The sequence below is a fragment of the Amphiprion ocellaris genome, chromosome 7 (assembly GCF_022539595.1).
Source record: "Amphiprion ocellaris isolate individual 3 ecotype Okinawa chromosome 7, ASM2253959v1, whole genome shotgun sequence".
In the NCBI taxonomy this organism is placed as follows: domain Eukaryota; kingdom Metazoa; phylum Chordata; class Actinopteri; family Pomacentridae; genus Amphiprion; species Amphiprion ocellaris.
The window spans coordinates 9,040,065-9,159,445 of record NC_072772.1 but is presented as its reverse complement, the minus strand read 5'-3'; the positions used below and the strand labels follow the sequence as shown (position 1 = coordinate 9,159,445).

At 38.9% G+C, this 119,381-nt stretch overlaps 3 protein-coding genes and 5 non-coding genes across 12 annotated transcripts; 6 read left to right on the top strand and 2 right to left on the bottom strand.

Annotated features, from left to right (window-relative positions):
* The first annotated feature begins 641 nt into the window (after nt 1–641).
* LOC111584686 (F-BAR and double SH3 domains protein 2) lies at nt 642–79,127 on the top strand. 2 transcript variants are annotated; one of them, XM_055012044.1, is made up of 22 exons: nt 642–976; nt 5,197–5,294; nt 20,270–20,315; nt 33,233–33,312; nt 33,862–34,006; nt 34,176–34,309; nt 35,882–35,936; nt 36,505–36,633; nt 41,794–41,916; nt 43,672–43,767; nt 44,923–44,997; nt 51,582–51,698; nt 51,837–51,941; nt 57,719–57,808; nt 58,056–58,118; nt 69,405–69,539; nt 69,877–69,960; nt 70,104–70,281; nt 71,547–71,767; nt 73,837–74,029; nt 74,161–74,255; nt 75,199–79,127. In XM_055012044.1, the coding sequence occupies exons 1-22, from the start codon at nt 956–958 to the stop codon at nt 75,289–75,291; spliced, it is 2,376 nt and encodes a 791-aa protein (XP_054868019.1). In that variant the 5' UTR covers nt 642–955; the 3' UTR covers nt 75,292–79,127. The 2 variants fall into 2 exon arrangements, with proteins under 2 accessions (XP_054868019.1, XP_054868020.1); XM_055012045.1 differs by lacking the exon at nt 44,923–44,997 and having other exon boundaries at nt 643–976.
* trnat-agu (transfer RNA threonine (anticodon AGU)) lies at nt 15,241–15,314 on the top strand. The gene has a single exon. It is a non-coding gene; the product is annotated as a tRNA-Thr (tRNA).
* trnat-agu (transfer RNA threonine (anticodon AGU)) lies at nt 16,435–16,508 on the top strand. Its single transcript has one exon. It is a non-coding gene; the product is annotated as a tRNA-Thr (tRNA).
* On the bottom strand, nt 16,985–17,057 carry trnam-cau (transfer RNA methionine (anticodon CAU)). The gene has a single exon. It is a non-coding gene; the product is annotated as a tRNA-Met (tRNA).
* Nucleotides 18,536–18,609, top strand: trnat-agu (transfer RNA threonine (anticodon AGU)). The gene has a single exon. It is a non-coding gene; the product is annotated as a tRNA-Thr (tRNA).
* On the bottom strand, nt 21,351–21,425 carry trnat-agu (transfer RNA threonine (anticodon AGU)). The gene has a single exon. It is a non-coding gene; the product is annotated as a tRNA-Thr (tRNA).
* A 170-nt stretch (nt 79,128–79,297) lies between the features above and the next one.
* LOC111584688 (NACHT and WD repeat domain-containing protein 2-like) lies at nt 79,298–92,619 on the top strand. Of its 4 annotated transcripts, none has more exons than XM_023293901.3 (10): nt 79,298–79,513; nt 79,668–79,756; nt 80,704–80,811; nt 81,531–81,728; nt 82,575–82,713; nt 82,790–82,932; nt 84,287–84,637; nt 84,868–84,969; nt 86,051–86,837; nt 87,978–92,619. In XM_023293901.3, the coding sequence occupies exons 1-10, from the start codon at nt 79,420–79,422 to the stop codon at nt 91,115–91,117; spliced, it is 5,151 nt and encodes a 1,716-aa protein (XP_023149669.2). In that variant the 5' UTR covers nt 79,298–79,419; the 3' UTR covers nt 91,118–92,619. The 4 variants fall into 4 exon arrangements, with proteins under 4 accessions (XP_023149669.2, XP_054868018.1, XP_054868017.1 ...); XM_055012043.1 differs by having other exon boundaries at nt 82,572–82,713; nt 86,566–86,758; XM_055012042.1 differs by having other exon boundaries at nt 82,572–82,713; nt 88,032–92,619.
* Nucleotides 92,620–93,005: 386 nt separating this feature from the next.
* On the top strand, nt 93,006–107,179 carry LOC111584687 (probable E3 ubiquitin-protein ligase HERC6). The gene is made up of 23 exons (XM_023293899.3): nt 93,006–93,297; nt 95,268–95,424; nt 97,165–97,241; nt 98,223–98,450; nt 98,654–98,745; nt 98,879–99,006; nt 99,178–99,332; nt 99,917–99,972; nt 100,068–100,159; nt 100,275–100,334; nt 100,434–100,530; nt 100,680–100,860; nt 101,179–101,330; nt 101,635–101,754; nt 101,867–101,965; nt 102,139–102,318; nt 103,354–103,494; nt 103,662–103,828; nt 104,148–104,214; nt 104,289–104,359; nt 104,652–104,835; nt 105,218–105,320; nt 106,162–107,179. The coding sequence occupies exons 1-23, from the start codon at nt 93,081–93,083 to the stop codon at nt 106,395–106,397; spliced, it is 3,060 nt and encodes a 1,019-aa protein (XP_023149667.2). The 5' UTR covers nt 93,006–93,080; the 3' UTR covers nt 106,398–107,179.
* Nucleotides 107,180–119,381: the final 12,202 nt, after the last annotated feature.

Here is a 119,381-nt window from a genome sequence, read left to right as displayed (position 1 = left end):
CCGGCATATATTTCGCAAGTACACAATGATTCACTTAATAAGACCGGGAAACATGATAAATAAGCAATTTGGTTTTGAATTTGTAGCTTTTTTGTTTTTGTTGGGATTTCATATAGGGTGGAAAACTGATCAAATTTCTATTTATTTTTCATTCTTTTTGAGTGTATTGTTTTATGTCATTTTACGCTCGATGAAGAACTGTTTTAATTCTGTTTTGCAATATTTTCTTTCTTTCCCGTTCTACTCCACGATCGATTTTTCCTTGATCGACTGCGGTTTCTTGTTGCTATGCAGGTCTGGGGGACGCAGCCTCCTCCTGTCAGTCTTTTCCCCTCTGCCTCTCCAAACGAAGATGCTCGGTGGATTAAACCTACATTTTTTGTAGTTGTCGTCCTTTTTTGTGCCTCTATTTGACCTAAAATGTCTTTATATTAGTGTCAATCGAGGCTGCTCTCGGCGCCGGGCGAGAAAAGGCAGACAAAAAGGATGTATCTGTGCTCCCGGTGTTTTTTTCCAACCAGACGCCGGGCAGTGTCCGCTCTCCGCCGCTTCGTGGAGCCGTTGAGCCGCGTTACTGAAGGGTTTCCCCGTTAATATCCCCCCCCCCCCCATCCCTTTCCTCTGCTTTTTCCTCTCCGCCTGTTTGCTCCTCTGCTCACAACAGTACAGTACACACTCTGGTAGTGGCAGCAACCAACACAACTGAGTCCAGCAGTCTCTCCTCATAGCTTCAGCGGCTTCTGCTCTGTATAAACTAGCCATTTATCATCAATCATGGCCGCCGGAGTACAAATTTAACTCCCGTCTTTCCTCCCTGTCGTCTGGAGGGGAGGATTTTTTTTTCTTTTTAGGTTTGAAGAAGCAAAAAATATTAGCCCCCCACAGTGATTTGGATTTCCTCCTGGAATTACAATACAGCTCACAAGGGAAATACCATTCATGTCAATACTTCAAAATGCAGCCGCCGCCGAGGAAGGTGAGTGATTTCCAGAGTCCGTTATGTTTTTAGCTGGGCACAATGACAGACAGACCGAGTGTAACCTCAGATATTTGTGTTTTAGCGACTACACACAAAACAAAGATGCTACAGGGTTTTAAAAAAAGGAATTAAAAGGAAGAAAAGACCCCCCCCCCCTTGCTAGCCAGCATTAGCAACGGGTGCTAGCTTGGTTAGTTAGGAACCTCAGTGACATTAACGTGCATCTGTCCAGCCGCTGACCGTCAAACGTCAAACAACGTTAGCTGGAAAGCGCTAGGAGGTGAGCTACAGCAAGACGCTACATACACAGCTCTAGACTGTGTTACGAAGTAAACATGATGCTGTGATTGTCGTTTTAAGGTCCCCGGTAGTGGAAATAACTTTAAATAAAACCAGCGTTCACACGTTAACACGAGGCTGCAACGTTACATCTCGCAACGTTACGGTAAACCCGGTGTTATTTTTTGCTAATTCACATATTGTGCAGTTGTGACAGGAGTCCCCCCCAGACAGCACAACAAAAGCTGCCGTTCTTCGTGAGGCATCTTGTCTTGAAGAAAGTCCTTCAGTCCGTCCAGGGTCACACATCATTTCATCAAAGGCTGAGCTGACAAAAGCTAAACACGCACACGCACACACACACACAGCCATACTGAGGAGACTTGCAGCTAGAGCAATCCATGTCTGACGCTGACTTATTGATTGTGTATGGCTTGAGAACAGACCACAGTCCCTTATAGATTGCTCCACTGTTGGTGTGTTTGTGTGCGCATGAGGGTGTGTTGAAGTTTGTGGTCCATTGCTTTCTGTGTGTGTTGCCCTGAAATAGATGCACAGGAGTCAATTTCCCTGCTGTGAACCTCTGCACAGTTTTCTCTTAATTACCACATATTCCCTCTGTGCCATTTATGCCTTGGGCTTCTGCTCGCAGACTGGCCTCGAACATGTCATATCATGTCTTTTAAAACACACACTTGATCAGGTCCTCTCATAATTGAAGCTGTGGAGAGACCACTCTTCCCCCCTGTGTGCGATCAAGGGCATCATCGCTGTTGCTTTCCTTTCATTCACTTTTCAGTTAAAATGCATCCAAGAATAAAACAGAATTTGCAAAAATATAAATATAAAAAAAATCTGATGTGTTACCCTCTGCCAATGTGGCTGGCACGCTCAGTACACTCAGCCCACAGCACCACAGCCAGAGTGTATCAGTATTTGGCTGTTGGATACTAATAATTTCTCTCCCAGTGCGACACATACAGCCCCTTAAGTGTTTTGTCTGTGTCTCAGCACATCTGCTCAAAAACTGAGCTCTGTTAGCACTCATATATTAACTTTATGTGGCTTAAATTAAAGATAGATGCTACTGGGGTTGACAAAGGCAATGGATTGCTACATAATTATTGGTGAAAGATCTTTTTCTATCTATCTATCTATCTATCTATCTATCTATCTATCTATCTATCTATCTATCTATCTATCTATCTATCTATCTATCTATCTATCAGCAGTGACACCTACAGGGATAGATACAACAACAAAAACAATGCAGCAAAGTAACCCTTCATTTATTGGCTCTATGTTGCTGATCTTTTGTATTTATTAGAATTTATTTCATTTTCGCTGTCGGGGCTGGCAAAAGTAGCTAAGTTTATTAAATTGCAGACAACATGATTGTTATACTCACCTATATTTACATATTAAAAACATTAATATTCATTAAATTGACATCAGCTGCATTTGCACTTTACCAGCAGGCTAACAATCCAATCAGCTGTATTTTTAATTGGTCACGTTACAATTAAACAGGACACGTATCAGACTGGAGGGAAATAAAACAAAGATAAGCACTGATATGATTTCTGATATAGATTTTAAGGTCATAGAGTTAAGCTGCAGACAATATTGTTGTATCTCGGGCTGTATATGCAGGTGAGTGCATCAGAATTACTATTAAATATGTGCCTAAATATTCAGGTGTCATGGCAGCAGTATAAACCTACTTGCTGCATCAGCTACAACTACACTAGCAGAGTTTTGCCCCCCTTTAACATGACCTTTAATGCACCTCTCCTATCTCTTTCTGTTTCCTTCTTAATTACCATCTCTGTTGCTCTCACCTTATTCCTCTCACTGAGCATCGGTCTTCCTTTCCCTTCCTCTTCTCTTACCCTCATTTCCTCACACTTCATACTCCTCTACACACTTCTCTTCTCATGCACAGCTTCCCCAGTCAGCTCACTCTGTTTAACCATATCTCTGTCACCCTTCGCCCATCCCTTTCTCCCCCCTCACCCCCTCTCAGTGGTTTCCAGTGAGTGATAGGAGGTGAAATCAAGTGAAGTCATTTTGCCCAGATAATGTAATGAACCACTCCCTCCTTATCTTCAAAGAAACAGCACATCAAAGAAAGGAGCTCTGCAGTGTGTTAGTGTGTGTGCCAGTGTAGTGCGTGGCATGTTGTTGATTGTTTTGTATAGAACAGTCATGAATTTGCCCACTGTTACTCTGGTGAATAGCCGATAGAATTCACCCAACAATGCACAATGACCTTCACAGTGACTCTGCGAGGAGGTGTGTGTATGTATGCGCTTGTTTGCATGCATATTAAAGGTCAGTTCTGTGTCTGTTCTAGCACAAGATGCTGTGAATGAGAGCAGGTTATTGCCCCTGGTCTGATCACACAAAATAATGTGTGTATGAGGTGATCGAATTAGCATCTTTTCCTCACAGAGTCTGTCTCTTTCTTAATGGTGTTGTGGGCTGTTATTATCTTTCTGTCACCTCCATCAGCAAAAAAAGTCTCCTTCAACCTCTCCAAAAGTCTGACAAGACCCTGACTGATTACTGGAGTGTGTGTATGTGTGTGTTCCTTTTAGGTGACTGTAGAGCTCAGCACTCAGATGGTTGACAGCTGATTGGCAGATAGATTGTTGGGGGTTGAACTATTTGTGTGTATGTGCGTGTGTGTGTTTGCATGGTTTTATCATCTGAAATGCAAGATTTTATTGCTTTTCTGTGTTATCTATCATTTAAAATTCAATATCTTGTTGGGTGAAACAAGATACTTAACGATGCCACACTGAGCTCCAGGACAGTGCAAAGTCTAGGGCCACTATTTATTTTTTTTGACACTTCACAGTTCAAGCAATTAATCAAAAAATAATCAATAGATCATTTGATGAAGAAAATAACTACACTCCTGTTGGGTAATGGTACTGTATTTGTCACACTGGTGTGTGACTTTTGGTAATTTCATGCAACATTTAATCTCAACAGGGGCAGGTGGATAGATTGATGAAAGATTATGGATTGTTGAGATGAATTATTAATTTTCAGTATGCATATGCTGTATGTCTTGTAGGCAGGTACAGACATTCATTATCCAATAAACACTTTTACAACCAGAAAATGGCAATAATTCAGCTCTACAATGATAACCAAAATCATTACTACCTTCAAATCTAGTCATTGATATTTTAGTAATAGATCAAGATGAAAGGACAGAAGATTTTTTGTAGTTCAATGTTCGGACAACGTACAATACCATACAGTGATGGCAGCCTGCCACCATTTTAATTTTGAAAGTTCAGTCACCACTAATCAGCTAGCCATGGCCTGTCTCGTGCTCTCCTAGTTACAAGCAGGGCATGCCACTATTGTGGCGATCCTCTATGCCATTCAGCTGCCTTTGCAGTCATCCTCTCGTCTCACAGATGAACTCTGACTCCACCATCTTGGACTGCAGCTGGCGACAGTAGGCCTTGCTCTGCTCTCTGATAGATTCGTTACGAGCTGGAGGTCCAGTCAAACAAGAACCTGCAGCAGGTGGAGAACTGCTTTGTGTGCTGCCACACCAGAGGCTGCAGAGAAGAACAAGGATGCCATGAAGTCCACCCATGATGAGATTAACAACTATTGTTGCCACCTGCAATCTAAGATGGTGGAGTTGGAGTCTGTCTGCAGGGGGAGAGACTTACTAAAGAGGCAGCTGAATGTGTTGCTCATGTATTTATTAATATAATTAAAATATTTACACAAGATATATACATACACCTTATACACAAGATTTCACTGTAGACATTTTAAACCAAATCAGTTGACATCTCCCAACCCATGCAGAGTTTGTTTTTTTGTTGGTGAATGTTACCCAAGAATAAAAAGAACATGCCTGCAGCACAGATTAATAAATGACAATGTCTTTTTGTTTCCCTCAGGTCAAAGTGACACAGGAGCTGAAAAACACTCACACGGAGCAGATGACAAGACTGCACTTTAAAAACCAGACTGAATGTGACCTGTTGGAAGACATGAGGTATGGATTTTTCTCTGCGTCACATAGTTGTCTGTAACACTGTCCTCCTCTCCTCCACTGCAAATGAACTGAGACACATGCTCACCAACTACTAGATGATTTGAAATCTTGTGATCATTGCTGGCAGTGATGTGCACACAGCATGCACACATGGTCAGAGCCATGTACAGAAAAGAGAGAGGGAAATGACTAAGGAGTGAGGGAGGAGTGACAGGAGAAAGAAAAAGAGGAGGAGGGGGTGGAGGAGGATTGTCTTATTCTAGTTTTTTGAGAAGCACAAAGGGTCGGGAAAATGACGAAGGAATTTCCTGCTGCCCTCTTCCTGCTCTCAGACTCTGTTTCTGTCTTCTTCTCTTTCCTCTTTTCCAAATTTCATTCTGTATTTCTTTTTGTCATCTTTTCTTGCTCCTTTATTTTGTCTGCCTCTTTTTCCCTGAAAATCTTTTTGTCTCTCTCCATATCTCTTTTTCATTTTGGCTCAGCTGTTTGCTCATGACGTTGTGAGTTGGCAGTTTTCCCTATCGGATTTGGCAATGGGAGGAAGCCCTGGTTCCTTCACACGCTCTCATTTTCTGTGTTGACTAAGCATTGATTATTTATGACAGCAAACTCTCCAATACTGCCGGCTTCTCTGCTTCCATGCCTGTCTTTCACTCTGTTACTCATTTTCACACTCTCTTTACCTCTTCTCTCTCTGAGACTTCCCTGTCTTTTCTCACTCTTTCTCCCCCTTTCACTCTTGGGGGCAGCTCCAGCTGTTTGAGAACAGATTGGCTTGTTGCTGCTGGGTTTTGGAAAGTGAACAAGGCTCCGGTCTCACTTGTGGGAGAGAGGGAGAGCCAGTTAAGCATATGCAACCACAATGTGTTAGTTCTTTTAGTCGGTGAGGGATGGAGCTATGTGCCACTGGGTAAAGGTCTCCAAATTGGCTTTGTCATCCTCATCATTGAAAGACGCTGCCTGCAGTGTTTTCCCAGTATGTTACTCTAGCCTTTAATGTTTTGTAATTATTTCTGATGACACATTCTCATGGTGGTGAAATAAAGAGCAGGAGGGCGGTGTAGCGATTAGGGAGATCGCCTTTCGATCCCAAGGCTGGCCTCAAGCCCCCGCAGAAATATGCATCTGCTTCGTCGATGTCCTTGAGGTAGACACTGACGCCCTAGCTTATGTGGCACTCATCTCTCTGTGGAAGACTATCATAAAAGATCAGAAGGGTTTGGGCATCTGCAACTCACACCAGTAGCAAGATGTGTTGTCCGTCTGTCCAAACCACACTGACTATAACTACTGTTGCCCATGTCAAAAACGGCTGTCTTTTCAGTAGCTCAGTACTTGAGGTGCTGAAAGGACAGCAGTCGGCTAAACTGTCAGTTGTCTTCCCTAGTACCACTGAACTGACTGAATGCCTTAATGGACATAATAGTTTTTGAGAGGGTTATGAGGAAATTTATTACAAGAAAATCTCAGTCTGGGTTCTACAAGTATCAAGCTGTTCAGCATTTCTTCAAGTGTGTTTGAAGCTGCTATTGTGGCGTTTGTCTGGGCATCAGTCATGTTGGCCGTTGTGGAATCCTCGTACTCAGCCTCGTCATCAGAATAGTCACCCTCATCACCATCATACTCTTCATCATCCTCATCACCATCAAAATCATCAGATGTCTACATGTCAGCCAACCCTCTCCGCAGTCTGGGTTTTACAGGCCAGAGAGCAGGAAGAATCTTTGTTACCTCAACTCTCTTGAGTACTTGAGGTGCTGAAAGGACAGCGGTCGGCTAAACTGTCAGTTGTCTTCCCTAGTACCACTGAACTGACTGAACGCCTTAATGGACATAATAGTTTTTGAGAGGGTTATGAGGAAATTTATTACAAGAAAATGGATGCTTTTTTCGTTTGATTCTTTTACTTTTTTGCACCTGCCCACCATAGTTTTACATTAGAAATAGTTCACTAGCAAGGACCATGCCATCAATTTGAAGCTTGATTGTTTTTTGAATGCAAATAAATGTCATGTTGATGACTGAGTTGAGCTGATGTGGTGTGGGGAAAATGCTTAGCTGGGGATCGGCAGCAGCTCCCGGGCTGGTGGACCCCCTAGGAGGCAAAAGTAAAGTGAGGGTGGGTGGTGCACGAGAAGCGAGAACGAACAGGTGGGAAGGGCAGAGTGATATGTATAGATGTACAACAGGAAGGGGAGTGATTGAGGTGTGGTCCTGCTCCTGAACCTCAGCTAAAGATTTTTTTTTTAATCTCCATTTTAACTGGAGAGCTCATAGTAAAAATTTAGTTGATGGCATGCATGTGTAATCTGTCTCTCCAATTGATCAATTCGAAAAACTATCAACATTTTTGCTAAACATTTCTTTGTTCCAGCCTCTACAGTGTATTTGCTGCTTTTCTCTGATTTATATAACTGTCATTGAAATATCTCATCAAAATAACAGATTTTTTGCTGCTTTTAGAAATTTTCTATAAAAATAATTTATACAAATACTGTATTTATTGATGATTAAATGTTAATTGCAGCCCTAGACATTCAACTGACCCAATACTTTGTTGAGCCATTAAACTCTTTTAGCTGGTGTAACAAATGCATCCCTAACTGACTACATGTTGACAATGCACTAGTTGATTTTTACAGGAAGAAGCAATTATTGACTTGTCCTCATCCAAGGTCAGAATGCAGAGTTGATATCAGTCGGTGAATGGACCACAGTAGAAAGCTATAGCCAGTTGACTAACACTGGGACTAATACAGCAATGTCAATTATTTGGTATTGTCGCTGTAAAAGTACTCTTTTCATGGCTCTGGACTGAAAAGGTGACTCTACTACTAGACAATTACTTGGCTAAGCTTTTAGTAAGGTGCTAATGTCATGACTAATCATAACTAAATGATACCCCAAAACATCTTTGAAGTAGGCCTACCTGGCAGGACAAGCAGCAGAATGGGGCCATATGATGAAAACCATTCATGGTTGATAGGCACACATTTTCCTGCATTAAGCATACAGTAGATTTTTACTCTTAAATCCCAAAAGCTGCTCTGAGGTTATTTACCCTAATTAATCCAAAGGCTGGCTTAAATCAAAGCACTCACTCAAAAACACATGCCCATACACAGGTTTCAAGCTATAGTGTATTCCGCCTTTGTGTTTGCCAATTGCAAAAAGGTACAAATGGAAAGATAAAGGAAAAAATGAATGGAGGAAGAAGACTGAAAGAAGAAAGAGAAAGGGCAGTGTGTTTAATCTTCTGGGAGAACGTTTTAGCTGGACTAGTCTTAGAAGGGAGGATAAGAGAAAGCGAGAGAGAGGAGAAAATGATGATGAGTTGGTGGACTCAGGGAGTCAACTTGGTGTCCTCAATCCAGCTAAATCCCCCATACCCTTATGTCTGTCTCACCAGCTACACACACACATATCACTCAGTGTTGACCATAAAAATCTGCTCATATAGTCTAATATAAACTTGTATTCACCTTATACATATTTGACAACATTGATTCAGTTTTTCCGCACCATTCCGTTTGCTCAATAAAAATATATGTGCAGCTCAGCTATGGAGCTGTAACACATCATCAGTATTGCAGCTGTGTAGATTTAGATCGGTGAATGATAATGAATTGCAAAAAAGCCATTATCTTGGTACAATGCTTGGCCCTGCATTCAAAATCTGCTCTCATGATAGGCACGATGATGTGGTCTGGATTTACCTCTGTCAGTTTTTTTATTGCTGTAAGAGAACTTGCAGACAAGCTGTGATGTCAACTGCATCAGATTTATCCTTGTCTAGACAGAGTGCTTTAGGAGGACTCTATAAGGAGCATCGATAATTTTGGAGATGACAATAGTCAGAAGATAAATGATGAAAGTGCCAGTTCTGCTGCTGATGCTTGAATGTGTTAGACTGGACTAATACTGAGGCCTGGATGTGATTTACCCCCTACGTCTGTGTTTTGTGTTGCATATTCACATGGGATAAATTAAATTTGTGTTTCACGCAAATTTATTGACCAAATCCTAGGAGATATCAGCAAATATCATTAAATGTTAATGAGTCTTCATGCTGAGTAGCTAGATGAAGCTTCCCAATTTGAATCCAAAATGCTATCAGTGTTCTCATTAATGCTTTTCACTGCAGCTTCCATAATTTAGGAACATGGGGAACAGAAAATCAAGGAGTCGTTGGGCAAATAGACCCAAATTAATGCAAAGCTGATTCACACCCTGCTAATGCAATTATGTAGGTGTAGGTGCCTCTGCATTTTGCAAAATTACACCACAGACAGCCTCTGCTGTTATTATAAATCAAAAGCGGGCTCTTGGTAATACTGAGGGATAAGGCTGAGATGATAAAAAATGGGGTCAAGCTTCAATCCTGATCCACTGAATCTTCATACAATATTTTTATTGTAAGAGGAAAATCTATTTAAACGTGTCAGATCCTCAGCAGGTAGTTATTGCATCAGTACTATGCCTACAGGAAACCTTTTGTATTTTGCTGGAACTGCAATATTTTGAAAGGATTTTTCAAATATTTTGTCACTGAGAAAAATAACCTAAGAAGCAATTCATTTCCAAGCAACCGAAATTGCTCTGTTCCAGCAATAATGCCTTTAATACTATGCACTTGAAATAGGTTTGACGCATTGCCGACATTGTCAGGTTTCTGGTAATGGTGGCAGTGAGTCTGAGCAATGACTCTGTTCGCTTGCTTTTTAAAAATCTTTTTATCCCTATTATTATTATTTTTTTGTCTTGGCATTTAATGTTAAGCATCAAAGCACCATGACAGATTCGTCGTATATGGAAACCTACATGGCAGTAGATGGGGTACTTCTGTTTCTGTTTTCTGTTTCTGTAGAAAACACTGAGCTCAATTAACTATAGTCCCTGTCAGAGCAGTGGCAACAGATAGAATTTGCTTTGATTAATTAACTATGGCAGCATATGCAGTTGGACAGTGTACAAGCTTTATTCTCTGACAGATTCAAGTGCTACACTTCAAATAATCTCGAACTGTGACATCCACCAACTTTCTCTGAAAATGACGTTTTTTGTTTGAGGAATGTCTGCATGTCTCCACAGAGATCTCTTTGACGTACCATGCTTCAGAAGCCACAGCCGATCAAAGCAATACGTTGCTGTGATGTTTTGGCTGCACTCCTATACAGCTAGCCTCAGTGGGAACCATTTTTGGTATATCTTGACCAACTCTTTTTGTTCCTGTTTTCATTTGTGATATTGTCACACCATGGTATAATCTAATTCTCATCTGATGAACATTTTTTTCCCCTTGACCCCCACCACATGAAAGTCGAAGTGCTACACAGAGCCAGCACTGGTGCACTTCAAAAATATTGTGTCCTGAATGGAACTTGGCCTGGAGCTTATGCAGTTACATGAAATATCTTGAAAGTTTGAACACAGCTGTAGTTTACATATTAAATTGCAGTGTTTCCCAAGGCTTTAAGCAAATTTGTGTGGGAAGAGAACTTGTGGGATGGGTTCGAATATAGCTAATGCCTTTAATGCTAGCACACACCCCATAAAGAATTAAGTTATTGTAGTAGGAACTTAGACTTCATCCATAGCATTCACTTCTATCTTTTTATTTTACTGCGTCCTTATAAATGATAAGATATAATGTAGTGTTCAGAAATAATGTATTCTGAAATTAAAGATTTTGCATTTCTGTCCAAATGTCGGCTTAGTCTTAGAGTCAAACTACAGAGAATCTGCTCTATTATGTCTTGTGGTGATCATGCAGTGTGAAAACATGACCACCCTCCCCTGCCTCTGCCTCTGTCTCTCTGTCTGTGACTCATGTTGCTTATCCTTTTGTCACTGATCTCAGTCTGTGTCCTGTTAACCATTGATCTCAGCTGTTTTCCCACGTTTGATCATTTCCTCTCTCTGCCATTCAACCTGTTGCCCCCCCTTGCCCTCAAAACACACACACACACACACACACACACACACACACACACACACACACACACACACACACATACAGTACATACACTTAACGTCCACTCTCAAGCACTTAAGTATTTCCTGTCAGACACACACTCATCTGTAAGTCTGCGCAGTTTCTCTTTCCCTTTTCATCTTCATGCACAGCTGATGCTGACATGGCTTTTTGACTCCTGCAGTTACAAACATGCACCTATGATAAGCCGACAGAGTGGTAGAGTAGAAATAGAGGAGTAGTAGAGGAGGAAGAGGGCAAAAAGCCACAGAGAAAGTGATAAGAGTGGGGAGGAGCGAGGATATGGACAGGTTTTGAGGAACAGAAATAAAGAGAGTGAAGAGAGCAAATGTAAATAGATATAGACTTACTCTTACTCACAATAACGCAACATATTTTTAAATCACGCATGATTACAACATTTTAAAAAACTGCTGACGATACAAAACTCGGAGCTAATTAACTGTTCAAGAGTTCACCCTGAAATGTGTGTTGTGTTCTTTTTCACTCATTTAAAAAAAAAAAAAAGTACAGTGTCTCATAATCGTGCAAAGTGGGTGTGAGATATTTCTAGATGATGATTGGGTGTTCATGTTTACATATGCGGTCTCTGGCGCAGTGTAACCATGGCAGCATGAAAAGCCTAGACATGTCTAAAGATCCCAGTGAGGATGTGTGTTTGTTGGTGTGTGTTGGTGTTGACTTGACTATGTTCTAGAGGGTGACTTCGTAATTTACAAGTATATACACTACTAGTCAAAAGTTTGGACACACCTTCTCATTCAGTGCTTTTGATTTATTTATATTATTTTCTATTTTGTAGATTAATACCGAAGATGAACACTTTTTTATTAACAACATAATTGCATATGTATTCTTTCAGTATTAATCTACAATGTATAAAATAATTTAATAAAAACCATTGAATGAAAAGGTGTGTCCAAACTTTTGACTGGTAGTGTACTAGTACTAGTAAGCAAAGCAATCAAAGTTACTTTGGAGGGTGTGCATAAATAGAAGAAATAAGTGGAACCAGAATTCATGTTTGCATACGTACTGTAATATGTTTTAATGACAGAAACAGGGACGGAAAGTTGAACCTGTAAGAGTATGAATTCTCCTGAAAATGGGTCAGTTTTACAGTTAAGTTCTTGTCAACAGGAGATGATGGTTTCGATGTACATTTCTCCATTTGAAGGGCAGAGATATTGTCCTTTGATGCTTGTATGCATTCAAGAAAATCTGTTGTTTTCACTGAAATGCTAAAAAAAAAAGAAATTGTAATGGAAAAGCACAGGGCTAACTCCAGTATTTCGAGTAAACTAGACTACTTAAACAGTGAAGGACATTCATTTCAGTACCGATGTTGACAGTTGCAGTTGCATTTGGATATGCATATATAATATATGCATATACTATATATGCACGATATAGCGCGGATGTCCGTGCGTGTTCCGCGCTCCGCTCGGACGGTGATTTCTGGTGCATTGCGTGCTCACTTCTGCTTTTGATGACGTATCGTGCTCAGGCTATTCGTCGTTTGTGGCAGCCCTAATTTGTATGATGGCCATAAAAATCAGTTTGTTTGAAAGCTAAGAGGTTTTAGTATTCAAACATCTGACGTTGTTTGCTGTTCTAAATTAATATGCAGATATTACAGTAAAGGTAAAGACAGCAATGTCAGAACTCAGCGTAACAGCTCCTACAAAAAGATAAATAGCTTGTCAGGGAGAACTGTGCTAATACAATTTTATTTGTGTATCATATTTCAATGAAACTAGAATTCCAAATCAGTGGTATGAAGGGAAAGAGGACTTCATTAAAGAAAACTGATATACACTACCAGTCAAAAGTTTGGACACACCTTCAAATTTAATATTTTTTCTTTATTTTTGTGACTATTTACATTGTAGATTCTCACTGAAGGCATCAAAACTATGAATGAACACATATGGAATAATGTAGCAAACAAAAAAATGTGAAATAAGTCAAAACATATTTTAGATTTTAGATTCTTCAAAATAGCCGCCCTTTGCTTTAATTACTGCTTTGCACACTCTTGGCATTCTCTCCATGAGCTTCATGAGGTAGTCACCTGAAATGGTTTTCCAACAGTCTTGAAGGAGTTCCCAGAGATGCTGAGCACTTGTTGGCCCTTTTGTCTTCACTCTGCAGTCCATCTCATCCCAAACCATCTAGATTGGGTTTAGGTCAGGTGACCATGGAGGCCAGGTCATCTGATGCAGCACTCCATCACTCTCCTTCTTGGTCAAATATCCCTTACACAGCCTGGAGGTGTGTTTGGGGTCATTTTCCTGTTAATAAATGATGGTCCAACTAAACGCAAACCGGATGGGATGGCATGTCGCTGCTGGATGGTGTGGTACCCATGCTGGTTCAGTGTGTGTTAAATTTTGAATAAATCCCCAACAGTGTCACCAGCAAAGCATCATCACACCTCCTCTTCCATGCTTCACTGTGGGAACCATGCATGTAGAGACCATCAATTCACCTTTTCTGCATCGCACAAAGACATGGTGTGTGGAACCAAAGATCTCAAATTTGGACTCATCAGACCAAAGCACAGATTTCCACTGGTCTAATGTCCATTCCTTGTATTTCTTGGCCCTAACAAATCTCTTCTGCTTGTTGCTTTTTCTTAGCAGTGGTTTCTTAGCAGCTATTTGACCATAAACCATTCATGCAGTTTTCTCTGAACAGTTGATATAGGTATGTTTTTGCTACTAGAACTCTGTGTGGCATTTATCTGGGCTCTAATCTGAGGTGCTGTCAACTTGCCATTTCTGAGGCTGGTAACTTGGATGAACTTATCCTCAGCAGCAGAGATGACTCTTGATCTTCCTTTCCTGGGGCGGTCGTCATGTGAGCCAGTTTCGTCATAGCACTTGATGGTTTTTGCGACTGCACTTACGGATACATTCAAAATTTTTGCAATTTTCCTGACTGACTGACCTTCATTTCTTAAAGTAATGATGGAATGTAATTTCTGTTTACTTAGCTGATTGGTTCTAGCCACAATATGTATTCTAATAGTTGTCAAATAGGGCTGTCAACTGAACAACACAACCAATGGTCTCAACCCCATTAAGAAGGCAAAAAATTTCACAAATTAACCTTGACAAGGCACACCCGTGAAATGAAAAAAAATTCAGATGACAGCCTCATGAAGCTCACTGAGAGAATGCCAAGAGTATGAAAATCAATAATCAACGCAAAGGGTGGATATTTTGAAGAATCTAAAATATAAAAGATGTTTTGACTTATTTCACACTTTTTTGTTTATTACATAATTCCATGTGTTCATTCAAAGTTTTGATGTCTTCAGTGAGAATCTACAATGTAAATAGTCATGAAAATAAAGAAAAAAAACATTAAATGAGAAGGTGTGTCCAAGCATTTGTCTGGTAGTGTACATACATTTTCTCTGCGAAATCTGTTTTTTACTGAGTAGCACAATGGTTCTTTAAAGACTGTTGCATGTAAAGACTGTCATTGTACAACAATTGGCTAAATGCATCTGCTGCTGTCATTCGGTCTGACAGAGTTTAAAATTTGCTAAAGTGCTTTCCCATAATATACCTTCTTCGGTGGAAAAAAGATACTCATCCGCTATTGGGAGCGACTTTTAGTTCACAATCTTGCTAAAGGACACTTCAGCATGTGGAGGTGAAAGAGATAAAACTGCCAACATTGCAATGAGGGGAAAACCTATGCTACCACCTGAACCTTGGCCACTGGCGAGGGACAGTTTTCCCTTCGTGCACTCCAACCTGGGCCTGCTGCACCAGATGGTGTTAACTGATTCAACTGCAGATTGGACTAGAGTTGTCTGACCCTTAAATGACAAGATTATATTTCATACAGTCAACAGTTTCTGTCACATACCTTTATTGTAATAGAGTTCTCATCATAATGCTGTGTTTGAGGATTTCTGAGGTATGCTTGCACTATGGCGCTGTGGCTTAGTTGGTTAAAGCGCCTGTCTAGTAAACAGGAGATCCTGGGTTCGAATCCCAGCAGTGCCTTTTCAACATGTTGTGTTGTCCAGAATCAGACTGATGAAGTGTGGTCTGCTATTTGCTGGTAAAAGCTCCTGTTAAACACTGTATTTTCTGTCCAATGTGCAATCTCTGTTGTGGCATCGTTAAGCGTGAATATTACTATACTAAACTGAATGGAAAGTATTAAAGCGATTTTCATAATCAGACAGAAATGACAAACACTTGATGAGCCCAACTTCTAAATAATTTTGATTCAGATGTGTGGTATTTCAGTGTTGGATGAAAGGTGCTTTGGGTTGTCTGGTTAAAGTGCCTGTCTTGTATACAGGAGATCCTGGGTCCAAATCCCAGCAGTGCTTTGTGTTCTGTCTGTATAGATTTATTTTCACGAAAGATCTTTGTGAATGTGAACCATGAAATTTTTTGAATGTATTTTATCTATCAAGCAGAAATGCCAAAGATTTGCTAATTCCAACTTCTTAAATAATACACGTTGGACGTTGTTCTGGCAAATTTTGACCGTGTTGACTTGTTTTGAGGTGTTTTTAGGAGGTGCAGTGGCTTAGTTGATTAAAGCGCCTGTCTAGTAAACAGGAGCTCCTGTGTCTGAATACCAGCAGTGCTTTTAATTCTATCTCACCATCTATGTCTTTACTAAATTCAGTGTTAAATCATAGTGTAGCAGATGCATTATGACAAAAGAGCTGTCTAAATGTAGACTATAGAAAATTTTGAAGATGTTTTATGTTTATAGCAAAATGTCAAACATTTGCTGATTCCAATTAACTTAAATAAAAGCAGTTCGCAAATTCTGACTTGGCTGACCGCTTTTTCAATATCTTTGAGAGGTGATGTGACTTAGTTTGTTAAAACGCCTCTCTTGGAAACAGGAGTTGCTGGTTCTGAGTCCCAGCAGTGCCTTGTATCCTTATATCTTGCCAAATATACTTTACTAAATGGACTTTCATGTCATAGTGTAACAGATGTATTATAACAAAAGATCTTTAGTGTAAAGTATGGACATTTTTTAAAGTTATTTTATCTATCAAGCAAATATCAAGCAACAAATGTTTGCCAATTTGAACTTCTGAGATGAATGCTAGATATTGCGCTTTTTTTCACTCTGTCTTAAGTGCTGTTTCAAGGCGCTGTGGCTTAGTTGGTTAAAGCGCCTGTCTAGTAAACAGGAGATCCTGGGTTCGAATCCCAGCAGTGCCTTTTCAGACTGCGGTGTAGTGGACTCTGGCCTTGTTCTTACTATTCTTGTGCAGGAGGTGTGTAATGGACTCTGCTCCTGTTCACAGCTGTCATTACCGTGTGTCTCGGACAAGCGCAAGTGTCATGGCACCAATATCAAAACAGTAAGATTGCACGTGGAGGTAATCTAGGCTGACCCTTCATTGTTAGAATTGTGCATGTGAATGTGTCCTCAAGTCTCACCTACTCAATTGACATCCTCTGCATTAGTGGAGGTACTTATCCTTTTGTTGTCTAACAGAACAAAAGTTTTAGAAAATAAAATTTTACACAATATTTTCTTCAGCATGGTCAGTTACGACTCTGGCAACTTGTGACCAAATATGATGGGGAGCCGATGTTTTAGATACATTTTCTTTGAGGACTCCTAATGTGGTATTTTTTGCTGTCTTGTGGAGGCAGTGGAGTTTTACCTTTCACATGGATTTTAAAAGACCTGCCCCGTGTGAGGCTCGAACTCACGACCTTCAGATTATGAGACTGACGCGCTGCCTACTGCGCCAACGAGGCCTGGACATGCATGTACATGTGCATGTAGATGTGTGCTCCAGAGCACAGGCCCAACAGTTAAGCCTACCAGTGGACTGCGTGTCGTATTTCAACTGACAAGCACAGGGTGGGGGAGCACACTAAACACATGCTCCAGCCTCTCGTAGTGGATCATTAATACGGCAGTGTCTCATGTGTAGAATTTAAAACCGACTAGTTTAGCCATTAAGAATTTCCCATGTTTCTTCACAGCTATTAAACCAAGAAACCTAAAGTAGCCTCTGTTTGATAAACAGACTGAACACAGCAGCTTTAACACAAAATGATGCCTTGGGAAAGGTTTGACAAGGAGCACTGCCCTATTTGTTTGAGCTGTAATTAGTACAGAGAGAATTGGCAGTAATTATGCTGTCTACGCTTACAGTACGTGTTGTCTTCCTTTCTGTGTGTTCTTCACTTTTCCCCTTCCCTGTTGCTGCTTGATTGCAGCTGTTAACAGTCTGCTGTATAGTTTCTTTAAGATAGCCTTGGTTGGATGCCTTGAAGTTACAATAAAATGTTGTGCAATAAATAGAAAATCACTTATTATTACAGTAATCAACATAGGCTACATCCTTAGGCTGCATTTATTCGGTGCAGTTTCAACAGATTATTTAACCAAAAAGACCTAGAGCATTTTGAAAACAGCCAGAGGATAGTAACATTATATTATTTAAGCTGTGTAAATGTAACATTCAGCTAAACAAATACTGCTCATTGTTAGATAATTTGATTGCGGATGTGAACCAGGAGTCAGTCAGAAAATGGTTTCTTGTTGCTCTAGTTACATTTTAATTATGCACTACATTTCCAGACAAATATGGTAAGGGATAATTTATATCACTGAGTACTCAAAATTGGCAATCTTCATGTCTGTCTGTGTTTTTTTTTAATGCCTCCCAAACTATAAACATGTCTGCCTTGTAGTCTTCTGTTTTCAGTGAAGACTTATGTCGTGTTTGAATAAAGCTGGAATCTCAAGTTGGCCCTGTTAATCTGTGTTCATGTTTCTGCACTGACCTGAACATTTTTATTATTTTTTGGCCAAAGGATTTTAAAATGGCACAGAAATGGCACTTGTTAACGGAGATGAATTGTGGACCTTGAAACTGTGACATTACCATTGACTTGTAGACTGCCATTGTGAAGTGGCATTTTAGTTGTTGGCATGTTTGTTTTTTGAAGCCAGAAGGGATCATATTTGGATGAGAGGTGAAACTTGAGAAGGTGTCAGATGGAAGGTAGCAACACTCGACTTTGTCGTCTGTTTTACTCTAAATGGGACCATAATTTCATTTATATTTGTGAGGCACTACTGCATTGGCTTCACTTTTCAGACAAAGAGACTACATGCATTTCTTGTATACAGTTGATAGTGTTGACAACTAGCAGCATTTAAGCTAGTTTTTAAAATGTCATAAAAAAACATCTGAAGTTGCCATTTGAGTGAGTGTTAGTGTGGCGCTGTGGCTTAGTTGGTTAAAGCGCCTGTCTAGTAAACAGGAGATCCTGGGTTCGAATCCCAGCAGTGCCTTTTCTCCAGTCCAGTGATGTGGTACTTGAAATGGTTTGTGGCCATCTTAAATCATACCTGTAAATGTCATTAGAAATAATAAAAACATTTGTTTTAGCTGTGGTATTTGGTTGTGAACAGTACATTTCACAAAGTTAGTAGTATATTATATGTTTCAATATATATAGTGTAATTTATTTAAAAATTTGCAGGTAAGATGTTTGTGTACCTGTTGGGGTCATCCTCACTGTGTGCTGCTTTGTTTATTCAGCTACATGACCAATATACTTATCTCTCTGTATAATCGCAGTTATGTTGTTCATTCTGCGCATTCCTGTGCCGTGATAAGAGCTTCCACTGTCTCTGCTGCCAGGATGTTTTGTGGCGTTGAGAGCGGGGGGAAAGTTTGTACTAGTTTGTACTTTTTGTGGGTCAGACATGGAGCAATTATTTTTAGAAAGAACTGTCGAGCAATGAAGTAACAATGAAGCGACAATGGCAATTCCTTCCTTGGATGATGTTGTGGCAGCCAAGTTCTGGAACATTTAACGGAGACTGTGTGGTATTGCTATATTTGTAGTTTATTTAATTACAGGAATACATGTAGTACACAAACTGTTAATGGAAACCATCAGATTCAACTTTCCTTCCTTCTCCTATGATACAAAACACTACATAAAGTATATTTGATGATAAAATATTTGTGATTTGAAATATGTATGTTAGGGCTGGGCGATAAATCGATTTTATCGATTAATTCGACTTTGTACTTAATGTCGATTTGTTTTTATGAAAATCGATTTTCTCATCAACATCCGCCACCAACGCCTGCCTGCTGGGCTCCCGTAGTTCAGAGTGCGCCCCCCTCCCTTGATACACAAACAACATGGCGGCGAGCTGTGCAGATCTAAAGGCGCGTGTCCACTAGATGCTATTTCCCCGCACGGCAAGGCACCACATCTGAAAATCACACAGACGGCGGGCGGTCACTAGCGGACCACAACATGGTCACATGACAGCGCTGAGCAACAGCGGGCCGCTATGTGGTCACGTGACCGAGCTTTCAGCTGGACAGTCCTGCAGATGAGTCGGATAAACACAGCGGCTCGGCCACAAATTTTCCCTTTTATTTCAAAAACACGTCACCGAAAAGTATTTCTGAAAGCATTTGAGGCGAGAAATAATCTGTGCAGCAGCTGAATCTGTCCTCGTTTTAGGTTACCGACGCCTAGTTTAGATGTTTGAGGACAGTTTAACGATGCGTGGAATCTCAGCACGCTACATCCAATTTGCATAAAGTAGAAGTCAGTCTACTTTATGCAAATGAGCTGCGGCCCTCTCTGGGTAAACACACCGGATCACAGCTGGAAACGCACTGCAACCAGACCAGCATGCCACATGCTGCGCATTTCCAGCTGCAATCTGGTGTGTTTACCTGGACAGGGCTGCAGCTCATTTGCATTAAGTAGACTGGACTCCGGCATGAGCAGATTAGGTAGGGGGTAAAAAAAATCGGATAAATCGTGAATCAGGATTTTTTGGGAAAAAATCGGAGATTTTTTTTTTTAGGCCATATCGCCCAGCCCTAATGTATGTGTTCTGTGTGTGAACCTACACACACCTGTAATTTCTGCTCATACCCTGTAGACATTTCTAAGCAATCTCTTCTTTCTTTTTCCAGGAGCTACAGTCTGAAGAAGGGACAGCTAGAACGAGACTATGCACAGGTAAGACAGGCTGGACTTTTTTTGGACATGCTTAGCCACACGTTTAAAGAACAAATTGAGAGTTGCTGATGTGGTCAGATCCCCTGTTGTCGCTTTTGTGATTTCACCACAGCCCTTTGGCTCATTGCTGTTGGCTAATGGGCCAGTGTATGAAACAAGACGTCCCAGGTCCAATTCCCAGTTATACTTTTACCACAGTCAAATGCAGTTTTACCTGTTTACCAATGGAAGGCAAAGTGTTGTCCCTTCCCAGAGTAGGTTACTGAGTCCTAAGTTACTCAAAGACTGCTGCATGTGACACATTTTGTAAAGCTCTGTTTTGAGCTAGACAACCTCAACATGGCATTTAAAAAAGTACCATGGTGTTCTGGTGGTTAAAGTGTCTCTTCTGTAAACAAAAGATTTGGGATTTGAGTTCCAGCAGTGCCTGTTCAGCTGAGTAGAGGACTCCTGCTTAGGAGGCTGTTGTGTGAATATGACCCTTTGACGAAGGGCAGGATTACATGGACTAGATTTACTGGCAGTTGCTAGCTTCTCTGTGGCTGATGAGAGGCTAGTCAGTCTCCCAGCACTCTTGTTTGATTTTCTGGTATTTCTGAATGACTTAAAAATATTAATCAATGCCCACGTGAGCACTCTATTCCTTATTGGCATTCCACTGTCAAAGACTGCATAGGTACTAATTAGCATGTGAAAGTAAATGAAACTAAGACTGCCGCTATGCAGATCTCAGCAATATGGTCTGTCGTATCGGGTCATCATCTTAAACTCCAACATGGCTGTTTTCTACATCCTGTTGACGTGACAGTTGAGTAGGCCACATTTCAATGCATCTCAGAACACATTCATATGCTCATTTCTAAAAGACAAGAGCCATTTGCAAAGTAGATAACCTGCAAGTGCAATCTGAGTTTGTAGGCCTCAATGCAACGACATGTGAACTTATCCAAGACACGTTAGTGTCAGGTGTGAATTGGCTAGAGTCCACTACAGACTTTTTGCACAAGAACAGGTCCCCTAAATCTCAGTGTGAAAAGGCACTGCTGGGATTCAAACCCAGGATCTATCTGTTTACTAGACAGGCGCTTTAACCAACTAAGCCACAGCACCTCCAACTGATGCTTAAGACAGAGTGACAAAAAAATTTTAAACTGCAAGTGCAACTTCTAATATTTGTTACTTAAGAAGTGCAAAGCAGCAAATGTTTGGCATTTTTCCTTGATACAATACCTTCAAGCATTTCCATAGTTTACATTTACACAGATCTGTTGTTATATGGTACCTGTTACAGTCTGACATGAAACTGTATTTGGTAAAGTATGTTTGGCAAACAACAGTGTTTGAAAATGGGTCTGTAACACTAAGATATGAAAATGTATTTAGTACAGTATGTTCTGCAAGATAGAACTCAAGGCACTGCTGGGATTCTGACTCAGGATCTCCTGTTTACAAGGCAGGTATGCCATATATATCTGTACTATATACAGTTTTGTGTCATTCATAAATTATGACTTGTGTTCAAGCATCTACTGGCAACACTATGACATTGTTGGTTAAAGCCTCTCAGTTCAATGGTTAGATAATCACCATGAAGGCATCTTTATCTTGGAACATTACAATGCTAAACTTAGTACAGATTATTGAAATTTTGGTCTGAATCCCTGCATTGCCTTTTCTTAAGTTTAGTGAAATTGTTCTGGTGAATAAGAGGAAGGCCAATGTAACGTGGTGTCCCAGTGTTTGAGGTGTAAAAGGCTACCCTACTGAGAACCATTAATTTCCATTCCAGCTGTGTTGCATCTCCTCCTGATGATATCTGACTTAGCTGCTGTGCAAATGTGAATAATGTCATGGTCTAGCTTAAACTATGTAGAGGAAAATCTTAAATGAAGTTTGTAATACTTGTAATGAAGCCTTGAAACTAGTAGATAATTATCCATATTACTTTGCAACATTATATAATTGTGTAAACTAGGTAAACATAAGTAGTTTGAAAAAATTGGAAATGTTTATGCAACTATATGCTACTATTTGACATCTTTCCCCAATCTGTGAAGATGAAAATGAGAATATATACTAGATCACTACAAACAGGACAAATGTGATTTAAATAAGATTTGAAAGGAAGTGCATACTGTGTTTGCAGCCGGATTAAAATCAAGTGCTTTCTAAAATGAGGCCCTCTTTCTTTTTGATTCATTCCTCAGATGAATAAAAATTCACATATGTGCTCCAGGCCACATTTGGTTTCACTTCCTTTATTCCTGTTTAGTTATCTGCAGATGTTTCAACATTTCTTTTTCCCTCTTCTTTTGGGCGTGCAGCTTCATGAGATGCTGCATGCTAATTGTGAAATTTATAAGACAGTGACGTGTTTTTGCATGTAAATAAGTCTTATATCCAGTGAACAATTGATTATGTAGCCATTGTTTTTAGTCTCTATCGCCTGTTATTCTTGTCGCTACCAGTTCTACCTAGCAAGCGGCGCTACTTACTTCAATGGCCTCTGTAAACTTTTTAAACAGGTAGGCTTTTAATCTTAGAAAACCAAACCAACAGACAGTCAAAAACATCTCTTCTTTTTCTTCCTGAAGCCAGGTCGACTTGCGTAGCAGGGTGCTCAATCAGTTGCTCTTAGATAATACAATATGATACAATGGACTCTTTTTTGATAGTTTGTATACAAACGATCAATCAGATAATAATAGACGCAATAGACAGATCAATCCATGAGGAAATACCCATTTAAATCTGCTCCTGCTTTTACATCCAGGAAAGTATAAGCTGTCCCTACTGCTTTGAAATGCAGCTCTGTGTGAGTATATTTTAAAATGCTACTAAATACAGCAAAGAGATTGATTTACATGAAGCCAAGATAGTTTTGGCTAAAGGGCTGTATCATCATTATTCAGACTTGAGGGAAGTAGGAGATATTTGCAAGTGTTTGTATTTCTAAGCACCTCTAAAGGGTTTGTTGTGTCAGTGGGCAAAAATTATGGGAATTCAAATGGAAAAAGACAGCATGCTTTGAAAGAACACAGGCAGACGGGTACTGTGAGGGAATGTTGTTTAAGGTGCTAGTCGGATACCATCCAGGAAGTCCAGTCCAAACTGATGCCAAAATGTCAAATGTTGATTTGAAATGGAGTGAGCTGTGCTTTTTTACACAGTTTTGAACTGCTTCCATACCATCAAATTATTTTGATCCATAAGGCAGGCACTTTGTACTCTGCTGCTGATTTTTCAGGACTCACAAAACCAAAATATATTTCCCAGTAGAAGGCTGCGTCAGCGTACTCATGTTACTTACCATGAGTTGGGTAGTGTAAGTAGAAACCAAGCAGTGCTCGCCGCCAACAATGTGAAAGTCCGTCTGATTTCTATTGTATTTGATGTTGCTCAGCTTAAGCTCCCATCATATTCACATTCACACACATGGAGACACTCAGCTGCAAAATCCTCCTGTAGCTTAATGAAAAACATTCTAATACATATTCCATCCAGATCTTAAGTACATATTACCATACAGATATTCATTCTATGCAGCTGTCCACACAAATAACCCTTGTTTTGTAGCCCTAATATCCTCATCATACATATACACATGAGAGGATGAGTTTAGACTATGAGTAGAGCGGGGAGGGTAAGAGGAAAGGCGCTTGTTTGAGCATGTGTGTCTTCATTTGCATGTGGTTTGAATGATTAAGCGAGAGTTTCCTGTGGTCAACCCCCCCAGTTTCAGACCCTCATTATCTCCCTCTCTCCCTCAGTCAGCCTTGCGTTCTCTGTCTCTCACTATTCTCCCTCCGCACGCTCTTGTTCACCTTAGAAATACAGGTTGCTTAGCAACAACCCCCCTACCCAGTAGGACAATGGATTCCCTCCTAATTGTAGGTGTGTGTTTGTGTGGGAATGTCTGAGTACAGTGGCTTTTTTTTTTTAAATAAATGCATGATGAATGGGAAATAGATTTTGTTTCAAGATCCGATAAGCAAACAAATTCTTTGCCCCCCATTATCCTGTCACAGTAGGATTTTGCTATGGCACGTCTGCCCTTGGCTCTTGTCGCTCTTTCCACTAGACACTCAGGTAGCCAACCACTGGCAGTTGTTCAGGAAAATGATGCCAATCCGCTGCTCCAAAAGAGAGAAAGAAAGAGAGGGAGGTTTAAGAGACATTCGTGGAGGCAGGGAGAGAAACTGACATGAGCATCTAAAAAAAACAGGGAAAGAGCTACAGAGATAGGCCACAGGGATGGTGTAGCAGGACAACAGAACGAGAAAGAAAATGAAGATGCTGTCATTTAACCTTTGTCTTTTCACTGTGTCAAACCAGGCGTCCCCTCTGTGAAGGAGCCAGTTGCAATTACCAGCCATCAATCAAAAAGCTCCATGTTTTCTGTGTGTGTGTGTGTGTGTGTGTGTATGTGTGTGTGTGTGTGTGTGTGTGTTGGCATGTGAGTGTTAGCTATTTGTCCCATATTCCTCTCCCACGATCAACATTACTGGAATAGTTTTGAGCTGGGGTCACACTTGACTGCACTGCCCAAAAAGGCCTGACTGCTGAGGCTGCTGTTGTGTGTCCTTCAGAGCACCCATAGTGTACTGTTAGATGTAAATCAGCCTTAACATCATGGCTGATTTCATCTTATCTAAGTTCTAAAAATAAATTGTGAATTCTTAGGTTTTATTTATTTTATCTGAAATAGTCTATGTACAGCAGTTAATCTGCAATTGTAAAACACACTCAAAATAGAGCTCTTTGTAATGCGTTTTCTTTTACATTACATTTTCTTCTTTCTTCTCCATTTTCTCTGCCCCTCTTCTCTATATTGCCCTCACCCCTTTTCACAACTGTATGTGACAATAACTCATGCACATTTCCATTATAGTTATCTTGGTAATCATGCATTTATCTATAATGTATCTGATATCGCTGTATTATGATATTTCATCTACATTGATTACAAGGTTAATAGTCTGACAACAAGAGAGACATTGATGAGTAAAGTGACGTCTTCTTGTTCTCTCACACACATAGACACACACACATACACATCACATACAATACCATTCACACATGTCAGTGTTGTCTGCTGCAATCTTTTTAAAACTAAAAACAGCTTACTTCTGTCGCCTCTCACTCTGTCTTGCTCCTCTTCCATTCATTCTCCTCTCAGTCATCCTTGACTTTACCTCAGCCTACTGTGCAGATGTGGCTGTCAGAGAAACCCAGTGCACACAAGGCAGAGAGCTTCAGGGCCAGAGCAGTGCCGACAGGAAGGGATGTGAGAGAAAATCAAGTATATTGATTTAGGAGGAAGTTGAGAAAGTAAGGGGGTGGAAAAAGTAGACACACAAAGGCAGGAAGAAATCAGAGAGAGACAACAGATAGAAAGTGAGTGAAAGTGACTGAGCCGCAGACAGGGGAAAGTAAGTGAGTGCAAGACCGAGAGTAAACATAAGGAAGACGTAACAAGGTGGCTGTCAGCAGAGACGGTTTGAGAGGATGTGCAGTTGAGAGAACAGTAATTAAGGCTACCACTAATGACTATTTTTCTATTGATTAATTTCTTGACTATTCTTTTGAGAAAAGCTTATTTAGACGATTAACTTTCTTCCAAAAAAAAAAATCTAATTGACCCCTTTATTTAAGTGCATTTTATTTTGCATGCCATGGCCCAAAACAAAATGTTAACAAAGATTACACAAAGAAATGTGGTTAAAATAATCGCAGAAGTAAAATTGTATGTAAATAGGGAACATTACTTGTCCAAAAAGTCCAGTGCACACACACAGGCACCATTTGTCAAAGCAGTAAGCCTAAACATTTTTCTCAAACACTTATTTAACTGAAATTCTAACGAAGCAGACAGATGACCTTAGGGCTTTCTAATTGTATTTAGCTGCAGGGCAAAAGATATTTACAAGCTCTTCTTACTAATGAACACTTAGTGGTTTTTCCTTTCTGGCGGTACATCTTCCAGAAGATTGCCTGTGTGTTTTCTTTGCTGGTGCTCGTTCATTGTGCTTGTGCTGCTGAGGTATGCCATCAAAACTTTGCTCCCTTTTGTTTGGTAATTATTAAAATAGTTTTGAGGCCTTGGGTCACATATACCCTAGCCTGAGTTGGATTCTGCTGCCGCCATCATTTTCTAAAACAACTGAGTGCACCTGACCAATGACAGTAGCCAAAAATGACTGATGTCATAACGCAACAATTACAAAGTGATAGGAAAGAAAAACATTTGTTCGTATCAATTAAAGCATTTAAGAAAAACAAAAAATACTGCAATGATCGAAAATATTGACATTGACACTGTTGCTGACTATGTCGACTAATCGTGACAGTCCAAACAGTAATCATTTGAAAAAAAAAATTACTATTAGATGATGTTTTTAACAATAATACCCTGAACCCTTATTCTTGTTCTATATATTTCTTTTTTCCTGTCTTTATTTAATTTGGTACTTCTCAATTAGGGTTACTTGAATAGCTACTGTTATGTGGACTGCAAAGAGCTGCCTGGATACATTTTAGAGGTTTGAAAGTGAACATGTCCAATAAATGCATCCGTCTTTCAGGCTGGTGAGTAAGAATTATGTCATCATATAGTGACCTATAATTGTCGTGTCTCCCATGGACTTATCTGTCATGTAGAAAATGAAAGAATGCAACTGTGAATAGATAAATGAGCTCACATATTTACAATGATGAAAATAATGACAGGATGTTTAGCTCAACTAACTGGCATGCCTACAGTTTACAATATTTAGCCTTTCTTCCTCTTCCTTTTACTTTTCTTTGTCAACCCTTCTCTCTCTCTCTCTCTCTCTCACACACACATACACACGTGCGCGCGCGCGCGCGCGCACACACACACACACACACACACACACACACACACACACACACACACACACACACACACACACACACACACACACACACACACACACACACACTCTCACACGTCTCCTGCCCGTACACTCTTGTCACAAAAACAGGATGCCTGTGAGGCGGGTATGTGTTTTACTGAATGTGCGTATGTTAAAAGGAGCAGTTCCACCTTACCCAGACCACACAGGAAGGCCAGACAGAGGGGTTGCCATAGCAACATGCTGTTCAGGTGGTTGTCAGGTGGTGACAGCAGAGGAGGGAGGATGGAGGGATGAGATGTCATGTTGAAAATGAAACGAAGGGAGCTGTAGAGTGAGAAAGGGAAGATGCTTTCAGGATGAAAAAGAAGAGAAAATTGGGGGAAAAAAGGGAGAGGAGGAAGAAGTAGTAACGATGAAAATGAAATGAAAGTAAACAAAAGGAAGGCAGTAGGGGGCGGCAATGAAGGAGCACCAGAAATCCTTCAAAGTCGGCCAATAGTACCTCAGTGAAGCTGTCACAAATCAGTCACTCAGAGTGATTCTCGCCGTTCAGTCATTGCCAAGTTTATCTGTCATTGCTCTTGCTCAGATAACAGGCCTGTCACCATAGACTCATCTAAGAGGCTTTAAGTTGTGTGCTGCCATCAAAAAAGATTTGGAGCAAGGACATAGAGGTGATTTGTGTCTTGTCTGATGGAGAAATAATGTGGAAACAGTATCACTTCTGCTACCTAATGATTTGGCTGGTGGAGATAGTCCCACATATAAATGAAGGATAGGCTCACATTTGTTCAACTATACTTAAACCCATGCCTATACATTCATTGAAATACTGGCAGTTATTGATTTCTGTTGTTCATAGTGACCGTGAAAAGATGGGCGCCTGAGACAATTCCAGTGTTAGAGATGGGGGTCAAAATTCAAACTGTTCTCATTCTGTGGAAAGATGCAGTCCAAAATTTTTGCTGTGTTGTTGTGAGGTGTCAACAGTGAAATTTACTGACAATTAAGTATGTGCATAGGCTGAAATGCACAGAAATTAGGGCTGTGAATGATTCATTGTTAATTGATTATTTGACATTAATAATTTAACTAATTTAAATATATTACCCAATAAGGCAGAAGATGAAGGACATGCATGTCAGAGAATCTGCTGTACATTAGCTGTAATATCTGCTCACGCCACTATTCAACACTGTAGCGATTCAAGGAGGTGGTTATTTGGACTGCTGGCAGTAGTTTGCAAGAACATTGTGGGAATTTAGCCAGTACTGGAAAATGCCACCATGAAATAGACTCCTATAATGCTTAATACCTTCTGGCCAGAGATGCCCGTTTACAAGCAGGCTTAAGTGTGCAACGAAAACGTTACTGTGACCTGAAGGCTGACGATCTATGCCATTGGAGTAGCCACATCACATGACATAAATCATTGGAGCGACTTCTGTCACATGACTGGATTCAAGCTTGTATCAGGACATGGATTATTGATAAAATTTGCAACAGAAATAGCTTCCAAGTAGGGTCCATGTAGAGAATTTAGGAAGAAAACTGCATTGCTTTTATTGATTCATTTTTTCCATCTGCCTGCCTGCCATAGCTCTAGTTGCTCTTAATAAAACTAGAAAGTACATAGCAATAATAAGACTTTCTAGAAATATATATGTTTGAAGATTAAAACATTCAGATTGTTGGAAATTTGTGTTACTCATCTGTGGAGATAATTTTTTACGAAGTATGTCCCAGAAAACCCTAATTGGAGCATTAAAAAGTGCAACCAAATCACGTTGATACCTTCCAGATTTAGTCTTTTGTGGTCTAACATCTGCTTTCTCAACATGTTGTCCGATGTTGTCAGATATCAAAAGTGTTTAGAACTGTTATGAGCAGCCACATTAAAAAGCGGAGTGAAAAGTGTGGAGATAGGGAAGATGTTTTATTGTAACAAGAGATGTATAGTTTTAACCAAAAATTGAAGATGAGAGCTAGTGACAGAGCTTCAAACCCTGCCTCCTTTCTCACCTCTGCACAGCTGGCCAATCACAGCATGAATTGGGTGTGAATTTTCGAACGCATGGTTCGTAAAATTCCAGGGAACACAGACCTGAAAAAATGGGAACCTCTCCTTTTTTGAGTGACAAAAGTCAGCTCAGCACATGCTGATCCCAGATGTCCAGCTGGACCAAAGCCAAAACAAATCCAATAAGTGGTATCATTGAATCACACTTTGACTGTTCAGAAGATTTCCTTAATGTTTTAAAAAAGTGTAGGTGTTACCATTTCACATGCAGCTGCAGGTTTTATGTTTTTTGCATTTGAGTAATTATTGATCAAAGCCAATCTGTCAAAGAAGTCCTCCTGTCTGCCTGCCAGCTCACAGTAAGTGGCTGTCTCAGCTGCCAGTAAACACTCTCCCCATGTTGTCCATGTGTGCGTTATGTATGCGTTTTGTACACAAAAACACATGCACAACATACTCACCAAAGATACCGGTACATGTTTATACAGCATGAGGGCAATTAAATCCCAGTCTCTTTTATTGCAAATTTAATGTTGTCTCTCTGTAGCACTCCTTTTCACTCCCCCTCTTTCCTCACTTTTTCAAACAAACATGCTCACAGTGAGAGACTTTCATCAATACCATTCCACACCCACTCCGCCCTTCCCTTGAGAGTGAGATAGAGAGAGAGAGGGTGACTGTTCTTGAAATAGACGTGTTTCCTCATGCAGTGGACAGTGCAGTTTCTGTGCCATGGGTTTTCTTTGTGTGTGTTTGTGCTTTGGCATGTGCGTGTGCAATTTCTCATATTTGGTCTTGTCTTTGGCACCAAACACCTCTGACTGTAGCTTACATAAATGAGTACTGACACCATTTCCTGAGGTAACCTGTGCAGTCAATCAGACATGGCAGAAATATGCAACCTCTTTTCAAGCCTCAGGAGTCATCACTGCTGCTCATCAGTGAATTTTAATTATGATTGAATAACACAAGGGAAACTGGTTCAAAGTGCTGATTTCGGGCTTTTATAAAGGATCTCATTTATATCTGTAGACCACTGAAACTTTACGAAAATGGTAAAACTTTGAATTATTCATTTCAAAATGAGTTGAGATAAATCATTGTACATGTGAACGCACTCTATTAAAGTTTTTTCTTACATTTTTTTTGTTGTTTTTGTGTGTGTCAATAGCAAAGCAATTGTTTTTACAACCACGAACAACATTTTTGATGAATCTACTGACAAATTTAAATAACTAATTATCTTACACTTAATAATTCATTCCAGTTCCTTTTATTTTTGAGCTTTGAGCTCTGTAAGAGTGTAGGAGCTACAAGGATAACAAATATTTGTAAGTGACAGCTACTAATGAATAGGTTACATGATGGTTTTGTATTTTGCTTTTTAGAAAAAAATTTGAACACCGTAAAAGTTTAATATGTTGATATATTGATGCATTTTCAGCATCATCAATGATGCCAGCTAATAGTGGCAGTCCTAATTGTCACTCGAAGTGTGTACATTTTATTTGCAGCTTTTTTCATTTTAATTACATGTTGGGTTCCTTGCTGCTTTGTATTTGGTTACCATTGATAAAATCTGCCTACTGTATAATTTAATGTGTGCTGAAAGAGAGAACATTGAATGTTTGGTAAGGACAGTTTAAATGGCGATAAACAAAGACAAAATGAATGCATACAAAGTTGACAGAAAATGTGACTATTTTTAAAATTTAAGAACAGGACCTGGACTACTTTGCAACTCTGTCCATTTGTAGTACAGCCTTATGCGCTTCATTTAGCTGACTACAAAATATGTACTCAGTTGGCTGCCAATTCTCTCTCACAGAAGCATTTTAGAGGTAATGGTGCTTTCATAGAAAAAGACTGGTTCTCCCCATTTATTGAAGGATTTATCTGGTGGGTGCCAGAGGTCACTAGGCCACAGTCCCCCCCAAGACACAAACTTGTATGTCAACTGGAGGGAAACAAATTTCAGGCCCAGGATCCAAGAGAAGGAATTGGTCGATGTTTTGTGGTGAGCTCAGTTACCATCAATGAGAGGCAATAAGGGCAAGCAGAGAGAGATCGAAGATGATTCAATGAAATATGTATAACGAGAAAGACAGGAGTGGAAATTTGAAAACAATGCCAGCTCGATAGAATGATATTAGAGAGAGATAGGGTGCAGGGAGGATGTGGAAATTAATGGGTTATAGGGATGGGGAGAGCAATCGTCTAACATTTGAAAAAAGGCCTCTGAGAATTGTAATGTTCGAGATGGAGAGTGAAGGATGGAGGGGAGAGTTGATTGGGAGGAAAAGGAGGAGATTTGTAAACAGAACTGGGACCAGATTCCCATGCAGATCTGCAAGTGTGATGAAACAGATAAAGGGAAGAATGTGGCTTGGGGGAATGGGGTATCACTCTGTCCCTAAGCTCTGATTGTCCTGATTGAGTTGTTTGTAGTTGTTGTTCAGGTTTGTTAACTACTGTTTTATTAATGGGGATTTGCTGTCCTACTCATCCCTACACAAATACAAACAAGGACGCAAGGGCAGTGTGTCTGTGAGTTGTCGCCACTGACACAGTGACCCAGTCTGGAGGATGTAGGTTACCCTTTCTTGCGGCCCTCGGGTTTCTGCTCGTACGCACAGGACCTGACTGGGGAGTCACTCTTGCTGACAGAGCTGTTTGTATTGTATTGTTTACTGAGCACAAAATTAAAGATTTTTGCTGTGTACTTGAAACAGAAATACAATGAAATCTGACATTATGAAGTGACCACGCCAGAGTGAAGTCTAAAGACATAGTGGAGATGTTAGAGGAGTAAAGTGGGATACCGTCCGAATTAACCCTCTGAACCCGAAGCAGTTTCTGGGCTTCTTTTGCTCCAGTCACATATGCACTCACTGTGGGCTCATTTTTCATTGCAATATAAAGTCCTGCACCTCTATGGAAACAGCACAATCACGGCTAGACCTGGAGAGAATTCAAAAATGAAAATTTAATTTCTTTGGTTATTTTTTCCAATAATCTGAAACATAGTATGTCAACATCAGTATGCGCATAATTTTTCCGAGTGCACACAGGTGTTGCCAATACTGGGAAAAATGAGGGCTGCATGTACTGTAGATATTTTACTACTTACATTTATTGAAACACTTGTCTGCTATCTGCTCTGTGTAAGCACAGCCTGCAGTTCAGCTGAGTTTAGCCAAATAGTCGTTGAATTTTTGTTATGTGGCTGTTGGTTACAGCTGAGTCACTGATAGCTTCTCGGTTGCAATGAGGAGTGAAGGAATTTTTTTTTTTTTGCTTTTGCAGAATCTGTTTAAAGCAAATGGTTTCGTTTTGTCATTTTTTTTTTAAAAAAGTGGAATAAAGTGATTTTGATGAAATTTGATGTCATTTTAAGCTTAGATTTGGGTCATTTTCCTGAGGAAACTGGAAGTCACACATGATAAGTTCAAAGACCGTTGGAAATCCAATAATTCTTTGTGACTGTGATACATTATGTAATTTTGCTAACTTTTAAAGATAACATATCTTTGAAGCCGGCCTGTGGGTTTTTGGGTTAAGAGGGTTAAGTGCTGCTAAGTGCTTCCTTTTACCGCCCAAAAGTGAACTGTAAAATGCCCACTGCTTATGAAGTAAAACCAGCTCTCATCTCTGCGTTATGTCTTGTTATTGCACATAAACTTTAGTCATCTTTTATGAATGTATTTCTGTCAAGTAGAATATTTTTGTTACAGTATGTACTCTATGAAGCCAGCTGAGGAAATCATTTCCCTCATTTGAGTGATGTGATTTGAGCAGAGTATGAACAAGTATACTCAGTCAGTCCTGCAACATCCTGCCCAGCAAACTTCCTAAACTTGCTCCAGTTGTAAATTCCACTTCTTTATTGTAACTCGACCTGATAGCACCAAAAGGTATCTCCTCTGGGGATTAGGCAGTGATTTACTATTCAGAAAACAGTTAACAGTTTGTCTTTAATTACTCCCAGTACTTAATTTCAATTCTTTTGCTTTCAGGCTCTGCAGAAGTTAGCGAGCCAGTACCTAAAGAGAGACTGGCCTGGTATCAACCCCGATGACCAGAGAACAGACTATAGGTAAGAAGACACATAAAAAAATGCATCCACATTTTCTGAATAGTTGGGAGCTAAAACTATTTTTGGTTACGATTTCTGTGTTCTTGCATCATCTACAAATTGCTTGCACAGTCAGCTGCACTGATCAGATGAAAGCCAAATCTATGCTCTGTTAGACTGCTTCAGAGTTTTAGAAAAAAAACTGCATAAAATGGTCTACTACAGCACAGCTATGAGTCATAATTTACTGTAAGAGGGCCACTGAAATATAAAACCTTAAAATGGATCCAACTTATTATAACAGCCAAAAAATAATGCAGTTAAATGTGCAGTTTACAGATACAGAGTGGCATCAGTTTTGTGTTTGTCACTTCTAGCAACTGCTGCATTTCTACACAAATCTTTTACCTTTCCAGCTGCATGCACATGCAGGTTTTAATGCCCACAGTGGCAACCAGACAATTCAACCAATTTTCAGGCAAAATTTATGGTTTTCTCAGCAATTGCTTTTGGGAGTTTATGGAGAAGCAGCAGCCATTCAGCATTTGTGTGCTTTTTCTCTCCAACTAGGAATGTGTATGCAGTGTGGAGGTCCTATTTAGAAGGTACAGTGCAGGTGAGCCAGTCCAGGCTCAACGTATGTGACAACTACAAGAGTCAAGTATCAGAGCCTGCTAAGACTGTTAGGCTCTATAAGGAGCAGCAACTCAAAAAGGTGAGTAGATGTGCAGAAAGTGGGGAGTTAGTCATATTTCCCTGAAGCAATCTTTGTTCTCTATCCCTGTCTGTCTCTCTCCGTGTACTCACACTGAGTTAACGTGACTCATGTTGGTATGCTCTTTCTTTAACAACTTGCCTGTTTTGCTTTTTTTCTCCCATCACAGACCATAGATCAGTTAAGTGGCATTCAAGCAGAGCTGCAGGAGTCGGTGAAAGAGTTGGCCAAAGCCAAGAAAAAATACTACGACTGTGAGCAGGTTGCCCACGCTGTACGAGAGAAAGCCGACATAGAGGCCAAGTGAGTTTGCCACGGCATTGTGCATTTGTGTTTGCAGAGTTTGATCTAAAGATGAAAATACTACGACTAAACAGATGGTCCCCATTGTCAGAAGGAATACGGTCAAGAAAACAAAGTTGGTTAACCTCGCAGGTACAATATGTGTGTGTGAGAGAGAGAGAGAGAGAGAGATAGAAAGAGAGGGAGAAACATTAAGGCTGAAAGAAGAAATCAATTACACATGTACAGTGGTGTTACTGAGAGAGTCAGCCCACAAAAATGCAGATTAAAACAGATCAAAGCACTACAACTGCATAAATAGTGAATCTTAGTTTGGTTAAATTTTACATTTGCAAAATGATATTTTATATTTAACACATTTTTCTGAAATCAGCATATATATATATATATATATAAATGATATTTTATATTTAACACATTTTTCTGAAATCAGCATATATAATGTTTCGACTGATTAAAACTTTTCCTGTCAGATGTGTGATTCTTACTTTTTATTACATTTGTAAGCTTAGGAGTCTTTCTCTATTGACAGCCAACTGAGTAGTCAAGTTTCTATGTCAATATTTCAAGAGCTGAAGCTTTGCAGTCTCACAATTAGTGCTAGAGTTTGATCCAGTGCTGATGAGTGCTGTTTTCCTTCTATTGTTAAGTAGCAGTAGCTATGGTGACATTTTCACCTCACTGAATTCTCAGGTCTGGTTAGCGCTCACATCGATTGAACAGTCAACTCTTTTCTGTTCTCTATCAGTCAGTAGGAAGTCACAGCCACAGAAATTACTGCATCGCCTCTGTGGCATTGTGGAAGACTGTGTGTGTGTGTGTGTGTGTGTGTGTGTGTGTGTGTGTGTGTGTGTGTGTGTGTGTGTGTGTGTGGGTGTGTGTGTGTGTGTGTGTGTGTGTGTGCGTGTGTGTGTGTGTGTGTTTCAGAAGAAAAAAATGGCGAAACATTAGTCATTGTCTGGCACAGAGAACACACAGGAAGAAATTGGTGTCAATGCAGACACAACGCGCACTTAGTTTTAACTTAAGGAGGGCAGCAGAAATAGAAACATATCACATGTATTCGCACCTATAGAAAAGCGACAGACACTGTCGCTGACTTTTAAAGCATTTTGCGTCTGTATGTGTGAGAGTTAAGAGAAATATACAGTGGCACAAAAAAGTAGACTACACACTAGCACACATGCGTACACACACACAGGCTCACTTTATCATTTTATTGAGCAGGTCCCTCTGATGTCACCATTGATATAAATCATAATGGCTGGATCAGGCTGAGATTTATTGCCGTCAAGCCTCAGTCTGTTCAGACCAGGGTCAGTTTATGGTGACTGGTCTGAATCAGGGGTTAGAGCTATGATGCTGCAGAGATGTGTGGTTAGTTTTCTCCTTTCTATCTTGTTTGTTACTATATGTTTAAATAAATCTTATTTTGAATGTCTGTAGGATTGTCAAAAAGCACACTATTTGTTTCACACAAGCTTTGGTAATGTCAAATTCTTTTATAATGATAACATTAGATGCATTACTCATTCAGACTTATTCATTTGGTTGGTCTGTTTTGATTTTCAGGTCCAAACTGGGTCTGTTTCAGTCAAGAATTAGTTTACAGAAAGCAAGTGTAAAGGTAAGGCCTCTCCCTCAAAGCCACAGACACAACCCCATTACTGGTATATTCAGGCAGAGCTTTCAAGTGCACTATTATAAACCATAATACAAAAACAACAGTGTAATTTTGCTTCTCTTTTCAGAACAGAAACTAATAACATACTCTTAAGTCAGAGTTTTTTCTTGCCTGACAGTGGGAGGTGACAGTGCACGATAATAGGCATGATTAGTGCACATGCAATATAGGCAATGCCTTATTGGACATTGGAAATACATAGAAACCTATGTATTTTTCTGTTATTTGATCAACTAATTCTATTATGCTTGAGTAAATGAAACCCCAATTAGCAAAGCAGTTTTTTTAATCTTATAATTTTGGTGCTGGCTCAAATCTCTTTGGGAGGAGGACTAAATGTTTATCTTTGCAGGATAAACCCTGATCAATCAGACTTTATTTATATAGTGTAAGTCATGGATTGAATTCAACTCCAAATGATTAACATTAAAAGTCCTCTACCTAAAACTTAAAGCTGTGGTATTTTGCTCTAATGCAGTACTGCAATATGTTCTGTCTGTCTTTTTTACAGTTGAAAGCTAAGAGAAGCGACTGTAACTCCAAAGCGACACAGGCCAGGAATGACTACTTGCTAACGCTAGCTGCTGCCAACGCTCACCATGACCGCTACTACCATACAGATCTACTGCACTGCATACAGGTATTTACAGAAAGATTAATAAAAAAAGCTGGATGAGGTGAGTGGTGTGGAAGAGAATCTATAAATCCTTTCTTGTAGTAAATCTGAATAAAGTAGAAGCCGAAGACTCTTGTTTGTAATGCTGTACCAACATTTTCTTTTACCACAACTAGTACTGACTTAAGTATCTCACTCGAATAATACCCCGAGGGTTTTTTTTAGGAGTGGGGAAGCATTTTCTGGTTCCAAAATTCAAATTGGGGAGCTTTGAATTAAAGCTCAATTTAGGATAAAATGTCTCCTTTTCAGGAGTGCACAAAGTCAGACTTCCCATTCAGAATCTGTGAAATAGTTGGAAGGGAAATATACATGAAAAAGTGATGATTTCACACTTTTGAGTCTTCAAAGAGAGTCACAGCGTTCTGTGGATTTATGATTTAAAAGGGGCTTATGTGGAGAAAAATTCCACAAAATGAGCCATCCCTGATGCCCGCTCTTACCAAATGATTGGTAGGCAGGAAATTCTAATTTTCACGCTGTTGAATGAATTGTACAAGGTGAGAAGACTTATCAGAAAGCTTAGGGTAGTTTTTAATTTTAAGCAGTTTTGCAGATAGAAGAAAAATATGTTTTTGCCCACTTTAATTTCAATTAAACACATTTAACAGTTAAGCTGTTTCAGGTGTGATACTTGTAGTATTGCTTTAATCAGGCAGTAATTTAATGATTATTATTATGTGCTTGTAAACACATGGGCGTGCACACAGACACACACTTACACATACAAAATGACAGTCTGTCCCCACTGTGTTTTTCATGACGCCATTCTTTTAAATACGGTACAGACATGTCAGTCTGACACTCAGGCTCACATGCACTCAGACACGTGGGATGTTTACTTTATCCCAGCAGTCATCAGTCTCAGAAATGACTCGGTAGTTAACACACGTAGTGTAGCTAACTTTGCGCCCACATTGTTCCTGTTTTTACTTTACTTATTGAAGGGTGAAGAGTGTTGCATATATTTTCATATACTATAACATTTATTAAAATTAAAGTGAAGCTTACTTTTACTTATTCTGTCATTTTTCTACCATTCTTCCTCCTATCCCTCTTATTTTTGCTTTTCCTCCTTCCTCACTGTCACATACTCTGCCTTAGGGGTGCTTGAGCATCTACACTACGAGGCCATTCTGAATAATAGATCCTTAGCTCCTTGTGACAGAAGGACAGGACTGCAGGGAAATAATGCACATATACAAATACATGCATGCAAACACACAAGGAGAATGAGGGACACTGCTAGAGGGAAGCAAGCTGTTCGTTCTTTCTCCCTCCTCTGCAGTTTCCTTTGTGGTGTTTACAGGTCATCACCTGAAACTCTGTGATAAAAGCACTCCCAGACAGCGGGACCAAAATCTGCATCACAATGAAGTCTGCATTTCTTGTACTGCTGAGACTTTATGGGGAAACACTGTACGCTTTTTGGGCCTAATCATTCATTCTATTTGTCTTACACTGTAGTTACCTTGTGGAATCTATTGTGCTCTTACTACATTGCATTGCCACAGACATTGATCATTAGATGTGGCAATGGGAAGACATTCTGGATGTAGTAGGGACTTGGATACAAGGTGGTAAATTTCACCATTCAGGAATCTTACTGACAGCTAATTCTGCAGCAGAGAAAATCCATCAAGCCCCTTTAGCTAGATCAAGCTAGGTCATCTGCTGTTAATATTAAACCAGAGAGAAGAGGATGATGTGTGGAAGAGATGACTGAAGGATAATAGAATGGTTTTCTGGGGATGATCGATGAGGAGACTTATAAGTGATAGCCTTGTTTAGATCAAAACTTCACATCATAAATAGTGACTGCAATGAGAACTGTACCAGGCTGCAGTAATAACTTACATCTCATACGCGAGCTCTGCTGTCCTTGTCAATGCGACAGCTGTGAGAGAGGACAGAGAAGGAACAGGCTGCTCCACATCTCCCTCTGCTGTTGACCGTTGATGCTGTTATTACTGTCAATCTTTACACACACACACACACACACACACACACACACACACACACACACACACACACGCACACACACACACACACTTACACTTTTGCTCCACTGTCTGCTCCACTGCGCTGTACTTATTGTTCGCTCTCATGCAGTCGTTCAGCCCAAACACACACAAAAAAACACACACACCCATTGGCCATGGTGCGGGAATGGGGCTTTTTCTGGAAGCTGACTCACTTCATTTCAACACTACCCTAAATGGATGAAAAGAGGAGGGGAGGACGAGAAGAAAGGGGGAGGAGGAAATGACCAGCATGATGAGGGAACATTTAGCGAGAAGTCAGCCAACAACCCACCCTTAATGACATAATTTCCTTGTCAATATCCCATTGTTTTATAAGTCTGTGTTTGCAAATGTGTTTGTCAGTGCAAGGAACAGACAGCTGTAGGTGTTAGTGGGAGGTTGTAGACTTGGCCTTAAAGATCATCTGGCTTGCGCAGTGTTTGCAGGTTTTTGAGAGCATGAGCTTTAGTAAAGTACTTTGGCCAGAGCAATGTATGCGTGTCGGAGTATTTGAGAGGTGATGTGTGTGTGTGTGTGTGTGTGTGTGTGTGTGTGTGTGTGTGTGTGTGTATGTGTCTGCGGTCTCTGTGTTTTGTTGAATTGGAATCTGAACCCCTTCACCTTCCCCTGCAGCTGTGAGAACACTATCCAAAGAACACTTTTTACACAGACACACACACACAGAGAAACAAAATTGTAGACACACACATGTCTCCCATACACTTATTTTTTCAGCCTGTCTCCCTCTTTCACCCTCTAATACCTTTTATACCTTTTCAAATGCTCTCTCTTCCTGTCTTTCTCCTCTTCTCCTCTCCATTAGCTGCTCTCTTTCTGATTCGTCTGTTTGGCAGTGTGGCCGACTGCTTGGCAGCACTAGCCCAACTCCCCATAGAAAGGCTGTTCATCTGGACTGCATACTTCATTAAAATGTCTTTATATCAGTGCATCAAAACCTCTAATGATAAAACCTTCAAACGAAAACATCTGCTCGGTTTCTGTCCTGCCCCTGACTTTCTGCCACCACACTCTTGCCTCTTATTGATTGTCTCAACGTTTTTCTTCTAATTGCTTTCTTTTTCTTCCTTTTCCAGTTGAATGAATGATAATGTAATTCATAAAAACACACCATATAGTCCATTTGCACTAGAATTTATGGCTTAAGGATGCCAGGCCACTGAGATGTGTATCAGTGTGTAACAAAAGTTAACTTGCCTTTTTCAGTATTCATTATGACTATTTCTATTTAAACTGTTTCTATGTTTTACTCTATAGTATATTTACTATATATGTATTGTATACATACTGTTAAGATAAAAAGTGTTTTATCTATTCCCCATATATGTTCTAGACTCTTGAAATCCCGGAACTTTGAAACCTGCTGTTGGATTTGAAAAGCATTTTGTCTTCAAAAATTGACAAAATTGCACCATTTGTCGGAACCAGAAACTGTAAAAACAGAGAGAATTATTAGATTTTCAACACTCCAATGATTCTTCAGCTACTTATCAGTGACTTGCCACTAGGTTGGGAATATTACCAAATCTAAGCTTGAAGTATTTCCTCAAAATATTCTACATGATTCATTCTAAAAGTTCCCCTCCTAAAAAAACAAAAACTAAATTTGTTTCAGTGCTGGTAACACCTGTAGGCATTTGGAAAGTACATGTTGATTTCAAGTTTTTCCAATTTTTGTAAAACAAGTAATCCAAGAAATTCAATTTTCATTCTTTGATTTATGGCATTATAACTATGTTATACTGCACAAAATACATTTTATCTCTACTTCCAGCCATGTTTGTGCTTTTTCCTTAGAGGTGCAAGACTTTATATTGCAATTTAAAAAAATGTCTTAACGGTCAGTAAAAATGTAACAGGAGCAGACACACAGAGAAACTGTTTAGGGTTCAGAGGATTAAACCTAAAATATGCTTAAAGGTGACTCATGCGACCATTTTTTAAAATACTAACAGATTTATATCGGGTTGCATCACGCACATACAGAGAAACTTCTCAGATATTCCACTCTCTGATCTCAGGCATGCACCACATGTATTTCAAGATCTGGATCTGAAAAATAATCAATCACACACTACGGGATGTTATTAAGTTTATCATGCCAAAGGGAGCAGTTAGTGAACAGAGTGGCAACACGGGATTTCATGGAGAAGCAGATATAAACAAAATAGAGAATGTGGTGCAACAACTTGCTGTAACACTAATATTGCTTTGCAGTCAGAAAAAACAAAAGCAGAAAGCTAAATGGGTCTGGATGAGAAAATGTTTAGGAAGCTGCAGTCAAGATGGGTTATTGTGAAAACTGGAGGTGAGATTTTAACACATCTGTGTCATATCTGTGGATAGCGTAAATAGCCTGTAGTGCTAGAATGTTTAGTGATGCTTAGCAACTGCGCCTTTTGCTCTGGGCAGTAGTGTGATAATCATAACCATCCTAATTTTAATTTGTAGATATCATACATGTTTGATACAAATAGGGCCAGCCCCAAGGAGACTGCAGATATTTCTCACTGGATATGTAAACACTTCACGTTAGCAAATAATCCGGGCTGAGCATGGATTCAGACTGAGGTCTCAGGCCAGATTTCTTCTCTGATTGTAGGAAGGGACTGAAACAGGGTAAATTGCTCCAAAATTCCTTTAGTGTGAGCCCAGCTTAAGAGTCCCCTTTAGGGATGTCATAATTCATCCCAGAAGGTGAAGTCTTCCTCCAGGCTCCGAAACAGAAAGGACAGAAAGGATGCAAGCATCGTTATGGTCAAGCTCCCGGTTACAAAATTGCAGAGGTCAAATGATTGCTGGAAGTTTCATGATGAGAAATAAAACATCATTGTGCACAGCGGTGTGACTGTGAAACTTTAACAGCCCATCACATCTGAATGAATGTAGAAAAAGTAGTATATTGCTAAAGGTTTTGTATTGACTGCCATCATTCACCTACTCTTTGACCCTTCTTTTCATTCCTATCTGTCTCCCCCTAATTCCATTGTACTCTGTACTTTATTATTACGGATTATGGAATTACATTGAATTAATCCTTTCTTGACGTAACCTCTGGTCCTTCTCTCTGCCTGTCCTCTAGGCCTTGGATGGCAGAATCTATGAGCATGTGAAAGACTACCTGGTATCTCTGTGTCGTACTGAGCTGGAGGCCTCACAAGCTACACACAACACTTTCCAGTTCCTTTTGGACAAATCCACAAGGGTGAGTCAGATGTAGTGAGGGACACAGATACATGGTGCTCATTTGTAAGTTGGTTCTTGTAGAAAAAATGTTTTTTGATCTCAAAACACATAGTTCTGATTGTGTAACCCACTCAGACAGTGCATTTTGCAGAAGCTATCTCTATTTCTGAAATGAATGGGATAACTTGACACTTTGTGTTTATTTGTTTTCTTACATAACTTTTGTGGGACTAGAACTTGATATTTCTAAGGAAACCAAGATCCGTAGAGGATACACAGCGTGAGAAACAACATGACAACATATGACATTTTTTTGTCAAATATTTTAGTGCATCCTGTTGTTTTTGTTTGCTGTATCAGTATGTCTCAGGAAATGTTTCTCCCTACTCCCTAAAGAATCTGAAATTCAGAGGCAAAATAATGGCTCTGCAACCAAAACGACACACTGTGATTGGTTTTCATCAACACAGCATGTCCTGGCTTGCAGAATTCTCTGTATGCCATCTCTTGCAACTGATCACTTGTGTTACAGTATCTAACTGGTTACCTTGCTACAGTTTTACAGGCTTTAGTTTTTCCTTTTTGTCTTTGGAAGCTTGACTATGGCTATGCAAATTTGGTGAAATTTGCATGCTCTTTAACTCAAACAAGGGAATTAAGTTCTTTGTTTAAAAAAAAAAAAAAAAGTTGACTGTGATTGATCTGCATGTGCAGCAATCATATTTCTTTAAATCATTTATACCATTGTGAAAGGACACAAGATAAAAATCGCTTTTCTATTTGCAACACTCTGTTTACTCAGAGTCATGTTATTGAAAAAGGTCGCCTATATTCGGTTTTTGCCCCCAGCATATAGCAGGACTGGGCTGAGTGCTTACCGTTTCCACCTGTCACTCACTAAAACTCTTGAATTGAAGAGGAAGTGTCATCTGCAGGAGCAAGAGAAACCAAAACCTTGTGTGGCAGGTGGATTTTTTTTTAAAAAAAACCTCTGCAGTCTCTTCATCAAAATGAAACTGCGACCCTGTATTTTCTAAGTGTGTGTGAAATTCTTCCATTACAAACAAAACAATCTAAATGTTGGAAAAAGCAACATTTTATTTTGTATTTTACTCAATATTTATAAGTTTAAAATGCAAGATGCTGTGTGTATCAGCCATAGGTTTCAGGTAGTTTTGATGTAGCATCCACTAATAGCCCACCAAGTAGTTCATGGTTAGTTAGACAGACAGCAGCAAGTTCAGGTGATAGCAACAAGTAATTTGTGAGGCCAACAATGCAGCAGCATCCCCAGAAAAAAATAGATAAAAAATTACAAAGCAGCCCGATCTCGAAGTACTTTACGATCACATCCACTAACACAGGTAACATCAGCTACCAGTTGTGCAAAGCCTCAAATTGAAGAGGTGGGGATGTGAAGCACCAATCCATAGCAATGTGCATTTCAAACATCTGGTCAGCTATTTGAATACATAGACAGATAATATAATAATTTTTGACGTCTCTGCAGACCTCTAACCTGAAAACAGATGCCATAAATGTGATACTCAAAAATCAAACCTAAAATATATATATGAATGTTAAGTACTCACCCAATATAGGCCTGAAATGTTGCAGTAAAAAAGTTTGTAGTTAACTGCTTCACTGGGAACAGAAGCTGGGTTAGCATGGATTCGCTGAGGTCACAATGGATTCAGATATTGATGAGCTTCTGCAGCTGCAAACATGCATGCAAATGTACAGGATTAACTCTCTCCCACTGTGTTTCTCCCAGATAATACAGGAGTTTAACCAGCAGTTGTTCATGCAAGAGAATCCCGTGTTTCACAAAGCACACGACTTCCAGTTCCAGCCCAGCGAATGTGACACGGTGAGACTCGCATAGTTGCACACACATTGACCGTATTAATATTCACACACATGCTGCATTGTGCTTATAGTGGTTGGATTGTTTGTATATGAACCTGTTCGAAGCAGTAACAGCTCCTGTATCTCCCTCTTCCTGTTTCAAACACGGACACATACACACACTCCCACGTACAAATAGCAGTCAGCCTCTTGTGTTTGCCACATGTGGGCTTTTCCCTCATCCTACTTTTTCTGTCCCTTCCAATATTGTGTTTTACATCCGTGACTTAAGTCTCATGCTCAAGCTCATCTCAGTCAGTTGAATCACTGAAGCAGAATTAATTTACCTTTATTCTTATGGTTTTATTAAATGGCATTAATACATCTTGGGCTGAGAGGCTTGCTGAGCTGAAAATCAGACAGCCGAAGCTCTGATCATTCTTACTCCCTGGAGAGATCTTTGGGTCTTTTGTTTTCAGCCTTTGGAGGTTTCTTTTATGTTAACAATCCAAGATGGACTTGTCCAGTTAACTCGTGTCATTGACAGTCGGATAGAAGGAGCATAAATCAACTCTGTGTTCTAATTTTAAGTGTCAACGCCAAATGTTGTGTGTCCATTGGGAGCTTATCCTTCTAGTTCTAGATTCTTTTTTATCTTTCACATGAGCTCATCTAAAAATCTTTTAAATTCAATTGGTTGCTGAATGTTAGAAATTATTTAAGATTATTGTCAAACAGTCATTGTTTGTGTGATCTTAATGGAGCAGCAGGAATCATGTTGTCTCCCCTCTCCGGCGACTTTCTAAGTATTGCTGGCTAAAAAAGAAATATCTCTCACTGGACACAGCTTCTAATCCCTCTACAGAGTAGCTATCCTCTTCTCCTGTGTCTGAGTCATATTGTGCTCTCTTGTTTCTCAGCTTCTCTCTCTCTTGCTGTGTTCTGCCAGTTTCTCCTTCCTTCAGTGATCTTTTTTCTGGTATTCTAACATTTTTCTGAGTAACAATGTTCTATTCCTTCCTTGTGTCCTCCTGTTCCTGTACAACCTTTGCTAACACTTGTCCCTAAACTTTTTTCCATTAACCCTTCCTTGTGTTTGTGTGTCCGTGTGCTTGCACTGCTGCTCTCGGGTGTGTGGGTCCGTGGATGCCTGCCTGTCTGTGTGTGTGTGTGCCAGACTCTGAGCTCGGTGCAGCAGTTGGTGGACATTGAGCCGTCGCCCGTCAGTGCCATGAGAATGACCCTGGCACAGGTAGTCTTAACCGTTGTTAGCATTCCCATTTTCACTACTGACACAAACCATGGCTCATCTACTCCATTCATATCCTAATATCTCTACCTGTCCTGGTAACTTTGACTTGAACATGTCTTGGAGGGAACTCTTTGTACCAAACAAAGTTTTGTTATATATCTTCATAATACACCCTGACAGCTGAGACTGTGATTGATGTTTGTGCATATTTATGAATCATTATATGCTTACATTCGCACCACAAAGCAACTGATTGGTCGAACATAGAATTTTGTGTGTGGTTTTGACCTGCAAAAACAACTTTTCCCATTAGTGGTAACCATACTGCGGTTTGATTGTTTTGCATCTGGTTTATTTCAGGATACTTACGGTTTCATGGTCACAGTCAAACTGAGATGAATAGATGACCTGCTACATTAAAAACAGATGAATAAATCTACGGTTATTCATGTTACGCATTTTCCTGACATTGTTTGTCTACACTACAGAACACACTGCCTGCGATAATGAGACTTGGGATACTTGAAATAAACATTTTAGTCCAAGACTGCCTTATAGGTCCACAAAGAGAAGCCTTTGCCAGGTCAATGACTTTAGAAAACAATATTGTGACATTAAATAGACTTTAGTGCGATGGTAGACCCTGCCTTCTTTAAATTCTATAAGTGGTTGATAGTCAGACAGTTAGTCAGCTAGAATAACCATTACACCCCAACTATCCTGGCAAGCAGTGAGGGCTGATCCCTCTTCTTAAACAGAAAGTGGAGGAGCCATTACAGCATGTCTAGCCAGTTTCAGCACAAGGACTTTATACAGGAGACAGTGAGCACCAGCATGCAAAATATTAGTGCATGAAACCACCAGAAGAAAGATGAAAAATGGGCTCATGCTTTTTACTTGTACTGATAAAATCCATTTTTTTATGCTACTGAGCAAGAATATCAACTTATTAATTGCTGTTGACACATCATTGTGCTCTGCAAATTGTTTTTGTCATGACTCCAGATTGTGGCTTCAGGACTGCTGTTATCACACCCATAGACACATTGTGTGCAACTTTCTTTCAGGGTATATTTTCCATTTCTGCAGAATTATAGTGGAAGTCAGAGCAAGAAACTTAAGTGTCAGTACAGTCATGTCCATTTGTCACAATAACATGACTGTGACTGTTGAATGCTGCAGCATGACCACACGGGTGTGGCTACAGTTACTTTATAACCTTATGAACATTACTAGTCTTTAAAACAAGAATAAGCATGACAAATGTGGGAGGTTCTGAACTACAGGTTTACTTAAAGTCACTTGGAATGCAGCTTCTCCTTATATGCAACAAAACAATTAGACAACAGAACAGCAATCACTTCACATTTCTTGTATAATACTGAATAAAAAGTCAATATTTATCTTACTATTATGACTTTTCCTGCCTACCCAGCCCTTCCTTATCTGACAACCATTACTTAAATGGTAGCAAACTGTGAGACATACACTACCAGTGAAAAGTTTGGACACACCTTCTCATTCAATGTTTTTTCTTTATTTTTACTACTTTCTACATTGTAGATACATACTGAAGACATCAAAACTATGAAGCAAGATACATGGAATTATGTAGCAAACAAACAATTGTGAAATAACTCTAAATATGTTTTATATTTTAGATTTCTTAAAATAGCCACCTTTTGCTTTGATGACAGCTTTGCAAACCCCTGGCCTTCTCTCAATGAGCTTCATGAAGTCGTCACCTGGAGCGGTTTTCATTTCACGGGTGTGCCTTGTCAAGGTTAATTTGTGGAATTTCTTGCCTTCTTAATGGGGGTTGGGACCATCAGTTGTGTTGTGCAGAAGTCAGGTTGGTACACAGTTGACAGCCCTATTTGACAACTCTTAGAATCCATATTGCGGCAAGAACCAATCAGCTAAGAAAACAGAAATGACAGTCCATCATTACTTTAAGAACTGAAGGTCAGTCAGTCTGGAAAATTGCAAAAATTTTGAATGTATCCCCAAGTGCAGTCGCAAAAACCATCAAGTGCTACGACGAAACTGGCTCACATGAGGATCGCCCCAGGAAAGGAAGACCAAGAGTCATCTCTGCTGCTGAGGATAAGTTCATCTGAGTCTCCAGCCTCAGAAATGGCAAGTTAACAGCACCTCAGTTTAGAAATGCCACACAGTTCTAGTAGCAGACACATCTCTACATCAACTGTTCAGAGGAGACTGACCAATCAGGCCTTTATGGTCAAATAGTTGCAAAGAAACCTCTACTTAGGAAAAGCAACAAGCAGAAGAGGTTTGTTAGGGCCAAGAAATACAAGGAATGGACATTAGGCCAGTGGAAATCTGTGCTTTGGTCTGATGAGTCCAAATTGGAGATCTTTGGTTCCACCTGCTGTGTCTTTATGCAACGCAGAAAAGGTGAATTGATGGTCTCTACATGCATGGTTCCCACAGTGAAGCATGGAAGAGGAGGTGTGATGATGCTTTGCTGGTGACACTGTTGGGGATTTATTCAAAATTTAACACACACTGAACCAGCATGGGTACCACACCATCCTGCAGCGACATGACATCCCATCCGGTTTATGTTTACTTGGACCCTCATTTATTAACAGGAAAATGACCCCAAACACATCTCCAGGCTGTGTAAGGGATATTTGACCAAGAAGGAGAGTGATGGAGTGCTGCATCAGATGACCTGGCCTCCATGGTCACCTGACCTAAACCCAATCTAGATGGTTGGGATGAGATGGACCACAGAGTAAGGAGAAGACAAAAGGGCCAACAAGTGCTCAGCATCTCTGGGAACTCCTTCAAGACTGTTGGAAAACCATTTCAGGTGACTACCTTATGAAACTCAGGGAGAGAATGCAAAGAGTGTGCAAAGCTATAATCAAAGCAAAGGATGGCTACTTTGAAGAATCTAAAATATCAAGCATGTTTTGACTTATTTCACACTTTTTTGTTTACTACATAATTCCATATGTGTTCATTCATAGTTTTGATGCCTTCAGTGAGAATCTACAATCTAAATAGTCATGAAAATAAAGAAAAACCATTAAATTTGAAGGTGTGTCCAAACTTTTGACTGGTAGTGTAAAAGCCAATAATACTAGAGAGTAAATAGCAGTTTCTATTTAAGCTAATTCTCTGCCTGCAGTAATATTACTGTAAAAGCTTTTTTGCTCCGCATTGTCTAGTTGCTCCACAGTAATGAAGCAAGAAAGCTGCATTTGCTGGATTACTGAATACGACTATTATGGCTGTGCTTGTCAACACTGTAATGCTGTCACACGTGTTGGTGAGCAATGCAGTCCCAACACCAGATGATTCATCAGATGCCGTAACCTAGTTGCTGTTATGTCATCTGTTGAAATATCACCATGCTATTATCGCCCTCCCTTTGATAAATGAGTAAAATTTTTGTTGTGTGATTTTTATTTGCGCATTTGCAGTGTGTTCTGGGTTCAAAATATGGTAATGGGAGACATAATGACCACCTCTGTTATTGTTTTGTATTTCTTTTTGTTTTTTTTGTCTGTGTATAGTTTCTTTATTAGTTTCTATGTTCACCATTACTGAATTAAAATCGAGCTACAGGCTGAATGTGAATTAGTAAAAGTGTTAGTAAATGGTAGGAAACTCTGTCCAAATAATTATTCTTTAAATTGTCTACATGTAATTGTCTGCAAGCCAAACTCTATCAACCAGAGAATGTTGGCTGTATAGTACTGACTGTTAAATAATACTGCAAAGAAGACTAAAACATAATTGATTTTGAATATATATAGACAGTCTGTTCTGGTGTATTAGCGGCTCTTTACCTGTACACATATTTTTCCTCTTGACTTCTGATGCTAACCCCTTTTTTCTTTTTGCCATTAATACACATAAAAAGTCTAATCATAGCCACGTAAAGGGACTGCTGTCTGCACTAATGCAGGTTGTGCAGACACCCTGGAGTCTTAGGCTCCCACTGCTTTTAAGAATCCATTAAAACAGCTTACATAGAAATACTGCTGCCTTGACTAAAGTGTGATACAGGTGCTGTTCGACGTGATGTATTATATTAGTCAAGACAGCAGTACGTCTCTGCAAGCTGTGGAGAGAGATCCTTTTTTAGAAAACAGCCGGAGCCTATGACTTGTGTGAATTGATGCAAACCTGCATGAGAACAGACAGTAGTTGCTTCTTACTTCAGCAAAACCGTTGCTAGGTTTAGACCTTTTTGGTATTTTGGTCTGACAGTAATATAATGGAAAGATCAAGTGTTGAGGTTGAGGGGATAACATACAACAAGATTACAACTGCATGATCTAATAGTCTGATAGGAGACTTTTAAACTCAAACCAGCACCAGAATCAAAATGGCATAAGCCCCATCCACACAGACGGCTACACTTTTACATGATCCTTGTGGTTTTAAAATAACACACTTGTTCTATACAGTCCTCAAAATGACTGCTATTATGGCAGTTGAGGTTGTTATTGAAGTACACTATGATCGCACAATTCTGAGTTCACTGTGCTGTACTTCACTTTTCTCTTATCTGACAGGCTGATTAGCTATGGATTTTCCTGTTGCCACATTTAGAGAATTTGCTAAATGGTTTTATAATCCTGATTTAATCAATCCATATTTGACAGTGATACATTGATGCAAATTGATTAGTGGGCTTTTCATGTTTTTACTTCATCATGTATATGTATATGCTGGTAGAACACCTAAAAATGATGTCAGTAATTTTAGCAATTTCTCAAAACGGAAATTACCCGAGCTCCATTGTTCTAATCTAGCTTTCTGCCTCCCTCTCTTAACTCCCTGCAATTCTCCGGTGCCTAAATGTAATTAAACTGTAAATCTCCAGTGTAATGCTCTTCGTTTCACACCTATACTTAGCCAGATTTGTGCACTATTGTTACTGCGTCAGCACATAATTAATAGATATGATGTGCATAAAAAGGTACTTTTATATCACCGTGTAGTTTAATTTGGCTAACATACTTTTATTATCAGATTATGGGAACCTCAGTCAATCAGATCTGTGAACACACCAAATGTCTCTACACCCCTGAGTTCAGTTTATTTTTGTTGGATGTGTCATTTCATTTTTTTTCATGTCAAACATTGCATTTCTGCTGTTTTTTGACACATAGGCTACTTTTTCATGCCACAGAATTTACAAGTACTGTACAAATGTTATGAATAATACTCAGTAAGCACACTTATTTGTTAAAGGACTAAGAGTGTTGTATAACCTGCAGATTGCAAAGCCTCTTGAAGGATATTTGTGACTTGTTATACTAGGCAATAGAAATAAAACTAACTTAAGCTGAGCTAAAAACTGAAGAAAGGGAAGCTACAGGATTACTAGAAATATCCTTTTAGTTCTCCTACCTTAGTATGACCTATATTGATAGTAGAATGCAATAAAAATATAATTTCTGACTCAAATTTGTTATCAAGTAAAGAACACATTGTTAAAATAAAGGATAGAAAGGACATTTTTCCACTTTTGTCAAGCCTCCCTTCAAATCTGTATCTAAACTATATACAGAACCATGTGTATTTTAAACATCCAGTCTTCTGTCTGAATACAGGGATAAATTGGTAAGTATTTTTTTGTAAAATTATTAATAATTGACTAAAGAAGATGCAATCAAATTAATCAAAACTTTTTAGTTGTCATTAATTAAAATTTGAATACTCAAAAACCTAGTTATTGTTTCATCTTGATTATGCGGTTTAAACAGAATTTGATTGACAGTGACCAAACAACCCCCAAACTGTCATTAAATTTTCATTCAAATGTTACTAAATAGTGGTTAATGGATAGAAGTAGGACCCAACTTATCCCTGCCCACTTCAAACCAGCAAGAAAAGCACAGAGAAAAGAAAAAGAAATCTCCCCTGTAAAATAAGCAAAAAATGCTTTAACTTTGGCAGAAAACATGGCCATTTAAATGGGAATTCAGTTACAGAAAGAAAGAAGCTGACTGAAAAAAAATGTGTTTTCAAGGCCTTTAGGAAATAAGGTTTGAAATATGATCTGTCATTGGTAAGTGGTTGAACTCAGAGTCAGATTTAATACATAAGTCTCTGAAGAAAAACTACCACATGGCTGTAATTGATGCTGAATGTTCTATTGGAACGCCACTCAGATTCTTTGTCAGGCTCACATGTTTTCTTTATTATATATTAAAAACAAAAAAAAAAAACAGAAAAAGAAAGTCTCATGTACGAGGGGCTGTTGCCATGCACCTCCTGTTCTCTCACTTGGTTGTACACACAAAAACACTCATGCACACATTCTCACACACTCATGCTCTTGCACATGTGGTTTTAATAGCAGCCATTTTGTTTCAAGAGGATAACAATAGATCTTTGCGACACACGCTGCATTAATTACGTGAGAAGGAAACAATCTCTCTCACACTTTCTTTAGCTTAATTAACAGCCTCTGTATAGTACATCACACACCTTGAGCTGTTGGCACTGACGCTGTACTTGCGTGTGTTTGCGTGTCTGCAGCTGTGTGTTTACCCATGCCTGTCTGCATGTGTGCGTATGCTTGTCTATATCAGAGTCGTCAGCTGGAGTCGGAGTCGGGGACGACGGAGGAGCACAGTTTGAACAAAGAGGCCAGGAAATGGGCAACAAGAGTAGCCAGAGAGCACAAGAACATCATTCACTGCAAGAGAGTAAGGGACACATACACTCACATTTTTCACAGATACCCATTCCACAAAAGCAATATGGGAATTTGAATCGAGCACATTTTTAAACCCACTCTATTTCTAATCAAGTTGCGTGTTTGTGTTTGTGTGTGTTGTCTTCAGTCTCTGGAGGAGTGTGAGAGCCACGGCCTGCCTCCCACAGAGCAGGGCAGACTAGATCTGGAGCTGAAGATAGAAGACACCAAAGAAAGCATGCGCAAAGCTGAGGTCTGTAACTCTGATTGTCAATATTTCCCTGTTGTCTCATCGTCTGTGTTTTAACTCAAACCCTTGATGTGTGAAGTTTCATGTGGGTTCCCTCTGGCGCCTTTGTTTTCTTCTCACAATCTGAAGACATGCAAGGTCAGGTGAAGTGAAAACACTAAAACGTGTGTGAATGTAGTGTGTCAGCTCTTCCTCTCCAGGATCGAGCCTGTCTAGGCACAGCTCCAGCCTCTGCTACCATGCACAGGATACAAGGATATAGAGAACAGATGGATAGATGATTCCTCTCCAACAGTCATTCAGGAGATTTGTAGTTTAATGATTATGCGATATTATATCAGTGCTGTAACCAACAAGCTATAAAAATGTGTTCTTTCTTTGCGTTACAGACCCATTTGGAAAACCTTCTGTTCATTGTTTCACTGTGTTTTGCAGTGATCCGCTAATGATTTCTTCGTAGCACACATTGATGCAGAAATACTAAATATTGCATATCTTTGTAAACTCACTTTTCTGGTGTAGCATCAATGCAGCATTAGCATTGCAAATAAGCCCTCTGTTGAAACGATACTGCTACCTGCTGCCCAGTCTTTGGTCTGTGTGACTAATCAGTTTGAATATTTGAGTCCAAACAGTGGCAGTTGGCTCTCAGTCCGCTCATCAGCACAGCTCATGTAGCAGCGTACATTTAACAAACATGCACCAACAAACCTTTCACATCGCAGGAGGTGACAAATGATTCAAGTTATTCACAACAGAAATCCATATCCACAAAGCCCAATAAGCCCAGCACACCCCTGTACTCAATTGTGGAGGCTTAAACGCACTTTTACAGAATTACATTTCTCTTAACATCTCACTATGATAGTATACAGGCGTAAGGGATCTGATCCATAGTGTTTTTGGAACAGTTAAAATTTAGATATTAGATCTAATAGTTCAGTTTTTAACTATTGCATCTCACAGGATTTTTCTTAGATTTCTGGCTCTTCTATGTTTTTTCCACCTCCTGTGTCTTTTCCCCCTCTTCTGCCTCTTTCTCATCTTGTCTTCACTCTCCCTCCTTTCTTTCTACACCTTTCAGCCTTCCCTCTTGCAGAGATATCTATCATTTATGTATTGATCCTCAGATTCAACCTGCCACACACTGAATAAGACCACTGCATCATCCATTCCTATCCTCCTGTACTCGATTCTGTCTCTGCTCCCTCTCAAAAGTCTCTATATTTGTGCTTTTGCGTTTTTTTCAGCCTCACTGTGCTTCGCTCATTCTCTGCCTAACGCTGCCTCTTTGCCTCCACGATACCTTTCTTATCAGGCACATTTGGCACCCTCTGCTGTCAGATTTATTCAAGGTTTGATTGCCTTCTTTTGACTTAGCTTAGAGAAGCTTTTTCATTGTACTGGGAACAGTAAGAGTAATTCAGCAGCTATCAGTAACTTGTGATCTCACTTTCTACAAAATAACTGGTGGCTTTTCATCACGAGCTGCAAACCTTCTTCCTACCACACCCTTTCTTTCTTCTTCTCTGTTTCAGTCTCTCTTACTCACACTATCTGTCTGCTATTCTTTTCTCTTCTAGGCCAGCATTACCTTGACTAAGATGATGAATATTTTATGAGCTCATTTGATACAAATGGCTTCATCTCAGAGCTCTTATCACAGAATTATAAAGGGAGTGAAAGCAGGACAAAAGACATTATGTGGGTTTGATTGCAGTGTTATCTGTATAGTGATAACTCCGTCTTTTCTGTTTCATGAATTCCCATCTTTATCCCATCAAGTCTTTTCCAGCAGCTATTTCAGCAAGGCTTATATTTAGGATGAGACTTAGTAGTGAGGAAGACATCCTATATACAATGAATGTCAGTTTGTGGATTAAAAGATATTTCTTAGGCATTTCTGTTTTGCTGAATAGTAATCAGATAATAATACTTTGGTGTCACAAGGAAGGAGAATATCTGAAATGCCAGCTTAAGCAAAAAAAGTCTGTGATCAGCCAGTAAGAAAGACTGACAGCATAGTTTGCCTCGCTACCTGACGTCGTTGCAGATTTTTCATAAATTGCTTAGTTTGCTTAAGGCAACATCTAAATACGCTGTGACGGACAATTGAGTTTAAAAATCAATGTTTAGAGTTAATGCACTGTTGGTGCTAAAGATGTGACTACCATCATCTGCATGTCACACTGCAGGCATACCCAGTAAGAATGATACAAGTTTTAGGTTTATTAAGTTTATTTGAGATACGTATTTGTTTTTTGTTTTTTTTTTATTCTAGAGGATATTATTTAGAAAATATGATGCAAGAAGCATAAAACTGAATCACAGACAAATTTCAGCGGCTTACAGACTTGTTGTAAGAGTATGTTAAAAAGTCATATAGCATGTTGCCTTTATGGACAGATGTAGATACATTAGGAGTTTGAATTAGGTAGTGTTCATATTATTACGGGGAAGAGTTAATAGACTTTTTCCTACCAATATCACACAAGACTCAGATTAAGTAAGACAAATTCTAAGAAGAAAAATATAAGACTTGAAAGAAATAAAACTGTGTAGATATTTTTTAGCTTTCAGTCTATTTTTCAGGGTTCAGTAGAACCTTCAAAACACCTCACTGTTTAGAAAAAGTTATTTTTCTGCGTTTGAATAGAATCCATTAATACTGAAAGAAAGCGTAGTCATGTATTCTCTATTTTACAGGTGCTGGCCTAATTTTATGGCCTCTGCTCGAATGCTTGATAAAAGATTCTAAAGCATGAAATTGTGTCTGTAACAAAATTTCACATCATTATACAAGTGATACATGCTTTGAGAACAGACAAGTGATAATTCTCATAACATAAAATTAAAAGCGTTATATATTCTTATATAAATTATATATTAGGACCCTCTACCCCAGGCTTCCCTTACTGCTCTACTGGGGCTTTTTAATAAAACAACATGCTTCCAAGATCAGAAATCAAGACAAAATATAGCATTACAATGAACGAGAAACTCTTCATATATTCTTGAGGTGAAAAATCTGTGATGTCAAAAAACAGCTTTATTCTATCTTTCTGAAGTGTCAAAGAGAGTTACACAGTATCTATACTGCATATCCCATAGCCATATATATATATATATATATATATATATATATATATATATATATATATATATATATATATATATATATATATATATATATATATATATATATATATATATATATATATATACAGATATATAGTAAGTAAATGAAAATTAGGAATCATTCAGAATTATTTGAAATTTTTACCAATCAGATTTAACCTCATGGAATATTTTCTTACATCAAAGCCCCCTAAATGGTGGTAAAAGTAACGCTCCACAGGCAGTGAATGTTATTTTAAAAAAAGGGCTAAAGACCTTTCTTTTAAACAAAGCTTTTAATTGAATGTGTCCCTGAAATTTTAATTTTTAATCTTTATTTCACCTGCTTGTTTTGTTTTTTGTCCTTTTATATCTTTAATGTAGCACTTTGACATTTTGCTAAAATGAAAAGTGTATTGCAAATAAAATGTATTATTATTATTATTATTATTATTATTATTATTATTATTGAAGAGATTTTACTTTATTGTAGCTACAGTATAATCCATATATATATATATATATATATATATATATATATATATATATATATATATATATGTTTCATTTTCTTTGTAATAATATATTTTTTGAAAAAATTTAAATTCTGGAGTAGCTCACCTGTTAACATCCCACTATATAATAAGGCTGAGTCCATATTGCAGTGGCCTGGTTCCAGTTCTAGCCCGGGAGCTTTACTGGATGTCCTGCTCTCTCTGTCACCTCCTTTTCCGTCCCTGTTCAGCGGTTGGTATAGTGAAGGGGAAAAAAAAGACACAAAACAGTCATAAAATTCTACAGTTTGACATCAAGCCGTTACTGTATAGACATCTTTGCTGTTTTGCTCTTTCCATAAAGCTCTTAGATGATGGGACAGTGAGAACATTTGACTCGAGGCTGTGTCCATGCTGACAGTCCTGCCTCATTTAAATGTGGCATCAACACAGGGAGTAGGTCATGCTCTCAGACACATTTCAGCACAAGCAAACAAACTAATAAGGATTGGAAAATGGATTGGAAGTATCTCATAATCTAGACACATTTTTACCTGCACTGACATGTTAATATCTTTAGAGAATGGAAACAGTCATAACACTGTGTTCACTTGGAACCAAATTTTTTGTTACTAAAACACGGTGTGTTCATAAAAACAGTTGACTGAGCTAATGGCGCTCGATAATTTTGATACCAACAGTTAGACTGAATTGTGAAGAGTCGTACATATTGGTAGTAATTACCCAGTGTGATCCCACTGTACTTCCTTATATTGACATTGCAATACCTCACATATCGTCCATAGCATCTTTTAGTGTTTGAGTTTGTTGTTTCCGATGGAGCTCACAAACAGAATGTCATGGCATTTTCCAAGTCATATGTTCTCATCGTCTTCTGAGATCACCTGCTTTCAACACTTACATCTTAGGAGTACCTGAAGTCTAAATGTTTAAATCTGCACCCTTAAATGTCTCTGTACAAAAGGTGGTCCCATAATTCAGAATAATTGCCTATTACACAAAGCGAGACAGCTGAATTTGTTTTCTGCAGTATCCCTGCCCGTCTATCCCTCCATCTATTTTCCTGTCTTTCTTTTTGTCAGTCTGAGTTGTATTGATTACTGTTACTCAGCTGAACTGTCTGCTGGAGGTTGTGCTGTCTGTCTACTAGCTATCTGTTCTCACACCACTGGCTGCTCATTATATTGACTCAAAGTAATGATATATTGCTGCAAATTCTTTTAAGGAGCAACTGCTGACAGTGTAGTGGCCAATATTTATTAAACATTTCTCCTTTTTAGGTTGGTAAGTGTATGGTTCAGTAGCAAAGGGCCAATGCTGGTGTTTCTCTTTAGTATTTCTTAGGTGCTGCTAACGAAAAGGGAAAAAAAAAACAGAGGCACTCAAATCTTTATTGATCAAAGTCAAGGAGTCTGTCTTGCCAGTGTGTCTCTCTGTCTGACTCTACGCCTCTGTGGGATGGAGCTATCAGCTATCAATCTGCTCTGTCAGCATTGGTGAGAAAGGAAAGAGGCAGGTAATGAAAGAGGAAATTGATGAAAACTGTGAGAGACAGCAAGAAAAAAGGGAAAGGATCAGAGATGAAAGAGTGAGTTGAGGAGGCGAGACAGACTGAATGTAAATCTCGGGGGTTTCCCTACTGGCGGTTAAAGCCTCATCATATTGTCTCATTAGGAAAGAACACAGCACATTGCAGCGTTCACAGCTCGTTAAAACAAAGCACAGCAAGTTTTGATGATTTCCTGTTTAGGAAACTGTGTGGTTCAGATTTAACACATTTGGGGGTGTAAATTCAGTTCATCTGTCAATGAATGTTATCTCATGATTAGACACAGTTGCTTGTGTTTGCTCTGATTTACAGGTTCACTTAAATTTCATCTTCATGCTTTATTTTAACAGCCCTTTGTATATTGAGATGTTTCCTAATCGCTAGTTATATTGTTATTGAGTTTGTTTGTATTGTTTCAGCACTGGAGCAAGAAATATTGTATTTTTTTGACTGATATGAAGGGATTTTTTTTTCTATTACTGAAGAATAATATGGGAAAAAACTCCAAAACTAATGCCCTTTTAAAGACTGATATAAGAAGAAGTGTGTAGGCCAGTGATGTGTGTTTTTAACATTTCTAATCCCTTCTCCCTTCAAAGACAATAAAGTTGAAAGCTGAAGCACGGTTGGACCTTCTACGGCAAGTGGGGGTTGCTGTGGATACGTGGCTGAAAAGCGCCATGAACCAGGTGTGTCATGTCAAGGGGTGATGGAAAAACGCATGTATATACTCTGTCTGTATGTGTGTGTGTGTGTGTGTGTATTCCTCTATTTCTCTCTGCCTGACTTGTTTTTTGCAGAAGCAGTGTTTGATACCTGTGTGAATTCATATCTTTTCATGCATGAGTTATAGTTTGTGTATTCCAGTATGCGGGTGTGAGTGAGCCTGACTGCAATGTGTGTATAACCCCGCCACTCTCTTTGTGCATGCTGTAGGTGATGGAGGAGCTGGAGAATGAACGCTGGGCCAGCTACACTTCCCACGATCCCTCACTGTCGGTGAGACACTTCCCCTCACTGTGCCTACGTTGCAGCTTTCTAGCCAAGCGAGTAAAATTAAACCTGTTTTCACAGAAATAGAAAGGTTATTAATAAAAAATGGAAAAATCGCAGAAGGGATTATTGAACCTGTGAAACATGTTAACCTAAAAATTGACCCTAATATTGCTACCTTTTTCTGCAAAACTGTCTAATGCATCCAGTAAATGGAGTTTTTGACTTGGCTAGAAAGTACACATCTCACACCTACTATACAAAATAGAAGAGTCGTAAATGTCCCCATTGCGTGCATGGTGCCCAGTTTAATCCACTTAAAATGAAAATCTGCTCACTGAATTGTTTATTAGTCACAACTGCTATATGTTCACCTGTCCTCCCAACAGCTTTTCTTCTTGCACTACAGAAAATAGTGCATTCAGTTCAGCACATTCAGAGTTTTAAAGTCTTAACACACTGGTTCATAATCATAGACTTTACATTCTTCATGATTCCATTATAAATGAAAACCACCCAGCTGTAGTAGTTCACCAGAGAAATCGCTTTCTGAATGATGTAAATTGCCAGATAATTGACCTCGGCCCTGCTGCCTAATCATCTATCACTCCCGTTACAGCCTCTTAAAACGCCCCACTTTCTCCAGCAGAATACTGAAGCAGTCCCTGTACAACCTGCAGTTTTTATTTCATGACCCTTAGCTTTAATGGCACATGCACTGAGTGCAAATCTGAAGCCTTTTTATTGTCTCATCATGTTCATGACTGGGTATCTTATTGTATGCATGTCAAGACTTAAGAGGTGGACTCTGGGTAACATCACACTCTCACTTTCTTCCTAAATGGTGGTAGTAGATTCCCATTTTGCCTACCCTTTTTTTATTCTACCATAAATAAATTTGACATTTTGTTAGGTGCTTTTTTGTTTTCTGTCTGAGAGATCAATGACGAGATTGATACCACTCTCATCTCTTTGCTCTGCAGATTTAAAAGTCATAAATGTTTTTATCTTTGTAGATTCTGAAACAGGTTTACATGTAACATCATTAGTTACATTTCATGTTCAACTGCTTAGTGAAGCAAATGTCCAATCAGGCAATCACATGGCAGAAACTCAATGCATTTACGCCTGTAGACACAGTGAAGAGGTTCTACGGAAGTTCAAATGAAGCGTCAGTATGGGGATGAGCGGTGACTTAAGTGACTTTGAACGCTGTGTGGTTGTTGGTGCCAGATAAGTTGCTTTGAATATATTCAAAACTGCTGATCTACTAGATTTTCACACGTAACCATCTCTCGGGAGAATGGTCCTTAAAAACACCCAGTGACAGTTCGCTGGGTGAAAAGGTTTTGTTGAAGGTGGAGGTCACAGATGTTGTTGTTTGGACCTGATAGAGAGGCAGTAACAGTAAATAACCACTTGTTACAACCAAGGTATGCAGAAGAGCATCTCTGAAAGCACTACATGTTGAACCTTGAATCAGATGGGCTACAACAGCAAAAGACCTCACCGGGTGCCACTCCTATCAGCTTAGAACAGGAAACTGAGGCTGCAGTCAGCATGAACTCTCCAAAACTAGATAAAAAGATTGTAAATACCCTGCCTGGTCTGATGAGTGTGGATTTCTGCAGCAACATGCAGATGAGAGGGTCAGAATCTGGCAGAAACAACATTAAAGCTTGGATCCATCTTGCCTTGTATCAATGGTTCAGGCTGCTGGTGATATAATGGTGTGGAGGATATTTTCTTGGCACACTTAGTACCACTTGTGCATCGTTTTGACGCCACAGCCAGCCTGAGTATTATTGCTGACCATGGTCATTCCTTTATGACCACAGTGTACCCATCCTCTAATGGCTAATCTCAGTAGGATAATGCATCGTGACACAAAGTTAATTTCATCTCAGAATGGTTTGTTGGACATGACAGTGAGTTCACTGCACTCGAATGACCTCCAAAGAGCATCTTAGGGATGTGGTGGAACTACAGACTCACATCATGAAAGGTGCAGCCAAGAAATCTGCAGCAGCTGTGTGGTGCTGTTAAGTCAGTATGAACCAGTATCATCAGCAAGTGATTTGTGAATGTATATTTTGTTACAAAATGTAGAAATGCTGTGAATAACCCTCCTGAGTTTCGTTGATATTTGTCAAAAATAGATTTTACAAAACTCACATGTCAAACTGTGTCTACAGTGCAGCCTTGGCTGTTGTGTTCTCATGTGTCTATGAATGTGTGTTTACATTAAGTCTGCAGGGAGAAACATGCATGTCCATGAATATTAGATTAATCCCACAAAGGACTTTGTGAAGCGACATGTGTGTCTAACTGTCAACAGAACTAAACATAGTCAGTCTGCTCCACTGGAAGCACTTGACATTCTGTGCACATGATGTTGCAGCTCGCAGCTAACACCAGCGAGAGAGAGGAGGGAAAGTGAGAGTGAGAAAGAGAGAGAAAATACGGAGAGAGCGAGAGGCAAACGTAGGGAGAGATAACTGGGAAGGGGATGAAAGAGAGAGCTGTGCAGTGAAAGAAGGAGCAAGGAGAGAGACGGGGAAGAAGGAGAGAATTAGCTGAGAAATAGAAGAGGTGGTGTGATGTGGAGGGGAGAGTAACGTCAGAGTGATAATGCTGAAGTAAAATTGGATGCAGAGGTGAGAGAGACTTGGGGAATTGTGAAAAACAGCAAAGAACATACTGTAAGCCCAGAGAGTACTATACAAAAATATTACGTTTGGCATGTTTGCACAGACAAAATGGTGACTAAAACAAAGAACTGCCTTTTGCAAGCCAAACCTCTCCAACTCTCCAACTGTGATTTTGAAATCTCATAACTTTTCTTGCCCTATTTAGAAGATTAATCAGTCAAAGGCACTTGCTGAAAACTTCATCTGGTGTGGGTGTCATGAAAAAGAACAAGCCAGGAGGCACGTTGAGTATTCAGGCATATGGCAACAGTTTATTAGGCCTTTGATTTTGTTTAGAGTGGACTGGAGACTGACAGCAGCAAGAAAAAAAAGAGATAACAGTTATTAACAAGGTGAAACAAAGAGGGAGAGAGACAGAAAGAGTGTCACAGGAAAACTGTAGGAGGGATTGCTAACAGCAGTTTGCTGATTAGGGAGAGGTCAAGAGGTGACCTATGGCAATAGAAAGAAGAAAGGATGGATGGATTGTACATAATAATCAGCAGAGGAGGGCACAGAAAAACAATGAGAGCAGGGAGCAGGCACTTCCCTCGGCCCTTTCTTCATTCCACTCAGTTTTATTAATACGAGTATGAAATACTGGAAGCCACAAACTTTCAAGTCTCTCAGGCAGCCGCTGCCTCATTACAGTATCACTTTTACAGTTATTACCTCCAGGACCAATAAAATCTGCCACTGGTCTGCATCTCAGCTGTATTGGTACACGCACTGAGATGTATATTTGGTGAGGTTTTATTGGGTTATTACTGAAGTACATGCTGGTCATTTACTTCAGGGATGGAATGGAATCGGCCCTCAGACTGCTCTGTGTACTCTTAAATCATTGCAGTAAAGTGGATAAGAATGACGTAACTAGATACATGCAGCCACAAAAATTCGGGCCTTGCCATGAATCTTTAAAATATGGAACTGGACATCCAAGTTTTTTTTCCATCACCTTGAATCCACCTCTTTGCTCTGTTATGTCATCCATGGCTGTGTCTGAAATCACTCTCTCTTTACAATAAAAGTACTGTCGCTCACAGGTAGTACTGCAAAATACTTTCGAAATAAATCGACAGGGAATTAATTACCGCCAAATCTTCAAGCTGTCAGTTACTAAAAGCGCACAATAGCTAGTCTTCTTATTTGAGTGTACAAATTCTGTAACTTGTGCATTCTGTGTCACTTTGATTTTGCCTGAAATGTCTCTGAAACTGTATCAAGCTATTGCATGGACTACACAGTTTTGCAGCCATTCAGGTGAAACCAACTTTGGTGACTTTGACTTGGTTTTCAGGGAAAATTCCCCCGAGCTACAAAAAAAGATCCAATTTTGGCATGCGTATTCACATACCCTTCTGGATGAATGCAAATATTTGTGAATCTATGGACAGTCCCACAATCAATGTTCCCTCTAATTTTTCCTGAGTCTGAGCAAACACACAAACTCCCTGAGCGTCCCTTGGACCACTGTGAGCAACATCAGATGTGTGCACTGTGGTCACACCAGCATCACATCCATTCAAGTTACATGGTTCATTAAAAGAATCAAATTACAGCATTTACATTTCTGTTAAAACACTTTGTCAACAGGAGCCAGTTGAAGGCTGCATTGATTTTAGTGACACTACAATGTATAAGAGTGAAGTTATTGAATATTTGTCTCTCTTTACTGTTGCAGTGGTTTTGCAAATTGCAGACGGACCCTGTTCACTCCATAGACACCAATGTTATTCCTGTAGCTTGAAAGACAGCTACTTTTGATAAAACTGGGCTTGTAGCACATTGTCTGCCTTGCAACAATGGGAAAGAGGCACCGTTTATGTTTTGACAACTTATATCTAATGAGTTATTGATGCTGGAAGTCCGAATCTGTGAATATCTTTCCAACTTTACTGAACTTGGGGCCACTACCACCTAAGGAGTGATATATTTAATTCTGAAAAAAGCATTTAGCCATACTTAAAGCTTTAAGTGCTTTATTAACACGGAACTAAAAATTTTGTATTGTTTTATTATCACAGGTTCTGTCTGAAAAGAGGTGGCAACAGTGAAATCAAACTAACAAAATGTAATGACCAACCAGTGAGTAATACTGGATTCTGCAAAAGCATAAACAACTTTTTAAAGAAAATCTAAATCTTATCTTAACACAGTTAATGTATTAACTTATTTATGTGTGTATGCATGTATTTATTGATTTATTTAGTACTGTTAACATATCAGAGTTCTGAGTGATTTTTTCTTAAGATAGGCAAAGGCCATTTATTGATTACATATAGGCTCTTAAATGTTTATTAAAAACTGAAAAGCATTAAAAAAAAAAACAACTTAGGCATTTATTGAGTCACTAAAATACTGTAGAGTACAGACCACATCAGCATGATTATAAGCATCCTCTGGTAAATTAACAACCAGATACTGATGTCTCTCACCATATGGACTTCAGGAGATGACTGGGGGATGATAAACTGTGACCTACTGGTTGGGTTCTCTCTGTTCTCATGTTTCTTACATGTTTGTCCCCTGACAGCCGGGTCCTAATGTTTTTTGAGCAACACACCACACTATGACGTTTTTACAATGATGCTTCTACTATGGAACCAATTTGACATGTTCAGGCGTTCTTTGTGTGAAAACTCAGAGATTTCAGGTATCAGAAGGTGGTTTTCAACTTTCTTTGTTAACTTTCTGCTTCAACTTTAAACTAAATTTCCTTCACTAACCCAGCCCTCTGGACTTCCAGGAAGCTGTGTTCCTATTGGCTGTCCAGGTGGCTGTGTTCCTATTGGCTGTCCAGGTGGCTGCTTGGTGTTATCAGGAACACCTGAGCAGCTCAGTGTCTTCCTGCTTTATTTAGCTGCAGACAAACATTTCCTCTGCTTCTCTTCACCAGTGAACCGGGTTTGGCTCCATTGCTTTAGTTTGTTTTTTAGGCGTTGGCTTGCAGCTTCCAGCAGTAAAATCGTCTTTAATGTGTTTCTTGGTGTGTTTTAGGGCTTTGTACTGGATAGTTATCTTGGTAAATGTGGTTCTTTAGCCACAGTTAGCACATGTGTGCAGTGATTAGTAGATTTGGTACAGCTGAGTTGTGTCTGTATCTTGGCTGTAGTGAGTCTTTAGAGGTTTCTGGTCAGACACATTCTGTATACTTGTTTGAGAACCCATGTTGATTGTCCAGAAGGTAAGAGTTCATGTCCTGATTCTCTGTTCTCAGAGGTTCTCTGGTAGGCTGCAGGAGACTTTAGTGTTTGGGTTGTGTTAGTTTGGTTTTTGTAAGGTTTCATGTGGACGACTATCTTGAGGCCCCTCCATGTGGTTTAGTGAGGTTTTCTGGAACAGTTCTACAAAGCAACCTGCAGCAGAAGAGACTGAGAGTTTTTAGGAAGTTCTGGAGACCAGACTTTAGAGCAGCAGAAACATTTGTCAGCAGTTTGAGCAGGAGAAGGTGAGCTTCAGAGTAGAAATGAGACAGAAACCTTCTTGACCCGTGTGGTGAGGTCCTGTACCAAGAGTTTGAGCAGGTTGTGAAGAGTCTGTAGTTCTTTGGTCTGAAAGCACAAGAAGAGTCGACTCATTAAAGGAGAAAACAGGAGATATTGTTGGTTCTTCTGTCACTCTGCAGTTTCCTTAGACTGAATATCAAGTTTATATTTTAAATGATTTCCCATGTGAGCACAAGAAGACTTCAATAAACTCCCTCCATCCCCTGGACACAACATATTTTATTACCATGTTAAATCTTTTTTTTTAAATATGTTTTTTAGTTTTAATTATAGTTTTAGCATAGTTTTTTCTCTTTGCTTGTTTAGTTTTGTCATCTGTGCTAAACAAATAAAGTTGAATTGATAAACTGAATAATTGAGTAACTCATGATTGTGACAACAGAAGTATTTTCATTGTGATTTAAGGGTTTATTTCATTTTTAAGGTTGGGGTTAAAATCTTGACAGAAAAAGATGATTAAAGAAATAAACTACATAACAAAAAGCAATTAAATCAATGGGGAAAAAAATTTAATACAATGAAACTTTTAAAAAGGTTTATTATTTAAAAAGTATTTTTTGAGTGTTTATCGAAAATATTTTATCTGTAATTTTGAATATTTGTATTTGAAAAATTCTGTTTAATTTCATAGTTGCATGTATTGTATCTTGTTTAATTATCTAATTGAATATTTTGTCTGTTTAATAGAATTTAATTGTATTTAATGTTTAACTATATTAAACAGATAAAATATTGAATTAGATAATTAAACAAGATACAATACATGTAATTATGAAATAAAACAAAATTGAATTTTTTTTTCTTTCCCAATATTTAATTTTTCAATTAAATCTTTAAGGTATTTCTTTTTAAATATTTTACCACCTTTTAATGTTTAATTTTCTTTTTAAATGCTTCATTTTATTTTTTGTTTAATTATTATTTGAAGTTTTATTGTCTTTAAGATGTAATTTTCTAATTAAACATTTAATTTTGTAATTAAATGTTCTGTCTCTTTAAAGGTTTAATAATGTAATGAAATGTTTTGTGTTCTTTTAAACGTTGAATGTTCTTCTTGTTTAATTGTATTCTTTGAGTGTTTAATTATCGGAAATATTTTATCTGTAATTTTGAATATTTGTATTTGAAAAATTCTGTTTAATTTCATAGTTACATGTAATGTATCTTGTTGAATTATCTCATTCGATATTTTGTCTGTTTAATAGAATTTAATTGTATTTAATGTTTAACTATATTAAACAGATAAAATATTGAATTAGATAATTAAACAAGATACAATACATGTAATTATGAAATAAAACAAAATTGAATTTTTTTTTCTTTCCCAATATTTAATTTTTCAATTAAATCTTTAAGGTATTTCTTTTTAAATATTTTACCACCTTTTAATGTTTAATTTTCTTTTTAAATGCTTCATTTTATTTTTTGTTTAATTATTATTTGAAGTTTTATTGTCTTTAAGATGTAATTTTCTAATTAAACATTTAATTTTGTAATTAAATGTTCTGTCTCTTTAAAGGTTTAATAATGTAATGAAATGTTTTGTGTTCTTTTAAACGTTGAATGTTCTTCTTGTTTAATTGTATTCTTTGAGTGTTTAATTATCGGAAATATTTTATCTGTAATTTTGAATATTTGTATTTGAAAAATTCTGTTTAATTTCATAGTTACATGTAATGTATCTTGTTGAATTATCTCATTCGATATTTTGTCTGTTTAATAGAATTTAATGTAATTTAATGTTTAACTATATTAAACAGACAAAATATCGAATGAGATAATTCAACAAGATACATTACATGTAACTATGAAATTAAACAGAATTTTTCAAATACAAATATTCAAAATTACAGATAAAATATTTCCGATAATTAAACACTCAAAGAATACAATTAAACAAGAAGAACATTCAACGTTTAAAAGAACACAAAACATTTCATTACATTATTAAACCTTTAAAGAGACAGAACGTCATCTGTATAGCTCAACGTGTTAAGCAGGTGACTCATGTACAGAGACTGGTCCCTGACGCAGCAGCTGGGGTTCGATTCCCGCTTGCGGCTCTTTACTGCATGTCTTCCCCCAACTCTTCTCCCCTGTCTCTCTCTCACTGTGCCTCTGAAAATAAAGCCAAAAATATATCTTTAAAAAAAAGACAAAACATTTAATTAAAGAATTAAATGTTTCATTAGAAAATTACATCTTAAAGACAATAAAACTTCAAATAGGAATTAAACAGAAAATACAGTGAAGCACTTAAAAAGAAAATTAAACATTAAAAGGTGGTAAAACATTTAAAAAGAAAAACCTTAAAGATTTAATCGAAAAATTAAATATTGGGAAAGAAAAAAAATTTTCAAACAAGCTGATAAAACATTTGAAAAAACAATTAAACATTAAAAAGACAAAACATTTCAAAATCAAATCAGACATTAGAAAAGAATAAAAGGTGAGAAAAAAGCAAAACTAAACATTTAAGAAGAATCAAACTAAAGACAAAACATTTGAAAAGACACCAGTTAGAATTTAGAAGATCAAATTAAACAGAAGAAACAATAAAACGATCAAAAAGAGCAAAAACAAATAAAGATCTTAAAGTGTTTTCTAGTCTGAAATGAAAACATCAAGTTGTTTCTTCAAACATTTCCTCTTTCTATTTTCTTGGTTTGATTGTGGATAGATTTACTAAGAACTCATTTCAGAAAACTGCTTTCCAGATAAAGTCTACTAGTAGTTGAAGGCATTTATCAAACTAATGTTACCTTCTAATCTCCACAAACTTTACTGTTCAGTGAAGAGAATCAAAGTTTGTTGAGGATTTCTAAAAAACCCACAGGTGAAGGTCTGAGAAGAACTCAGATGGATGGTCTAAATGTGAAATCAAGACTCATGGTCACAAGTTTTCAGGCTTCTGTTAACCAGAAAGTTCAAACTAACAGAGAAGTACTGAGAAACTTTTAAAATTTCAGTCCTCAGACTGTCTAAAGGTTCAAACAGAGAACTACTCAGGAACTTAGAAGATATCAGTCCTCGGACTGTCTGAAAGTTAAATCTAACAGAGAACTACTGTGGGACTTAGAAAATTTCAGCCCTCAGACTGTGTGAAAGCTCAGGTCCTGAGGACTCGGGAGGTGTGGAGGCTTGGAAAGTCTTGGAACTGAGGGTTCCACCCTCCAGCACAAAGGCTGAAGTCCAACCTCCTGAGAAAAACGGTCGAGTCGAGACTCGAGTAAAAAAAAAAAAACTCGAAAACGACAAAAAATAGATGATAAATGCACAAAAAAAGAAGATTTGGTATCTGAGTGAGTAACTCATGATAAGAAGAGAGACTACCAAATGGAAGGTTGCAGGTTCAAGACCCACCACTGGCCTTTTTGTTTGTTTTTGTCAGGATTTTGATAAAAATTTGAGAAGGGTCTGGTCTTGAACCAGCGACCTGCAACTCCACAGGCAAACGGCATACTTGTTGTTTCCCTTTTCACGCCGTCTAAATCAACGGAATGCACTGAAACTTTGCTCCCACTAGCTTAGCCTCGCAGTAGCACGCAGCTCAAAGGGGCGTGTCCTATCTACTCATTCATATCTATGACAACAACGATGGCTGCACATAAGGACGCCTGACGTTGATTAGCTGCGTAAATACCATTATATACAGTCTATGGTAAATACGTATGTGAATCCCATCATTGGCTGCAGCAGCCAGTCACCGGTCACTCACTGACTCACATTGAAAAATAGCACAGAATGAATTGTTACATGTTTATTTTATTTACAATTTAGGTTGGATTTTTTTTTTGTGCGCAGCGCAGATTTTCTGTGCGCAGAGACCGTGTCAGCAGTGCCCAATTGCGCAGCTTAGAGGGAACAGTGCCCACAATCCCCAGCTACACTTTATGTTTGTCTATGGCTCGCAGTCATTTAGCTATAGATGCAAACATGCTAAACTAAGCTGGCGAACATGACAAACATTATACCTGTTAAGTGGTGTCAATTTTAGCATGTTAGCATGCTGAAATCAGTATTTACGCAAAGCACAGCAATGTCTAAGTGCATCTCATTTTACATTAGAGTTAATCATAGAAGAAAAGTAAACATACAGTCACAGCATTTAAGATTTTTCTTAGCCGTCTCCAGTGGAAAATGTAATAAAGGTGTGTGTGTGGGTGTGTGTGTTTTACTAGTGAATGCTGTTAGACCACACCTGAAGGTGTGTTTTTCCCTAGAGAATAGATTCTTCTGTCCAAGAGACTAATTTGGGAGTTTGGGAGTCTGTTTTGTTCTGCACCGGTGTTGAGTTTACTGTGTCAACAGAAATCTGATGACTAAACACAATGACCTAGAAATACACAAACACACTCACACATGCACACACACTCTCTGTATTGTTACTGGCCAGGTCAGCTTGCTGTGTGTGATGGATCTTTCTACCAGCTGGATCACATGACATTCACATAAGCCAGTAAAATTCACATGGAACAAAAGAGGGAGGGGCTGGATCATATGAAACATTAGTCCTCCTACACCTGTCTCTAAAAGCTACAGTGCACACACTGAGCAGGACAGGGAAGCTTAGACAGAAAGAAAAGGTAAGGAATCATCACTGTAGCTTGGTTTATTAGACGAGCACAGAGGAGGAAAAGATAAGAGGTTAAACTGACAGACCTTGCAAATGGTTAACAGATGCATAGAAGGCAGTGGGAGTGGAAGCTCGGACAGTAACACAACAAGAGTGTCAAGGACAGAGGTAGGGAGCAGCAAGGTTAACGGCAGAGAGGGAGCTGTAGACACCAGACACGATCATAGATGAGCAAACAATATAACAAGTCACCTAGCTGAGCAGCACTTTAGGACAGTAGGAATTACAACCAGACACTTGTGTAGTTTCTCTTAATTTTTTGGTGATGTAATCTAAGTATGGAGTCAAACTTCAAAGATTTAGGTTCTTTTTTTATATCTGGACACCTGTTTGTGTACTTGATCTGGTGTTTTTTATATTCTGGAGCGTCAACAGTTAATGGGGCTTTTAGTCTTTGTGCTTGTGCTTATCAGCCTTTTTGACCTTATCTGGCTGCGGCTCTATTTGTGTGTTAAAGGGCACAGTGGACTTGGAGCGCGAAGAAGGCGAAGAGTGTGAAGAGAATATGGAGGTTTTTGATGACAGCAGTTCCAGTCCTTCGGGAACCCTGCGCAACTACCCACTAACCTGCAAAGTCCTGTACTCATACAAGGTATAAAGCAGCACACGTACACCAATCCAGTCACTATCTGCAGTTCAATGATAACACACTTACATGCATATGAGCTGTCTGCTGCCAGGAGAGGAACACACACAACACAGTATTATGCATATTTATGTGCACAATGAGACAAGAACATTTGAATATCAGAATTGTATTTGCGTGAACTGAGAAATTCAGAATGAGTTGCCATGAAATTTTTCAGCAATTTAAAATGAATTATTCACAAAAAAAGTCTCGCCTGTGAAGTATGATTACTCTCTTTCTTATTCCCACCTTCATTTTCTTTCTTTTTCTATCTTCACCTCTCGGTGTGTCTCTCCCGCAGGCCTCTCAGCCAGACGAGTTAACTATTGATGAACAGGAGATGTTGGAGGTCATTGAGGATGGAGACATGGAGGACTGGGTCAAGGTGCGTAAACACACACGTATCAGTCGCACAGATGCGTAATCACGTTTGTATTTGCAACTTGCTTTATCTCACCAGTTCTGCTGTGCGCTGTCCATCTGCTCAAACGTGCTTGTGTGGCATCTTGCCGTTTATTTTTCTCCCAGGCACGCAATAAGACAGGTCAAGTGGGATACGTCCCAGAGAAATACCTGCAGTTCCCGACCTCCAACAGCCTGCTGAGCATGCTCCAGTCTCTGGCTACGCTTGATGCCCGATCACACACCTCGTCCAACTCTACGGAGCCCGAGCTGCACTCTGGCTGCATCAATGGAGACACAAACAGTAAGTATTTTGCAAACCAAGTGACAGTAAATTATTCTGTGTTATAATCATGCTGCACGGAAGGAGTTTTAGCAAATGAAGTTAGTTCCACTTGCACCAGTGTAAATGTTATTTCCCAATAATGAGATATTTTCCTCTTTACTGCTTCAATGGAGTCCAGCTATAGGAAACACTGATTTTGCTAAACAGGGTGTTACTGGAAAGAGCAAATGTGGAGCCTGTCTACTGAACCTTGTTGGGTTAATCAATGTGAAATTGCACAGTAAATCCAAATATGGAAAAAAAAAACACAAGCCACTGTTCAGTAAAAAGCAGAGTTTAATTAAACACCCTACCTTTAGTACACTTTTTGAAGTTTTGTCTCTGCTGCTTCCCTTTCTATTCATATCCATTAAGCAATTACAAATGTTGTTGCTGCCAGTCCTGTAGCTCACTGCTACAGAAACTAGTTCAAAGTGATTGTAGAAAACTGCGTAAAGAGAAGAGAGTGGTTGAAATTGCCTTCCAATTTAATGAAATGGGCAGCACTTATGGTCTGTCTCTTACTTTTACAGAACTGTCCAAACACACACTTTGGGTGTTGAAAGTCTAAAAGCAGCCGGCAGTGAAAGAAGTCATCGGGCTCACTACTTAATTTAAAAGTAAATTAAATTGCTGGACACAAGCTTGGAGCGGAAATTCACAACAGCCTCTAAAAACAAGCTGGAGATACTTTTGCTCTGAAGGGTGTTGGCAAGGCTTGCTGAACCACAACTTTCTGGTTGACAGTGCAAATAGCATCTAACTTCATTACTTCAGATCATTAAAAACGTGTATTAATGGCTTTTCATCAGTCTAGCACATTTCCACTGCATTAAAAATGACGAGAAGTAACAAAAATAATGGAACCAGATTGTCATCTTGTTATCTTTGCTATAGTTAAATATCTTAAATGGCGCCTTTTAGTCTCTATCCTACTTTCCTAATTGGCCTTTTTTTTTGCAGCCTTACCCTTTTTTTTAATCTCCTTCTACTCTTCTTTTCAGTGTCTACTCTACCTGAACACTTGGACACAGCTCCTGAGTAAATCCTGTCACCTAATTATTATCATTTACAGCTTTCTCTCTTGTCTGTCTCCCTCACTTCAGCCTCTCATGTACCATTTTCTTTATGACAATTAGAACCAAGCAGACAAGGAGCTATATTTTCCTTGAGAATAATTCTTCCTTGGGTGTGACTCTAATCACTTTCTCTCTGCATCTTTATCGTCCTTTTTCTCTCTGCAGTGGTGTATGTCCGCGCACTTTACGATTACGAGGGCCAGGCAGATGAGGAACTGTCCTTCTGCGAGGGAGCTGTGATCCGTCTGTTGAGCCGTGACACTCAGACGGACGACGGCTTCTGGGAGGGCGAGCTGAACGGGCGGGTGGGTGTTTTCCCCTCCGTGCTGGTAGAAGATCTCACCGAGAACGGGGAGACCAGTGGAGGAGGGACAGGTGACACACAGGTACGCTAACACCTGAACACACGGGAATAAATCTCACAGATAACACATGCGCGGGAACAAATATTGAGCTAATTTTATGTGGCACGAGCGTCTGTAGCCCAGTGGGAAAACTCAAACAGCAGATTTAAAATAGAGACATGTCCCCACTTGGGTAGCACACAGACGTTTAGTGCCAGAGCTGGACATTTGGTCTTATCAGTCTTTCCTCAGGGCAGAAATACCACGGATTGAGTGTAGTCTACTGTGCCACTTTGTACCCCTACTTCCCTCCCTTTCCTGCCTGTTGTCCAGTTGGTCTATCAGCAAAGCAGAGTTCACAAACAGTGGATCAGAACTGCAGTGTTCCTGCGGCTCTCTGATAAAAACCCGGCACTGCAATCAGAGAAGTTCTTATCTGTGGCACTGAATGGTGCCCTATTAGTGGTTCAGCAACAGGAAGGATACAGCCTCTCCCTTCCTACAAGCATGCAGACATAACACGCAGCACAACAACTTTTAACGACGTTTAAGTGTTACGTGAGGAAGGCTGATTGAAAATATATGTGTAATTATGCTGGATGATGATATAAGGTAAAGTTATGTGTAGCAAACCGGTGGTATTTCTGTAATCTGTTCCCTAAAGTAAAAATGGCTGACGTTCTTTTGTCATTTTGCAATGTAGCAGTTTTTTGTTTTTAATTTAATCTTTTCAGCTCTCGTCAGTGTTGTTTCCATCAGCAAGAGTCAGATGTTTTCAGTGAAAAAGCTTTAAAATCATGCAATATCCTACACGTCAACATATACTGCACCTAGTTGGTAAACCTAGTGGAACATGTAGCATATTTGGTGGGTATTGGTAGTAAATAGGCAACTTATTTGGCCACAACAGCTTTATATGGTGATACTATGTAAATATTCTGTACATACCCTGTTAGATTGATGTGGCATTAATGCATAACAGTAAAACTTTACTGTGATGAATCTGAGACTACAGGTTAATGAGGCTATCAATAATGTATGGAATCTAGGTTTTGACTAAATACTAACAGGAGCTGTAATTTAGTGTGCTGTTGTTGCAGCTGTTTGTCGGAGTCTTTTCTGAGTTTATTAATTGACTTCAGCATTGGACAGACAGAAGCAGGGTCCATATTAGAGTCTTCCAAGTGAGAGAGTTGTGTGCATTTACACACATAAAAACACAGGGTAACATTGTTAGTTGTTTATAGTAATTAAATATCCCCACCTGGAGGCAGGATCAATTCAGATCTGACAGTAAGTCACACTGTGTACTTTTTGTCACTCCAGAACGGTGAGCAGAGTCACAGTTAGCAAGTGGCAGTTAAGATTTAGTCCTGTGTTTGCTATTGCATTATTACTTACTGTATGTCACTTGATATACTGTCTAATTTATTTGTAAAACAAATACAGTGCTTGTATTGTGTCTCTCTCCGTCACTGTGGTGTTTATATCTGAATCATTCCTAAGAGGAATATTAACATAAAAGTGACTTTTGTCTGATTGATATAGGATTTATGAAACCAGCAGTGTTTCGTGCCCCATCTCTGAAAAAAAGTTTTGCGTTAAAACTGCTTTTAATCAGCTGGCTAAACTTTATGTAACTTGGTATGGCCCACTGATGGAGAGATGGGAGGATAATCCCTTTAGTGCCCATCAGGCCAACATTCATACTGAGAGGATGTATTGACCTCTAATTTTATTTCTTCCCCTTCAAGTATCCACAACTTACTTCTTATTTATGATAATAATTCCTTGACTCAAGATGAGTTCAGTTAAAGGATGATTAGTTTTATTACCAAAACCTTTTTTTATTATTAGAATTGTTATTAGTGTATATAAAAGGCAGGGGCGCATTTATTGTGGCTATTTAAGATAGTTTTTTTGGTCCAAATTGTTAAACTTTGGCTTATTTCGATGACAGTGGTTTAGGATGTAGTGTCATCAATTTGTTTAAATATTTGATGCTGAGTAAAGAGAATGGGATTTGTTTCAGCGAGTTTAATATCAAACATGAGGAGAAAATAATTCTTTGAAATGAATGATTTTATTTCTGTTTCTGTCCCTTTCTGTAGATCTCTCCATCTTTAAAGTTGCCATCCTCTCTGCCGCCTCTCCCGCTGTACGACCAACCTCCCATCAGCCCCTTCACCAGCCCCGAGACCTCCACCCCACCTCCTCTGCCTCGCTCACCCTCTACTGCACTTAATGGGGAGCATAAACCTCCGCTACCCGCCTCGTCGCACAAAGGGCCGCTGTCCACCCACAGTAAGACACACACACACACACACACACACACACACACACACACACACACACACACACAAGCACAACAACTTTAATCAGCCACAAAAAATCAGTGTGGCTTTTTATTTGAAACTTTGTCTCTCATTCTGCAGATCAAAGCTCTGGCAGGAGTCCAGTGTCTCCTGGATTTGCTCAGACTCAGCCGCTGCGGTTCACTCCTGAAGGAGGCCCTGGCAAACTACGACCAGTTAGTATTACAGTTATTCAAGAAACTTGTTTTGTGTTTACAATAGTAATATTTCCTTTGATGGTAAATCTATAATGACATGGGCTGAACAGTTTCATGTAATACATGGTTTTAGATTGACAAAGCAAAGTGATCATGACATTTAGGAAATCTGAGCAATAGTTGAATTTTTCTGACAGACTAGATCTTAGTTTGTTTTTGCCTGAGATAACACGTTAAACACATTTGATATATAAATACAGTTGAATTTTACATGTCACAGTTAATGATAACAATATATTTTGTGAACTATGAAGTATGAAATACTTATTGTGTCATACTTTTTAGGTATATTAAGTTCAGCTTTATTAAATGGGTTGCAGAAATACTGCAGATGTTCCCCTAGAAATAGAAATCGAACATAGATCTGCAATTGTTTCTTTTATTGATGCAAAAACAGTCCCTACTACTGGTTTGGTGTCTTTCTTTGGGATTTGGTTGTCAGCAAGAGCAGTGAATGAATGATTTAGGAAAGAGTATTGTAAGAGTATTTATCTCTATTGTCTGACATTTTATAGACCAGTTAATTGAAAATAATTGGCAAAATTATCCATGATATAAATAACCATTACTTGCAGTGCAGCCTTTCACGCAAACTCTGATTCTTTCAGATTCGTCGTGAAACCAAGATGTTACACAAGTGTTCATTATGGCCTGTGAATCCCAAATATGAGTTCAAAGTACTGTGTTTATTTGAAAACAGGCACTAAAAATGGAGAATAAATGTTTCTTTTTCACTGCACTTTGTGATGATTAAAGGTTTGTGTCACACCACAGGAGATGAGCATTACGCTGTTTGTCAAATTAAGAAAAGTAGGCCATCTCTATTGTTGCTTTGACTTTTCTCACTTTGGCTTCTGTCTTAAACTTACATAATGTTTATTTTTTTCTTTCTCCGCTGCAGGTGCGAGCTGCTCCTCCTCCACCCAAACAGCATCCCCGGCGACAGCAGGAGAAAAGCGACAAGACGGAGGAGGTGGAGATCACGCTGGTGTGACAGACAGACAAGCTGACGGGCGGCTACAGGCACACAAAAAAATTAAAACAGATCAAAGACAGACGTATCCTGCAGGCTGAGGAGCCGGACTGCTCTGAACTGAAGTCAGCGTAAATAAAGTGATATGAAGTAAAACCGAAGTGAAGCACGTCGACCCCCTCCGGCCGCTCCGCATCTTCTCTCATCCTCAAGTTGAGGAGGGGAGCAGAGAGAGGGGACAAAGCCAGAGTATCCAGTTAAATAATCTCTGTATTAGCTTCCTAATGAAGTGCAGCAGTAGCTGCCCCCACATGCCTCTTCACCCTCCCCTATCTTTCCATTCTTGCCTTAAAACCTCACCTCAGTGGGCAGTAAACCAGAGCACGATGAAGAGGAGGAAGAATGTTTGGAGAGGGGGAGTGTGAGGAAAAGTTAATGATGGGTTTGGCAAGTTTTCTTCTGTCTTGTTAGGCTTACTTTAAGATAAGGAACACAATTTATCTCTGCTACATTTCAAGTTTTTCACTCAGTTGCTAATAACTAATCATGAAGTATTAAAAATGTTTTAGAGCCCAAGAGCTGACCAAATGCAGGTGGGGTTATCAAACAAGACAAATACATAACTGAACACATAAATAGTAAGTTAGTAGGAAAAAATACTTAGTTCTTCAATCAGTTGATGAAATAAATTAAATGCTATTTATTTAACTCTTCTATTTGTCTATTCCCTTTTATACCCACAGACATATGAGCTAAACGGCTAGTATGTGGAGGGCCATTTAAGAAACCAGTAAATAATCCTTTCTATGGACAGAATATGTTTTCACCCAGATACTTAAAAGATCCTTAGAGGATTCAAGAGATGGATTTGAAGCAGCAGATGGCATTCTTAAGCAAAATTGGAGTTTTGCAGACATCTCTGGTGAAGTTTCTTTTGATAAAACCAACATTTTGCCCCGGTTCTGCCGCAAATTGGGGCTAACACAGCCCTCTGTTGTGAGGGAAGGTGAATCGTAAATTGATGAATGATTAAAAGGAAGGTAAAATGAATTAGTTTTACTTTATCATCCCACTGCTGCTCAAAGCTTTTTTTTTAAACTTGTCTGATACCTTTCACTACATTTTGTAAGTGTCATGGCTCTATCAAAAGTAAGCTTGATGAAAGGAAATAAGGAGGAAACTTGCTAAATTTGTCATATTTTGGAGTGAAGTGGGGGTTCAAGTCAATGGACAGAGAAACTGAGCCCCAGACCTTCCCTCGCCATATATAGTCATTATCACAATACGTATTTAATGTGTATTAGTACAGTACATTACTGTTGTCATAGGAATGTTATGCACAGCGTTTAATATAGACTAACTCAGCTGAATGGAAAACCATGTCTGATATGTAGTGGAAGTTTTATCTTCATCTTATACTGAAAGGGCGTTTGTAAATACAGTGGGAAGGGGAGATGAAAGGAGAGAAGGCAGGAGAGGATGAAAGACAACGAGAGACAAAAGGAGGCTGGATCCTCCCCTCTGCTCTTCACCTCTCCTCGCATCCCTCCTTTACATCTCCCCCTCTTTTCTATAATGTCTGTTCTGTCCGTTGGCAGTCAGTGTGAATCAGTGGCTATCATATACACACATACAGTTACTTTATATTGCACACACGTTGCTATATCTTCTCTCATTCTGTGCGCTGTGTGTTTGTATCACAGGTTGGTTCGGGAGAAGGCCGACGGTGCTTTGGAAGGCACCGAAATTGTTGGTATTCACTATGTGGTGACAGAGAAAAGTTTTATTTGCGATGATATAGACACTGAAAAATATCTGGGGAGTCAGGAGTTTTCCCGAAGCACAGAATGAACTCTATAGCGTTTCTCCCTGCAGATCATATCTCCTCTTACATTGATTTTCATCATTTATAACATTGTTCAGTTCAGCCATGACGTATGTCCTTGTTTACTTGACATGCTTTACATTCGCTGGTGTTATTATTCTCTGTTGTTCCGACAAGCTTCCCCATCACATCACGATGTGATTGTAGCTATTTAATGCAGCAGAGAAAACATTCAGAAAAAACAAGTGAACCTTTAACTTTTCCTTATCCTTTCATTGTGTCTTACATTTCAACTTTAATTAGCGATGGTGGAAACAGAAATCAAAAGAGGTGTATAAAGCAAATATATCACGGATGGAACTAGCAAATGACATTCAAATGGAGCTAAGTGCAAATCTGTGGTGTTTTTTACTCAAAGTAAATAAATCTCCCCCCTTACATACCCTTCAAGCCTTTAAAACTCCTTGCCTAAAGGGCAGCGTAGCACTTTTAATTTATTTTTACCTTCCCTGGAAAGTAGCAGTACCTTTGCATAGCATCAGCATGAATAGAAAACACTCTGATGAATCACTGTAGCTACAAATACAGCAGTCAGAGTTATTCTTTTTCATTCTGATTCTATGGACACTCTTTGTTTCAGTGTGACTGATACTTTTATGGAAAAAAAAGTAATTCTCTTCCAAAGAGATGGAGAGATGATTGTGGACAGTGTCATTTGGTGTTAATTTATAAAAAGACAAAACAAGATCACATTACGGGATGTTTTGAATGCAGATATGGAGGGAATGTGTTTTTCTGGTCTCGGGATAGGCCTGGCTGTTTGTGAGTGTGATTGTTTATAAGAGAGAGGAGGAATTTTGATCAGATCTATGTTTGTCTCTGAAGATGTGTCCCAGTTCCTTATTACATATTACCAAGTTTTGAGTTCAAAGAGTGTTCGCGCTGAATAAATAACAACTTAAAGTTTACTGCTGAATGTCAGTTTGGTACTTATTTGACTTTTTTAGTTAGTTTTTTAGTGTTTGGTTGTTAGATATCCCAGAATGCAGTGGAGAAGCTGCTCACAGCTCGAAACATTTCAGACTTATTGTTCTGGACTCCAGAAATGTGATGGTAAACATAGGAAAAGATTTCTCTCTATTAAAGATATTTTCAATGCTCCGAAGTTGCAGTTTTGCTGTATTAAAGTCTATTCATTTCTTGTATTCTAACTGCAAAAATAGTTTATTTGGAGTATGAAAATCACAGTATTGTATTGGTATGTAGTTTCGTGTTGGGACACAGCTTTAGGCCTCATTCAAGAAGAGAACAAACGTCTCAATCTGAGTTCAAAGTGATTGGTTTCCTCTTTGCAAAGTGGAGATGAATTATATCGGATTGAGAAAAGTGATGCGAGAAATGAAACCACAACATTTTTTGTAGCATCCACACCTAACAAACTGAAGCATGCTGGAATTAGTTACTCTTTCAGATACGAACCTCTGCTCTTCTGCTGTTGTAGGACTTAGCATGACTTGGAACAGCGACTTGAACAGCAGCCTCTCCTTGATCTCTCTGAGATCTTATTTAACGGTTTTCAAACTTGTTTTGAAGTTTATGGTTTGGAGCAGCGTCCACAGAACTTTCCACCATAAATGCTCTATCAGTCAGTCTTATCAAGTATAAAATTTATGGCTTTTTGTTGCCAGTTGCCTCTTTGAACATGATTATTTTCCCTTTTTAACAGTCCCTTTGGTCCGCTACAGTGTTCAATTTTTATTGGTATGAGCCTGTTTTTTTTTTGTTTTTTTTTTTGGTTTTTATGTTTTATATAATTCTTTATTTTTCATGCGCAGATTTGGAGCAGCACAGCTGCTGTTATAAACGATGTGGTGGATAAACTGGCCTTCTCTCTCTTCACAGACTGTTGCCATGGTGACAATAATGAGAACAGGTGCAAAAGTCTTTCTGCATATTATTATTGGCTGTACAAAAAATAAAGTTTGTATTTATTGTGTACAAATGTTAATTAATAAAAAAATACGGAAAAGTTGTTTCTCTGGCACTGTGGATTTTTCATGTGTGTATTTGCATGTTTGTGTGCAGCAAATTTGAGAGTTTGTGTAATTGACATTTGTGTGTGTACATTTTGTGTAGATGTTGTAGTCACGAGAAGTGGGCGTGATCACGATAACACACTCTATAAACACCCGAGGCCAGAGTTTCCTGAGTGGAGCAGGAGGGAACAGAGGAGAAGCGGCAGCCAGTTTTGGTCAGTGAATATGTTCCTAAAAAAGTTATCTCCGCTTAAATTTTTGTGTTTTAGCGTTGGCTGTTGATCAGACATGGACTCCGGAGGACAACAAATCGACTGCTTCGCTTCACCTCCCTGCAGCAGCTCGTCCTGTGTGAAAATATATCTGTGCTCCAACCCAGAGGGTATGTAAGTGACTCATGATGCTAAAGCAGCAGCTAAATGTTCTGAAATGAACAAAAAGGTGACATTCTGCATGCATATGTGTTAGTTTAGGTCTTCTTCGGTCATGTTTTTTGAGTTGTCGTGTGGAGATGGTTGTGTTTATGTTCTGTACAGACAGTGTGGTGGAGCGGAGAGCTCTGAGAGAGACTGTGTTCCCCAGATTCACAGAGCACTGCAGACACTCACTGGGACTGGAAGTCAGGGTTAGTGTGTACCTCACTTTCAGAAATTATGCACTCTGTATAGAAAAAAACTTTAGTTGGGCTGTATGTGTGTATGATTATTTTTACACTAACTGGATGAGGCCTAATGCTGTTGCTTGTATGTTAAAACACAATAACTTCAGTTGCATAAATGCTCACTGTTGATGATTAGCATTATTAGCTGCTTCATTATAAACCAGTATTTCCTGAGTTGTTTCTGTTTATGGTGGTGTGTCACTGATGGCTATTCTTCTGCATCCTTTTCTCTCAGGAATAACAAAAGCACAAAAAATGCATTTACTATATAGAGTGAAAATATTCTAAATAGCTGTTGCCAGCAAATTCGTTTTCTGCCAGTTGACTAGAAAAATAATTGAGTTGAAGTGTTTCGGCACAAAACCTTATTAACCCACAGGCTCCATCTCGAATACACCCATGCGTAACATTATATTCACTGCCAACAGTGGGATACAAAAGCAATAGTATTTGGTTGCTTCCAGGTGTGTGTGCGTTTGTGTGTGTGTGTATCAGTGTGTAAATGTGTGTGTGTGTGTGTGTGTGTCTTTATTCTTTCACACTTTCCCCCTGAGGCTGTTCCTGTGGAGTTGCAGTCAATTCTACTCAACTTTGCTTAATTAAAATTGACAACAAAGAGCATGAACAGCTGTAATGCGACTATCTGTAGTGTCTGTTAGTCTTTTCTCATGCATGCATGTGTGTGTGTGTGTGCATATGTGTGTGCTTGTATTAACTCACCTCAGGACAGTTCAATCAACACATTGTGTTGCGTATCTCCATTCATCTGCATGTGTGCTTAGACAGTGGAAAGAACACGATACGTTATTAAGCCGCCACTGGGCTGATTGTCACTGGGCCTCACTGTCCTGCCTCCGTTCTTACTCACCTCACTTCTAGAATGTTTTTAATCTGTGTGTGTGTGTCTGCAGGTGATCGATCCATTTGAGTCCAGTGACCCCAGACGTTGGCCAGATGAAAACACCAGACAGCAGCTGATACAAGAATGCAGAGAAAGCTCCGCTGGGCCTTTTTTACTGGTAAATGTGTCCCTCTGGAATAGTGCAGTGATGAGTCCACTGACACTCACTGCACAGCACTAACAGTAGCGCCACACCACAGAGATACTGGAGTTAACGGATGCAGTCAAAGTGTCTCTATCGAATTCTATGTGTTTTTTTTCTTCTGAGCTTCAAAGCTTCATCCTGGGGTTGGTCAAATCACCTGCAAAGCACCAGATGCAAAATAGCACCACTTATCCATCTGAGCCTGTCTTCTTAGTCACCATACTGTTAACTTCTGTGTTTTGAAAAGACATATCACCATCTGTCATCAAATTAAGCATCTTTCTCATGATTTGAAACATTTTTCTTATCATGATGTAAGTCCAGATTCCACACTTAGGGTGCAGAATGTGGGCAGAATAACAGAAACACTAGCTAGTACATTTTAATTCACAAAGTGTTCTGACACAACCTCAACAGAAATGTGTGATTAATAGGAACACAGAATTTACTACAAGCATGCTTGAGATATGTCACCTTTTTGCATAACCACTGAACCTGAGCAGCAGAGTGTTTTAATCATGCAAATTCAAGCCACATTTACCCCAGTCTCTTCTAACTGCTGTTTGTAATGAAAACAAGTTGCTTTATGAGCTTCATAAATCCACAATCAGAAGCACAAATGAGTACTAATCTTGACTTAACGATGCATGTCCTGCTGCTGTTCCCTCTGTGTCCACATGGTGGTGCTGCAGGCTCTGGTAGGACACCAGTATGGCGCAGCCAGCCTGCCCACCCAGGTGGAGGTGTCAGAGTACCAGCTGCTGCTGCAGGAGAGCCAGCAGGCAGGAATCAGCACCCAGGAGCTGGAGAGGGTTTACCAGAGAGACGAGAACACCGTCCCTGCCTCCTACTGTCTCAGACCTTCACACAGACACACCTGTTGTTCTACGGTGACTGAATCGTTTAGTCGTTTATCCTCTGATTTTCCCTGCTTAGTTTTAATTTATTCATTGTAATTAAGAGTCTCTTGTTAAGTGAGCAGGAAAAGGTTCAGTCCTCTGAATCCAAGGCAGTTTCTGGGCATGTTTTGCTCATTTTTCACATTTTTACTCACTGTGGGCTTTTTTTTTATTGCAATGTAAACTTGTGCACCTCTATGTAAACAGCACAACCATGACTAAGTAGGCAGAAGTCAAACATTTGTGCAGTATAACACAGTCACAGTGCCATAAATCATAAAATAGGGAAAAAATTAAAGTCAAATTTCGAGTTTTATTTTACAAAAATTGAAAAAACCTGAAATCATCATGGAGAATATTTCCCCAAGTACCCACAAGTTTTACAGAAAATGTAAAATAAATGGTGACTTTACATACTAAAGGTATCTTGCAACTTACATTTTTAAATTTGTTTCTGGACCATACTTTCTCAAATACTTTTCTACTTTACCTGTTTGCTCTGTAAACACATGGCCTGCAGTTCAGCCTAGCTCAGCTGACTCTGTTGGTCGCAGTTTCTGGCTAGTAGATGGTGTATTTGGTGATTTTTACTTTTTTAAAAAGACAACATGCAGTTTTAAATGTGAGTATTAATTTACTCCGCAAATTTGTGTATTTCCTAGATAAAATCTTGCAAAGCATTTAGAAACATCAGTTAATAATGAAGAGCATCATTGTGCATTCACAGCCTGTATAGCAAATTACCTTAGTGTACATGACAGGATAAATAATGTCCTGAAACTATTTGATTATGGTGCTTTTTTGTAAAAAGCATTGACCTTTTTTTCTGTTCAGCAGGCAGAGGTTAAAGAGGAAGAGCAGAGCATAACAAAGGCTAAAGATGCAGAGCTGAGGAAGGTGTTTCAGGCAGCTGTGAGTCTTTGTGTCCACAGTGACCTTATGACCCCAGAGAGAGCCAGAAGCTACTACAGATCAGGTGATATATCCACTGTGTGTCTGTGTATGTGTTTTTTTTTCCACTGTTGGAGTGTAATTTAACCATTTGTCCTCAGCCCTCGATGCAGATCTGCGATTTGCTCTGGACAAGCGTCCTGATGAAGACATCATGAGACGTTGCTTGGTCTACGTCCACAAGGTCGTCAATGCAAGAGGAGAAAGAGAAAAAAGGGAGATGAGTTTACAGCCAAAATCGGAGGTAAAAGTCATGCATCACTTTATTATGAGGAGTTATTTGTCATGATACACTTCACTTACACTCATTACCCTTTCTTGAGTGCACATAAAGTAGTGAGGCATTAATTAAAACTGCATCTTTCACGCCCTGAGAGGGATGAATTTTATTATGCCTTTAATTACCGATGATCTTTTTTGTTATCTTAGTTTTGAAAGGTAAGAAAAAATGTTTGCTACAGTCAAACATGTCGGCACTTTGTTGTCTTTTTACAGAAAGATCAGCTATAGAAACTGCTTTAATGTTCTTCACAAGACCTTTTAAAATGACCTGTTAAGTTAAAACATTAGTCAATTTTGGCTCTTAAAGCTACAATATGAAACAAACAGCATTAGAAAATATTAACTAATTTTTTCTTAATCATTATTTTAGTAATCAGTGTCACCTGAAAGAAAGAGTAGTGTTATTCCAGGAAAGAAAGAATTGCTTGACACAAGTTGAAGCTTTTATTTTAAGTTCAATGCACATTTACACATTTTATTTGATTCTTGTATCTTTTTCCATCCATCCATCCATTATCTATACACCGCTTAATCCTCACTAGGGTCGCGGGGGGGGGGGGCTGGAGTCTATCCCAGCTGACTCGGGCGAAGGCAGGGGACACCCTAGACAGGTCGCCAGTCTGTCGCAGGGCTACATACAAAGACAAACAATCACTCACACATTCACACCTACGGGCAATTTAGAATGATCAATTAACCTCAGCATATTTTTGGACTGTGGGAGGAAGCCGGAGTACCCGGAGAAAACCCACACATGCACAGGGAGAACATGCAAACTTGTATCTTTTTGTTTCAGTAATTTTAAATAAACATTATTTGCATTATAAGTATGTGTCTTAATAATGCTCAGACTGCATGTTAGTAAGGTGTATGATGCACTATTATAGTCTTATCTATAACTGCCTATATATCTACAATAGAGCACCTATACTCTCCCAGATATTGTGTGATTCTTTAAATTGTGACAAACATGAATTCCAGAAACAGTTCCATGTATTACAACTGCATAGTTGGATTTTGGTAATAAGTACAAAATGTAAAACTGGAACAGAATCTGTATTAACACTCATGATATCAAGAATAAAGATTGAAGCAAATGTAATATAAGAAGCATCAAGTATGAGTCATGATGCTATTGATATGGATACGTGCAACACACAAAATGAGTGCTCAATGCCCCCTTTATTTAGGTTAATTATGAAACCTGATGACCAAATCTACCTGGTGCATGTTTCTCCTCAGTTATGTCAAATTCTAGTTGCATTGAAAGTGGCACAGAAAATGAGAAAAACACTCATTTTATCGTCTATTTTCAGTCTGACTCCTCTGACCAGGTCGCTCTGAGGCCACCACCCACCAGTGACCAATTACTGTCAGAGCTGTGTGACGTCTTCCTCCCTGGCCTCATCACCTCCTCCAAACTTCTAGTCTACGCCACAACCACAGAGTGTGACCGTCGCCACGGTTACACAACAACCAGGAGGCGGGGCTATGCGGAGGGTCTCTGCCAGCAGGTTTACTCTGACCTTGTGGGGCTGATTGACGACTTGAACATCTCAGAAGACTCTAACCTTGGCGATGCTTTATCCCGAGAGGAGGCTGAGCAGAAACAGCTCTGTGACATCTTTGCTCGATTTTATGATGTCACTCGGCCAGAGGAAGAAAAGGTCAGGATGTAGGTTTTCACTAAGATGAGAAAGCAGCAATAAAGTGTCGTATCTTTACCTGCCTATGGTGTGGGCAGCACTTACACTTCTGTAGTTGTGTTTTCTACCATTTTAAAATCATGTCATGTATGTTTTCTGATTTATTATTAATGCGTTTTGAAGGTTTGATGAAACTTGATTGCAAAACTTTCAGCTGCAATCTACTGGAATTTCCGTTTCACTGGTTGCAGGTCAGAGCCTATGTGGAACAGAGGGATCAACAGTGCCCACTAGTGGTGATGGGAGGACCATGCACAGGGAAGACAGTCCTGCTGGCACACTGCTCTCAGCACGTAGGTGCACTGAAGTGAAATGTGAAACTCGCCTATTTAACTGTCTCCTTTTCTTATTGTTTTTTGAGAAAATATTTCAATAAATGTTGTGTTTGCATTGGATTTCAAGGCTACCTCTCGCTCTCAACAGCTTTCAGTTTTCAGGATCCAAACAGAAAAACAATAAAACAGATAAATACATGCTGCAAACAGTGGCCATATAAATATGTATTTACAATTAAATATACAAGTTCCTCCTCCATTTTGTTTATCATTGATTTTTAAATTCATAAAAGGCAGTAATTAATTTAAAAAGACCAAAATCTAATGTGTTCTTCCTTCCTTTTTTGCTAAATGGATCTCATTCATGGAATGAAACAACTAAAATAATTGATATGAATCAGACAGTGGCAATGGGTATTCTTCATTATTTCCTGGCATTTTATGGACCAAACAATAAATCAATTCAATATCCATTAGTTTAATTGAAAATTATGAAATTGTTGTTTGCAGCTCTTCTTCAGTTGACTTGACCCTTGTGTGGTCTTAACATCCTGTACACTCCCCTCACCCTAAGAGTCTAAAATGACCCGAAGACAATCTCTGTACCCTGGTGGTGTACAGCTTTGATGTAAATATAAACAAAGACAATGTTTCGCTTTGCTGAAAAGTGATTGAATTTCAAGTTGACAAAAGTGACAAAAGGTCGTTTAGGGTTTTCAGTCGCCGGGTCATTTTTGACCGTAAGACAACAGAAGGGTTAAATAGATTTAATGTTAAATCACAAGAAAGAAGAGTTCTATCTACAGGGTTTTTCCTGCCTCACAATGGGCCTTTTGAGAGTGACTATGCAGTAGTAAGCATGATCGGCCCATGTACTCTATCTGTAACTAGTAGCTCTATCAAGAAAAATTAATGACAAAATCTTAGATTCCAAACAAGAAAAATAAAATAGTGCAAAACAAGACTAATCAACTGCCAAACATAAAAAAAGTGTTGCAAAGAGCCCAAAAGAAAAGACATTTGCATTGTGTTGGAATGTGTACTACATGTACATGCTAACATAAAATCAAGTCCTTTATCGCTCCGTCTCTCTCTGCAGATGAAGTCTTGGCTATCAGACAGTGATCCTGTGGTGATTGGTTATTTTTGCAACCTGTCAATCAGTACTTCACCAAAGCATCTGCTGTCCAGTCTGTGTTACCAGATAGTTTACAGATATCACAATGACGACTCCTCGAAGCGAGATACAAGCTTCACCCTGAGAACTGATCCTAGCTGTATCACAAATCCCAGAGCAGACATTTCCAACTGTAGTCCAACACCTGTTCTGGATTCTCCCCACAAACCCACCAATGATCATAACCTAAACTGTGGAACAATGTCCTGTTCAAATGCGAGAGGATTCAACATCATAAAGCCTGACGTTTGTCTGTCTGAACTTAAAGAATGTCTCTCATCCCTCTTCACCCTCCTGCCTTCTGCAAAACAACCTCTCATTCTCCTCCTCGATGGCTTGGATCAACTTGAAAACAACTTCAGCCCTCAGATCATCGAGAGCCTCCCCTCCCCCCTCCCTCCAGGAGTCAAACTCATCTGCACCGTTTCCTCCAACAGAAAGCATCTCATGCAAGCCATAAAACTGCATTACCCACAAGGCAGCGCACCTCAGTGTGTGGGAGGCAGCGGGGAGCAATCAGGATGTGTGTGTGTTCAGCTGGGATCAGTGGACAGGAAACAGCGTGTGAAGATGTTGGCGTCGCTGCTGAGAGGTTCAGGGCGGAGGGTGACTTCAGGACAACAAGCTCTGGTGAATCAGGCGCTGACGTCCTGTTGTCTTCCTCTCTACACTCGACTCCTGCACGCACATGCCTCGCTATGGCATTCTGGTATAACTGACACTGCTGATATTCTATATTTTTTATAATCACTGGTAACAAATCTCATGGAAAGACTAAAAGCGACAGTGTAGTAGTGCTTTTCTCCCTATTTTCCAATACTGATATGCTGTCAAGCAGCACCAAACCCAGTCTTTCCTGAAACTGTACCACTGTAATAACTGGTCACAAATATTTAGTTTCATTTTTTTTTTTTTGAAAAGAACAAATACTTTCCAAAAAATACGTAGAAACAGTGGGTTTACAGTTTTGCAGTAAGCAGGAAAAAGGACTCTTAGAGTGTTGAGTATTTTTCAATTAGCTCAAAGAATTGCCAATATATCTCAGGCCATAAGACATGTTGAGATGAAAAAGTAGAAATAAACCGTTGAACATTGAACCAGTATAAAGATTTTTCATAGGTTTAAAAAATCTATTAATCATAATAAAGTAACATGTCTCCCCCTGCAGTGTTGTGGCTAACTTAAGTGTTTGTAATCAATTGTGAAGCTCTATGGCAAAGAACAATAAGCTTTTCCATTCATTGTCGGTTTTGGTCATTTCTTTGGATTTGTTAATGATGCCAAAAAACACATAATAGGCAACTTTCTAAAGCAGGAAATCTGGGCAGGCACAAAGTGGTGCAGATATTTACAGGAAAGCCTTTATAATCAGGACCCTTCAGCCTTTCCATTTCCATTGTGATGTAGGATCCAACAGCTTTAATCATGGCCTTAACTCCAAGTGCACCAGAACAACAGCAAATAGTTTTGACCGGACGCAACTTCAGTTCTACAAGCATGTAGGAAACAGAATAATGGAGAGTTTGTGATGTTGGACTAAATGGTGAATTTTACATTCTTGATGGAAATGTTAGAGAGAAGAAGACTGGTACTTGGATTGGAAAAAGGGCCCCTGTTGGCCTCTCCAAACTTAACCAGTAAGTATTGCCTTCTCCAAGTCTAACCAATCAGTCTCAAGCCCTGCACAGCAGTTTTTTGGGCACTACAGGGGGCAGTTCCTTTGGTCGGAACATGCTCAATTACTTTCCCCAAAGTTCCTGCATTAGAAAAGGTCCTATTATCTCCCATTAAACTCTAAAATGATTCCATTACTTGTCGCTAATTCTCTCAACATCTCTTCTCTCATCAGATTCAGATGTGACTGAGTCGTCTCTCCCTGATGGCGTTCATTTATCCATTTCAGCTCTCCTGGATCACCTCGAGCAGACACATGGCTCTACCCTTGTGGCTCGTGCCGTTTCTTACCTCGCCCTCTCCAGAACCGGCCTCTCAGAAGCCGAACTCACAGATCTTCTGTCCAGTAATGATGAAGTTCTGGCTGAGGACGTTTGTCACCGTGAAGACATCCCACAAGTTGACATGGAGAGGCTTCTTATGAAGTTAAAGAGCTTTCTCATCAAGAGGACAGTGGCAGATTCACAGGTTTTGTACTGGGTGAGCCGGCATTTCAAACTGGTTGTGGCTAAAAGGTATTTAGGCTCTTTTGAGGTGAAGAGGAAGATTCATTCGGAGATAGCGGACTACTTTAGTGGCCAGTTGGCGTGTGATAATGGTAAACCTCTTCTTGTAAACCAGAAATCTAGACAAAATAAGGCCTTGAATGTAAACACAGACAGACAACCAACCAGTCAGCCTTTTGTCTTCCTTTCTTCCAAAGATGTTGGTCGGGTGAACATGAGGAAAGTCCTAGAACTACCATATCATTTGGAACAAAGTGGCAGGTTGGAGGAGTTGGAGTGTGATTTGTTGATGTCACTAGGGTTTCATCAGGCGATGGTTCAAGCTGGTCTTTTAGGAGATCTGGTTGCCATGTTGGAGTCCGATGAGGACTCGTCTCAGTTTCTAAGAGAAAGACTCCTCCTAGCAAGCATATTAAAGTCTTCTGCTTGCTTCCTGCAGAACTCACCTCTGCAGCTGCTCACGGTGATGGAGACAAACCTCCTCCCTTATCTGGAGGTCTTTCCTGCTCTTGAGTGTTATGTCAAAGAGATCAGAACTGAGAGGAGGTGCAGAGGAAGAGGATTAGGAACAGCGCTTTGTCCTAGTCCCTCCTCTATTCTACCTATCCAGTATTTACAGTGTGACAGATTCAATGAAGGCTGTGTTATTGAAACTGCTGCTACAGAGTTCGGGATTGTAGCTCAGATAATGGATGATGGTTCTGCTTGGATTTTGAGCGGCTCTGGATGTGATATGGTCAAACTGTCGCTGAGCTTTGAACAGGAAGAAGTGAAGTTTGCAGGAGTGAAAAGCAGCGGTCCATTCCTCCTGCTTTCAACACAGTGCAACAAATTGTTTGTGTGGGATGTGACCGGCCCAGAAATGTTAGTAGAGGTCAAAGCCCATTTGAAAAAAGAGCTTGAGTGTAGCCAAACACCAAACAAAATAGAGGGATTTGCTGCCTGTCAGAAAAAGCTATTTCTGTGGGGGAAAGATGAGAGTTGTGTGAGTGTCTTTGACATCTCCAGTGAGACCTTGACTCATTTCCAGTGTCAGGGCTCTGTGACCTGTTTGGCTCTTTCCTCTGATGGATTTTTCATGTACTGTGGGCAGGATGATGGCACAGTGTCTATATTTGACATCAAAGCCAGCAATCTGATTGGCACCTGTTCAAACTCAAACCGCAGTGCAGTTACATTGATAATCCTCTGTGAAGACAAGAGGGAAATGGCATGTGTTGACAGAAATGGGAATGTATCCCTATGGGATGTTGCAGACAAAGTCCAACTCCCCAGACTTGTCAAAGAAAACTTTAATCGGAGTGAATCTAATAACATCCTCAGCACAGATTATTCAGAGGAAATCAACACTCTCCTGGTGTGTCAAGGCCTAAAGGTTTCTCTATGGGATACATCTAACTGGGAGCTGTGGGACCAATTCTTGGCTCCAAAAGGGAGAGCCTTTACTCAAGCTGTGCTCTCCCAAGATGGCCACCTTTTCCTGGCTTTGTTAGACACCTGCAGTCTTGTCTTGGTGTGGACCGTCAGCACTGGGGAGTGTGTTCTCTCCTTAGAAACAACCAAGCAACCCCATACGCTCCTCAAAATGGCCTCAGATGTCATTTGTGTCGATCATGACGGCTGCCTGACAGTGTGGGACTCTGAGATGATTGATGTTGCAGGAACAGCTCTGAAAATGGGGTGTGGAGTGAGAGAAGTGGTGGTAGAAGAAACAGGGGAAGGGTTCTACACTACAGATGGTTCAGAGAAGGTGTGGAGATGGAGTTTAAACACAGGACTTCCACGTGATAACTTCCTCCATGACGGCCCTGTGGAAAAACTGCAGCTTTCTTCGAATAGCATCTACCTTGTGTCACTCTCAGCAGGAGAAATTTACGTTTGGAACACAGAAACAGGTGAGAATATTGTTCGCATCAGCGGCAGCAGAGCTACGAATATCTTGATCACCCCTAATAGTAAATTTGGAGTGAGCATTTCCGAGCGAGGCCTCACCCGAGTTTGGAAGATGGCACTTGGCAGCATTGTTTGCAGCATACACCTGTACTTATCTGACGCCCAGGTGTCTCCTGAGAGCACGTATCTCATTGGCCGTCGCTATGGAGACCTGCTGGCTGCCAGTCTGTGGTCGGGCTCCATCAGCAAACGTTTCTCCTGTGTGGAAAGCTCGGAGCACGTTGTCGCCTTCCAAACACTTACAGAGCACCCAGACTTTGTGGTGGTGATGGCCGCATCAGGTGCAGTGTACACCTGGAAGGTAGCAGAGGAGACAGTTTGCAGGCACTTTCAGCTGCCGTATACGTTTCACTGTCACCCACAAGACTTCCAAATGTCCTCTGACGGGAGCTACGCACTCTTATCCACTGATAATGGCACCATCAACCTCTTAGATTTATCTCGGGTCAGATTGTGCTCATTCAAAGCTGAGGGTCCGATCACTAAAGCCTGCTTGGACCAAACTGGATGCTATGCCGCTTACGTATCCCACCCGTCCAGCCTGGAGAACAGCTGTACCTGTTCCATGCACGCGAGGCCCATCCTCACTGTGACACGACTTTCAGACGGGGAACGAATAGGAAGTGTACGTCTGTCTAAGAATCCGCTGACTCTGGTGGCATGTGAGCGGCAGTGTGTGTTTGTGGGTTTTGAGGACGGGTCTGTAGGTGCGTACTCTGTTTCTGATGACATGATCGATGAGGAGGAGATGTTCAGCAGCAGGGAAGGTTTAAATGGTCAGATGAAGCAGTGTCCCTTTGACAGAACACCATTCAGCTGGTTTCCTCGAGCCACCCCCAATATTACCTGGCCTTAAAGGTCCCGTATTATACGCGTTTTTACCAATTAAAAACAGCCTCATGTGGCCACATAATGTGTCCTTTTCAGCTCAAATTGATAAAAAGATAATTCATGTCACCATGACTGTATAACCACTGGTTCTAGTCCTGTTCTAAACAGTCTGTTTAGTGTCTGTAGCTTTAGATACAACTGAGCTGATGCTGTCCACGCCCCCTTCAGGAAGAAGACTCTCTCTGCATCTCTGTTTGACAGCATGGAGAATAGAGTTGACCTCATTGCAGCCAGTGAACATGAATGCATGTGTGACGCCAGGACTTTCAGTCACTTTTGTCTTTCTTTCTAAGTCATGATTTCACACGGGAATATCACTAAATTCACAGCACAGTTATTGTTTTTAAGTCTTGTGCGTGGTGAGTTTGTCAGACAACATTGTGGTTATAATATCAGGACTTTAGACATGCAGAGCAAAAGCTTGTGATTCTCAAAGTGAATCTGAAGTAACTGCTGGTCAAGGTGTTATCTTAATGGGCTGCATTTCAGGAACTAATTCATACTCGTTCCATTGTTTGACGGCAGAAACAAAAGACGTGTATGAAAACAACTTTACTGGGAACTGGGCTGTTCACTAAGAATTTTCCAGTAGTTGTGGTGACGCTGACATCAAAGGTAAATTATTCATTTGATCTTCACTTCCTCAGATGCTGGGAGTGTATGATGTCTAAAGTAAACATACCTGTTAGACTGAGAGGCAGCTACACATTATGGCTGACTCACCTCATAGCAATGAGCAGGATTATGCTTTTTTTTTATCTCAAGTGCTAATGGTTCCTCAGTTCTTACTTAGAAACTGGACAAAACTCTTACTGGCTCGTGAAGCTGGGAAACCCTAGTTGTAGGGGGGCTAAAATAAATATTCATCTTCTTATTCTTACAGCTTTTATTCCAAGTTTTAAGAACATACAAGCACAATAAAAATCAATTTTCACCACATGGAATCTTTGAGATTATTAAATGCTGTTGGACATGGACTGTGCTTTCAATACCCCACCCCACACACACACACACACATATATACATACATACATATATATATGTATATATATATATATATACATACATATATATGTATGTGTGTATATACACACGCACATGCACTGTGTATTTACTGTATATATTGACTTATAAATAAAAACACTGCATGTTTTACTGTGTTTTATACTTATAGTGAACACAGAACAGACTGTTTTATAACCAAACAACACTTCTGTGTATAACTGCACCATCATTTGTTTCACCATCAAGTGTCACCTCAGGGCAAATAAACTTTATAAAGCATCAGTCTGAGTTTCATTTCTGTGAAAACAAAACAAGTATTTGATTGGCTTCTCACTTATTTATGCCGTGAATGTTGCTCACACGGAGAGGATTTTGGCACATTTTTGTGAAACCAAATGATTTGCTATGATTGTCTTATTTTTATGTGTTGTCTGTATTAATTAAAACAAATTTTTACATTGACACGCCTTCATTATGTTTTATGTTGATATGAATTGCCGTGCTCTTGTCAGAAATATCCAAAACAACATACTATTCGACCTGTAATTTGCTTTAATAAGTTAAATTTATTACATCATTTTGTTAATGTGGGTCCCAACTTTTTTCAGAATTTTGCTGATCTTGTGCTGCCTTCATGTACGCTTGTAAATTAGAACACTATACTGGTTGCACATTTGTTGCTCTTGGAAATTAAATAATAAATACATAAATAACACACTAACAGCCTTAGATATAGTGTTAGTCTCTTTAGCTCTCGTATAAAGGAAGTACAGTATGATACTCTATCAGAATGAGCCGTTTCGTGCGGATTCCACAGGTGAACATGTTTTCTCCGACAGCATTTGAACGCAGCATCAGCTGATATAAATGGATCCGGTGGAAGCGGTCAGCTGCTAATTGTTGTTCGCTGTCCAGGTGGAGACATGCATGTGTTCTGTTGGGGAGATAGCTCCGAGGGACAGTTCGGTCCTCAGGTCGCCCTCAGCCCGGTGGCCTGGACCGTCCCCGGTATCATCACCGACATCTGCTGCGGGGACCGACACACGCTACTGCTTAACGGGGACGGAGACGTTTTATCCTGTGGACACAACGCACAGGGACAACTGGGCAGAAAGAAGAGAAAAGAGGGAAAGATTTTAGGTGGGTGCATGACACTGTTATATTTCACAAAGGCAGCAGAAGAGTTGGCTTTAACATAAAATCGTGTATTATAGACTTTTTATCTGTTCTTAGTTTTATTAGCTTGTATTCACGAGGGTGTGAAAACTGTTAGAGTGGATTTATTGGTTGTTTGACACAGCTGAGACCCTCATGACTTCATTGCACACAAAGAAACTTGTAAATCATCACTTGTATGCATATTACGCAGGATGATTCACTGAGTAAAGTTTCAGTTTCGTTTCATCCCCCACAGTTCAGACAACGAAAGTTAGACAGCAGCAGCATTTTTTATTTTTTTTTTGCAGCAGAGACTCCCTTTTCAGGACTGCAATACTAGGACCTTTTTTTTTTTTTTTTTTTAAATTATTAATACTATGTTATTGTATGTTGTTGTTTGCATGCTTGTTTCTTGTTTATTTACTGGCCCAGATAACCACTTTATTCCAGAGGGAAGCTTGCTTTTCTAGCCCACATACATTCGCAAAAAAGTTAAATAAATGACTGTGCACAGCTTTGGGTAGGGGAAGAAACTATTTAAGCCCCAACACATTTGTTGGATTTAGGTGAAATAAACTTTTAAAACTACTAGTGCTTTGCCATAAAGTTGTACTTTGGGTGGAGTAAATCTACAAAACCATAACTGGTTCTGTAGATCTACTATCTGGTTGGAATGTGCCTTTACATCTATAGGTACTTGGAGATAAAGTGGTATTTTGATTTGAATAAACCTTCAAAACTATAGCACAAAGTAGTACTTTGAGTGGAGTAAACATTTGAAACCATAACTTGTTTGTTAAGAAGCAATATTTGGGTGGAGTAAACTTTTAAAACTATAATACAAAGCAGTATTTTGAGTGGAATAAACCTGCTCGGGCAGGAAGTTCTAAACCTTTAAAACCATATCGCTTCACGTTTTTGTGCATCATCTGATAAGAGTCCAGGCCTGGCAACAAGTAAAAACCCACAACAAACAAGCAAGTTTATTTATATTGCATCTTATCGCACACAGAAATTCAGAGTGCTCTACAGCAGGGAAAAAAAACAACATGGACAGAAAGATACAACCAAACTAATTCAATTGAATACATCAAAAACAGTACAGTGGAGTTGAATCAACATTTTTAGAGAATAAATAAAATTTTATGAAAACCGCAGGGAAACCACATAATAAAACCATTTACTTTAGATAAGAAATATCTTTAAAAAAAAATAAAACATAAATAAAAAAACTTAGTGTATGAAGGTGGAGCATCACCTTATTGCAGCTTTAATAGTGTTTTGAGTTCACATGTTGAGCATTTGCTTAGTGTTGCAATCAGGGTGTGGATATGTTTGGTCATTTTGATGTTTAGGCTGACAATCTGCAAAATACATATGAACAAAAAACATTTTGAAGAGATAAACACAGTAATGTTGTATATTCATGCTTTTATACTCATGTTAATCAATTAAAAAAATTACAATGTAAAATATTAGATATATTATGTTGGTAAAGTATGTATGTATTGTCACTAAAAATAATTATCTGAAGTAAACATACTAACCTCAGTGTTATATTAGTAAATACACCTGTCATATTTATAGTATTGGTTTAATATTGTTTAACAAAATGCAAGTGACATTTTGTTGTCATGAGTTGACCTTATTTAAATTACTTTACAACTGCTACAGTAATAATAACTAAGTGTCTGATCTATAGCAGTTCATCATTTTAAGCTGGCCTTTGCTTTATTTTGAAAAAAAGTTTCTGCAAAAATGAAAGACTACCTCAAAATTGTGACACTGAATAAGCACAAGCTTTTTATGCTATGTTTTCATGTATTTTGTGCGTGTTTTCTTGTGTGTTTGTGACTAAGGAAAGTTTAAGGTGTTGAATGCAGCTTTTCACTTTACAGCTGACTTTCTAGCACAGGTTTATTTGCTGATTTGTGTCTGTGGTCCCGTGACAGGTCATGTGGATGGCCTCGGTGATGTGGTGGCGATAGCTTGCGGTCAGGACCACAGTCTGGCTCTGTGTGCATCTGGACATGTGTTTTCCTGGGGGGCAGGAGAGGATGGACAGCTGGGGGTGTCACCGGCGCTACAGTGCAACAGTCACAGACCCAGGTAAGAGCTCAGTTTATCGAACGTACACTACCAGTCAAAAGTTTGGACACACCTTCTCATTCAATGATTTTTATTGAATTATTTTCTACATTGTGGATTAATGCTGAAGACATCCAAACTGTAAAAGCATAAATATGGAATTATGTTGTAAACAAAAAAGTGTTCATCTTCAGTATTAATCTGCAATGTAGACAATAAAAATGTAACAAAATGTCGCAGAAATTTGCCTCATATGCAGGAACCAAACACTAGCATAGGATAAAACCATCGGCTGCCATGCACCTAATGTAGAAACTACACTTTATGATTAAAACTGCACTCGTTAATTTAGGGGCACTATTTTCAGCTTGTGTGAGAAAATTATCAATTTAGACTAAGTCTCAAAGAGATGTGATGAAAAAGAAATGGATCAGTCTGTTATCTGAAAGTCTAAAGTTCTGATTTCACTGACCTCCAGTTCCCATAACAAAGAAATACACAGTAGAAACAATGATAATTATATACAAACATTTAGTAACTAATACTACGAACAAACAATATGCAACAACAGACAGTGAATAAATGAATGAATAAATGCAGATAAACTAATGAACTGTGATCGTCACTGGAACCAGTTAGTAGAATTTAGAATTACTTTGAAATTGTCTGAAAAAATTGTAATGTGTAAATTCCCCTGTTTAGCAGAAGGAAAGTGATACTTGTGTAGCCTTTGTAGTAGTGAGAGGGAGGCCCCTGCAGGATGTGGAGCTGTGATGATCTGCTGGATGAGATGTTCAGGAACGCAGAGACAAGAAGGAACTTTGGCAGGTTTGCATTACAAAAGTGTGCAGAAGTAAAAACACTAAGAGTCAGAGCTCATAGTTATTAAGAAAATATTTGCGCTGTTGTCTTATTAAAGTTAACTTAGGAAGTCAAACTTTAAGTAAAATATAGAAAAACTAAAGCCTAGTTAAACGTTGTTTGTTCCTTTAAACTATCATAAAAGAACCCAGTTTTAAGCCTTAGTTTTAGTTTAACCTTTATGAAAAAGCCTATTTCAAAAATAATTTTTTTCTAACCCGATCTTCTCTTTGTTCTTTGCTCTCAAGAGGCTGGTTCTATTCTTTAGCCCAGCTGCATTTTTCTAAGACCCCTTTGCATTGCAGTGACTTTCCTCTATCTAAAAAGTTTTGGAGCCAAATTCAAATCAACATCTAACCAATCGTGGATGTGAAGCTGAATTTCTTTAATGTTCTGATTTAAACTGCTCAGTTCACTCCTGCATACCAAGTTCTGTGTGTTCTGTTGGGAGATCAGAAGGTCAGAATGCCAGTCCTCTTCTGCAGAGGTGCGGTTTTGCTCACAGTTGACACTTTATGACCCTTATCAGGTTCTAGCGGAGGTAGGAGGCATCCCGTTGTCTCCCAGAGAGCCGTTAATGGTCCTTTATCAGCAAACATCTGATCAGCGGATGTTTCATTTGGAGGTGATTTTTGGGTTAGCTGTCTTCTGAAATGGTTTCTTACCAAATTTACAGCTTTGGGAGAGGGTCTTTGAATCTTTGTGTGTTGCTCTGGAATGTTCTGCTCCTTAGTACGCCACAATACAAATAAATAAAAAGCATTGAATGAGAAAGTGTGTCCAAACTTTTGACTGGTAGGGTATAACTATGCACTCTGAAAGTCAGTGAGCAGAGGATAACAGTGCAAAATTCTTATTTTTTCCCTTATTTTAACCAATTACTGTCTCGTCATCACACAGCCGGGTGCCTATACCAATGCCCATACAGATAGTTCAAGTTGCTTGTGGAAACTCTCACTCTCTGGCACTGACTAAAGGTAAGAGGTGACTAGAATCTCACAATTTATAATGTTTAACTGTGTCTAATGTAACAGTAATTTAGTTTTAAAGTCTCTACATCATTGCTCTGGATCCAGGTTTGTCACTCATGCAGGCAAGTTAAAGTTCAAAGTAGATGTTCTTTCATATAGTAGCAGCTTCAAGAAGTTACAGCTAAAACATTCAAGTAAAAAAAAAATCACTCACGAGTTGTGATTAAGTAGATGAAAAATAAATTATCTTAAAGAAACACACAAATTTGTATCTGTGATTATGCTTCTCATTAGGCGTTCACATAGAGGTGTAGACACATTCTTGTGAGCATAACTTAAAAGGAATACAGCAGAAAACCTCAGTAACTGCACCACATGTTACTCTGTAAAGTAGACGGATGGTAGTAGAGAAGAGATTTAACTTGATAAGATAAAACTTTATCAATCCTGAAGGTAATTCTTGTGCCCGATATTGCTCAGCAGAAACAAATGACATAAGAAATGCAGTGCCTAAAAGTAAAAAGCAGTAAGATATAAGTATGATACATTATTCAAATAAAATAAGTGAGCTAAACTAAGACTAGAATAGAACAGCAAAAAGTAACGCTCTCGATTATAGATAAGTAACATCACACGCAATCATGAAATAATGAAATGACGTTGAAAATTAAAATGACGTGTTGCACATTACATCGACAATGTTGTGCATGAAAGTGAAATATTGTAATCAAAATGTTGCACATCAAAATTAAATGTTACACCTGAGAAATGAGAATATGAAATGCTGCACATTACATTTTGCACATGAACGTAATGCAGAAACTGAAATTACACAAACTCTGGAGAACTAATAATGCAGATAATCTTTATGTCATTGTTTAAATATGAGTGTCTGATGTTTTGATTAATTTACATAATGCTCATAAATGTGTTAGTATTACTGTGAAGGAGCTCATTTTTTATTATTTGTTTTCCGTCACTTTCCAGGAGGAGACGTCTTCTCCTGGGGTCTGAACAGTCACGGTCAGCTGGGCCATGGGAAGGCGGTGACTCTACAGTACACACCCATCCTGGTTTGCGCTCTGAGCGGCGTGGCAGTGACCCAGATTTCAGCCGGAGCGACCCACACTCTGTTCCTGACGCTCTCGGGCCTGGTGTACTGCTGTGGGGCCAATAAATCCGGCCAACTGGGGCTCAACAGGGTGGATGAGAAAGGTAAAGTAATTTATTGAAACTCAGTCTCACAATCACTTTGTTTAAATTTAGCAAGCAGCAGATTCTGCCTCTTGGTAGGTGATTCTAGAGATAAGTTCAGAATGGACACAAGTGTTGGTAACTCTGATGTCACAACTATCAGAAACTATATGTATCATGTTTTTTCAAATTTTTTTAAAGAAAGGTTTTATCATCTTCAACAGGCAGGTTCAACATCTGTATGGTTCCTGCCCTCAGACCTCTCAATGTGTCCTTCATAAGCTGTGGAGAGTCACATTCTGCTGCGTTGACAAAGGTGCAAACGTCACTGTTTTTCAGCTGTATGTGTTTGTGTGATGCACAGAATAAGAATAAATCTACTGACTTCACCTTGTGATTGCTTATCACATTGTAAAGATACATCTAATGTGTTTTCATGTGACTTCTAGGATGGTGAGGTTTTCACTTTTGGAGAGGGAAGCCACGGTCAGCTCGGCCACAACTCCTCTGCCAACGAAGTGAAACCCAGACTGGTTGAAGGTCTCGGTGGACCCGCATCACAGATTGTGTGTGGCAGGTAGGATTTGTGATTTATCTTAAAAGCTCATTTAATTTAAAAGTTTGTCACAATCATAGAAGCATATTTGTAAGTCCCTTGAAGAAACTCTGATTAGAGAAGCTTATTGAAATGCTTGTGACTTTTATATGTCATCAAGTTTCTTATTAAACTTGCATTTGGTCCTCCCAGGCGTCACACTCTGGTACTGGGCTGCTCTGGCCAGCTCTGGGCTTTTGGCAATGGAGTCAAGGGTCAGATAGGAACTGGAAAGCCAAACGGCAGCCTGACTCCCACTCTGGTTCAGCTTCCATGGACTACCGACGGTGCAACAGCCACACCCAGTGGTATGTATGTTTAAAGTAGCTCTGGGAGAAGGACCTTAGATTTTTATGAAGTATATGAGATGGACATGTCTCTGAACTTCTTCTTAACCCTCTGGATACCAAAACCTAACCATGGGTTTGAAAGGCATGTTGTCGTTGGCAAAAGGACATCCTTTATCATCCAGAATTGTTTGATTTTCAGCTTTCCAGCTGTCCATTAGCACAGCAGATATTAGCGTTAAAGTGAGATATTTCATCAAAATCACTTTGTTCTATTTGTTTCAGTGATTACTTTGCCAAAAACACATCCTTTTCTTGTCAGATTCTGTAAAAAAAAAAAAAAAAAAAAAAAAAAAAAAGACTGTGTTTCTCCACACAACTGAGAAGGATTTAGTGACTCAGCTCTGACCTACAGTCATGTTATAAAAATACAGAGACTTCTCAGCTGAACTCGGCTTTTTTTTTTTTTTTGAGTTCTTGCTGGCCCTTATTCTTGGTCAGTTTCTCAGATTCAAGTAAAATGTTGCCAGTTCAATTATCTTGATCTGCACATGACAGTTATGTGTAGTAAGACTAACAGATTCAACTATAATTTATTTGAGCAGACTTGAAAATATCAGCTGGATGGAATACAAACTTCATGTACTCTTCACCTGCGAAGGTAATGCCAAACTAACTAAAAACATATTGCTTTCACAGAATGCAAAAAAACTTTTTGTCTGCCCTCTAACTTTATCTAACTTCCTGTTTTTTAAGAACTTGAATCACAGACAGATAACTGGTCGCCTTGATGAGACGAAACTGCAGAAATGGCTGACCGTGAAACATGCTAATGTGGAAGTGAAGAGGTAATTTGCCAGAGCTCTGTAATTTTTGTAATTATCCACACATATTAAACATATGTTCCATAAGTGCAGTGTTTGTAAGGCTTTCCTAATGCCTTTTTCTCCTTTTGTGCAACAGAGAAATTGAATCAATGTTCCTGACAAGTTCGAGTCTTGTTGCAAGTTTCACAAAAGCCAAGTAAGCCCGTGTTCTTGTGGTTACATGAAGTAGAAGAAGTTTTAGATTTAAAAGACTGGCGTTGCCACTCACTTCTATGTTTTTTGTATTCTACATCAGCGGGCGTCCACTGGAAGCTGGTGCCATTCCTGTGGACGTTGAAGCTTCTTGTCGAGCTTTTGACCAGCTTTTAGCAATACCGTGGATCAAACAAACCGTTAAGAACATTTTTCAGATGATTCCCAATTATATACATGCATATTGCAGCTTGAAAGCTAAATTGACTGTAATTTGCTCACATTGGGTAGAGTAACCACATGTGTGTAAACACTGCCATGTAATCTCATTGACCTCCTTCCCATGCAGGTAAACCTAAAGGTCCTGATCGACTTGCTTGACGCATCAGCGCTTGTCATGAAATCTCCAGAGATCTTCCCGATTCTGCTGTCGTGCCCCCTTCTGCAAGAGGAGTGTAACGTCATGAATGGGGCTTTACCTCTGGCAGTCATCATTATGGAGCTCAATGAGAAGACTCTGACAACACTAAGTAAATGACTGTAGAAAACGTTGTTTATTGTCTGAAGGCTTTTTGTCGCAGGATTGTGTAGATGTGTAAACCTTCAATTTGTTAGTGTTGACAAACATTACAGATTTGGATTTCTAAAAGTGCATGGACTTAAAATAACATTATGTTTAAAATGTTCTCTTTGTTTTCAAGTTTTATCCTCACAAACCAGACAGAGACAATATAAAAATGCTTTTTAGCAGCTTTGAAAAATGTGAGATATTCACTTAATGAATGCTGTTTAAGTTATACAGTATGAATTTATCATCGTTTTTTTTGGTTGTTTTTTTTTAATTGCAGGAAGCTGGTGGTCGTCGCTGCCTGCGTCCATACTGATGAGGCACATCATGGTGTTTAAAAAGGCTCTGGCCTTCATGTTAAAGAATGGCCTCTTACAGACTCACAACCCAGGAGTCAGATACCTGCTGGAAGTGCTCAAGCTGCTCTACAAAGTCAGTGGATTCGCTGCTGTTTTGAATTCGTGGTCACATAAACAATTTTTATATTAACTGATAAACTGCTAGGCTGTACAATTTGACAAGTATTGATGATTGCTAATCACATTTTAACTTTTTTAAAGTGATGTCTTGAAACTCCATATTATCTGACCATTATCGTCTATTGATGGCGTGGTAAAGTGTGCTTAGTAGAAGAGAAATTGGTACAAAGTGACAAAAGTCTTTATTATTTTAGACATTGCAAAATGAAAATATTGTCCCTGATTATTTGTTCTGTCATGACTGTGTTTGTTTACAGGCAAACAAAGCTGGAAAATCCTACAAAGTCCCACTGAGCACGTTTTACGTCGAGGAAATCGTCGGCAATGTGCAGCCGCTCTTAGACGTCACTTTTTGGAGGGAGTTTTCCAATGTGGAGGTAAAAGCATCCAGTTTAATTGACACAGTGTTAAAGTGTTTCAGAATTAATACGCTGTACATTTGTCCTAAAAAATTTTCTTAAAATTAAATTATTGATTATTTTCTTAAAGGATGAACACAACACTCCTGCCATCTTCTGCCGCTATCCATTTGTTTTCACTCTGGTCTGCAAGGTGGCAGTATTTAACATCAATGCATTCCTAATGAAGGTACAGTATAAATTTAAAATACGATCAATATAAACATTGTACTGCATTGCCGATGCTGCATAAACTAACTTTTGTCTGAATTTGAACATTTTAGAGAGTTTTTCACACTATATTTATATTGGCTTTCTATCTTTTAAAAGATATCTCGGTAAAGGAAGGTTTTGTAATTACAGAAAGGGCATCAACTCATTCATAAAATGACTTTGATGTGGCCGGATCAATCGCTGGTGGATCCAGTGGACTCGGCTCCTCCCCCGGTCTTCCAGCTCACTCTGAGACGATCTCACCTGATCGAGGACTCTTTCAGACAGCTCAGTGCTGCCGACCACTGTGCTTTCCAAAGGGAGCTTCTGGTAAATTAAACTTTTAAACTTTGCCAGATTTTGTGTTATTAGGTTAAATTAAGTAGCTTTTGTCTTCTCATCCCTTCACTCCGCGTAATTAAACATGCACTCCAACCATTTACCTCTATATAACACCGGATCCTTCATTTCCAATAATTCAAGCACAGAGTTGTTTCATACGTAAAGTTGGTTGAGTGCCCACTCATTTTTTTTTGTGTGTGTGAAGCTTTAACCCTCAGAAGCCCAAGCTGTAACCGGATGTTTTTTGTTCCTCTTCCATTTTTACTCACTGTGGGCTCATTTTTCACTGTAATTAAAAAAAAAGTCCTGCACCTCTATGGAAACAACTAGAAGTAAAGAAGTCAAGCCTGTCTTTTGTACAGCATCACAAATGTATTCCATAAATCAAAAAAGAAACACAAATTGTTTTTTTTATCTACTTATTTTCTTTTTTGCTTTTTGTTTTTCACAAAAATTGAAAAAACTGGACTGGAATACAGCATTTTCACACAGTTATTATGAGTACTGGGAAAAAAAGATGACTGATATTTTGCAACTTCCATTTTGTATTTGCTTCCATGCTTGTTTCATGTCTGCTTTGTGTAAACACTATCAGCAGTTGAACATAGTTCATCTGAAAAGGCCCTGAATTTTTGTCATGTCACTGTTGGCACCAGCTGAGTCTCTAACAGCTTTCTGGTTGCACTAACAGGTTGTTTATTTATTTTCGGAACGTATAGCGATAAAGTGCTTTGGATTAAACATCATGATATTAACCTTAGATTTGTGGAATTGTTCTGATCTTCTGAAAGATGGCGGGATTAGGTGAAACGTCAAATACAGATTTAAATAAATACAAAATATTACTAACTAAAGTTGAAATTTTGGCTTATCTTTTTTTGGCAACTGCTGCTTGAAATAGTCTCTTCATAAAACCATGTGTTACAACGCTAAATGGATGTTACGGAGAGTTATCACCAGTTATTCGGTTTTTGGTTAGTGTTTTTTAAAGCCTTGGGTTGTTTTTTTTTTTTTCGCTCCTAGGTGCAGTTTGTGGATGACAGGAAGTTGATGAATGTCAACAAAAGGGATTTTTTCCTCCATGTGTTTGATGAGCTGCTCGCTCCTGAATCTGAGCTGTTCATGTACAACGAGAGCAACACTCTGGCCTGGTTCCCTCCAAAAGTAAGACCAGTTAGCTAAAGAGAAAACAAAACCTAAACCAACTGTAGATGTAAATGCTTTTCAAGATAAAGCAGCAGAATTTATTCACTTTTTTCATCATTATATACATTTGGTCAGATTTTGAATGTTACTACATCATGTTCGCCTTTCATTCACCACCCAAACAGCCAAAAATGGAGGCCAAGAGTTACTTCCTGTTTGGAGTTCTGTGTGGTTTGGCCCTTTACAACCACAACACCATCCACCTGCGGTTTCCACAAGTTCTCTACAAAAAGCTGCTCAGAGTGAAACCTTCGCTGGACGACATGAAGGAGTTTGAACCTGTACTGGCCGAGTAAGACGGATTTAAAAATGCATAACTGAGCTGCTTTTATTTTGCGCATAGCTGCATGAGGCCAAGTTGCAAAAAGTCATACTGTTAGACAGAAAATAAAGAAAAAAAAATGTTTTATTGTTAAGTTTGTTTAGCTCTAGATACATATGTGTGTCACCATCATATTCAATGCATTTTGATTTCAAGTAGACTGAAAATAACAGCAGTATGTACTGTATAACAGTAATTTGGTTGTCTTGATTTGAAACCTTTATATGGGACATGTTACAGGTCATCATAATGTCGAACTAATCTTTAACAATGTTTACTGTGTCTTTAGATCTTGGAGGTGTATGTTGGAGGACTATACTCCTGATGTAGTGGAAGCTCTGGAGATCGATTTCAGTGTAGGTTTACCAGTTTCATGTCTGCATGTGTTGCTGCAGTATTCCAGTCTTAATATAATTATTATCTGTTACAGGTGTCCTGGGGAGGTGAAGAAGTTGATCTAGCCCCAAATGAACCTGGAAAACTTGTCACAGGGTCCAACAAGTATGTTTAAAAGCAGCAGCCTAGATTGAGTCAGTCTCACAACCTTTTAACATTCCTGTCTAGTTGCTGTGCTGAAATTGTCTCAACTTTCTGTCATTTGCTGCCATCTAGCAGTTGAAGCTTCAAAGTGCATGCACACTTTGTTCCCTTTCTATGACTGTAATATTCTGTCAGACCGGGCAGGATGTTGTGCCATTGAAGATTCAAATTATACAAGGACCATCTCATGAATACAGACGTGTAGCTATCAGTTGGAGCTACTTCCATCATTTGCAATTCTTTTTCTTGACAGGAAAGAATATGTCGCTGCCTTCATCGACTATGTCTTCAACAAATCAGTGGAGGGACCCTTTGAAGCGTTCAAGAGAGGGTTTTTCAAAGTGTGCGACATCGACGTGGTGGAGTTTTTCCAGCCGGAGGAGCTTCAAGGAGTGATGGTGGGCCAAGAAACGTACGACTGGGAGGTGTTCAAGCAGGTGCGCTGAAAGCCACAAGACGCTTTAAACATTTGTAATTGCCATTGTAAACAGTACTTTCTTATATTGATACAGGTGTCAGTGTAAAGGTATAAAAACAGACACAAAAAAACTTCAAAAACAACAACAAAAAACTGTCTGAGCTTCACTGAGGTATCACTGTGGAACAACAGTGTTTCTATATAAACCAGGAAGGGTTGCAATATTTAGAATTTAACTGTAGACGGATGCAAATGTGTGTTTAATCTTTTATGATTTGCCACAATGAGCATCTCCATACTCCAGTTCAAAGCTAAACACCTTATATGTAAGTGAGCACAAACTTGCATTGTGCATAATTTTGGTTTCTACTCATATTTGTCTAATTTTTTTTTCCAAACAGAACACAGTATATGAAGGAGAGTACCACGCCTCGCATCCAAACATCTCTGTCTTTTGGGAGGTGTTTGAGAAACTGACGGGAGAGGAAAAGAAAAAATTATTTCGTAAGTATTTCACGTTTGTGCTTAATATCATGTATAAAGTTTTACTTCACAGCAGGACGACAGTGTCTGTCAGTTTCAGATTAACTAAACATGACATTTCTTTCTTGAAATCCTACAGTGTTTCATGTAACCCTCTGAACCTCAAAACCTGCTGGCAGACTTGAACAGCATGTTCTTTCTAAATTGCCAAAATTACGCCATTTATCATAGACAGAAACTGTAAAAACATCAGATTTGTAACTTTCAGATGGTTTTTGAATGACTCATCTGTGACTACTTCACCAAAATCTACATGTTTTATTTAAAAAATCACCAAAAATACACTGTTTGCTAAGCCAGATTCTGTAAAAACAAAACTGCTGTGTTTATCAGCTAACTGTTCGACTGAACTGCAGGCAGTGTTTGCACAGAGCAGATAGGGGACAAGAACAGAAACTATTGTAAAGGATAAAATACTGCAATTGCATAGTCATCTTTTTTTCTAGTATTGGGATTACATGCACATGCATTGGTGCACATGTTGATTCCAGGTGTTTAGATTTTTTTTTTTAAATGAATCATCAGAGAAACTCAGCATGTTTTTGTCTGTTTCATGGCATTATAGCTGCGTTATGTTGCACAGAAGACATGCTTGAGTTCTCTCTACTTTTAGCAATGGTTTTCCTGTTCCCATAGAGGTGCAGGACTTTATATTGCAGTTAAAAATGAGCCCACAGTGAGTGAAAATGTGATGGAAGCAGAAAACACGCAGAAACCTTTTGGAGTTCAGAGGGTTAACTAGCTTCAAATGAACCCATTTTTACACTTTCCAAGATTTTTGACCAGTGTTTTTTGCCACCAGTGTTCCTCACAGGGTGCGACCGCGTCCCCTTCCTGGGGATGGAGAGCATCAAGATGACAGTCGCTCCTTTGCCTGATGCCACCGAACTCCATCTGCCAGAATCGCTAACCTGCCACTGCCTGTTGCTTCTGCCCGTCTACCGGAGATACCCAGTGGACCGGACCATGCACACCAGGCTCCTTCAGGCTATCAACCACAACAGAGGCTTCCAAAAAAAATTACACTCTGTAGGCTGAAGTAGTGAAGGCTGCGTTAAAAACAGTGCAGCTTAGTGTTAGTTAACCACTAAGTGCAATGTTTGTTTTCCTCTAAATATACACACCTCTATTTTAATGGGAAGTCAGAGATCTTGGGTAATGTAGGCATTTAACTCAAGTAGACCAGCAGCTCATTAGTCGTCAGAGATCCTGAGCAGTGACTCGGTGTAGTCATCAGCTCAACCCCGACTCTGTCTACTTTTTAATTTCACTTTTTGCTGACTGCTGCAACTTCCACACGTTACATGTTTAATGGTGTTTGATGAAGCTTTGCACAACTTTCTGTCCTTATGTTGAAGTGAAGTAGTTTGCATATATGAAGCAGTGCAACCTGGAGTTACACCAAGTGTTTACTTATAGTCTCTAAGCTTTGTTTAGTAACATAATACATATGTACAAGTAGGGTTGGAAGAAAAGAAATCTGAAAATTGAGAGGAACATCAGACCTGTGAAGAGAAAGCAGAACAAAATTACTTGTATAAAGTACAAGGATCATGCGAAAGAAAGGTGGATAATGGAATTACTCAACTCCACTTAAGTAAATACAAGTTATTTGATCACTGCCATTGTTTTAAGCCATCGCTACCCCCAGTAAACATCCACTCTACTGACATGATAACGTCAGTCCATTGAGGATCTTTATCTTTATCATCATTATCATGATGTTCTTTGCATTAAGTGCTCTTTTCCATTATACAAGCTTAAATCTTTTGCAAATATTTCATGTTTATTTACTAAGAATAAAACTAAAATGCAGTCAATTGTTTTCCTGCCATTTGTAACTAAATAACCGACCACATAAATGTTCTCCACCATTCATTGTCTATTTGAACATTAAGTCAGTCATGTTTAAATCTTGCTTTGTAAAGCCCCTTTACACCACGACCTACATTAAAAAACACACCAAAACTAATAGCAACAAGGCCAGGCTATTTCGGTCCGTGTGCGGATCTGGTAATTGGATTTTCCGTTCTGAAGCGGGTATTGAAAAACAAAAAACGAGTGGTTATTTGATTTTCGTTTTAAGATACAAAAATTTAAATTGAAATACAAGGCGTTTTTCCTTTTCATGATCAAAAAGGGAAATACGATTTATTTATTTATTTATTTTTTTAAATCCTTTGATTTTCGTTTTATATTTAGAATAACAAGAAAGTAAAATCAGTAAGAGACAGAAACGAAAAAAGGTCCGTTTTTTCATTTTCTGAGACCGGAAGTGGTCATCAGCAAGTGTGGAGCCAAACTAAGTACGGTGCATAGACTGTATATAATTTTTTTTTTCGTTAGTTTTCATGGTCAAAATGAGAGATCAGGTGGCCAATGTTAAAATAAATCAATATTGATTTTTTTTTTTAATAGAGCGTTAAAGTTTTGCGAAGCCAGGGGGCGGGACTACTTGATTGACAGTCCTGTCTGGAATGATTGACAGGTCCTATGGAGGAGGCAGCCGAGACTCTGCTCTGCTCGTTTGGATTAATTCTGATATAATAACTGTTGGTTTATTTATCGGTGGAGCAGCACAACATTTTCCACAGACAGTTTTCCTGCCCGTTGGCTTGTTTTAACCAGTTTTCTACCTTCGGCTGATTCTACCAGCAGACAATGAAAGGACTCTGATAGTTCGGTAAGTAAATGTTTATTTTCGTATCGGTGCTGCTTTTAATGTACTTTATATGCAGCTTTAGTGTCAGATGTAATGTGTGCCATGCACTCCAGATGTTGGTGGAGTTTATTTCAGTGTGTGTTGACCAGAGAAGAAAGTTAGCATAGTAAATAATAGCTTTAATGTTATCGATGCTAACCGAGCTAGCTGTAGGGTTGCCACCTTTCAGAAATGAAAATAAAGGACGCCCACCACAGTCCTCGGGGCCACAGTTCAGTAAAGTTGGAAAGATATTCACAGATTCAGACTTCCAGCATCAATAACTCATTAGATATATGTTGTGAAAACATAAACGACGCCTCTTTTCCATCACTATAAGGTACACAATGTGCTCCAAGCCCAGTTTTATCAACAGTAGCTGTCTTTCAAGTTGCAGGAATAACATTGGTGTCAACAGGAGCCAGTTGAAGGCTGCAGTGATTTTGGTGACACTACAGAGTACAAGATTTAGGTTATTGAATTCTTGTGTCTCTCTTTGCTGTTGCAGCGGTTTTGCAGACAGTGCATTCGTCACAGCCGGCTGCATATAGACATCAATGTTTGTGCAGCTTGAAAGACAGCTACTGTTGATAAAACTGGGCTTGTAGCACATTGTCTGCCTTACAACGATGGAAAAGAGGCTTTGTTTATGTTTTGATAACCTATATCTAATGAGTTATTGATGCTGGAAGTCCAAATCTGTGAATATCTTTCCAACTTTACTGAACTCGGGGCGCTACCACCCAAGGAGTGATATATTCAATTTTGAAAAAAGCATTTAGCCATACTTAAAGCTTTAAGTGCTTTATTAACACGAAACTAAGAATTTTGTATTGTTTTATGATCACAGGTTCTGCTTGAACAGAAGTGGCATCATTTTAAACTGTGAAACCATACTAATGAAATAAAATGTATTGAGCAACCAGTGTGCAATACTGTATCCCGCAAAAACATAAACAACTGAATGCAGAGAACTGGACAAAGAAATTCTCTACAGACATTTTTTTCATCTAAATGTAAATCTTAAAACAGTTAATTTATTAACTTATTTATGTGTGTATGCATGTATTTGTTGATTTATTTGGTGCTGTTAGCATATCAGAGTTCTGAGTTTTTCTTTAGATAGGCAAAGGCCATTTATTGATTACATATTGGCCATTAAATAAACGTTTATTAAAAACTAAAAAGCATTAAAAATACTAAACAACTTAAGCATTTATTGTCACTAAAATACTGTAGAGTCTATGACCACATCAGCATGATTATAAGCATTCTCTGGTAAATTCACAACCATATACTGATGTCCCTTACCATATAGACTTCAGGAGATGATTAGATGATGATAAACTGTGACCTGCTGGTTGGGTTCGCTCTGTTCTCATGCTTTTTACATGTTGGTCTCCTGATGCTGCCTTACTTCAGCCAGTCCATGAACAACAGAAAACACAGTTTGTCTTGTTCTCATTGCCAGGGGTTTCTCTCTTCCCACTCGCGTCGGTACATTTGCAAACGTTTTTGCTTCTGTGGACGTGGTTGAGTTTCGGGTGTAAACATTTTTAAACACGCAGGTGCAGCGTGATCTGCTGGACCTCGCATCGGGTCCTCGCGACATGGGTCCTACGAAGTTTAAATTGGCTGCCCTTAGTATTTCCTGTGTTTTATTTTGTTCCTTATGCAGTTTTGATGGGTGTGTGACAGACGTGTACGGGGCGTTTATGAGAATACGGAACAATTTGCGTCCCGTATTGATTCAATACGGGACGCAACAATTAATTGTCAAATAAACGACGATTCCGTATTTTAAGGGACGGGTGGCAACCCTAGCTAGCTGCTCAGTCGTAGCCTGATTAAAGCTAACGTAGCATCAAGCTAATGTGTTGAGTTTCATGTAAACAGCTGAAGTGTGTTGTGTTCATGTAATGTGGTTCATTAAGTTCATAAAACTGTGGCTGGTTGACATTAATGTAACGTTCAGGAAACTTAAATGTGATTAAAACAGTAACGTTAATGTTCCAGTTGTCAGTAATCAGATGATCAATCAAATGATGTTTCTGCTGATTCATTAGAAGCAGATAATCCATGTTGAAGATACGTTTAGTTCTAGTATCAGAAGTACAAGAAGGAAAATGGAAGTTTAGTTCTGCTACATCAAAGATTTCAGGATTAAAAAACTACATGAGTCTTTATGCCTCAAACTTTATTTTTACAATAAAGAAATAATGAAATAATCACAGATAATAAAAATATAAATAGCAGAGAAAACATGAGAGAATAATTTCCTGAAAAGTCTGTGAAGGAAAAGCAGCTTTTTTATCCTGAAAGATCACAATCAGCTCCAACATCTGCATCTGACAGCATCAAGTCAACCAGAAAGAAAATAAAAAACATCATAGTATAGCATGTCACCCAAAAAACGTCATAGTATAGCATGTCACTCTAAAATTGACATAGTATAGCATGTCGCTCTGAAAACGTCATAGTATAGCCTTTGGTCCAAAAAACGTCATAGTATAGCATGTCATCCAACGAACATCATAGTATAGCATGTCGCTCTAAAAACGTCATACTATAGCATGTCGCTCTTAAAAACGTCATTGTATAGCCCTTGGTCCAAAAAACGTCATAGTATAGCATGTCATCCAACGAACATCATAGTATAGCATGTCGCTCTTAAAACGTCATACTATAGCATGTCGCTCTAAAAATGTCATAGTATAGCATGTCGCTCTGAAAACGTCATAGTTTAGCATGTCGTCGAAAAAACATCATAGTATAGCGTCGCCCAAAAAACATCATAGCGTAGCATGTCACTCTAAAAACGTCATAGTACAGCATGTCGCTCTAAAAACGTCATAGTATAGCATGTCGCTCTAAAAACGTCATAGTACAGCATGTCGCTCTAAAAACATCATAGTATAGCATGTCAGTCTCCTTTACATTATTTCATCATATGGCATGTTTTCACAACGTTGAATAATCGCATTTTTTTCGACATAGTATCCTATGGCGTTTTTTTTGCGCCAAAATTCGTGATGATTTTTTTTTCAAAGAAAACCTTTCTGGAGTGTTTTTCACAGCCTACTTTACATTATTTCATCATATAGCACGTTTTCACAACATGTTGAAAAACGACATTTTTCAGGGTTTTTCTGCCCCAAAATTCATGATGATTTTTTTTTCAAAGAAAACCTTTCTGGAGTGTTTTTCACTGCCTGCTTTACATTATTTCAACATATGGCATGTTTTTACAACATGTTGAAAAATCACTTTTTTTTTCGACATAGTATACTATGGCGTTTTTTTGCGGCAAAATTCATGATTATTTGTTTTTCAAAGAAAACCTTTCTGGAGTGTTTTTCAAGGCCTCCTTTACATTCTTTCATCATATGGCACGTTTTTTCAACATGTTTGAAAAATCGCATTTTTTTTCGACATAGTATAGTAAGGCGTTTTTTTTGCGCCAAAATTCATGATGATTTGTTTTTCAAAGAAAACCTTTCTGGAGTGTTTTTCACGCCCTCCTTTACATTCTTTCATCATATGGCACGTTTTTACAACATGTTTGAAAAATGGCATTTTTTTTCGACATAGTATAGTAAGGCATTTTTTTTGCGCCAAAATTCATGATGATTTGTTTTTCAAAGAAAACCTTTCTGGAGTGTTTTTCACGCCCTCCTTTACATTCTTTCATCATATGGCACGTTTTTTCAACATGTTTGAAAAGTCGCATTTTTTTTCGACATAATATAGTAAGGCGTTTTTTTTGCGCCAAAATTCATGATGATTTTTTTTTTCAAAGAAAACCTTTCTGGAGTGTTTTTCAAGGCCTCCTTTACATTCTTTCATCATATGGCACGTTTTTTCAACATGTTTGAAAAATGGCATTTTTTTTCGACATAGTATAGTAAGGCGTTTTTTTTGCGCCAAAATTCATGATGATTTGTTTTTCAAAGAAAACCTTTCTGTAGTGTTTTTCACGCCCTCCTTTACATTCTTTCATCATATGGCACGTTTTTACAACATGTTTGAAAAATGGCATTTTTTTTTCGACATAGTATAGTAAGGCGTTTTTTTTGGCGCCAAAATTCATGATGATTTTTTTTTTCGAAGAGAACCTTTCTGGAGTGTTTTTCATGCCCTCCTTTACATTATTTCATCATATGGCACGTTTTTACAACATGTTTGAAAAATGGCATTTTTTTTCGACAGTATAGTAAGGCGTTTTTTTGCGCCAAAATTCATGATGATTTGTTTTTCAAAGAAAACCTTTCTGGAGTGTTTTTCAAGGCCTCCTTTACATTCTTTCATCATATGGCACGTTTTTACAACATGTTTGAAAAATGGCATTTTTTTTCGACATAGTATAGTAAGGCGTTTTTTTTTGCGCCAAAATTCGTGATGATCTTTTTTTCAAATAAAACCTTTCTGTAGTGTTTTTCACGCCCTCCTTTACATTCTTTCATCATATGGCACGTTTTTGCAACATGTTTGAAAAATGGCATTTTTTTTTCGACATAGTATAGTAAGGCGTTTTTTTTGGCGCCAAAATTCATGATGATTTTTTTTTTCAAAGAAAACCTTTCTGGAGTGTTTTTCAACGCCTCCTTTACATTCTTTCATCATATGGCACGTTTTTACAACATGTTTGAAAAATGGCATTTTTTTTCGACATAGTATAGTAAGGCGTTTTTATTGCGCCAAAATTCATGATGATTTTTTTTTCAAAGAAAACCTTTCTGGAGTGTTTTTCACGCCCTCCTTTACATTCTTTCATCATATTGCACATTTTTACAACATGTTTGAAAAATGGCATTTTTTTTCGACATAGTATAGTAAGGCGTTTTTTTTTGCGCCAAAATTTATGATGATTTGTTTTTCAAAGAAAACCTTTCTGGAGTGTTTTTCACGCCCTCCTTTACATTATTTCATCATATGGCACGTTTTTACAACATGTTTGAAAAATGGCATTTTTTTATAGTAAGGCGTTTTTTTTGCGCCAAAATTCATGATGATTTGTTTTTCAAAGAAAACCTTTCTGGAGTGTTTTTCACGCCCTCCTTTACATTCTTTCATCATATGGCACGTTTTTTCAACATGTTTGAAAAGTCGCATTTTTTTTCGACAATATAGTAAGGCGTTTTTTTTGCGCCAAAATTCATGATGATTTTTTTTTTCAAAGAAAACCTTTCTGGAGTGTTTTTCAAGGCCTCCTTTACATTCTTTCATCATATGGCACGTTTTTTCAACATGTTTGAAAAATGGCATTTTTTTTCGACATAGTATAGTAAGGCGTTTTTTTTGCGCCAAAATTCATGATGATTTGTTTTTCAAAGAAAACCTTTCTGTAGTGTTTTTCACGCCCTCCTTTACATTCTTTCATCATATGGCACGTTTTTACAACATGTTTGAAAAATGGCATTTTTTTTCGACATAGTATGGTAAGGCGTTTTTTTTGCGCCAAAATTCATGATGATTTTTTTTTTCGAAGAGAACCTTTCTGGAGTGTTTTTCATGCCCTCCTTTACATTATTTCATCATATGGCGCGTTTTTACAACATGTTTGAAAAATGGCATTTTTTTTCGACATAGTTAATTTTATTTATTTTATTATCCCTTATTAATCCCACGAGGGGAAATTCTGATTTTCGCATCTCTCCCCAATTGGGGGAGTCAGAGCGACGGGTCAGCCGCGGTACGGCGCCCCTGGAGCAGGAAGGGTTAAGGGCCTTGCTCAAGGGCCCAACAGTGGCCGCATCGGGGCTTGAACCTCTGGCCTTCTGATCAGTAGTCCAGAGACTTAACCGTTGCGCCACCACTGCCACCACTGCCCCAATAATAGTATAGTATTCAATAGTATAGTAAGTAGTATAGTATAGTAAGGCGTTTTTTTGCGCCAAAATTCATGATGATTTGTTTTTCAAAGAAAACCTTTCTGGAGTGTTTTTCAAGGCCTCCTTTACATTCTTTCATCATATGGCACGTTTTTACAACATGTTTGAAAAATGGCATTTTTTTTCGACATAGTATAAAAAGGCGTTTTTTTTGCGCCAAAATTCATGATGATTTTTTTTTCAAAGAAAACCTTTCTGGAGTGTTTTTCACGCCCTCCTTTACATTCTTTCATCATATTGCACATTTTTACAACATGTTTGAAAAATGGCATTTTTTGTCGACATAGTATAGTAAGGCGTTTTTTTTTGCGCCAAAATTTATGATGATTTGTTTTTCAAAGAAAACCTTTCTGGAGTGTTTTTCACGCCCTCCTTTACATTATTTCATCATATGGCACGTTTTTACAACATGTTTGAAAAATGGCATTTTTTTTCGACATAGTATAGTAAGGCGTTTTTTTTGCGCCAAAATTCATGATGATTTTTTTTTCAAAGAAAACCTTTCTGGAGTGTTTTTCATGCCCTGCTTTACATTATTTCATCATATGGCACGCTTTTACAACATGTTTGAAAAATCGCATTTTTTTTCGACATAGTATAGTAAGGCATTTTTTTTGCGCCAAAATTCATGATGATTTGTTTTTCAAAGAAAACCTTTCTGGAGTGTTTTTCACACCCTCCTTTACATTCTTTCATCATATGGCACGTTTTTACAACATGTTTGAAAAATGGCATTTTTTTTCGACATAGTATAGTAAGGCGTTTTTTTGGCGCCAAATTTCATGATGTTTTTTTTTTCAAAGAAAACCTTTCTGTAGTGTTTTTCACGCCCTCCTTTACATTATTTCATCATATGGCACGTTTTTACAACGTTTGAAAACTGGCATTTTTTTTCGACATAGTATAGTAAGGCGTTTTTTTTGCGCCAAAATTCATGATGATTTTTTTTTCAAAGAAAACCTTTCTGGAGTGTTTTTCACGCCCTCCTTTACATTATTGCACCATATGGCACGTTTTTACAACATGTTTGAAAAATGGCATTTTTTTCGACATAGTATAGTAAGGCGTTTTTTTTGCGCCAAAATTCATGATGATTTGTTTTTCAAAGAAAACCTTTCTGGAGTGTTTTTCACGCCCTCCTTTACATTCTTTCATCATATGGCACGTTTTTACAACATGTTTGAAAAATGGCATTTTTTTTCGACATAGTATAGTAAGGCATTTTTTTTGCGCCAAAATTCATGATGATTTGTTTTTCAAAGAAAACCTTTCTGTAGTGTTTTTCACGCCCTCCTTTACATTCTTTCATCATATGGCACGTTTTTACAACATGTTTGAAAAATCACATTTTTTTTCGACATAGTATAGTAAGGCGTTTTTTTTGCGCCAAAATTCATGATGATTTTTTTTTCAAAGAAAACCTTTCTGGAGTGTTTTTCATGGCCTCCTTTACATTCTTTCATCATATGGCACGTTGTTTCAACATGTTCGAAAAATCGCATTTTTTTTCGACATAGTATAGTAAGGCGTTTTTTTTGCGCCAAAATTCGTGATGATCTTTTTTTCAAAGAAAACCTTTCTGGAGTGTTTTTCAAGGCCTCCTTTACATTCTTTCATCATATGGCACGTTTTTACAACATGTTTGAAAAATCGCATTTTTTTTTCGACATAGTATACTATGGCGTTTTTTTGCGCCAAAAGTCATGATGGATTTTTTTCGAAGAAAACCTTTCTGGAGTGTTTTTCATAGTTTAGCATGTCGCTCAAAAAACGTCAGAGTATAGCCTTTAGTCCACAAAACGTTGTTATGTCCCGGCTGTCTGAAGCAGGTGAGGAGCAACACAAAAACAGTACAAACACTGGTTTCCAGAGGGTTAGACGAGTATTTATCTGAAGGAGTAAGTTTACAACAACACATCAAGTGAGGGGGTTAAAAGCAAATGTGTGTTAGTAAAATAAAAATAAATAAACAGAACTAACAGTGAACTTCACGTTGACATTGATGGGCATTCCAACCAGGAACAAAGTAAAAGATAATCAATACGAAAAAAAAACTCTTCTGTTCACCTCTTAAAACCCAAAAACACACCACAGTAGCACCCTCAACTAACACTACCAATGGGTGCCCTGTTTTCCTTTCTGAACAATTCAAAGGTCCCTCTCTATCTCCACACATCCACCAACCACTGGAACACATCTCCAATGTTATGCCGGGCCAGCTCAGCTTCCCCTCAGAAGAAGTGCTGCCACCTGCCAGATGAAGGAGCATTTTGAGAGGCAGCTGGCAGCATGATTGGACTGTACTTTGGTCTGTTCTAATCCAGCTTCAGCTCCAGAGACGGCAGGGGGGACGAGTCAACGGAGGCCGGGTGGACGAAGGCATGCAGCTGAGTACAATCCAGAAAACAACAGAGGAGGAGTGCAGTGGCACAGGGCCAGAACAACCAGAGTAGCATCGTAAGTCTCTTAGAAAACATCATAGTATAGCCTTTGGTATGAAAAAACGCCATCATATACATCGTATATTGTACAAATAACAAGTCAAAGGAAAAAGACATACATTGTAGAATTGTAGTAATTGTGGGCTGACTGATTTACGGATTATCAGTATTTTATTTTTTACTGATTTATGGTAATAAATCAATTTAAAAATGGCGCTACTTTGGCTCTGAACCTTTATCTACCTGTGGTCGCTCTGTCTTCTGGAGTGATTTGATTGGTTATACGTCATGAATAAAACTCCTTTAACTTAACATCTGTACACAAAACAAAAACGTATCAACAAAGTTTTCTGTTAGCGTTTGTGTTCTTCTAAGTTTAACTCAAGATTTTAAATACTTTCATTTACTGCAAATGAATATCTACTCCAAATGTCTCACTAATAATCATTATCAGCCTTAAAACCCCACAAAACACCCCTCTATACTCGACCGCACTTAGTACAGTCCAGTTCCCCCTTCTATAAATCTGCTTGGAATCATCCACTTCCTGTTTGTCAAAGTGGCCTTCTACCTGGACAGGTTTTGTTGGAGCTCATGCAGCAAACATTTTGGGTAACTGCACTTTAATATGGATGGATGACACTGAATTAGAGTCTGTTTTAATGAGACTGAGTTAAGATGTGCAGCTCTGTCATTAAATAGGAAATTATTTCTCAGAATTCACAGAGAAAAGTCTGAAATGTTTGCTAGGTTAGCATCCCACATGTTCTTTGGCTCAGCTAAAGCTAACTCTCTCCAACTTCTGGATCTCTTGAGTTGCTTGTTAAAATATTTTGCTAGAGATGCTGAAGCTCAGAAAGTCTGAGATGTTTGTTCAAAATAAGCTCATTCTCAAGTCTGATCTGAATTGTCCTCGTTTGTTTGAACTTTCCCTAAACTTAAGAGTTAATGACAGAGCAGCACATCCAGACTCAGTCTCATTTATGTAGAGATTAAACTCCAGTGTCATTCATTGATGTTAAAGTGCAGTTTTTCAAATGTTTGTTGCACATGCTCCCGACCAAACCAGTCCAGGTGGAAGACGATGTGAAGAGAAAGCTCCAGAGGATGAATATCACACATTTACGTTGGAAATAAATGTCCTTTAATTAGACATTGTCATGCAAAAGTTGGATTTCCCTTTAATGATGTTCAAATCTTTGTTGAGTGTTTTGTTGATGTTGGTTTCTAAATGTTTTCTGACACTTGGTCCCAAAGATTAAAATCTTCTACGGCTCACAAGCTGCAACAATTCACACATTATCAACTATCTTTCTGACTAAACTAAGATAAAAAGTGAAAAACTGCCTGATTACTGCATCATGAATGTAAATCTTTTTGGTTTTTATGACAGTAAACTGAATATATTTGGGTTTGACATTTTATAAACCGAAACAAGAAATGAATTACTGGAGAAAACAATCAACAGATTAATGGACAAAGAAAATGTGTTTTCCAACATATATGGCTGAATTACTCCAACATTACAAGAGACATACAATTTGAAATCAATTTTATTTATATAACGCCAATTACAGGTCAAATTGTCTCAAAACACTTTATTTTTAAATTTTTTGTCATATTTAAAATATGACAAAGTAAGAAATTTAAACCTCGACTAATTCAATTTATCATTTGTTTTTTAAGAGACTAATCGACAACTAAAATAACTTTCTCCACTAAAACTAATAAACATGAGGTCAAGTTGAGGAAGAGTTTTAAATACTGCAGTCCCACGACGACAAGAATAAAGTTTGTCAACAAAAACTAAATCTGCTGGTGGATTCCATTAAAGTCCTAATAAATGATAATAAAGTGTGATACTAAAGGTTTGTGGTGCTAAAAATGTCAAAGTGAAGATATCAAGTTGAACATCTGGATGGAGGTTGATAAAAGTTGACCTCCCTTCATTTCTCTGGAGCGACTCCATGGATTTTATGGATGGTGGTTAAAGACCTGCTCTTCAAGTGGTCTTCCTTCTAGTCGCTGTAAAAAGTCAGTCCATCCTGGCCGACTTCAACACCTCTTCATGACAACTTGTTCTGCCTCCGACCTGGTGGAAACTCCAGAAACTCGGGAAAACCCATGGAGACTCGAAGAACTCGTGGAGACTCGAAGAACTCGTCAGGCGGGGGAAGGTGTGGTGGGTGGTGGGGGGAGGTGGGGGAGTAGAGGGGGGAGGCCGCCACCCACCTCCCCGCCTACTCTCCGCCCTGACTCCACCCAGGCTCCGCCTTGGTTCCGCCCATGTGGTCACTTGAGGAACTACGATGCCAAAGGGACGACGAAATCATTTCTTAATATCTGATCTGTAGCTCAGTGAGTTAAGAGTTTGCCTGTGGAGCTGCAGGTCGCTGGTTCAAGACCAGACCCTTCTTAGATTTTATCAAAATCCTGACAAAGACAAAGAAAGAAAACTGCCAGTGGCGGGTCTTGAACCTGCGACCTTCCACTCTGTAGTCCTCTTCTTATCCCCCTGAGCTACTCGCTCAGATACTAAATATTCTTTTTTTTGCGCATTTGTCATCTAGTTTTTGTCGTTTTCGAGTTTTTTTTTTTACTCGAGTCTCGTCTCGACCGTTTTTCTCAGGAGGTTGGACTTCGGCCTTTGTGCTGGAGGGTGGAACCCTCAGTTCCAAGACTTTCCAAAGCCTCCACACCTCCCGAGTCCTCAGGACCTGAGCTTTCAGACAGTCTGAGGGCTGAAAGTCCCACAGTAGATCTCTGTTAGATTTAACTTTCAGACAGTCCAAGGACTGATATCTTCTAAGTTCCTGAGTAGTTCTCTGTTAGTTTGAACCTTCAGACAGTCTGAGGACTGAAAACCTAAAAGTTCTTGAGCAGTTCTCTGTTAGTTTGAAACTTCAGACAGTCTGAGGACTGAAATTTTAAAAGTTTCTCAGTATTTCTCTGTTAGTTTGAACTTTCTGGTTAACAGAAGCTTAAAAAC

Excerpts from the sequence above, each read along its gene's own strand:
- LOC111584686 (XM_055012044.1), top strand. The coding sequence starts at position 956 with ATGCAGCCGCCGCCGAGGAAG. Across the intron at positions 34,310-35,881 it reads AAAGCCGACATAGAGGCCAA|GTCCAAACTGGGTCTGTTTC; the intron begins GTGAGTTTGCCA and ends TTTGATTTTCAG. Across the intron at positions 35,937-36,504 it reads TACAGAAAGCAAGTGTAAAG|TTGAAAGCTAAGAGAAGCGA; the intron begins GTAAGGCCTCTC and ends TCTTTTTTACAG.
- LOC111584688 (XM_023293900.3), top strand. The coding sequence starts at position 79,420 with ATGGACTCCGGAGGACAACAAATCGACTGCTTCGCTTCACCTCCCTGC. Across the intron at positions 81,729-82,571 it reads GACACACCTGTTGTTCTACG|CAGGCAGAGGTTAAAGAGGA; the intron begins GTGACTGAATCG and ends TTTTCTGTTCAG. Across the intron at positions 82,933-84,286 it reads GTTTACAGCCAAAATCGGAG|TCTGACTCCTCTGACCAGGT; the intron begins GTAAAAGTCATG and ends GTCTATTTTCAG.
- LOC111584687 (XM_023293899.3), top strand. The coding sequence starts at position 93,081 with ATGCATGTGTTCTGTTGGGGAGATAGCTCCGAGGGACAGTTCGGTCCT. Across the intron at positions 97,242-98,222 it reads CTCTCTGGCACTGACTAAAG|GAGGAGACGTCTTCTCCTGG; the intron begins GTAAGAGGTGAC and ends GTCACTTTCCAG. Across the intron at positions 101,755-101,866 it reads GGGAGTTTTCCAATGTGGAG|GATGAACACAACACTCCTGC; the intron begins GTAAAAGCATCC and ends ATTTTCTTAAAG.